Source organism: Apium graveolens, chromosome 6 (genome assembly GCF_009905375.1).
Source record: "Apium graveolens cultivar Ventura chromosome 6, ASM990537v1, whole genome shotgun sequence".
Lineage (NCBI taxonomy): Eukaryota > Viridiplantae > Streptophyta > Magnoliopsida > Apiales > Apiaceae > Apium > Apium graveolens.
Window position 1 is genome coordinate 1,299,675 of NC_133652.1, and position 116,822 is coordinate 1,416,496.

At 33.3% G+C, this 116,822-nt stretch overlaps 9 protein-coding genes, 3 long non-coding RNA genes and 1 other non-coding gene across 15 annotated transcripts; 7 read left to right on the forward strand and 6 right to left on the reverse strand.

Moving 5' to 3' along the window:
- Positions 1-36,263: 36,263 nt before the first annotated feature.
- On the reverse strand, positions 36,264-52,003 carry LOC141668564 (uncharacterized). The gene is made up of 3 exons (XR_012553085.1): positions 51,803-52,003; positions 49,864-49,954; positions 36,264-36,620 (listed from the first exon to the last, which is right to left on the reverse strand). It is a non-coding gene; the product is annotated as an uncharacterized LOC141668564 (long non-coding RNA).
- Positions 38,494-42,571, forward strand: LOC141668563 (putative WRKY transcription factor 30). The gene is made up of 3 exons (XM_074475498.1): positions 38,494-38,994; positions 39,319-39,435; positions 41,729-42,571. The coding sequence occupies exons 1-3, from the start codon at positions 38,702-38,704 to the stop codon at positions 42,300-42,302; spliced, it is 984 nt and encodes a 327-aa protein (XP_074331599.1). The 5' UTR covers positions 38,494-38,701; the 3' UTR covers positions 42,303-42,571.
- LOC141668562 (hydroquinone glucosyltransferase-like) lies at positions 47,181-48,896 on the reverse strand. The gene has a single exon (XM_074475497.1). The coding sequence runs from the start codon at positions 48,733-48,735 to the stop codon at positions 47,341-47,343; it is 1,395 nt and encodes a 464-aa protein (XP_074331598.1). The 5' UTR covers positions 48,736-48,896; the 3' UTR covers positions 47,181-47,340.
- Positions 52,004-52,880: 877 nt separating the features above from the next.
- On the forward strand, positions 52,881-61,538 carry LOC141668850 (uncharacterized). Its single transcript, XR_012553239.1, has 2 exons — positions 52,881-53,049; positions 61,233-61,538. It is a non-coding gene; the product is annotated as an uncharacterized LOC141668850 (long non-coding RNA).
- An 876-nt stretch (positions 61,539-62,414) lies between these two features.
- Positions 62,415-66,325, forward strand: LOC141668060 (ubiquitin-conjugating enzyme E2-17 kDa-like). 2 transcript variants are annotated; one of them, XM_074474748.1, is made up of 5 exons: positions 62,415-62,501; positions 62,600-62,705; positions 64,612-64,739; positions 65,442-65,546; positions 65,977-66,325. In XM_074474748.1, exons 2-5 carry the CDS (start codon positions 62,636-62,638, stop codon positions 66,118-66,120), a joined length of 447 nt encoding a protein of 148 aa, XP_074330849.1. In that variant the 5' UTR covers positions 62,415-62,501; positions 62,600-62,635; the 3' UTR covers positions 66,121-66,325. The 2 variants fall into 2 exon arrangements, with proteins under 2 accessions (XP_074330849.1, XP_074330850.1); XM_074474749.1 differs by lacking the exon at positions 62,415-62,501 and adding an exon at positions 62,922-63,713.
- Positions 66,326-85,374: 19,049 nt separating this feature from the next.
- Positions 85,375-88,970, forward strand: LOC141663656 (uncharacterized). The gene is made up of 2 exons (XM_074469446.1): positions 85,375-87,289; positions 88,479-88,970. The coding sequence occupies exons 1-2, from the start codon at positions 85,375-85,377 to the stop codon at positions 88,622-88,624; spliced, it is 2,061 nt and encodes a 686-aa protein (XP_074325547.1). The 3' UTR covers positions 88,625-88,970.
- Positions 88,971-90,741: 1,771 nt separating this feature from the next.
- On the forward strand, positions 90,742-92,966 carry LOC141663868 (uncharacterized). The gene is made up of 3 exons (XR_012551698.1): positions 90,742-90,866; positions 91,811-92,164; positions 92,389-92,966. It is a non-coding gene; the product is annotated as an uncharacterized LOC141663868 (long non-coding RNA).
- A 2,495-nt stretch (positions 92,967-95,461) lies between these two features.
- On the reverse strand, positions 95,462-96,452 carry LOC141668305 (uncharacterized). The gene has a single exon (XM_074475122.1). The coding sequence runs from the start codon at positions 96,406-96,408 to the stop codon at positions 95,671-95,673; it is 738 nt and encodes a 245-aa protein (XP_074331223.1). The 5' UTR covers positions 96,409-96,452; the 3' UTR covers positions 95,462-95,670.
- Positions 96,453-98,737: 2,285 nt separating this feature from the next.
- LOC141667532 (uncharacterized) lies at positions 98,738-100,024 on the forward strand. The gene has a single exon (XM_074474058.1). It carries the CDS (start codon positions 98,970-98,972, stop codon positions 99,897-99,899), a length of 930 nt encoding a protein of 309 aa, XP_074330159.1. The 5' UTR covers positions 98,738-98,969; the 3' UTR covers positions 99,900-100,024.
- A 91-nt stretch (positions 100,025-100,115) lies between these two features.
- Positions 100,116-102,544, reverse strand: LOC141667531 (GDSL esterase/lipase At4g01130-like). The gene is made up of 5 exons (XM_074474057.1): positions 102,143-102,544; positions 101,267-101,479; positions 101,011-101,168; positions 100,569-100,839; positions 100,116-100,464 (listed from the first exon to the last, which is right to left on the reverse strand). Exons 1-5 carry the CDS (start codon positions 102,381-102,383, stop codon positions 100,196-100,198), a joined length of 1,152 nt encoding a protein of 383 aa, XP_074330158.1. The 5' UTR covers positions 102,384-102,544; the 3' UTR covers positions 100,116-100,195.
- Positions 102,545-105,018: 2,474 nt separating this feature from the next.
- LOC141667865 (eukaryotic translation initiation factor 1A) lies at positions 105,019-105,712 on the forward strand. The gene has a single exon (XM_074474498.1). The coding sequence runs from the start codon at positions 105,138-105,140 to the stop codon at positions 105,573-105,575; it is 438 nt and encodes a 145-aa protein (XP_074330599.1). The 5' UTR covers positions 105,019-105,137; the 3' UTR covers positions 105,576-105,712.
- Positions 105,713-109,184: 3,472 nt separating this feature from the next.
- Positions 109,185-109,256, reverse strand: TRNAQ-CUG (transfer RNA glutamine (anticodon CUG)). Its single transcript has one exon. It is a non-coding gene; the product is annotated as a tRNA-Gln (tRNA).
- A 3,046-nt stretch (positions 109,257-112,302) lies between these two features.
- LOC141668002 (F-box/kelch-repeat protein At3g61590-like) lies at positions 112,303-115,249 on the reverse strand. 2 transcript variants are annotated; one of them, XM_074474668.1, is made up of 4 exons: positions 115,145-115,249; positions 114,937-114,985; positions 113,950-114,013; positions 112,303-113,856 (listed from the first exon to the last, which is right to left on the reverse strand). In XM_074474668.1, the coding sequence occupies exon 4, from the start codon at positions 113,834-113,836 to the stop codon at positions 112,619-112,621; it is 1,218 nt and encodes a 405-aa protein (XP_074330769.1). In that variant the 5' UTR covers positions 113,837-113,856; positions 113,950-114,013; positions 114,937-114,985; positions 115,145-115,249; the 3' UTR covers positions 112,303-112,618. The 2 variants fall into 2 exon arrangements, with proteins under 2 accessions (XP_074330769.1, XP_074330770.1); XM_074474669.1 differs by having other exon boundaries at positions 114,937-115,006; positions 115,145-115,220.
- Positions 115,250-116,822: the final 1,573 nt, after the last annotated feature.

Below are 116,822 nucleotides of genomic sequence, written 5' to 3' on the forward strand. Positions count from 1 at the left end.
AATCATCAAGAGATGTCCATGCTCAAATCACTAAAGTTCAAGGAATTGAGTCCTTTTGTGATGCAGCCTGGAAGAAAAGCAAAGAGAAGATGGAATCCAATTTGGTTGAAGGACGGTCTACAGATGTGGACTCGACGGATGATGAAGATCATCCGTCGGGTAATCAAAATGATTATCCATCAAGTGGAAGAGAGCCACATCCATCGGCTGTGAGTAAACCAGTGAGCAAAGTCAAGCTAGCCAAGTTAAATGAGAAATATGGATCTGTCACCAAGAATTTTGTCCCAGGAGAATCAAGTCAAGTCAAGAAGGATAAAAAGGTCAATGTTGGTCATCTTTCCATCAAGCAATTGAATGATAAATTGGAGAAGATTGAGGTTAAAACAGATGCTAAAAGGAAAAATAATAGAAATGGGAAAGTAGGAATTAACAAGCATAACAACTACACACCTGATAAGTTTGCACCTAGAAAAATATGTGTTAAGTGTGGTAGTGTTAATCATCTATCTGTTAATTGCAAAATTGACATGCCTGCTTCCATGACTGTTCCTCCCTCTTTTCCCAACATGAATGTCATGTCTATCATGCCTATGAATGATATGTCTGCCCAGAATATGATTGCACAATTTGCTAATATGCCATTTGTACCTAATCCTTATTATGCTGCATTTAGTATGCCTCAAATGCCATTTAGCATGCCTTACTGGAATAACATGTTTGCAAATAGCATGTCTTTTCCTGTTAGTCAAAATATGCATGATAATTCTGTTCAAATGACTGGTTTCAAAGGTCCATCTCATATGACTAAGGATGAATCAAAAATTCTCAAGTATAATGAGATTAAACCTAAGAAACCAAAGAAAAAAGCTAACAAGGCAGGACCCAAGGAAACTTGGGTACCAAAATCAACTTGATTTGATTTTTGTGTATGCAGGGAAACAGAAAGAATATGTGGTATCTGGATAGTGGGTGCTCAAGGCACATGACTGGAGATTCTACCCTGCTCACTGGATTCAAGGAAAGAGCTGGCCCAAGTATTACTTTTGGAGATGATAACAAGGGTTTTACTGTGGGATATGGCTTGATTTCTAAAGACAATGTCATCATTGAAGATGTTGCCCTAGTGGATGGTCTCAAGAACAATCTATTGAGTATCAGCCAGCTTTGTGATAAGGGCAACACAGTAACATTCAATTCAGTAGCATGTGTTGTGACAAACAAAAGAAGCAACAATGTGGTTCTCACTGGAGTGAGAAAAGAATATGTGTATCTAGCTGACTTCAACTCATCAAATGCAGAATCTGTCACTTGTCTTCTCAGTAAAGCAAGTCAAGATGAAAGTTGGCTATGGCACAAGAAGCCGTCCCATATAAACTTCAAGACCATGAGTCAAGAAAGAACTGGTTAGAGGTATTCCTCAAGTGGAGTTTACAAAAGATGGACTATGTGATGCTTGCCAAAAGGGAAAGCAAGTCAAAGCATCATTCAGAAAGAAGTTTGATTCAAAAATTGAAGAACCTTTGCAATTGCTACACATGGATTTATTTGGACCAGTCAATGTGTTGTCCATCCCAAGGAAAATATTTTGCCTAGTAATTGTGGATGATTTCTCAAAGTTCTCTTGGACATATTTCCAAAAGTCTAAAGATGAAGCTAGTGAAATCATCATCAATCACAGAAGGCAAGTAAATAATCATCCTGATTTTAAAGTAAGAAGAATCATGAGTGACAATGGAACTGAGTTCAAGAATTATGTGATGAGATCATTTTGTGAAAAAACTGGGATAATGCATGAATTTTATGCAGCAAGAACTCCACAACAAAATGGAGTAGTGGAAAGAAAGAATAGATCTCTTATTGAAATTGCAAGGACAATGCTTGAAGAATCAAAGTTACCAACATATTTTTGGGTTGAAATTGTGAACACTGCCTGCTACACTCAAAATATCTCTTTGGTGAATCAAGCAAAGTGCATGACTCCCTACCAATTGTTCAAGAACTAGAAAACCAACTCTAAATTTTCTTCATGTCTTTGGCTGCAAATGTTATATCTTGAAGAATCAAACTGATCAACATGGGAAGTTTGATGCTAAAGCAGATGAGGGAATTTTTGTTGGATATGCTGTGGGAAAAGCATATAAAGTCTACAATCTGAGAACCAATATTGTTGTGGAATCAATACATGTTGTGTTTGATGACAAAAAGATTGAAGGACTGCAAGATGGAGATTTCCATGAGAGCCTCAAATTTGATAATGTGGAGATGGTTAGTGATGACAGTGATGATGAAAGTGATCAAGAAACTACAACTAAGGATAATGCAGAAAAATCTACTACTGATGAAGCTCATAATTCAACATATGTCGAGTTACAAAATGCTTCATCCATCGGGAGACAATCTACATCATCCATTGGGAGACAATCAGCCTCATCCGTCGGAACTCAAAGTACATCATCCATCGGGTCATTGAGAGAAGCTGAAAGTCAAGGTAGATCACTCACGGAAAGTTCCCATTTCTCAAATCAAAGATTCACAAACTCAGGGGGAGTTTCTAATAATCAAAACTCAGTCACACATCAAGACAACAATGAGGCCTCTTCATCTAGAGCAAATCAACAGAGAAAATGGACAAGAGATCACCCATATGAGCTAATTATTGGTGATGCATCTCCTAGAGTTCAGACAAGAAAAACAACTCAAGATGAATGTATGTACATCAGCTTCCTTTCTAAGGAAGAACCAAAGAAGGTAGAAGAAACTCTGTTGGATCCTGATTGGATTTTAGCTATGCAGGAAGAGCTAAACCAATTTGAAAGGAACAATGTTTGGAAGCTGGTACCCAAGCCTAAAGGAAAGAATTCAATTGACACTAAGTGGGTATTCAGAAACAAGATGGATGAAAATGGCATAGTTATAAGGAACAAAGTTAGATTGGTTGTCAAGGGCTATTGTCAACAAGAAGGAATTGATTATGATGAGACCTTTGCTCCTGTTGCAAGACTAAAACCATCAGAATCTTCCTATCCTATGCAGCTCATGCCAATTTCAAAGTCTATCAAATGGATGTCAAGAGTGCCTTTCTAAATGGAGATTTGGAGGAGGAAGTCTATGTCAGTCAGCCTCCTGGTTTTGAAGATCCAAATCTACCTGATCATGTATACTATCTGTTGGATATATTTGTTAGGTCACACAACACTGTAGAAGGGGGTTGAATACAGTGTAGTATACAATCAAATCGATTTAAAGCACAAGTAATAGAAAACAGATGTATTCGAGATAACAAAATTTTTTACAATGGAACTGTTATCTCTCAGTGATGAACAAATATCACGAGAGCTGCTAGGTTACAATATATGATCTTCTCGATGATCGTAACTCTTATAGAGTAAACCTATGTCTGTGTTTATATAGACACACAGTTACAGGATAACTTCTAGTTGATATGGAATATAATTCTGTCTCCTAAAATATATCAACCAGATATCTTATATAATTCTTCTAGTCCTCGAACTCTTTCCATGCATATCTTCTTCTTGTATTAGTCTCGATCTTCTTTCCTGTGAATCAGCTTCCTTCCTTAACTGTTAGTCCTCCAGTACTTAAGTTCTGATATCCATCTTCTGATAATCTAAGTACTGATATACTTAAGTCCTGACTTCCAGTAAGTCCTGATTCCAGTAAGTACTGATATTTCCTGTTAGTTAAGATCTGAAAACTAAACATAAAACATATTAGACATGACATCTCAAATATTGTTAGACATGACATCTCATATTAGGCAAAGTGGTTCTGCAAGGAAGTGGATTAAAGGAAGTGGCAAAGTGGTTGAGACTTTAGTCCACTTCCTTTCAGAACCACTTTGCCTAATATGAGATGTCATGTCTAACAATATTTGAGATATCATGTCTAATATGTTTCATGTTTAGTTTTCAGATCTTAACTAACAGGAAATATCAGTACTTACTAGAATCAGGACTTACTGGAAGTCAGGACTTAAGGATATCGGTACTTAGATTATCAAAAGATAATATCAGAAGATGGATATCAGAACTTAAATACTGGAGGACTAACAGTTAAGGAAGGAAGCTGATTCACAGGAAAGAAGATCGAGACTATTACAAGAAGAAGATATGCATGAAAAGAGTTCGAGGACTAGAAGAATTATATAAGATATCTGGTTGATATATTTTAGGAGACAAAATTATATTCCATATCAACTAGAAGTTATCTTGTAACTGTGTGTCTATGTAAACACAGACATAGGTTTACTCTATAAGAGTTACGATCATCGAGAAGATCATATATTGTAACCTAGCAGCTCTCGTGATATTTGTTCATCACTGAGAGAGAACAGTTCCATTATAACAGAGTTTGTTATATCTAATACATTTGTTTTCTGTTACTTGTGCTTTAAATCAATTTGATTGTATTCTACACTGTATTCAACCCCCTTCTATAGTGTTGTGTGACCTAACAAGTGGTATCAGAGCCTATATGTTAACACACATACAGTAAAGATCCAAAACAATCATGTCTGAAGAAGCAGATAATCCAACCAAGCCCGCTAAAACTGAAGAAACCCCAAAGATTCAAACCCATAGTCGATATGAGACTATCAGGGTTCCCATGCTGAGACCGTCTGAATATCCCATATGGAAAGTGAAGATGACTATGTTTCTGGAAGCTACAGATCCAGAATACCTCGACAGAATTAATGAAGGACCGCATAAGCCAACCAAGCTCTCTGTTGTAGTTGCAGATCAGCCAGCAAAGACCATACCAAAGGAGAAAAGTGAATACACAGCTGAAGATATCTCATCTATTGCCAAGGATGCAAAGGTAAGGCATTTGTTGCATAGTGCCATTGATAATGTCATGTCAAATAGGGTAATTCACTGCAAGACTACAAAGGAGATATGGGATGCTTTGGAGACAAGGTGTCAGGGAACTGATGCAATCAAGAAAAACATGAGGACTATACTCACTCAAGAGTACGAGCACTTTGACTCAAAAAGTGATGAGTCATTGACTGACTTATATGACAGGTTTGTCAAACTCTTGAATGATCTGTCACTGGTGGACAAGGAATATGACATTGAAGATTCAAATCTAAAATTTCTTTTAGCTCTTCCTGAAAGTTGGGATTTGAAAGCTATTATTATAAGAGATGAATATGCTCTTGATGAAACTACTCTTGATGAAATTTATGGAATGCTCAAGACTTATGAGCTTGAGATGGATCAAAGAAGCAAGAGACATGGAAGAAAGTCAAGAACAGTTGCTCTTAATGCTGAGGAGGAATCCCCCAAAGTGGTTGTCTCAAAGAAAGGAAAAGGAAAGGCTCTCATCATAAAGTCTGATCCAGAATCATCAAGTTCTGATGATGATGATTCAGAAACTGAAAGTCTACCTGAAGTAGATGCTGATGAAGAGATGATGAAGCTGTGTGCTCTTATGGTGAAGGGTATCACAAAGATAGCATACAGGAAATTCAGAAGAGGAAAGAAGTTTTCCAGGAAAGGTAGAACTTCTGATAAGAAGGGATTCAGAAAATCTGAAGGAAAAGGAGGAAAGTCTGACAGAGGAGATTACTCAAATGTCAAATGCTACAACTGTGGTGAGAAAGGCCACATATCTCCTGACTGTAAGAAAGGAAAGAGTGACAAAGGCAAGGCACTTGTCACAAAGAAGAAAAACTGGATAGACACCTCAGATTCTGAGGATGAGGAGAACTATGCCTTAATGGAAAATGTTGATAGCAGTTCTGATGCTGCTGAGTTAAAGGTACCTCAAACAACTTATGCCTTTCATACTGACGATATTACTGAGTTGAGATTATATCTTAAAACCGTGTTTATTAGCTATAGAGATCAAACTTTAACATATGAAAGATTAGCTTCTGAAAATCTTGCTTTTAAAAAGAGGAATGATTATTTAGAAAAAGAATTAGTTATGTTCCATCAAACTCAGAAGGATAGAGATGATGCTTTCTATGTGAGAGTTGAAGTGCTAAAAATGAATAAATATCTAAAAACTGAGTTAGAAAAGGAGAGAGAGATTATCAGGACTTGGACTAACTCTGGTTGAACAACTCAGGATATACTAAGTAGTGGAAACTGGAAAGAGGGCTTAGGTTATGGAGATGAGAAAAGTGAAAAAGGAACTGAACAAGTTAATCCAATTATTGTTAAACAGAATACTAAGCCAAAGGTAAATCCTGTTAAATTTGTAACTAAAACTGTAAAGTCTGATTCTGAAAAAATGAAAGATATTGAGACAGAAGTGATAGCAGAGTCAACTTCTGACAAATTAGAACAGGATTAACCAACTGAAGTTAACATAAGCTTAATGACAAAGAAGCAGCTTAAACATAAGCTGAAAGAGATTACCAGTATAAACAAGGTAAAGGAAACTAGAAAAAATAGGAATGGAAAGGAAGGTGTGAATAAAAGCAACAATTATATGCCTGTTCCTAATGCTCCTAGAAAGAAATGCTATAACTGTGGAAACTCTAACCATTTGGCTTCTTTTTGCAGGAAGAATAAGAATATAAACTCCTTACCTTCTAAGTCAGGAGTTAAGAGTCAGTCTGTTAGGTTTAAGCCAAAAAATCCTTGTTTTCATTGTGGTAGTGTGTGGCATTCCATTTATACTTGTAAGGAATATCATAGTTTGTACTATAATTATTATCAGATAAAACCTTCTTTGAAGAAAGTTACTTTAATTCCTTCTAGTGTAAAGTATGATGCAAAGTCTGATACTGTCAATACTGATAAGAAAAATGTTAGCATAAACTCTGATATTAAATCCGCTGCAAATGTTAACAAACTTAAAAAGGATAAAGGATCCAAGCAAGTATGGGTCCTTAAAACTAACCTTTAGTGGTCTTTGTAATTGCAGGGCAACATATGACTGGAAATAAAGCCCTGCTATCAGACTTTATGGAGAAAGCTGGCCCAGAAGTTTCTTATGAAGATGGCAACATTGGGAAAACTCTGGGATATGGCAAGATCAACCTTGGGAATGTCATCATTGAAACAGTAGCTCTTGTCTCAGGACTTAAACACAATCTATTGAGTATAAGTCAAATCTGTGATAGAGGTTATCATGTGGATTTTTTTGAAGAACACTGTGTAGTAATAAGTAATTCAACAGGCAAAGTGGTTCTGAAAGGATACAGACATGGTAACATTTATGAAGCCAGACTTTCAACAAGTACTGATGGTTCTGCAATTTGTCTGTTGAGTAGAGCATCAATTGAAGAAAGCTGGAATTGGCACAAGAAACTCTCTCATTTAAATTTCAACAATATAAATGAGCTTGTAAAGAAAGATCTTGTGAGAGGACTACCAAAAACAATATTTGCTCCTGATGGCCTTTGTGATTCATGTCAGAAGGCAAAACAAAGAAAATCTTCTTTCAAGAGCAAAACTGAGTCATCAATTCTTGAGCCTTATCACCTACTGCATGTTGATCTATTTGGTCCAGTCAATGTCATGTATATTGCAAAGAAGAAATATGCTATGGTTATAGTGGATGAGTTCACAAGGTACACATGGGTGTACTTCTTGTACAAGAAGACTAAAACTGCATCTACCCTAATTGATCATGTCAGACAGCTGGATAAATTGATCAAAGATTCTGTTAAAATCATAAGGAGTGATAATGGCACTGAGTTCAAGAATTCAATCATGGAAGAGTTCTGCAAAGATCATGGAATCAAACAGGAATTTTCTGTACCTGGAACTCCACAGCAAAATGGAGTTATAGAACGAAAGAACATGATCTCATTGAAGCTGCACGAACAATGCTTGATGAAGCAAAGCTACCAACCTATTTTTGGGCTGAAGCTGTGCAGACTGCTTATTTTACACAAAATGCTAAACTTATAAACAAGCATGGAAAAATACCATATGAGATGGTGAAGAAGAAGAAGCCAAATCTGAAATACTTTCATGTATTTGGTTGCAAGTGTTTTGTTCTTAAGACTCATCCTGAGCAGCTGTCAAAATTTGATCTAAAAGCTGATGAAGGAATTTTTGTTGGATATCCACTTTCCACAAAAGCCTTCAGAGTCTACAATTTGAGAACAAGAGTTGTCATGGAATCTATCAATGTCTCTTTTGATGATAAGAAGATTACTGGACTTGAAGATTTTGATGATCATGATCAGTTGAGATTTGAGAATGAAGATTTAAGATCTGATCCTGAAAATTCTGATACTGTAACTTCTGATGTCATTGAAACTGTGGTAACAACTCCAAAGGAAAATGAACCTGTCCGGGGGGAGCAAGCTAAAGATCCTACCACATCCCAAGACTCTCGAGAAGCATCAGAACCTGTCACTGGCTCTTCAAGTTTTGATTCATCTAGTTCTGATGAGCCAAACTCTGATAATTATGGAAGCTCTGATTCTTCAACTCCTGAAAAATCAAATTCAAATTCTGAAGTCTCAGAGAGCATAACTACGGGGGGAGCATCAGAAAATGCTGATGGAGACAACATGGATCATGAGCGAGGATCCAGTTCTAGAGATCAACTTCCATCTGCAAGGAAGTGGACTAAAGCACATACACCTGATTTAATCGTTGGAGATCCTGAAGCAGATGTCAGAACTAGAACTGCAACTTCAAATGAATGTCTCTATCATTCTTTTCTATCTCAGACTGAACCAAAGAAAGTGGAAGAAGCTCTTCAAGATGCTGATTGGGTGCAAGCAATGCAGGAAGAGTTAAATGAATTTGAAAGAAATAGAGTCTGGACCCTAGTGCCAAGACCAAAGAATAGATCAGTTGTTGGTACAAAATGGATGTTCAGAAACAAAAATGACAGTGATGGCATAATTATAAGGAATAAAGCAAGACCGGTTACTAAAGGTTACTCTCAGCAGGAGGGTATTGATTATGATGAAACATTTGCACCAGTTGCTAGATTAGAATCCATAAGGATCTTTTTGGCTTATGCTGCTCACAAGAAGTTTAAAGTCTTTCAAATGGATGTGAAAAGTGCTTTTCTCAATGGAGAATTGGAAGAAGAGGTATATGTTGAACAACCTCCAGGGTCCAGGCTTTGTAGATCCTAAATTTCCCAATCATGTCTACAGGCTTGACAAAGCACTTTATGGCCTTAAGCAAGCTCCAAGAGCATGGTATGAGACTTTAGCTCAATTCCTTCTGGAAAGTGGATTTCAGAGAGGCACAATTGACAAGACTTTATTCTACCTCAATCATGGAAAGGACTTACTTTTGGTACAGATATATGTTGATGATATCATATTTGGTTGTACTAATTCCAAACTGTGTGAAAAGTTTGCAAAGCTAATGCAGTCAAGATATCAAATGAGTATGATGGGAGAACTCAACTATTTTCTGGGCCTTAAATCAAGCAAACTGAAGAAGGCACTTTTATCTGTCAATCCAAGTATACCAGAAATTTACTAAAGAAATTTGGAATGCAATATTGTTCAACTGCATCCACTCTCATGGCCACTGCAACCAAGTTAGATAAGAATACTGTTAAATCAGTAGATATTACTAACTACAGAGGTATGATTGGCTCATTACTCTATCTAACTGCAAGTAGACCTTATATCATGTATGCTACCTGTCTTTGTGCAAGATTTCAGGCTGATCCAAGAGAACCTCACTTATTAGATGTGAAAAGAATTTGCAAGTACCTTAAGGGTACAACTGATCTAGGATTGTGGTATCCTAGGGAATCAGACTTTAAGCTAATTGGTTACTCAGATGCAGATTTTGCATAATGCAAAATTGACAGGAAAAGCACTAGTGGAAGCTGCCAATTTCTTGGAGGCAGATTGGTTTCTTGGTTTAGCAAGAAACAAAAGTCAATTTCCACATCAACTGCAGAAGCAGAATATATAGATGCAGGAAACTGTTGTGCACAGATTCTTTGGATGAAGAATCAGTTACTGGATTATGGGTTAGAATTTTCTAAAATCCCTATTTACTGTGATAATCAAAGTGCTATTGCTATGACAGGTAATCCAGTTCAACACTCAATGACAAAGCACATCAGCATTAGGTACCATTTCATAAGGGAACATGTGGATGAAGGTATAGTGGAATTGCATTTTGTTCCAACTGATCAACAGCTAGCAGATATCATCACAAAACCACTATGTGAAGCTACTTTTATAAGATTGGTAAATGAACTTGGAATGGTTTCAGGTTCTTTCTCTAAATCTGCTTAGTTTTTGTTCTCATGCATCAGACTTTATGATCAGTGTTTACAGATTGTATTATCTATATGTATTTTGTGCTTAATTTGAAAATTCATTAAATGATGATTGTTATCTGATGTGGATTTATATACTCTGATAAGTGTTTTGAATATTCTGTGACTATTCAATCTAATGAGGATAACTGTGCTAGATGCTGACCTAGTAGTCTTTAACATACTAGAAATCCCATGTTTGAATTAGTTATTTATGTGGAATCTCATTAACACAAGCAGATTCTGATATTGAGCTTAGTCAAGTTTACTTTGTGTATCTTATTACTAAGTCACAAACTAGATTTTTGTTTCTTATCTGTCAAATTCTGATGTCAGTAAATCTTAAGAATGAACTAAGTGCTGATTAGCCTCACTTTTCAAAAGAAAAGAAAAGAAAAGAATAAAGTCAGGTACTTCTTTGAGATCTAGAGTAAAATGTGGAAGGGAAGCATTGCTGGTATTAAGTAATATGCATTAGAAAAGCAAATATTTTTTCTTGGTGACTTTTCACACTCTATGATTACTGGAGAAACACTCTGATAACAGCATAAATTCTGATAAGCAGTCGTGACTCACTTACACTGAGAAGTTACTGTAAAAAGGAATTTCAAAAGATGCATAAAATGAGCACAAACAGTTGAGGTAAACTCATGCATAAATTTGTTCTATAGTAGACATCATGACTGATGACAGATTTTAAGCATTTTTCTTAGTTATGCCTTATTTCTAAGATGTACTGAAGTTGATCAGACTTTAATCTTTATCTGATATTTTGCTGAATGCACACACTTTCACTCCATTTGAATAATGAAAATTATTGTGGTGATTAAGTTGTTTTTGACAAACAATTAAGTGTCATTTGCATAAATTCTGAGGACAAGTTCTGATGGAAGTTCTTATGATTAAACTCTAAAGAAAATAAGTCAGTATTTGTATGAAGAATCACATAAAAAGATATTCACTATTTGAGTACAAAAGCCATGTTCTGATGACTGTTAAAATCTGATATAAGTTAAGTTCTGATATTAAATCTTGATGGAATCCTTGATGCGTACGTGGCATTTTTCTTTACTTGACTTATTTGTGGTAAAATATGAAACAGTCATATTTAAATCAGAATAAAATTGGGGTGAGATAAAAATAGTCATAGTCATTATGGGTTAGTGGTTAACGTGTATATCCTGAAAACCTGCATGTGCACGGTAATTATTGCTTATTTTACGTGCCCATTAACTCCTCTCTAGCCGTTTTTTACTGTTCACACGGTGTCAGGTGTAAAGTGTATATTATGCTTCAAAAATATAACTGTTGAATGGAGAGAGTATATATATGGGAGTTAACATATTTTATAATATTTTACTTACTATTCTATTTTTCATCTCTCTTATTCTCTCTCTCTTTCTAATATTCTCTGAAGCGTTTTCTTTCAGGACTTTTAACAAACACTTTGCAAACATTCTCCTTCTCACTTAATTTCCTACAGAGATGGCACCAAAAGACGTAATTTTTAATGGTACTAAGTTTGTTCCTAACAACTACTCTGCCATTCTTAGCAAGGCTAAAGCTCCATCGGAACTTCACTTTATTCAGGATTTTCTCGCTAATTCTGATATTGGGTATGCTCTAACCCAACCTGATGCAGTCTCTGGAACTCAAGTGCTGGAGTTCTGGAGAAGTGGAGTATATGATGATGGTGGTGCTCAAGGGTCCCCAAGTATAATATTTTCATCAGGGGAGGACGAGCATGTCGTAACTTTGGCTACAGTACGCCAAGCACTGCAGCTACCTGAGAACTGTGTCTATTCCACTGTTGAGGAGCCAGTTCTTCAAAATATGATGGCCAGTCTAGGGTATGAAAGGACATTGGCCAAGCTGGGTCAATTGAAGAGACCTTACATAAGGAGAAGTTTCTTCTTTGACTGCAGTACCAAGGCTTTTGCAAACAAATGTTCTAACTTTGATGCAATCCCCATATTTAGTCAACAAATCGGGTATGCTCTCATTAATCAAACTGATTTTGATTATGCAAGTGTTGTCTTAGGTTTCATTGGGGATAGGATGACAGAAGACAGAAATACTGTTTATTTTGCTAGATTCTGTCAGCTTATTTATAGTTTTTGTTGTGATAATAAGCCCCAATCAGCAAGTGAATTAATTCCATCATTCAAACTAGCTAAAAGAGCTTTTAATGACTTATTATCGAAGGCTGTGTTAAGACCCCTCCGAGTTCCTTTATCTGTCAAACAAGCCTTAATAATCTATGATCTAGTTAAATACACTGCACTATATCCTGATGTCAAACCATCAGAACCTCAACCATCAGCACCTACCACCTCTACACAAGCACCTCAGACTTCTCAACCATCAGCACAAACAACCAGACCTTCATCTTCCAAAACTTCTAAGATGACAAAGTCTGTTCCTCAACCTCCACAAAAGAGAAGGAAGATGATTCTCGGAGATGAGTCTGAGAGTGAAGAAGAAATAATTGAAGCACGAGTTCATGTATCTGAACCTGTGATAATTGAAGCTGAGAATGTTACTTCTCAGAAAGAAACAGCAGCTCAAAGTTATGATACTTTGAAAAGGAAATTTGTAAATTCTGATGCTGCTGAAGCAACTCCTTCATTGGCAAGGAGATTGAAGAAAATGAAGGCAATGAGGTATTTGGCTAAGGCTATATCAGAAGATACTGAAGAAGCTGAGGAAGGGGATCAGGAATCTCTGATCTCACAAGAACCAATTATCATTGAAGCCCTTCCAGCTCAAGCCAAAGACACTGCTAATGACACAGTTCTTACCCCTCCTGTCTCTCCTATTAAAGCTACAGATGATGCTAAAGAACAAAATGATAATTCTGAAATAGATATTCATAATTTGAATATACCTGAAGTTCTTTATCTGGAAGCTCCATCTACATCAAAGACACCAGCTCTGGAGATAAATTCTGCTGATCAGAATTTAGATGATGTTATTCCTGAATCTCCAGTTTCTTCACACATTGTTGAGCTATCAGAACAGAATGAGTCTTCCTCAAGTTCTGATGACAGTGTTTCTGTTGAGACTCCAGTACCTACTCTGGGCAAGGAAGAATTGGTGAAGAAATTTGTTAAAAGGGAAGCACCTATTCTTTGGGAGGATACTCACAGAGGTGTTGAGTGGACCAAGAAGTGGAATGAATCAGATTTTATTCCATGTTCTAAAGTTCTGACATAGCATATTGTAAAAGCTGATGAGTTGCTTACAAATGCTGATTTCAAGACACAACTCAAGATCACAGCTCTGTCTACAAAACATCTTCAAGGTCTACATACTGCTACTCATGAAAAGGTTGATACACTCAGAGAACAAGCTGATAAGCTCGATCAAGTGCTCAAGCTTGACAAAAATAGGTATATCAGACCTATTTCTGAAAAAGTTGCAGCCATTTAGAAAACTCAAGAAAAGCAACAGGCCCAAATTGCTGAGGTTCTGGTTAATCAAGCTTCTCAGAAAGCTCAATTGGATGAAATCCAATCTTCAGTTGAACTTCTTCTTTCTCTCTTACTTCCTGATGATGCCAAAAAGGGGGAGAAGGTAGTTAAGTCCAAATGCTCACCAACTCAAGAACTGAAGAGAAAGGATGATAAAGGTGATGACCAGGGAAATTCTGAAAAGAGTAGAGGTCAAAGAAAAGTTCAAGGAAAATCTTCTATTCAGAACAAGTCAAGTTCTGATGCTGTGAATGCTCAAAGACTGAAGTCAAGTGGTGATAAGCAAAGTCTGATGTCAAGTTCTGATATTCTGATTCAGTCAGGATCTGAAGACTCTTAGAAGTTTTTGCAAACTCTGAAGTTAAAGGGGAAGCAGACTACAGTTTATTACAAAGATCCTAAAATCCAGACACTTGATGAGGAGATAGAAAGATGATTATTTCTGAAACACAATCCAGGAATGGATTTAGAAACTCTCAAGGAGGAAGAAGCTAGATTTGCTGCTAAGAAGACAAATCCTAAGTCTAAAGCTTCCGATGCAAAGAAACCTCCAAGGCCAAAGGAAAAGGGAATTGTGATCAAGGAAAAGTCAAATTCTAAAACTTCAAAGTTCAAGACTAGATCACAGACTGAGAGTAATCCCAAAGACAAAGGGAAATGAAAAATTGATGAACCAACCAAGTCACTGGACTTGAAAACTTCTCAAGATCTGATGAAACCAGTGTGTAAAATGGTTCAAGTATCTGATGATAATCTTATTGAAGATGAAACTGTTTAAATTCTGAAAAGAAGAAAGATAAGTGAAGATTCTAAAACAACCTCTGACACTGCTCAAGTTATTGTTCAGAATAAAGGATAGGAAGGTACAGAAGAAAAAGCAAATTCTGATCAAGTTATCAAGACATCAACTCCTGACAATGCTCAAGTTGATTTGAATAAATTGACAATTGCTGATAAGAAGAAGCTGTTGTGGAAGAAAGCTACTCCAGTTGAACCAAAATCCAATCTCATGATTAATCAACTTGCTACATTTGGGTTGAAAGCCAAGCAACCTAGAGATAGAGCTGGATTAGGTTTTGACGAAGAGAAGATTCAAACAGGATTAAAGGTTACTCTAAGAGATCCTTTCATATTAACAGACAAACCATATGAACAAATCAAACAAAGGCACCTTGACAAGGTGTTGTCTGCTCAAGTTGTGATAGGTGCTCATGATAAGGAGAACCTAAAAGAGAAATTAATCTTATTTCTCAATGATGGAAGGACTTATAGATTAACTGATTCTGATATATTAAAGAAGTCTATCAGAGAACTTCAACATATTCATTATCTTCTGGAAGTAAAATCTGATGTTACAAGAAGATGGTCATAATATATTTTGAAGGCTAAAAGAGATCTATTCAGAATCTCTGGTACAAACACTTTTCATTACAGTCCAATGATTACTGAAGGTGATGGAAGAGAAATTCCTATGCTGAAGAATTCTGCTAAGGTGGAAGTTATTCTGAAAGGAAGATGCTTATGTTATAATGAAAACTCTTCACATCCTAAGGTTATCAGACTTGGTGATGGACTTGAAAGAACATCCATTCAAGCTCTCAGAACAGCCATTTATCAAATTGGTGATAGTAATGAAGAAGAACTAATGCAGGTCAAAGCACAGTTAGCTGAAGTTCTGAAGAAAGCTGAAGATAATCTGATAAATGATTTTGTTAAGAATCATTATGAATTCAGATTGATTCAGTAATGTTGGTAAAGCTGGATATTTTGTAAGTTGTAATTTATAGTCTTATTAAACTCTTATTGCATTTGAACTTAAGTGTTTTTGACATCATCAAATCCATTAACTTGTATATTCTTGCATAATTACAAGTTGGGGGAGATTGTTGGATATATTTGAGATGTCATGTCTAATATGTTTCATGTTTAGTTTTCAGATCTTAACTAACAGGAAATATCAGTACTTACTGGAATCAGGACTTACTGGAAGTCAAGACTTAAGGATATCAGTACTTAGATTATCAGAAGATAATATCAGAAGATGGATATCAGAACTTAAGTACTGAAGGACTAACAGTTAAGGAATGAAGCTGATTCACAGGAAAGAAGATCGAGACTAATACAAGAAGAAGATATGCATGGAAAGAGTTCGAGGACTAGAAGAATTATATAAGATATCTGGTTGATATATTTTAGGAGACAGGATTATATTCCATATCAACTAGAAGTTATCTTGTAACTGTGTGTCTATATAAACACAGACATAGGTTTACTCTATAAGAGTTATGATCATCGAGAAGATCATATATTGTAACCTAGCAGCTCTCGTGATATTTATTTATCACTGAGAGAGAACAGTTCCATTGTAATAGAGTTTGTTATATCGAATACATCTGTTTTCTGTTACTTGTGCTTTAAATCGATTTGATTGTATTCTATAATGTATTCAACCCCCTTCTATAGTGTTGTGTGACCTAATACTATCTTTTGAAAGCACTCTATGGATTGAAGCAAGCACCTAGAGCTTGGTATGACACTTTGTCAAAGTTTCTTTTAGAGAATCACTTCACTAGAGGTACTAATGTAATGTTCAATAGGCAGACAACTCTTGTCAATTACATCTAATGTTATTCCCTAATCAAACTTTAGCCTCTTAAATAATTGAGTCACGGCTGTGGCACGACAAACTCAATATTCTAATTCAAGTCTAACCCAACATTCCGTACTATTGAATCAGTCCCCAAAGGCCCACGGTTGTGGCACGTAACGACCTTTAGATTCTTATTCAATGTACACATCTCTATGTAATAGACAAGTATTTCTTATTTCGAAATCAAATCCCTCGGCTGTGGCAAGAAACGACAATGATTCAAAAATAAGAACTACTTTCGATCATGTTGGAAGGCTATGACCGACACAAGCCCGTTGTGTCATTGGCCAATTACTACTTGATATTATTTAATTTTAGAGGGATTATATTACGTTACAATCATAATCATATTATAAAGAGATTCTTCCTTTTAAATTAAATATTTCAAATCAATAATCAATAATCAGATGATTCCCAGATCGGGTGGAGCATTGTCAAGAGGCGTCACTTAATAACCCTTTCTTACAGATAGAAATCTGTTGTTGACAGAATCATCCTTTCTCTCATATCGAAAATTCATATTCAATTACGTGTTTCACAAACACAAGAATCTCATGATTGTATTCATAATATTATTCTTAAGGTTATGAAACAATTTCACTATACTAGGTTGTCTAACAAACGCCTTATGTTCATTTAAGTTCACCTAAATCTATCATCGCATGATAAACTAAGCATATATCACATATATCAACATGAATAAATATCAAGGTAGGCATGTTACATCATCTAGCACATTAGTCTAAGCATTATACATCTCTATGTATCACATGAAGCATTTAAAAGCAATTAAAACAGTCAAAAACAGCTTTAAAACACTTCATGGAAATACAAACAGTTCAAAACTTTTATATAAACTAAAATTGATCACTCCATTATATCCGTCTCGAAAAAACGAATCCAACGGTATATTGCACGCCTAAAACGGAGTTACGAAACTCCCAGAAAATCAATTTTAATATGGACAGTCGGGCTGTTACGCATTACAGGAACGCGTTACAAGCCCTGTAACGCATTCCGGTGATGCGTTACACCCCTTTTAAGCCATTAAAGGGTGTAACGCATTCCCGAAATGCGTTACACCCCTATTTTTTTTCTATTTTTTTCAGCAGCCGCCATTCTTCTTGATTAACGTGCGTGACATCTCCTGACAGCCGCCTGACATGTCTGTCTTGTTTGTTTTCTCCGTGCACCAGCAGTCAGATAATACAAACACAGCAGATGTATATAAACATATATATATATATATATACTATATATACATATATTTACTTATTTAATTACGAATTTAATTGTAAGAACTTCAAAAATTCATAATAAAAAATCTATACATCCTAAAATTATGAAAAAAATACCCAGACGATCTACAACACTTGTAGAACCCGGATCAATATTTAAAATTATTCTGAGAAACGATTTCTCATCAGACAAAATTAATCCATAATATAACTTGTAAAAATCATAATTAATTCATACAAGCATATAAAATTCTGAAATTTTTACCACAGATCTATATGCATACAACCTATGCTCTGATACCATTGTTGGATTTTTAACGCAGCGGGGCAAGGCAAAACACTTTTACACATACAAAATCCAAATAAAAGCATATAAATCGTGAATAAAAATTCGAGGGATCGAATCTAACCTTTTAAAATAATTCGGAGACAACGATCAGAGATCCTTAGCAGTTGCTCCTTAAGTGTGAAGCACTCCACCGGTATCCACCAAGAAAACGATGTTAAGGAGGAGGAAGGAGGTGGAGAGAATTGGGTTTTCCAAACTTTTTGGGTTTTCGGGTTCGATGTGGGTTGGAATAAAATAGGGTCTATAATAGTGTATTTATAGGCAAAATTTTCAGCTGAAATTTTCCCATAAATATTATTATTATTATCCCATTTATTATTCTCATTAATAATTAAAACACCTTTTAATCATTAATCCTTTTTCTAAACACTTTAGAAATAATTCTCTCTCTTGATTTAATTTTCAAAAATTAAATCATTTAATTAATAATATTAAGAACTTTTCTTAATTAATTTATAATCAATTAAATCTCATTTAATCAATTATTAAATTTGCCAATTAATTATTTATTTCACAAATAAATAATTATTTAGCCATTATTAATTAATTCCTCCACCATAAAATTATTCTCTTTTTATGGTGTGACCCTGTAGGTTCAATATTAAGCCGGTAGTAGAAATAAATAATAATAAAACTATTTTATCATTATTTATATAAATTCTCTAATTTATTAAATATAATTAATTAATTAATCATATTTATTCTACATCGTGAGTGATGCTTCTCAACATATCGCGACTATCCGGATAATATGAATTCACTGCTTAGAATACCAAGAACCTGTCAGTGAATAGTTATCGTACAATAAACTCCTTCTACCCTACAATGTCCCGATTAAATACAAGGCATGGATCTCGTGTCAAGCCTATCTAATTTAATCACTTGCTTACCATTTACTATGCGTAGTTCTATGCAAATTAGAAACTCCTTTCTAATTTCATTCACTCTGGCCAGAGATTCCTGAACTAGCATAAGTGGATCAGCCTTGAACATTCGCTTCCTTCACTGGAAGGGGTAGATCCTTTATTGATCATACACTATCTTCGTGTACAAATTTCTATACCCAGAAGAGCCCTAATAATTGTCCCTGGAGACTAAGAACTAAACCAAAGCATAGTTCAGTGTACACAAGATGACTATGATGACCTCAAGTCTAAGGATACTTGTACAACTATCACTATGTGAACAACTGCTGACACGTGAGTGAACTCCATCAGTTGTTCAGCTGTGCGAGTCATGTTCAGTGAACTTATTCTATAATAAGCACCTACATACTAGCTATAGTGTCACCACACAAATGTCTATGAGAACAGACATCCTTCATAATGAAGCAAGCATAGTATGTACCGATCTTTGCGGATTATTAATTACCAGTTAGTAATCCTATGACCAGGAACTATTTAAGTTTAGAGTTATCATCTTTTTAGGTATCACTATTATGATCTCATCATAATCCATAAAAAGCTTTACTCTAAACTATGTTATATCTTATTTAAACACTTAAATAGATAAAGCCCGTAATAAAAACAAAACAAGTCTTTATTAATATCAATGAAATCAAAACAGATTACATAAAAGTTATTCCTAAATCCTAATACATGATTGGACTTAGGACATATTCCTTTCAATCTCCCACTTGTACTAAAGCCAATCACTCTGGTATCTAATACCCATCTTATCTTTATGACGATCAAAGTGACTTTCATAAAGTAGCTTTATGAGTGGGTCTGCTATGTTGTTATGTGTGTCAATTCTAATTCAATACAATACAAGAAATGTTACCGCGCTCCCACTAACCCTTTTGTAGACGCATGGTTCATCTTCGTTTTTGATAAAATCAAACTCTTTGATTGTCTCATCAAAACGAATGTTCCATCTTTCGAGAAGCTTGCTTTAAACCATATATGGTTCGTAGTATCTTACACACTAGGTTTTCATTTCTCTTGGAAAGAAAACCATCTGGCTATTTTCCAGATCTCATAGTCGTAGTAAGCAGCAATCGTAAGCAAAATCCGAACTGATTATAACAGGGTACAGGTAAAAGGTTTCATCAAAGTCAATCCATTGCCTTTGTTTGAATTCTTTTGCCACAAGTCTGGCCTTAAAGGTCTCCACCTGGCCATCTGCTCTAATCAATTTTTGTATCCCGTATACATAGATTTCATTCCGGATTTCATGGCACTATGTCATTTCTCTGAGTCAACACTACTCATAGCCTCATTATAGGTCACAGAGTCGTCATCATCAATGATCGACAACTCATTGTCATTCTCAATGACAAGGCCATATTACCTCTCAGGTTGGCGAGACACTCTCCCTGATCTATGAATGGGTTGTTCCATAAAAGGTTGTTCAGTCAGAACAGGTGTTTCCACTTGATCCGTAGCAGTTTGTGCTTCTTGAACTTCATCAAGTTCAACATTGCTCCCACTGTTTCCTTCAAGGATAAACTCCTTTTCCAAGAAGGTAGCATGTCTGGAGACAAACATCCGATGATCGGTGTAAAAGTAATACCCTAAAGTCTCTTTAGGATATCCCACAAAACTACATTTTACGGATCGATATTCTAGCTTATCTGGGTCAACTTTCTTGACATAAGCTGGACATCCCCAAATCTTAACGTGTTTAAGACTCGGTTTCCTTTCTTTCCATATCTCATACGAAGTTTGAGGAACAGATTTTGGAAGGCACCATATTCAGTAAATATGCTGAGGTTTCCAATGCATAACCCCATAGGAATACTGGAAGATTTGCATAGCTCATCATGGACCGAACTATGTCTAACAAAGTTCGATTTCTCCTTTCAGATACCAACCTGGAGGAGTCCACTGGGAGACTATACCATTTACTTTGAGATAATCCAGAAAAACTCCATTAAAGTATTCACTACCTCGATCTGATCGAAGAGTTATAATACTATGTTTGGTTGTTTCTCCACTTCATACTTATACTCTTTGAACTTTTTCAAAGGCCTCAGACTTGTGTTTCATCAAACACATATCTGAATCCAGATCTATCATCTATGAAAGTAATGAAGTATGAAAATCCACCCATGGCTTGCGTAGACATTGGTCCACATACATCTGTGTGTACCATTCCTAGCAAATTTGCAGTCATCTCTCCATGTCTACTAAATGGAGACTACAGTGCCACTATAAAGTGAGATTTTCATCATCCCTTTTCTTTTATTAGTTTGTTCAATCTGAAGCAAATTATGTCACATTCATACAGACCATTATTTAAAGCACCACGTCCATAAAGAATATTATCTCTAAGAATAGAACATTCATTATTCTAAATAATAAATGAAAATCCAGCCAAGTCTAACATGGGAATAATATTCCTCACAATCGAGGGAACAAAATAACAATTATTTAAAACAATAGTCTTTCCCGTAGGCATATATAAATGAAATGATTCTACATCTTCAGCAGCAACTCTTGCTCCATTTCCCATCAGTAGAATAACCTCCTCTTCCTCAAGAGTCATACTTCTCCTTGGTCCCTGCAACAAATTGCAGATATGAGAACCATATGCGGTATCTAATACCCAAGTAGAAATTTGATTTAATGACATATTCACTTCTATCATGAACATACCTGAATCAGAAGCGGTAGTCTCACTACCCTTCTTCTTCTTCAATTCTGCAAGGTAAACCTTGCAGTTACTCTTCCAGTGCCCCACCTTGTTACGGTGAAAGCAAACAATTTTGCTCTTGGGGTCTTCAGCTTTTGGTGGAACCGGCGTTTTCTCACCTACTTTCTTCTTCTTGGAAGAATTCCTCTTCCTTTTCTTAGGATTGGAACCTTCACCAATTAGAAGAACAGAACTCTTCTTAGGGGAAAATTCGATTCCGCAGTCTTCAACATGTTGTGGAGTTCAGGCAGGCTGATATCCAACTTATTCATGTGAAAGTTCACAACAAACTGCGAGAACGAACTCGGAAGCGATTGCAAGACCAAATCTTGGCTCAGCTCCCCATCCATGGCAAAACCAAGTTGTCCAAGACGTTCAATCAAATTGATCATCTTAAGTACATGGTCATTCACAGATGATCCCTCAAACATCCTACAACTGAACAACTCCTTCGATATCTCATATCGAGCTGTCCTCCCCGCCACATCATACAACTCTTGTAGATGTATGAGGATAGTGTGAGCATCCATATGCTCATGTTGCTTCTGTAGCTCAATGTTCATGGAAGCTAGCATGATGCATTGAGCAACATTTGCATCATCTACCCATTTACGATACACAACATGTTCATCATTATATCCATCAATAGCAGGTTCAGTAGGCTTAGGTGAGTCAATCACGTATTCCAGCTTTTCAATCCTGAGAACAATTCTCAAGTTTCGAAGCCAGTCAGCATAATTAGGACCAGTCAATTTGTGAGCATCTAGTATGCTCCTGAGTGATAGTGCAGAAGACATAACGTACAAAGTAAATCTGTAAATTATAAACACATAACAACACTTAGCAAATATTCGATTTCATTTCATAACACTATATGAATCGGGTCTTTATTCATAAGTGGCTCCCACTAGTTTTCCTAATTTATTCAACCCCCTACGTGAAAAATTAAGCGTTCATAATGCTAGTGGAAATAGGGATCCTACATTCCATTACACAACCCCGGCTGTGGCACGAAACGCCATGTAATGTTCAATAGGCAGACAACTCTTGTCAATTACATCTAATGTTATTCCCTAATCAAACTTTAGCCTCTTAAATTATTGAGTCACGGCTGTGGCACGACAAACTCAATATTCTAAGTCAAGTCTAACCCAACATTCCGTACTATTGAATCAGTCCCCAAAGGCCCACGGCTGTGGCACGTAACGACCTTTAGATTCTTATTCAATGTACACAACTCTATGTAATAGACAAGTATTTCTTATTTCAAAATCAAAGCCCTCGGCTGTGGCACGAAACGACAATGATTCAAAAATAAGAACTACTTTCGATCATGTTGGAAGGCTATGACCGACACAAGCCCGTTGTGTCATTGGCCAATTACTACTTGATATTATTTAATTTTAGAGGGATTATATTACGTTACAATCATAATCATATTATAAAGAGATTCTTCCTTTTAAATTAAATATTTCAAATCAATAATCAATAATCAGATGATTCCCAGATCGGGTGGAGCATTGTCAAGAGGCGTCACTTAATAACCCTTTCTTACAGATAGAAATCTGTTGTTGACAGAATCATCCTTTCTCTTATATCGAAAATTCATATTCAATTACGTGTTTCACAAACACAAGAATCTCATGATTGTATTCATAATATTATTCTTAAGGTTATGAAACAAGTTCACTATACTAGGTTGTCTAACAAACGCCTTATGTTCATTTAAGTTCACCTAAATCTATCATCGCATGATAAACTAAGCATATATCACATATATCAACATGAATAAACATCAAGGTAGGCATGTTACATCATCTAGCACATTAGTCTAAGCATTATACATCTCTATGTATCACATGAAGCATTTAAAAGCAATTAAAACAGTCAAAAACAGCTTTAAAACACTTCATGGAAATACAAACAGTTCAAAACTTTTATATAAACTAAAATTGATCACTCCATTATATCCGTCTCGAAAAAACGAATCCAACGGTATATTGCACGCCTAAAACGGAGTTACGAAACTCCCAGAAAATCAATTTTAATATGGACAGTCGGGCTGTTACGCATTACAGGAACGCGTTACAAGCCCTGTAACGCATTCCGGTGATGCGTTACACCCCTTTTAAGCCATTAAAGGGTGTAACGCATTCCGTGAATGCGCCACAGGTGTATAACGCATTCCGGGGAATGCGTTACACCCCTATTTTTTTTTGTTTTTTTCAGCAGCCGCCATTCTTCTCGATTAACGTGCGTGACATCTCCTGACAGCCGCCTGACATGTCTGTCTTGTTTGTTTTCTCCGTGCACCAGCAGTCAGATAATACAAACACAACAGATGTATATATAAACATATATATACTATATATACATATATTTACTTATTTAATTACGAATTTAATTGTAAGAACTTCAAAAATTCATAATAAAAAATCTATACATCCTAAAATTATGAAAAAAAATACGCAGACGATCTACAACACTTGTAGAACCCGGATCAACATTCAAAATTATTCTGAGAAACGATTTCTCATCAGACAAAATTAATCCATAATATAACTTGTAAAAATCATAATTAATTCATACAAGCATATAAAATTCTGAAATTTTTACCACAGATCTATATGCATACAACCTATGCTCTGATACCATTGTTGGATTTTTAACGCAGCGGGGCAAGGCAAAACACTTTTACACATACAAAATCCAAATAAAAGCATATAAATCGTGAATAAAAATTCGAGGGATCGAATCTAACCTTTTAAAATAATTCGGAGACAACGATCAGAGATCTTTAGCAGTTGCTCCTCAAGTGTGAAGCACTCCACCGGTATCCACCAAGAAAACGATGTTAAGGAGGAGGAAGGAGGTGGAGAGAATTGGGTTTTCCAAACTTTTTGGGTTTTCGGGTTCGATGTGGGTTGGAATAAAATAGGGTCTATAATAGTGTATTTATAGGCAAAATTTTCAGCTGAAATTTTCCCATAAATATTATTATTATTATCCCATTTATTATTCTCATTAATAATTAAAACACCTTTTAATCATTAATCCTTTTTCTAAACACTTTAGAAATAATTCTCTCTCTTGATTTAATTTTCAAAAATTAAATCATTTAATTAATAATATTAAGAACTTTTCTTAATTAATTTATAATCAATTAAATCTCATTTAATCAATTATTAAATTTGCCAATTAATTATTTATTTCACAAATAAATAATTATTTAGCCATTATTAATTAATTCCTCCACCATAAAATTATTCTCTTTTTATGGTGTGACCCTGTAGGTTCAATATTAAGCCGGTAGTAGAAATAAATAATAATAAAACTATTTTATCATTATTTATATAAATTCTCTAATTTATTAAATATGATTAATTAATTAATCACATTTATTCTACATCGTGAGTGATGCTTCTCAACATATCGCGACTATCCGGATAATATGAATTCACTGCTTAGAATACCAAGAACCTGTCAGTGAATAGTTACCGTACAATAAACTCCTTCTACCCTACAATGTCCCGATTAAATACAAGGCATGGATCTCGTGTCAAGCCTATCTAATTTAATCACTTGCTTACCATTTACTATGCGTAGTTCTATGCAAATTAGAAACTCCTTTCTAATTTCATTCACTCTGGCCAGAGATTCCTGAACTAGCATAAATGGATCAGCCTTGAACATTCGCTTCCTTCACTGGAAGGGGTAGATCCTTTATTGATCATACACTATCTTCGTGTACAAATTTCTATACCCAGAAGAGCCCTAATAATTGTCCCTGGAGACTAAGAACTAAACCAAAGCATAGTTCAGTGTACACAAGATGACTATGATGACCTCAAGTCTAAGGATACTTGTACAACTATCACTATGTGAACAACTGCTGACACGTGAGTGAACTCCATCAGTTGTTCAGCTGTGCGAGTCATGTTCAGTGAACTTATTCTATAATAAGCACCTACATACTAGCTATAGTGTCACCACACAAATGTCTATGAGAACAGACATCCTTCATAATGAAGCAAGCATAGTATGTACCGATCTTTGCGGATTATTAATTACCAGTTAGTAATCCTATGACCAGGAACTATTTAAGTTTCGAGTTATCATCTTTTTAGGTCTCACTATTATGATCTCATCATAATCCATAAAAAGCTTTACTCTAAAATATGGTATATCTTATTTAAACACTTAAATAGATAAAGCCCGTAATAAAAACAAAACAAGTCTTTATTAATATCAATGAAATCAAAACAGATTACATAAAAGTTATTCCTAAATCCTAATACATGATTGGACTTAGGACATATTCCTTTCATATTTCGACTGATGGTTGATGGAATTTTGACAGTTTATTTAATTTAAATGGCTATTTTGGGCAAATATGATTGGTTCTTTATTTCTTTTGTCAGTCTATTTTTGAGAAAGTATAAAAGCAAAATTCATTTTCAATACTTTTCTTTTACCTTTCTCAAATCATATGTTCTAACTTTTTTCTTTCTCAAAAGCAATTACCCTCTCTATCTTTGCAATTTTCAATCTCTAACAATGCCACCGATCGTCAAAATCATGTCTCAAACTGGATTTATCTATGGGAAGAACAACTTCACAGCTTTGGTGAACAAGGGGATTCAACAGTCTGGTGACTACCACAAAATGATGGATTTTATGCAAGGCTATAAACTCAATTATGCTATGCTCGAGTCTCCCACCATCTACTGTGAGGTTGTAGAGGAGATATGGACAACTGCAGTGTACAACTCAACTGACAAGACCATCACTTTCACTATTAAAGGTAAGGAATTCTGTGTTAATAGTGACATTGTTAAAGCATGCTATAGGATTCCTGATAATACTATTACTTCTCCACAGACAGACACTGATATTGTTAACATGTTAAACTCCATGGGCTATGCACTCACCATCTCCAAATTAAGTGAAATTAGGAGATTGGGTCTTAGGAAAGAATGGAGTTACCTGTGTGATGTAGTTACTAAATATTTTCTGGTAAGATTAGCAATTTTGATTCTGTTAATATCTCCATGCTATACATGCTAGTAACTGATAAGTACTTCAATTTTAGTGATCTTGTCTTGTTTGAATTGGGGTTTAAGTTAGGGGAGCTTAATAAGAGGAGTAAAAGTGTTTATTATGCTAGATTTTTCATGATTCTTGCTAACCACCTCTCTGAGGACATTGTGATTGAGAACCCAACAAACAAGTTAAATTGTTGGGTTCAAAAAAGAAAAATTATTGCTGATCTTAATAGAGCAGATCATCACAAATAGGTGCCACTCTTCTACTTTCCATTAATGGAGGCACCTCAGGTAAGTGAGGTAATTTCTATTGTCTTTACTCTTCCAACCTCAAACATTTATTTGCCTTCGAGTGTAGCAATGGCATCTGTATCAATGACCAGACAGATGCATACCCAAGCTGCCAAAATCAAAGTTTCAAAACCAAAGACAAAGAAAGCCCCCTCTAGTATCTCTCAAAAAAGCCAGTTGTAAAATCCACTAAACACAAAGAGGGGAGTGTGAAGGTGGGAAAGACAGGTGAGGGACAGGGTGAAAATCAAAGAAGCTCTAAGGATAAGGATGGTGAGCAGAGTGTACCCAAACCAAGCCACACCACAGTTTCTCAACAAACTGTGGTTGTTAATAAGGACAAAAGCTCAATTCTAGTTTCATCCTCCCAAAAGGATGTAACTTTTGAAACAAGCTCTCAACCAGGAGCACAGAACAAAAGGGGTAGGGACACAAGTTCACCACAAACTTACACAAGAAAGAAGAAAACTAAATTACCATTTCCATGCAAGTTAAGAAGATTTTCAAATATGCTGGAATAGAGTAGTGAAGTAGCATGGAGTTTGACTTGATAGTTTTGTTTTATTATCCTGTTTTATTACCATGTAAACTTGGTGATATATAAACCAAGTGTAGCTAGTGAAACAAACAACAAACTAAGCAAACACTTTTAGAAGAGAAATAGATAAAGCTGTAACTGTTAAGAATTTCTCTGTAGTTTGTTTGTTCACTTGTAAAGCAGCTGTGAGACAATTTGTTCTTCACAGAGTTCTTACTCGATATATATATATATATATATATATATATATATATATATATATATATATATATATATATATATATATATATATATATATATTTGGTGGATACTTTCAAATTCACCAGAAAGTTTTAAAGACTTGTGTTTTTATTACTTTTTGTTTTTGATTCATTTAATTTATGATTCCGCACCTTACAAATCAAAACACTTATATATATATATATAGTTTGAGTTAGAACAGTTTGTAATTCGAAAAAGGTTACTAGAATTACATTCAACCCCCCTTCTGTAATTTTTGTTGCATTGTCAGGGATTAACAATTGGTTTCAGAGCAAGCTCTTGAAGTACAAAGAGTGTAAAGATCACAACAAACAGCAAGATGAATTCGACCAGAAAAAAAATTGGTCGAATTTAGGGGCTAAATTCGACTGATTTAATTTCGACCGTTTTAATTTCAACTGTTTTCGGTTAAAATTGGTCGAAAATATGACCGTTTAAATACGATCGTTTGAATTCGACCGAGACCGGTCGAATTTAGCCGTGTCCAAAGGATTCGACCGCCTGCGATCAAATTTAACCAAGTCGAATTTAAATCAGCTGTGTTTAATCGTATTTTCTTATAGTGATGTATAGAAAGGACGGAAAATAATTTTTTATTAAAAAAATGAGATAGGGCATATTATAGGTGCATTTAAAATGAGGCTTTAAGACAAGACACTACTAGAATATTATTAGAGCATTTGTTTGTCCTACATTTCTTACATTCTAATTTTGAACAACCTTTTGTTTGTCCACTAACTGTTATTGGAGCACTTAGAGCATCTCCAAAACTTAACTTAGCCCCTTCTTAAAAATAAAATCAAAATATTAACTCTTAAATATTTAAGAGTTTCACATAATTGTCATCTTTAACAATGAATCTAATTAGCCTATTAAATTACTTCCTAACATTTTTTAATTAGCTAATATACTCATGTTATTTAAATAAATAAAGAAAGAAAAGTGATATAATAAAAAAGTTGGAAGAAAGTTATTTATATTAGTAAAGGATAGAAAGAGGAGAGCAAAGAGACCGCTAATATTGAGGAGCATAAAAGAACTCCTAATAATTTGAAAAAAAGTTAGGAGTTTTTGGAATTTAACTTTCATGATTTTTCATCAAAATTTAGGTTAGGAATTTAAGTAGAGATGCTCTTGGAGTTGCTCTTATTTATTCAATATACCTTAAATTTTAACTCAGAACAATGTTCTAGGTACCAATAAACTTGCTCTAAGTCTCCACAGCATCTAATGTCACAAGGAAAACAAAATTAATTTATTCCACTTTATTCTCTCCAACTTCAATTTATGATTATTCTCTATTCTATTATTTTCTGTGAAATGTGTGAAATTACAAAATAATTATAATTATTATCCATGCTTACAAAATTTTTTATTTTATTTTTCAAATTCTTTTATGTCTATCAATTTTGATTGCGAACGTCATATAATAATTATTATTGAATTATTTTTAAATTAGAATGAGGACTAAAAATTTTTATTTATTAACTCTTGCTTCCGGGGCTGCTAAAAGGATGTCCTAAGCTCAGAAATTTAGTAATATTATGGGCTCGAGTTTTTAGAGGTTCGCATAAAGTGTAGTAGCAGCGTCATAGAAAAGGCCCAGTTAGAGGCCCAACAGTTGGATTTCCAAGTGTCATGTATTTCTTAGCTTATGACTAGTTATTGAAACTCCGGCTCGTAGTGCTGTTGAAAATTGTTGTACTGTGAGAAAAAGTGTTGGTGGAAAAAGTGTGTTATGAAAATTACATGACTGTTTGATATTTTTTTTAATTTATGTATATTTTAAGATATAATATATCAAAATAAATTTTTGAGAAGTTTTGACGGTGAAACTGATAGTTACTTCCTGTAAAAACTGAAAACACTTTTTTCTAAAAGTATGGGGGCGCATGTTTTTGCTTAAAGTAGCTTTTAGACCAAAAGTGTTGTTCCAGACAACAGCTTTTATAATTTACCAAACACATTTCTCATAATTTTTCAGCAAAAAACTGTCGTAACTGTCTGTAACAGCAATACCAAAAGGGGCCTAAGTACCTGGAACATATCTAATGGGAGGAGTTTTTAGCTTAAAATGTGTCAAATTATTATATATATATATATTTTAGATATTATGTAAAAAATTATTCGCTCCAATGGTGCATTCTCTTAGCTAAAAATTTAGTGCGTTGGCTACATTTGTCGAACGTCTGACAATCTGTAATTAAATTTTACATAATCTGTTATCATATTTAAATAATACATATACTATTTATAACAACCTGAATAATAATAACATACTATTTTTAAAATATAGTCAATCATTATAACAAACTTCATCGGAATAAATAATCTTACAGGTCCAGTAAATTTTTAGAAAAATCTTTATTTTAAATTATTTTAGTTAACAGTTTTAATAATACGGTGGGAGATGCTCTCAGATATCCTTCAAGTTGCATGTATGGTGTTAACTGTCGATTATATGGTCTCCCGAAATGGTGCAGGTTTCATTTGGTCTTTTGTAAAACTTTGTTCTATTATCATTGATAGCTCATAATAACACAGACCCAATAATAAGAGCCCAGGGCCCAATAAAAAAAGCACACGATCTGTTTAGCAATAATCCTGGAAGAACTCAGGACACGTGACAATATCACTACCGTCCAGGTATTCCGGATCCAGAACCTTTCAACACTAACTCATCACGGACGTCACGCGTCCTTCAGTCCAAAGACTCACCTATGACCCTGATCAAAGATACCAACCCCTAAATTCTAAGAAAAAGCCTATAATAGGCTAAACAAAAGGTATATTAGGGTTTACTTCAATTTTAATATATACACATATATACACACACCGAATATATCCGTGTAATTCCTATTTTACCCCTTTCTCCTCCAAAACCCTTTCTCATTCTCACACCGGAGGTGTCGCGAGAACGCCACCTCCCTCCGATTCTGTTTTGCAGGTGACCAACTTACAGATACACCACATGTCACCTTTATTTCTGTCCAAATCTGGGTAGAAGGAGAGGACCCCGGATGATCCGGTATTATCAATCATGTTAGTAACAACCCTGTTGTTTAACTTTCAGATTTGTCTAGCATTAAATGCCATGGTTTTAAAATCTGATTTTTCTAGTGTGTGCTAATGAGCACATGCTAAGAAAGTATGATGGATTAGTTGTAAAAATTTGATTGGTAGAGAGCTTATTAATAATGATGACCCCCTGCATGCACAAAAATCCTCACCAATCAAATTTTTATAACTCATCTATCACACTTTCTTAGCATGTGAGCACACATTAGACAAACCGTTTAAAATCTTATTTAAACAACTTTTTGAAATTCTAACATATAAATATCAAACAATTTAAATTTTGTATTGAAAAGTTTTTAATTTTTTTGGGTTCTAAAAAGGGGTATAATTTTAGAGAAATGCTAGAGTCTTAAAAACAGTTTTCAAAACCGTTTTTGAATAATGAATTGTTAATGTATTATTCAATATTTACTCATAAATAAAATGGGTCTCTCATGTATTAATACGATATCCCATGAATTAAAAGATAACACGTGTTATTTTAAAAATATTTTCTTGCTTGTTACCCTTGTTGTTAATACTAGCTAGGTGTCTTAGCAAGTATAACTACTGTCTTCTATGAGAATTATTTTTTTGGATGTTGTTGTATTGCTCATAATTTTATCCAAAATTCCCCAAATGTGATGTAAGAAAAAACCTGAAGTTGAGATTAGAAACCCGCAGCTTACTTCATGCATTCTGAGTCCAGTATGGGACCACAAGTGACGCGTTTTAAAATTTCAAATGTGACATTTTTATATACACAATTAATTAATTGCTTCTTTTTGAACGAGTCACGTTATTATGCACACTTCTTTCTAATTCAATTTACCCATAATTTCAATAATATGTGATGATTTTATACATTGGTACGGGGCAAATATCTACGTCACTATTTAGATCAAAACTGTATATTTAACTCTTAAGTAGAGATTAGCAATGAGGGGAAACCGTATTTTAGACAATTAAGCTGCACTATATTTTAGATAAAGATCCAAAATTATAGGTAAATGTTAAATTCAGAGCTCTTTTTTAATTTTCAGAGCAAATATACTGTGAAAAGACAATATTACCCTCACATTAAAATGTTCAGGAATTATTGATATACATTCAGGGAGGGCAGTTTAATCTTTTCATATCTTATTTGCTCTAGCATGTTAAAAATGAGCTCTGAATTTAACATTTTCCAAATTATATTATTGAATTACAAATACATCCTTCTAATCTACATTATATTAAAATAAATTACAGGCTGACATCATCATAATTTATGTGTGAAGATCTCCTTTAATAATTGACATCATCAAATCTTATATATCAAGTTGTTATCAATTTTGATGACGTCATCTTCTCATTAATTTACTTTCATTCAAATATCTCTTTCTCCTTATGTTTTCATTTATTACTTCCACTAATTCTCTATTCTCCTCATTTATCATTCCCTTTTTCCTTATTTTTATATTCTTAACTAATTCTCTTTCCTTTACTAATTTTAGCTTATTCAAAATTAATTTTATTTACAAAAATATTCATTTTAAAATTTTTATATTTAATAAAAAATTGATAATCAATATTTATAATTTGGGTAATATTATTTTTTAAATTTTTAAATTTATAATTTTATTCTATTCTCATTATTATGTATTAAAAATATTATATTATTCTATATTCAAATTAAACTATTTTAAAATAATTTTTTAAAAAATATTTATAATATAGCCGGTATCTGCCCGTGTACTACTGTATATCGAGGTTATGGTGGGCCATACAAATATTATATTGATTTGTACATGTGCTATATATCGAATCTAGTTTCGCTTACTAGTAGACAGATATAACGCGGAAAAAACCTTTGAAGATTCATATTCGGTAAGCACTTACTCCGTCTGTCCCTTTTTTTTTTTTTTTTTTTTTTGCTAAATACCGTCTGTCCCTTTTATTTGTTTACACTTTCCTTTTTGGGATGTCGTTTCAATTGTTTACATTTCAAAATTTTCCAAAAATACTAAAGTTTTTATAATTTTTAAATTAACTACATGCACTAGTTTCCTCCACTATACTCACTTATACATATAATATTAATCGGTCGCACTACTTTACTCATTTTTTCAATTTTTCTCCATTACTTTATTATTTTTTTTAAACTCCACGCCAGCCAAATGTAAATATTTGGGAGGGACGGAGGGAGTATTTCCGACTGACTTTCCTTGCCGCTAATTTCTTTAACCTGTTTGAACCGGTCATTAACTTTTTTAACAGTAGCATATGTTTTTGTAATCCAGATCACACGTTTGTAGTATCATGCACATAGCTATCACGAAAGATATATATGTCTCAAAAAGTAAAACATCGAAAATAGATACAACGAAGCGCGATATGAAAACTTCATCTTACTCGGTCAATTACATTTATGCAAATGAAGAAATGGTACCAAGTCTCAAGTGCAATTTTAGGTTGAATATTGTAGAGGTTTGTTATTTTAAATGATTGATTAAATTAATGTTCTTTATTAGAAACAGGCGAAAGAGATAAAAAAAATTGCCAGAGGTATCAAAATATTTTATAAACATGATAATTTTACTCATAATAATATTAAACTCAGCATGCATTCATATCGGATTATGAACTAAATTTCGATACGTATCATGTTAAGTTATTTTGTAACTATTTCGGTATAAGTTTTGAATTACATAGCACTATTCATAAAAAAAAATTGGAGGAACCAAATCTGACGTAGAATACGAATAAATTTAAATTGTATCGTGCAATTTTAGCATTGTTTTAGTATGTTTTGAGAAATTCTCATATTTTCTGATAAATAATAGAAACTTTTATTTAAATTTAAATTTTATTCGCATCACAATATCTTAAAGAGTGAAATGTAAAGTGTGTACATGTAGTTTGAGGGTTCTCCATAATGCAAGATGTGTACATCTGTTTGGTTACTATTAACGGAGCTAACGGTAGGGGCTTTCTTGTCGTTTTAACGGTTGCAAATCAGGCGCCATTAACGCCCCAACTGCCTGCCAATTCATTTAGTATCTTAACATAGGTGTCATCTCTTCTCTCACTCACATACTACTCATTGCAATGTCTTAAAATTAACATACTTAACTGATCTTGATCTTATTTTAAAAGGTTGCCTTGGTTGTTGAGAAATTTTGCAGATCAACTTGAATATTTACCGAATGAATGTCCAGATTATAATCGTGAGTTGTTCTTCATTATTCATGTGACTTAGTGTCCAATTATGAATATTGTTGGTTGTGTTTAGATGTTAAAGGTGTATATTCTTGGTATATGTTTGTATTTTACAATATTTTTTCCAATTGATTCCATGTTTCTTCACCTAAAATTATAATTATGTTCTATTTTTATGTTGGATTATGTTAGTATGCATGAGATAGGTTTGTTTACATGCAAGTCACATTAAATGGCAATGATTATGCAGGTGCCCTTGATAATTTTATCATTAAACTACATATTAATGGGCACTTTGAAACAAATCATAAAGCTTATGTGGATGGACAAGTAAGATATGTTGATAACCGTGATGTAGATCATGTGAGCATAATAGAGCTTTGTTGCATGCTTAATGAGACTGGAGAACTTAGTCTAGGTCAGATATTCTACAAAAGGCCCTATTCTGAGATAAATGTAGCTTTATCCCCTATTGTGTATGATTCTGATGTAGTGGCAATGTGTGGCCATATTGATAATATTAGGATTATGTATGTGTATTGTGACAGTAAGCCCGCGGAGAGCCAAGAGAGTGTTGACTATGTTCCCAATTCAAACTGGTTCAATTTTAATTTCTTGGATCCTAAAAGTGTAGAATTTGAAGAAAAAGAACTAAAAAAATTATTAGAGTTTGATGGAATCAATGTGGAGCATACTGAAGACCTAGTGGCTGTAAAGGCTGACGATGAGGCAGGAAATGATGATGAGGCAGGAAATAATGTTAATGAAGAGAATGAACATAGTGAAATATGGAGCTTCTATGATGATAATTCAAATTTAGATAGCACTGATGAGGAAGTTCGTGCTCTAAAAGAGAGAAGAAGGTTAGCCAAGGAGAAAATAACTGATGTTGGTGGGGAGAAATTTTGGAACGGTGTTGCTGGCTGGACGGATTGGATAAATTAGGGAGATGATAATGATCAAGTGATGTCTGACTTAAGTGATTGCGATGATAGTGATGTTGAAAGGTGGGTTGCTAATAGCACTGATGATGAGGATGAGGATAAGGATGGAAGTTATGAAGTATTTTATTAGGTAAATTTTGTTATTTTAAGTAATTATGCTTGATATTTAGAAGCTGTGAAACTATTAAGTTATCCTTGATTTAGGCACTGTTTTTTGGATTCAAAATTCAAGCAATTTTGAATATTTCATTTTGGGGCAGTTTCAATACAAGGAAAAATTTATGTACTTCACTTTTGATTATATATGAGAAGTCATTACTTTTGCAATTGTATTAACAATTTTTTTAACTGTACTCAAATTACATTTAATTCTGATAGCTTCAACCTTGATAGTGGGAATCGTTGGTGTTTACAACATTGACATGCATTGGTTGGATCTGGTCTTGGTCAAAAAAATCAAACCTTGTAACCTGTTTTGCTTTAAAAATACGTGGTTACAACAATGGTACATTTATATCTAACAACAGTGCAATAGGAAATAAATTACACCATCTTCTTGTGCTAAACACACCAAATATGAATACACAAATACACTACACAGAAGTTATGGAAAATTGGAGCAAACCAATTGATGAGTACTGCAAGATCAATGTCAAGGACATCTTCAACTGGTCTGCAATGAAAGCATCTGTAGGTTGTGTGTTAAGGGATAGTAGTGGTGAATGGGTCTCTGGTTGTGGGGGGGGGGGGTGATAGGCCTTATTGTGCCTCTGCATGCACAACTGTGGGGGATTTACTATGGTCTTAAGCATGCTTGGGAGCATAACATCACCCATGTGACTCTTGAATGTGATTCTGCTGAGGCTGTTGCTTTAGTTTTGGAGAATGATCCCAATTACCCAATGACTTATTTGCTTGAACTCATCAACAATCTCAAGCAAGAAGACTGAGATGATGTCCAATTGGAGGATATCAGTGAAGGAGCAAATCAGGCAGTCCTATTATTGGTTAGTTACTACCAGGCTGGTGAAAGGGGCATACAAATTTTCAAACAACCACCAGGTGCAGTGAGGGCCATTGTGGAAGAGGAGATGGAGGGATAATTATGTTCATGCTTTTTGTGTTCTTCTATGTGTTTCTTTTGTTTCTTTGCAAATCATGTTGTTTTTAAGTTTTTAGAAAATGTCATTGTATTCTTTGTGCTTTCACCAGTGATTTCATCACTGCTTTATCTATCAACTGCTATTAATCAACGGCTATTTATCTATCAACTGTTAGGATGATCAACAAAATGCCAAGATTAAGAAATTACAAACAACAAGGCTCATTCATTCATTACTCAATCAAATACTACATTAACCAGTGTTCATAAACATAACTAAATACAACTACATTTCATCTCCTACATCACTAGCACATAAGTATAAAAACACTAAGCAAATTACAACTACAATGAAGCTAAATTTAAAGCAACTCCTGTTCTTCTTCGACTTCATCATCTGCTCTCCTTGAACCAAACACAATTTCTCTATTTCATCTTCGTTAGCTTCAATTCGCCTTAACAAACCACCCGTGTCAGCTACATTACGACTGCACAATGGCGGTCAATCCATCGAAAGCAATTACACCCATTTCTCCCATGAACACAACCAATGAATCTTCTTTCTGCATTATTTTCAGTCCTGGCAGTGTGTTGAGCTCCTAATTCACCACAATCACATTTTTCAGCCATCAATTGGATACAGGAGTAAAAGACACTAAGATTTATAATTTAGGATTTATACAAATCGGGTTGAGGGAGATATAACCCGGTTACTTGTATTCATATTTGACAAATTACAATTAAGTTTCTGTAATTTACGTTTTGGTCCTTACGGAGTCAACACCCCACTAACGACAATACACATTTTGCACAATTTTGAAAATATTGGGTACACATTTTACATTCTTCAAACCTGAGGTACACACATTGCATAACCCTGAAACTATAAGTACACTCATTGCATTTTACTCTATCCTAAATACGTTTCGCTAATTTTTTGTTTCAATTGAACACTTTTTTAATCGTAGGTAACCCAAAACCGCTACCACTTCGGTTGCACACTAGGTAAACCCTACGGGCTCACGCAATAGCCTGCAAATCACGTAAACCAAGGTAAACCGCATTTAAGTGACAGACGCCGACTCAAAGGGCATAATCATAAATTCTCCATCCGTGGGATTCGAACATATGGCCAAGATGATAGTTATCCCCTCTTTAACCAGCTGAGCCAACCCTTGCAGGCCAACTGAACACATGTTGTAATACATGTTGGAGGAAGAGTGACATACATAGGTAATTTGCTTGAGATCCAATGCTAATAGAAATATTTCATTACCAGAATATACTTCCAATATCTTAACATCCAAACATCGCATCACATTTAGTAGTTTTGGTTGCAGATCTCAAATAAATTGCCTTACCAGAGAAGTTTTAAAGTTTTTTTAAGGTAAAATAATTCATTTATAATAAGCCATATGATCATCTACAAACATAATCAAAATTAAACGAACACATGAGAAAATTCAAATCAAGATTTTATGCGTTAACATTACATCGTCGAACACATATTACATCGCTGAGATACCATGCCTTTTTTAAAACACAAATTGACGATATGTTGTAGTGTTGAGAATTCTGAATACCTGATTTCTCCCGACATATTCGAAAATCCAAATAAGTATGTGATAATCCCTACATCCCAAAATACAAGTCTTTTTGACTTTATACGCGTATTTTAAGTTGAATAAAAAAGATAGTTACATAAATTATTTTTCAAATTTTCTTTTTCTGAATAAAAGTATACATATTAAATTTTAATTCACCAAAAGAAAAATTAGAAAAAAGTATACGTGAACCATCATCAATAAATCTTTTTATAAATTTTCTTGCCAGAGGAGTTTTAAAGTTTTTACCATCAACATATTTAATGAAAAACACGTTTCAACGTGAGAATAATCGTCCCAATTACTACATGAATACGTTAGTAACCCTTACAAAATAATATTAGTGATGGGAAATTAAAAAAAACAATGTTGTAAAAATCGGGAACCGAGAAAGATCAGTCGAGTTACCGATTTGAGATTAATTGAGAATCGGGGATTAATCGGATTAAAAATCGGATGTATTATAATATTAAATTATATTTAATATATTATTATGATTATATTAGTTATTTATTAACAAATATATATTTATTATATAATAATTTCTATGATTAATCATATTTAAATTAATATAAAATTTTAATTTTAATAAATAATTATATATACTCCAATAAAGGAAAATTCGTAAGGATTAATCGGGTTTCAAAAATCAAATCGGCCAGGTATTTTGCAGGGAATTAATAGTAGATTAATCGGTTGAATCGAGAATTTTTAGAACACCCAAAAAAATAGTAAAAGCTGAATTTTTTAGAATAATATAATATGTAAATATAGCAAGTTCCCCTGGACACCCTCGTGTTCAATGCTCAATCCACAAAACTGCTAAACTTTATTTCTTTGGGGAAATTCCACTAACTTTTCCTAGCAACTTTCTTATTTAACTCCTTTCTTTCCTCCCAACTTCCATAGTTCCATCACTAAAATTCAAGTTCTCTCTTTTATAGCCACCACACTTCAGTCCCTTTCTAACACTCCTCCATTTAAACCAGTTCTTATCTAATACTTTCCACTCATTGCATGGTCTTTTGTTTGTTGAGCTGATCTTTATTCATTAGCCTCACCTTCAAAACATTAAGATGGCTTTAGACTATAGTAAGCAAAAGACCTTGATCAACATTGAGCTAACACAAGGTAAAGAGCTAGCTAATCAGCTCAAAAGCTACTTAGTTGATCATGATACAGACAAAACAGGAGACATTTGCGAGATTCTTTTGGAAAAGATTTTATCTTCTTATGAAAAATCACTTGCAATGCTCAAGTCTAGTGCTGCAAAATTGCAAGAGCCAGAAGAGACTCCTCAATGCTTCAGCAGTGACAGTCCAAGAAGTAACATTTCTGATCAATCCCAGTTGAAAACTCAAAGAAAGAGGTGAGTTTTTGTCTAACTTCAGTAAAATAGTTACATTTGTGTATGTTACTCGGACTCTTCAATTTACATTCGAGTATCCGTGTCGGACACTCAACACTCGGACATGAACACTCAGACTTAGACACTTATTTCAAGCAAAAAATATGTATATTTTTCAAAAAGTTGTTGAGTCTGATACTTGGACACGTGTCCATGTCGGACACTTCTATCCGAGTCCGAGTAACATAGACATTTGTCACAATTTTTCGATGTATCTGGGAAGCATTTGTTCTGAATGTGACACTGAGACTTGATCATAATGCCTGAGAAAAATTTGATTTGCAGAAAGGCAATGCCTCAGTGGAGTAAAATAGCTCAAGTTTCAACAAGGGCAGGGCTTGATGATGGCTATAGTTGGAGAAAATATGGGCAGAAAGATATATTAGGAGCTGCTTTTCCTAGGTGAGTGAAATGTTCTACTGCAGTATATACTTTCTCATCTTCTTTGATACTCTCTTTTCATTTTGGAAAATTCCGAGGCTTTAATTGCACATTTTTGTAACATCCGCAATATACATTTTGTTTATGTCAGTCTTTACGGATACAACTTTGGTCGTTTCTTTTGGTTACAGTAGAGTTAAGGTCTGCGTTCATAATTAGGGATATACTAAGCTGTGTTTGATCTGGTTTAATTCGAAATTCTCTGCCTACGACCAATTCCTGATAGTACAAATGTACGTAACGATATTTATGAGGTATCAATAAAGACAGAGTGTAAAGGTTGGTGTAAATGTGCAAGTGAGGAGATTGGAGAAGACCTACTTGCTTTAGATTCATGAATATTCGTATGCTTTAGCTTATACTTTATCCGAAAGTGTTTATTTATGTAAGTGTTTTGTACTTTTTGAAATTAAAATTAATCCACCCACAACAAACATGGATTTCGGTCATTGACAATCGTGAAGACGAGTTACGTAATAAACGATTTTCTGGTTGTTGGATGAACCATCCAATGACTGTAATTAAAAAAAATAGCTATAGGGACCGCTGAGAAATTATCTTTTTGCCCTCTTCTCACGGACCGCGGACAGACAATGTACGCGGTCCGTCTCTCCGGACCACCGACAATTTCCACAGTCCCTAAAAATATTTTTTTTTAATCACAACCGTCGGAAAGTTAATCTAACCGACAAAAAGCCGTTTGTTGTATAAGGGTCCCCGGCAAACCATTACCGAGACCCTCCCCCAACAAACATATCATTATGCAATTTTAAAAGGCCCTCCCCCAACAAACAAACATATCATTATGCAATTTTAAACTTGCATATTTCAGCAACTTGAAAAAGTGCCATCAAGTTGACACATGCTAGCAATTTATAAAACATCTTTTGCTATTCAATGTCAAGCCATGTTGCTAAATGTTTGTCCTCTTTTAAGGCCACTAGTGTATCCGTACATATTTTACATCACAAAAGGTTGTTAGCATGTTTGTTCCCTGTTGCAAGGGGAAGCTTTGCTAGTGATTGTGGCACCACAAGACAAAGATACAGAGTATTCTGAGGGAGTGAACTATCGATAAATGAACCAATTAGATGTTGATCCTTGATCCTTATTGATAACGTTAGGGACCAACCTCGCGGGAACAGAGGTGGACGTAGAATGATGTTACTCGGGTAATCGGGTTGCTAGGCTATGGCGGGGAGCTAACTAAGGGTTTTTGGTCTTTAAGATTCACAATTACTCGGGTAATCGGGTTGCTAGGCTAGGACGGGGAGCTAACTAAGGGCCTGTGTAAGTGACTTATTGGCTTATAAGCCAGTAAGTACTTATCGACCAGTGTTTGTCGACCCAACTTATAAGTTGAATTTACAACTTATAAGCGGATAAGTTGAATGTTAGCAACGACGTACTTTTTCTCATGATTTTTCGCTTTTTTATTAATTTTTGTTTTAAAATTTATGTTTTTACATGTCTTTCTAATTTAAAATTTATGAATTAAGATAATTATATTTGAAATTTATTTACTTTAGCTCAGTTAAGTAAAAAATATCATGACATTTAACTAAACATTTATTTAAGTGATAAGGATTTATCTAATTATCACTTATAAGTTCCTTATTCATTTTAAGTCATAAATTACTTATTTTAAGATTTCTCAAATGGGCACTAAGAGTCTTTGGTCTTTATGATTCACAATTGCATGATCCAACGTCTTTTTTAGAATTTTAAGTTTCTTGGAGGTCGAAGGCCACAGTTTAATGACCTTTCGGCCCTTAAAGTATGAGTCGTTATATTTATCAGCCCCAAAAGTATGAAATTGTACCTTCTAACCCCTAAAGTATTATTATCGTTCCTTTTAGCCCTTTTCGGCAATAAAACGACATGTCAGACAATATCGGAGGGTAAAATCGTTTGGGGCTAATAGCCGATATGTCATTTTATTGCCGAAAATGGCTAAAAGGAACGATATCTAATACTAATATTATGGGGGTTAAAATGTATGACTCCTGAGGCGGATAGGTATACCGGCTCATATTTTAAGGGTCAAAAGGTCATTAAGCCCCTCTGCTAATAATGTACATTCGCCCCTGAGCACGAAGTCAATCTCAGCAATGCCTTAGTTTACGAACAATTGACACTAATGCTTATAAGTTGTAAAACCAAGAAAATGTTCTCTTCAGAATTTTGATATTCCACCTGCATTACCTATACATGTATGATCTTCTCCGCTAACAAAATGTGTTACGTTTTGCAGAGCTTATTATCGATGCACTCATCGTCATACACAAGGATGTCTAGCAACCAAACAAGTCCAACAATCAGATGAAGATCAGTCCATCTTTCACATAACCTGCAAAGGAAGACACACTTGCAGCCAAGCAACTCAATCACCTAACACGCTTGGAAGAGAATCGAAAAAACAAAAGAAAGAAGACTGCACAAAAGAAGCTCGAACTCAGAATGAAACAACTGACATGTTGTTCAACTGTGAACCCACAAGCCTTAAAACTGCGAAACTGGAAGCTATGCTTAAAAATCTTCCATCATTTTCCTTCCCTTCCACCTCAACCGACAACTCGAGTTTGGAAAATATCTTATTTTTGTGGGAAAATGATGCATCAGAATCCGATTACTTGTCATTGTCACCATGTCACATGAACGAATTCGAGACTTCCCAGTACTTGCAAAACTCCGAATCGGAAAACATCGAAATGCTGTCAGCCCCAACATCAGTGACCAATTCTGCTACTGAGGGTCTTGACATTTCACTTGATCAAGTTAAATTTGATCCTGATTTTCCTTTTGATGTTGCTGAGTATTTTCACTAGCTTACAAAGACTTTAGAAGTCAGGTGTTCATCTTATTGATCAAAATTGTATACATGGCATATTAGTTCAGAAAATAACGTGCGCTTGTTTTGGGACAAAAATATTGCGATTCGAGCGAGTATATCAAAAGCACCAATTAAATCATTTCAAAATGCCGCATCACCCATGACACATCATTTTATAACAATTTTTTGTATCATTTTTTGTGACTATGGCATTACTCAAGAATTTATGCGGTGGTTCAAAGATTTTTTTAAATATAGAGCTCGAGGGTTCTTGGACTCTTAGGAGTTAGGCCCATCTACAGTTTACGTGCAAGTTTACAAGCCCAAACCTTGTAGCCCATTTTATATTTCCGAACAGTTCTTCTTTTTTTTTTCAGGATTTCCGAACAGTTGCATCAGTTGTGCAAGAGTGCAAGGCAGGGGTAAGGGTTAGCGTAATAAAATCGAAAATGAAGCGAAAAATCAAAAAATCAAATTGAAAAAAATTGTAACCGATAAAAATTAAAAAATATCGTAATCGAATCGAACTGATATAACAGTTAGTTTATGATTACGGTTTTAGTCTCAAAATCGCTAAATTAATATATTTATATACATATGTATAAGTATTAAAGGGGGTTTTTCATAAATACCCATTTTTTTACAAATATTTTTTACAAAAATACTATCATTTTTTAAAAATATTTGCAAAAATACGTTCTGCAACTTTGTAACCATTTTGCAACCACGTCTGTAACTTGAATTTTTTTAAAATAAAATTGCGAAAATACGTTATATAACCATATTTGCGACATAATTCTAATCGAAAATGCAACATACAAACATACAACCCGAAATGCAACCTAAAACAGTTTAACAATTCAAATATTGTACCATATCATGCAACATCGTGTTTTTGTAAATATTTTAAATTAAAATAATATTTTCACAAATTTTTTCAGAGTCATTAAAATCACAAATAATTTAATAAAAAATTATAATTTTGATAAATTCTGCATCACAAATTATTTACCATACGGGGCCTAGTACTGCTTGCTGACTCGTAGTCTCCTAATTATTGTTCACGTTCATGTTCATGTATTCATGAAGTTTTCATTACCCCGCTCTGTCCGTTGTTGTCATATTATTAATTTTTATTTTATTTTCAATTTTTGACTATTAAGTTACTAGGCTATATATAAATCTTTCTTATCATTGTATTAAAATGTAATTTTTAAAAATAAAAACCGGAAAAAATCTAAACCGAAATACAATTAACCGAATCATGGATAATTATTCCAAATAATTCGATTACGATTAATAGGTAAAAATCAAACTAAACTGATATGCACGATTTGATATCAATTTTTGATAAAAATCGAGCCAAACCCAACAAAGCACCCTGCCATCAGCTGTATCAATTATGAATTCCATATCTATCATTTGACGTGACCTTGTAATCATGGGTGAACAAAAAACCGATTAAACCGCAAAATCGTCCCAACCCGCCCCTTATTTCGGCTGACGGAACCTAACTATCCAAAACCTGAATTTTAATTAATTTAATTTTTTGTCAACCCGAATATAATAAGTTGGGTCAAGTTTCAAAAAATTTAAACCCTTATAACCCAACCCAACCCGATTTTTTTTTATTATAGTATTATTATTAGAAATTTTAATTTATGTATTTATTGTAATAAATAATATATTTGAAATAAAATAATTATTTTACGGGTAACACGCCGTAAATTATTGATTTTAAACTAGAAAAGTACACGGTACATATAATATTTAATAATTTTTATTTTCAGTTAAATTATGGGGTACACTTCAACTTTTGATTAAAATTATTTGTAATTTTGACTCTTAAAAATATTTAAATAGTTTTATTCCAGTTTTAACCCAAACAAACCCGAATCAACCCGACCCAATATATAAAGGGTAGGGTTGAGTTGAAAATAATTTTTTCGGTTAACGGGTTCATTTTTTAAAAACCGAATTAATTGGATTGGTTCGATTTATTATCTCTAAACCGCTCAACCCGACCCGCGTTCACCCTTACTTGTAACATTAGTTTCTTTTATCTCTCGATAGACCAATTATTAAAATATAATTTTAAAAATGTAATTTAGATATAGTATATATTACATTAAAAGGTCTCTAGGTAAATGAATCCAATAAATTTAAATAAAAATGAATAACAGTATGTATCAATTCACTATATAGAAAAATATTTTGTGAAAATATCTATCATCAGGTTTTATCTAGAGGACCAGGACAATACAGATTGTTGAAAAGTCTAAATAAAATATTTTAAATTAACATTAAATTAATTGCAAGAAAGACACATCATCAATGGCATCCAACACACGTCAAAGAAAGACTAAATTTGTGTGAATAAAAAGGTAAACGCATATTTTATTACTCCCTCCATCCCGTAATACATTAATACATTTCCTATATTGATTTCGGACACTGTTTATGCTAAACGATTGATTATTAATTTACGTCTAATTTATAAGATCAAATATAGTCATGAGTGATATCGTTAGATTCGTATTTATGAATACTGTAATACAATAAAATTTTTATATTTAATACTAATACAAAATTAAAGATATTAACGATCAAAAGTGTGCATTGACAAACGTGTCCAACACAAATAAGAAACATTTTCAGGGACGGAGGGAGTAATATTTTATTTATATTATATAATAGTGGGGTAAGGGAGAGTGTCTTACATAAAAGATGACGCCATGCTTTGGTAAGCCTTCTGCCAGCAGATAATAAATTTTATTGGTACAAAAAACAATAATGATACTCGAAAAGAAAGATTGAGCTTTAATTTCTTGATGACAAGTCCTCTTGAGTACCATTTTTTATTATAATAATAATTCAACAAAGTAATCATATCATGCTGATTGCTCCTCTTTCACAAAACCTTTGTACAAAAGGTTGTGCAAAGGATTTTCATAATTAAAAAAGATGAAATTTTTTTGTTAAGCAAAAGAATTTTGTTTTATTTATATTGTGCCCGTTTTGGGAAATCTTAAAATAAGTAATTTATGACTTAAAATGAATAAGGGACTTATAAGTGATAAATAGATGGATATTTATAAGTAAAATAATTGTTTAGTTAAATATCAGAATTTTTTTTACTTAACTGAGCTAAAATAAATAAATTTTAAATACAATTATCTTAATTCGTAAATTTTTAATTAGAAAGACATGTAAAAATATAAATTTTAAAACAAAAGTTAATAAAAAACAAAAAAATCAAAATAAGTTAAGAAAAAGTACGTCGTTGCTAATATTCAACTTATCAGCTTAAAAGTTCTAAATTCAACTTATAAGTTGGGTAGACAAATACTTATAGATAAGTACTTACGGCCTTATAAGCAAATAAATTACTTATTTTATTCGGCCAAACAGGCCCAATTAGGTACAAAAGATATTTTATATTTTGAATATATGTAAAATAATTTGTGGTGCTTCTTGGAAAAAAATCATGTACACAAATAAATTAGATTTGACAGATATGAAGTTGTTTTTGCTAATCCATTACATACGCACACGGCACACTCAAAAAGGGAACTCCTAACCTCCGGATACAACTTACAAGTAACGTACAAGTAGGGATGAATAAAATCGAACAAACAACCGAACCACGAAAAACCGCACCAACTAATAATCAAACTGAATAAAAACCGAATCGATAATATGGTCGTGATTTGGTTTTGATAAATTATAAACTGAATACAACCCGATCTGAACCGAACCGAATAAAATTAATTATATAACTTTTATAATATATATATATGTATATATTAATATAGATATACAAATAATAATTTTTATTATTATAAATATTTGTAAGTTGTTTTAAGTATTAATAATACAGCTCCAACTTCAAATTGCAAGCTCCTGGTCCCCTGCCTTCAGCTTGTGTGATACATTCAAATAGCTCTCAGCCTCTTGATTAACATTAGTCATAGAATATAGATACACAGATGCATGGACTGTTCAAAAAGAAAATCATTACAACTGCCCTTAATTTCATTTACTTTTTTCTGAAACAATTTCATTTACTTTTTAAAAAATACCCCTAATCATTAGTATTTAACTATATTTAGCTTAAATTGATTTTTAAACCGAAACCGTATCACGTCTAAACGAAATCGCAATTGCGAAAACCAAACCGAACCAATGGTGTTCGGTTTGATTTTGATTTTAATTTTTTTAAACCGAAATAATATAATTATGGTTTGGTTTTCAGTTGAAACCGAACCAAACCGAATATATACATCCATCCTAGTTATAAGAATTTAACAACTGCACCAACACTTTCGCACAAATACGAAGTTCACAAAATTGCTTAAACCAGGTAGATCTAATACAAAAAGAATGTGCTACCCTCCCTCTTTTTTTAGTCATACAAATCACAACTCCAAAGAATTTAGCACACTTGATGCTTTCAAAAGGTGAAGGGGTGGTAGTGCAAGTCACCAACTCCAACAAGTCTTTGGTGGGCAACCATTTTCTTGTGATCAAACAAAACTCTATGGTAGTTGAGTCTTGAGTGCCCTCATTTCCAATTCATATCCCTTCATTTCTATCCTACAATCTAGTGGAGAGGGGAGACTATCTTATCATATATGAATGAAGTAAATAGGCCTCGGTTTTTAATATGCGATGGTTGACAAATTATTTGTTCGAGAAAGATTTTCGCAGACGAGTAATACTAAGAAGAAAAAACTAGTTGCATCAGTTCCAAGTGTGAAAAAATTTCGCAAAAATTTATAGCTGATAGATGGTTATAGTTATCGATTGTCGCGGACCCGAGATAATATTCAACCATAAAAACTAGGTAAGAAGTTGAGAATTATGCAGTTGCTGTACACCAAAACTTAGAAATCCACTTATATCAATTAGCAACAGTGCAATACAAACATTTCATGTAGAACTGTGTTATATAACAGAAGTAAAACATACTAAAAAGTTGAAAATAATGACAATAGATAAAATAGGACTTGAACACTAATCTAGCTATGTGTTTAACTGCTCCATTTGCTAGCCACCTGAGCTATTGCTTTTGTTGATGATCCATCATCACTGAGGACCTTGGAAGCTGCATCTTTTAGGTCTCTCATTCGAGTTCGAAGACGCTTACCTTCTTCGCCTTCCATTAGATGCTTAACTAGTGTCGCAATTTCAACACGCCCCACCAGACCATTTTCACTAACTTGTGGCCTCAATGCAACTTTAAGACCTTCAGTTAGCATTACAGCATTCATCTTCTGCTCTGCATAGAGTGGCCAAGCGATCACTGGAACACCGTTCACTACAGTCTCAAGAATTGAGTTCCAACCACAGTGAGTCAAAAAGCCACCAGTCGAGCCATGGCTAAGAATTTGAGCTTGAGGTGCCCAATTAGGCACCACTAAACCTTGGCCTTTGGTCCTGTCAATGAACCCTTGTGGTAAAAAATCAATAGGGTCTTTTTTAGTCTGGATACTGAAGAAAGATGCATTGGCACTTTCATCATCTGGACTTCTAAGCACCCATAAAAATCTTTGCTCACTCATTTCCAGTCCCATAGCCAACTCAGTGATCTGATTGGATGAGAGGGTTCCTCCACTCCCGAAAGAGATGAACAAGACAGAACCACGCGGCTGATCATCCAACCATCTCAAACAATCCAACCCATCAGCAGGAGTACTAGAATGATCCATTTGCACGAGAGGCCCGACGGGGTAAATAGGAGGGCTACCCAAGTCTTGTAGAGCTTTAATAGCTCCTTCCTCCAAGTCCTTGAAGGTGTTTACCATTATACCTTCAGCCAGTCTGTACCTCTTTGCATGATGAAGTACCCACTTATATGCATCATTTTTTCTATCTTGAACCGGGTCAAGTAGATCCTTCCCATGAACTGGTATACAACCAGGAATCTGAACCGGGCCAGGCAAGTCCCTATACTCGCAAGATGTTTCCTCATGGAGCTTAGGCAAGTAGAGAAACAATGACAAAGCCATAGCTGTTGAGGGGTAAAAAAGATAAGGTGACACCTTAAATTCTATAGCTACATCAAGTGCATCCGTGGCAAAAAGATCAACAACCAAAGTAACCAGCTTCTTTGTAGTAATTATCGACTTAATCATGTCACGAAGAGAAGGCAAGGATCTTGATATCAATATAGACATACGTGTTTCGATCATAACATCATCTGATAAATCATCCAAGCTCACTTGAGGTAGAACAGCATAGTCTAAACCATCAGGAAGTGTATCAAGAAAAATCTTTTGAGCTTTGGAAAGAGGTTCTTCATTAGGAATGATAAAAGTTGCGGTAAATTTGTGAAGACTAATGAGCCTTTTAGCAAACTGAACTAGTGGAATGAGATGACCCATTCCAGGAGTTGGGAAAATAGCTATATGAGGTGTGCTTTCCATAGGAGCAAAACTGAGTATGAAAAAAGAGTAGAGTTAGATGAATTAACAAAACTGAGGCTTTATGTTTGTGCACAGATGAAAAATATGTTGATATATTTATAAATAATGAGAGGGGGGTTGGAGATGAAACGGATGGGGAGATTTCTAGAAATGCGAAAAATGCACAGTTGGTGCTGATGTATGGATAATAAATGAGAGATCATTCCAGCACAGTAATCTCTACACTTTGTGAAGTGATGTCAAAACAAACATAAGCCTTATGTCATGATTCTCTAATGACTATTACTTGCTCTGTAATGTTTCTTGCATTTCAAGCTCCCTCCAGAGTAAAAAACACATGATCCCAACGACTCCACATACATTCTCGGTGCATAACAATAAGGATTCAGCAAGTAGCTACTACATATTGTGCGGCACCCTTACTTTTTATCTATTAGATCACAAGTTCGAATTAACTTTTAGAAAGAGTCGCGAGGATACAACAACTAGAACAAATCTAAAATCTAACTAAATGTACAGATGCTACTATGTACATGACATGGGGCGATACCAGGGGAAAGATGTAGCAGAGGGGAATGAATTTCGATAGTTAGAAAAAATGACTGAAGTGAAATTATGAGGTCTACTGGTTTGCCAGAAATCTGTTGTTTTCCCAACTACCTTGAACTATTAGCATTTAGTAACCCTCCATTAGAAGAGACATGCATACAATGGTTCAAGGCATCACAATTCACAACCCTTAAGCACTCAACTACTTGCTTATCTATTATTGTTCTTGTTTGACATTTTATTTACATAAAAAGACACCATTGTTGTACTTCTAATGACTGATGTCACCCATCAAAGCGTCAAACTATAGTGGATTGCTGGATTATTAGCCACCTAAGGGTTTTTTTCATTATCTTAGGATTTTTAGTTCCACCATCTCACGCTTCTCTTATTTCAGTGCTTTCAGGCATCTACATATTGCACTAACAAACAGTGCTGAGAACACGCAGATTGAAATTTAGTTTAGTTAGAAACTTAGAAGTATACCTTAAAACAGTGACATCTATAAAAGTTATTTTTATGTAAAATAAACTACTTGCATGCATAAGGAGAAAGAATGTATTGATAAATTAAGCTTACGGAAGTACTGTTGTCGCTGTGGAAGCTTCCAACTTCTTGAGGATGATCAGAACATTGTCTCTTGGAAAAATTTATAGGAGAACGTCTTTTACTGCATCTCGAAAAAGATATTAGTTCTTGAAATTAACTGTTAAGGCAACTGTATGTTCTACAATTCAGCTATTTAAAATTGAAAACTTTAGAAGGCTACAGCCATGGGGAATAAAATTCATACAAAAGATTAGGCAAACACTAGTCTCCAGTCATTAGAAACAACCAGTACGGCAGGCCAGATTCCATACAATTTTTTTTTTAGTTTTCCTCAAACAACATTTGGCTAAATAGTATATTGCAACTCGATAGTAACACCTTATAACAGGTCACAGATATGTGGTTGATCTTCATAAACAAGTTTAAGAATCCACATACAGTTGTTGAACGGCCAGAATTAGCATAAACCTTCTGGTTCTGCTGAGAAACTATCTATAACAACTTAACAAGGCTAATGGTTCGTTCTCAAATTTTGGTGTTCGTACATCTGGTGCTATCCCTAGCATTCTAGCCTAGTGAACCGTTCTTCTCTTGGTAAGAAGAGATCGAGGTTCAAGCATTAACGGCAGTGGAGGCATGCGTGCGTGGGTATCTAATCTTACTGTAATTGATCTTACCCAGAAAAGTAGAAAGAGGTGCTAATAAATTCTTAATCTAGCAATATCATGTGCCATACATATCCTGGTCACCCAACTACCACCACAATTGCCCACTTATCTGTATTAGTTGAGAAATAAATTGTAATCCATTTATATGCATATCTACCACTCTTTCCAAATAAGTGTTCAAGTCTACTATAGATGTCATTTTCTTTTCCAAAAAAATCTTCGCTATCATTCTCATAACACAAACTCCATACAAGTAACAATCAACACCCTCATGAAAATTTCAAGATAAGAAAGCTTAATTAGGCCACTAACCTCATCAACTTACATGATACTAGGTAAAATTATGTCATATAGTCAATTTAGACATCATTCTTATCGAAAAATGGCATTACTGAGTTGATGTTTACTAGTTCCACAAAACTCAAAGACTGCTCAATTAATCAGTTTAGCCAGATATTACAAATTACTATATCTCTTGTCATAAAGTGACAGATTTTTTTTTTTTGATTTTTTTTCTAATCTAACTGAGACCATGTTCATTGATACTTCAAATTACCCCTGTAATCGTACAGATTACCCCTGTATCGCATAAACTAAAGAAGCCCCCTACGCAGCTACGCTCACATAAGGCCTTCTCCGCTAATATAAATCAAATTTCTGTAGGAAAATAATTGGAAGCAACTAAGATTGACGAACATTTCCTTCTATAGTAATATCCAACTGAACAGGGCCCTGATCATGTTTACACTTTTTTGAAACCAAGTCCTTTAAGGATTGACAACGATACTATGCCAACCAGAAAGCAAACAACTTATCAGTCCAGGTAATGAATACTATTTGACTCTTATGATTTTCTGGAACAAACTAAAGATAAACAAGCTTCCATTTTGCTACCACTTTTTCCCCGAGAAAATACTCAATTGCACAAATTTTTTATCACAAGTCTCCCTTGACCGATCCCTCAACCTTTTACTACCATAGCCATTTGTCATAAGCCCCTCCATTTGTCTCCAGCAATGTCTGGTGCTGGAGAACAGGATCGCAACTATCCTTATTATCACAATACTAAAATTTCAAAGCCTGTATGACAACTAATTAACTAATTAATAGCCATGAAACTGCGACAAACGCATTGTCCTGTTACTAGAAAGCTAGTTATTCCTTCTCACTAAATTTCTAAAACATGCAGATCAACACATTTTTCAAATATTTAACAACAACAATGTTCCACATGATCATATCATAACAAAGCATATTTTTGTTTCATGTAAATAAAAACCGAAAAAACAAGGCTTAATTACCATTAATGCTGTTTGCATGTAGAGATCAGGCGATTAGTGGAACTTGAAAGTGAAACAGAATGATGGTATTGCATTAAAGAACCTCTGCAACATCTGTTAGGTTTGTGTGGGAAATTATACAAATACACAGAATTGCTGCCATTCAAAAATGTAGGATGACAACTCTAAATTGCAAACACAACGGTTAAACATTAATTCCGGAAAAAGCTTTTCCTCCAGCAAAATAGTAATTTCGTGTTTAAAATTTGTTACAATTATGTCTTCACAATAGTCATCAAAATAGTATCTAAAGAAATAAAGAATAATATCAAGGAAAATTTTGGAAATTTATAAAAGACTAGTACCAGGTTCTCCAAAAAAATTCTCAAATAATGCGGGGAGAGTTTTGATTTGTGGTTGTTTGCTCTATGCCCACAGGTCCCATATTTTTATTAGGAAAATTGCTATTTATGACATGACACGTAAATTTTTGGAAAAGAAATCGGAAAATCTAGCAATAATCTTTATAAAATATCCTCAGCTTTTTTTACTAGTGATTGGAAATTTTATGTGTCCGTTTGGAAAATCTTAAAATAAGTAACTTATGACTTAAAATGATTAAGTGCGAAATAAGTGATAAGTTGATAAATACTTATAAGTTCTATAAGTGTTTGGATAAATTTACTTATAAGTCAGAAGTTTTTTTACTTAAATGAATTAAAACAAATAATTATTAAATACAATTATCTTAGTTCATGAATCTTAAATTAGAAAATATTTAAAAATTTATATTTTAAAATCAAAACTTTAGAAAAAAGTGAAAAATTGAAAATAAGTTAAAAAAAAGTACGTCACGGCCAACTTTCAACTTACCACCTTATAAGTTGTAAATTCAGCTTATAAGTTGGGTTATAAGTTGGGTCGACAAATACTCGTCGATAAACTATTACGGGCTTATAAGGCATAAATGACTTATAAGTATATTGCCGAACAGACCCTATATTAAAATTTTTGGCAAAGGCTTATCTCAATTTTAAATAAGCCCAACCAGCGAGTTACAGCAGGCCCAGTCATTAAAATACTGAATACAAAATTTGTACGTACCTAACTTTAAAAATTACAGCAGTAAATATCGATACTATTAAAATTGTGGCAAACAAAAAGTAAGGATGATATACCGGAAATGGAGTTTGTTAACCGGAACGATGGCTTTTACCGGTGGAGCCGCCGTCTCTATCATTGTCGCCGATCTCCTTTTCTTTCGATCTGTACGTGTTTTTAATCATTTAATTTTAAGCAAATAGTCCCTCGTCCCAATTTATCTGTGTTATTTGATTTTTGATAGTCAAATTGACTTAATTTTAACCGTAAATAAAAACTCATTTTTTCATTATTTTGAAAAATTAAAATATACATATAAAAGATTAAACATACTTTCGAATGATATAAATTTTATAAGTATTTTCGATATGATATTATGTGAAATTTTTTGTCAACGCTATATCAATTTGACTCTGTAAAAAATCAGACCGGGACGGAGGGAGTATGAGTTTGTTATATAATTGTTTGATTTTTTTATGTCTAGGTATTTGAATTTACACAATTGATACAGTTTGCATGTTTTTAATGCATATAGTTGTTAGTTATGTTGGAGTTAAACAATTTCATTAAATTCAAAAAATAAAAAATATATAATTAAAACAATTTCATTTGGTTGATAGGTTTTTTACAATTTGAAATTCATTAGGACAATTTCATTCAGTTGATTGGTTTTTACAATTTAATTGTCCCCTATGTGCTAGGTATATTTTTCGGATTTGATGTGCAGTGTAATTGTTCGTGATAGAGGATGAATTGTTATATTGATGCCGAAATTTATAAAGTTTATGAGGAATGTTGCGTATTTATATTTATTGATATGCCAGAGTTAAGAGTCAAGTAGTTAATGATACGTAGACTTCTGGTTAATGATAACTAAGCTGGAGGAATGTCGTAATGGATAATGATAACTAAACTCGAGGAATGTCGTAATGGATAAGAAATGATATACAATAAACTCGGCCCTTGCTTTGACTTTCTGTTTCTAAAACTCTTTTTTAAGAGGTTTGATTCTAAGTTGCCACAGAAGATGTTCTGCTTCTGTGATGTGTTTTGTATTTGAGTTCAGCGGATCAAAATAAGAAATATTGTAATGGATGGACAGGAAAGAGAGTTCAATTGTGGATTGGTTCCCTGATTATGAATCATAGAACTGGTTTTTCTTAATGTGATTGGCTTCGTAACTATGAGGTTTATCTGCCTGATCATGTTCGGATACAAGATTTTGCAGCCCAAGAGCTCTATATGCCTTTATTTTCTAGTCAGTTACTAAGCTTTTTATTTGTCTTTCTGCTCCTACCTTATATTATAATCCTATAACAACTCGGTAGGAGGTGGTCAAGACGTGTCCAAGCATTGGACTCGATATTAAAAGAACCCATGTTTTAGGCCTAAATTGAAGCATTCATTGTCTGATTGTCGAGTGAACAGCAGGAGTATTCAAGGTGATTTAAATAACAATCTTAACCAGTAAATTTTGGCCTTTTCGTATCATTTTTGTTTTTAGTGTTCTTGGTGCCTCATTGTTTACTGGGGTTGAACAACAATTCTCAACCTAGTTATTAGAAATTTACCTGACCTTTTAATTTAGCAATGTAACGTATGTTGTGAATACATTATACATTCACATAATTGACCCTCATTTTGAAACAGTGTTATTAAACGCGATATGTGCACTGAAGCGCAAAGGCCTCCTAGAGCATAAGCGCAACGCGATAAGCGCGCTTTTTTAAAAAGAGCGCAACAGTTTAAAAAAATGCATTAAAATAAATTTAACATGTTATAGGCCAACTAAATGGTCATAAATCATGTTAGTGATCACCAGATTCAAATTTAAGGCACAAATATGAATTCATAGCAGCAAAATATAGATAGAGAATCAACTACAAGCCCTGAATGGTTCTGGTCTTCTCAGGAGTTGACAACTTGACATAACTGAAAATCATCTCCAGGCTCTTTTTGAAGATTTTCGAAATCTTCATCTGGACTATTCTAACATCGTTCTCGTTCAATTGCCTGCCTTGTATATTTCGAGTGTTTATATATCTGTTTGTATGTATGTATGTTTCGTATCGTTTGTGTATCTGTTGACTAACTTAGGTTTTAGGGCTTTGTTATGACTTGTTTCCTTAAAAATTACCTGGGCAACATTCCAGCCAACCGCACAGTCAACAAAAAATGAAAAAGCGCGGTTTTTCTGTGCTTCTTGCACATCGCTTAAGCGCTCAAAGCGCACAGATGTTAGAATTCAAACTCTTCCATAATTTGAAATAAATAACATACAGCTGGGTTATAGATGTAGTAATATGAAGGAAAGAAAATAAGAGCAGCAACCAGAAGTTAATTCCTAAAAATATGGTGGGCACTAGATTACCAATACATGCAAGGTGGCGTGTGTAATAAATTATGGTGATAGTATTCAAGGTTGACACTACACCAGGCACCAGCTATATATCCAGCAACAGAGAAGCATATATTATGGTAGGCAACCTGCATGCATGGTCAAGAATTCATACAAGAGATGTGATGAAGTCTCCCTTGAAATGCGTAGCATATAACAGTTGTTCAAGATTAGAAGGCTGGGTTGTCAAGATAAGGTCTGAAGGCTGGCAATAATTATAGATACGTAAAATATGGTAGGCTGCATGTTAAGTTAGTCAGTATTGTAGGCTGGTAAAAGTCTATGTAGTAATAAATAGTAGTGATGTAAGCCCTGATGTAATGCATGCATATATGAAGCCTATAAATAGGCTGGTCCTCTCTGAATGTAATAGTATACACAGAAGTGAGTTTGTAAAGCAACAGAGAGAAAGAAATAAGGCTGTAGCCTTGTGTCAAGCTGTAACTTTGTGGTTGTGAGATTTAAAATAAACTTGGTGTTTGTTTCAATATCAAAGATATACAGTGTGTGTTTGAGTCATATCAATTTGATCTATATTAAGCCCAAGCCCATATACGCTTCCAACAAGTGGTATCCGAGCCAGCGTTCCGTTCAAGAAAATGGCGAATATGGTGCAACCAAATATTCCAAAATTGACGTCCACAAATTACGGGAATTGGAGTATCCAAATGAAGGTGTTACTCGGTTCCTACGACAATTGGGATATTGTCGAAAAAGGGTTTAACGAGCCCGCAGATGCAACCGCTGAAGCAGCACTTCCAAATGCCGAGAAGATGGCGTTAAAGGAGTCCCGTAAAAAGGACAAAAAGGCGTTGTACACAATTTTTCAAGGTGTTGATGAATCTACCTTTGAAAAAATTTCAGAAGCAAAAACAGCAAAAGATGCGTGGGAGATTTTGCAGAAATCATTCCAAGGCGTGGAGAAAGTAAAAAAGGTGCGGCTCCAAGTTCTACGCGGGGAGTTCGAAAATATAAAAATGAAGACCTCAGAAAATATTGGTGAATATGTTACGCGTTTGAAAATGATGACAAATGAGATGAAGAGAAACGGAGAAAGTCTCGATGATGTTCGGGTCATGGAAAAATTACTCCGCTCATTGACAAGAAAATTTGACTATGTCGTTACTTCTATCGAGGAGTCAAAAGATTTGTCCATAATTTCTATTGATGAGCTAGTTGGTTCACTTCAAGCCCATGAGCAGCGGATGAACCAGTATGATGATACAAGCCATTTAGAAAAGGCATTGCAAAGTAAGGTGTCCATTGGTGAAAGTTCAAGCAGTAGCAGTTCTGGTCGTGGAAGAGGTGGCTTTAGAGGTGGCTACCGTGGTGGAAGAGGACGTGGAAGACAGTCCTTCAACAGAAGCCAGAACACTGAAGGTTATCGTCCATCTGGACGTGGTCAGAATTTTAGAGGTCGAGGACGAGGAGGATTTCAACGAGGTGACAAGTCTCAATTTCAGTGCTATAATTGCAATAAATTTGGCCATTTCAGTTATGAATGTAGATCACCGAAAGTGGAAGAAAGAAGTCATTTTGCAGCAGCAAAAGAAGATAAAGATGTTGGCACTGCTATGTTCCTCACTTATAAAGGAGACGAGGAGAGCAAGAAAAATGTTTGGTATCTTGACTCTGGTGCGAGCAACCACATGACAGGCCACAAGGATTTATTTACGGAGATAGACGAGACCATCCGCGGAGAAGTTACGTTTGGTGATTCATCGAAGATTCCAGTCAAAGGCAAAGGTACAATTACGATTGTATTGAAGACTGGTGAGAAAAAGTTTATTAATGATGTTTACCATATACCTGCTTTGAAAAGTAACATCATCAGTCTTGGCCAACTTGTGGAGAAAGGATATTATATACAGATGCAGGATAATTCTCTCGTCATCAGGAATCAGGATCGAGAATTAATTGCAGATGTGGAGATGTCAAAGAATCGTTTGTTTACACTTGATATGCAGACGAAGGCGCAGAAGTGTTTAAAGTCGGTCATTAAAAATGACTCGTGGTTGTGGCATTTAAGATTCGGTCATCTTGGATTTTCTGGCTTGAAATTATTGTCAAAAACAAAGATGGTGGACGGTTTGCCAGAAATAAATGAACCAGAAAATTTGTGTGAAGCATGTGTTAAGGGGAAGCAACACAGACAAAGTTTTCCCGTTGGAAAATCATGGAGAGCCAGGAGGCCACTGGAGATTGTTCATACAGATATTGCTGGTCCATTTGATATTCCGTCACTTGGAGGTAACAGGTATTACCTAACATTTATTGATGATTTTAGCAGAAAAAGTTGGGTGTATATCCTGAAAGAAAAGTCAGAAGCTCTTGATAAATTCAAGGAGTTCAAAGCGTTGGCGGAGAAACAAAGTGGTCATTATTTGAAGACACTTCGATCAGACAGAGGAGGAGAGTATACCTCAAATCTCTTTAGAAGTTTCTGTCGAGCACATGGAATTAATCATCAGCTAACAACGGCATACACTCCTCAACAAAATGGTGTTGCAGAAAGAAAGAATCGCACTATTCTTGACATGGCAAGGAGCATGGTCAAAGCAAAGCATATGCCGAGAACTTTCTGGGCTGAAGCCGTTCTATGTGCAGTTTATTTGTTGAATCGTTGTCCAACTAAAAGTGTCAGAAACAAAACTCCAAATGAAGCATGGAGTGGTAGCAAACCATCTGTTGGACATCTCAGAATTTTTGGGTGCATTGCATATGCACATGTTCCAGATCAGAAAAGGAAGAAGCTGGATGATAAAGGCGAGAAGTGCATCTTTACCGGATATGACAAAAGAAGCAAGGCGTACAGACTCTACAATCCCCTCACGAAGAAATTAATCATTTCTCGAGATGTTGAGTTTGACGAATCAGATTACTGGAGATGGAGCGAGGAAGAAAGAAAAGTTGCTGGTTTGTTTTTTCAGGATGAAGATGATGACGGTGATGACACCAATGTTCAAGATGATGGAAATAATGATCCAACTCCTTCACAAAGTCCAAACCAACAAACTCCTGCCTCGACACCATCGAGTTCAGGAAGCAGCAATAGCAACAGTTCAGGGGGAGCACCAAGAAAAATGCGGAGTCTAAATGATATCTATGATGCAACAAGTCCGGTACAAACTACCTTTGATTATTCATTGTTTTGCTTAATGGCTGAGTGTGATCCCGTTACATTTGAAGAAGCTTCTGAAGAAAGCAAATGGAATAAAGCAATGGATGAAGAAATTGGTGCAATCAAGAAGAATGATACTTGGGAGCTCACAACTCTTCCAGAAGAACACAAAGCAATTGGTGTCAAATGGGTCTACAAGACAAAGACCAACCAAGACGGTGAAGTGGAAAAGCACAAGGCAAGGTTGGTGGCTAAAGGCTACAAGCAGAGATATGGGATTGACTATGATGAGGTATTTGCTCCGGTTGCAAGAGTTGATACCATAAGACTTCTTACAGCAATCGCAGCTCAGAATCAGTGGAAGATATATCAGATGGATGTGAAGTCAGCATTCTTGAATGGTTATCTTGAAGAAGAAGTCTATATCGAGCAACCACCGGGATATGTTCAGAAAGGCAAGGAAGATAAAGTCTACCGACTAAAGAAAGCACTGTATGGTTTGAAGCAAGCTCCGCGAGCATGGAACACAAGGGTTGATGAATATTTCCAGAAAAAATGGTTTTGTGAAGAGTCCCTACGAGCATGCACTTTACACGAAAACAAATTCAGGGGGAGATATTATGATCGTGTGCTTATACGTGGATGACATGATTTTTACTGGAAACAACCTTGGTATGTTTGATGATTTTAAGAAAGTTATGACTAACGAATTTGAGATGACAGATATTGGTCAAATGTCTTACTTTCTTGGAGTCGAAGTCAAGCAAAGCAAAGATGGGATCTTTATGTCGCAGAAAAAGTATGCTGAGCAGATTTTAAAGAAATTCAGAATGGAGGAATGCAAGCCGGTGAGCACACCAGCAGAAGCAAGCATAAAGCTCAGAATTGATTCAACAAGGAAGTCGGTAAATCCGACGTTGTTCAAAAGTCTGGTTGGAAGTCTGAGGTACCTAACTTTTACTCGTCCAGATATCATGTATGGGGTTGGACTAGTTAGTAGGTACATGGAGAAGCCGAAACAAGATCACTTCATGGCAGCCAAAAGAATTTTGAGGTACATAAAAGGAACACTCGATCATGGTCTATTTTATACACACTCTCAGGATTCAAAATTAGTTGGTTACTCAGATAGTGATTATGGTGGTGATTTGGATGACGGGAAAAGCACTTCTGGATATGCTTTTCATATCGGTTCGGCGATATTTTCGTGGTCATCAAAGAAGCAGCAAACAGTTGCTCTCTCAACATGTGAGGCGGAATACATCGCAGCAGCAGCATGCGCGTGTCAAGCTATGTGGCTAGGCTACATATTGGGAGAGTTAAAACTTGGCAAGGAAGATCCGGTTACTATTTACGTGGATAATAAATCTGCTATTTCTCTAGCGAAAAATCCAGTGTCACACAGTCGAAGCAAGCACATCAATATTAAATATCATTTTATTCGAGAACAGGTGAACGACAAAATTGTGGAATTGGTGCACTGCAGGACTGAAGAAAATTTAGCGGATATATTTACGAAGCCATTGAAGCCGGAAGTATTTCACAAAATGAAGATGAAGCTCGGAATGCAAAGTCGAGTTTGAGGGGGAGTGTTAGAATTCAAACTCTTCCATAATTTGAAATAAATAACATACAGCTGGGTTATAGATGTAGTAATATGAAGGAAAGAAAATAAGAGCAGCAACCAGAAGTTAATTCCTAAAAATATGGTGGGCACTAGATTACCAATACATGCAAGGTGGCGTGTGTAATAAATTATGGTGATAGTATTCAAGGTTGACACTACACCAGGCACCAGCTATATATCCAGCAACAGAGAAGCATATATTATGGTAGGCAACCTGCATGCATGGTCAAGAATTCATACAAGAGATGTGATGAAGTCTCCCTTGAAATGCGTAGCATATAACAGTTGTTCAAGATTAGAAGGCTGGGTTGTCAAGATAAGGTCTGAAGGCTGGCAATAATTATAGATACGTAAAATATGGTAGGCTGCATGTTAAGTTAGTCAGTATTGTAGGCTGGTAAAAGTCTATGTAGTAATAAATAGTAGTGATGTAAGCCCTGATGTAATGCATGCATATATGAAGCCTATAAATAGGCTGGTCCTCTCTGAATGTAATAGTATACACAGAAGTGAGTTTGTAAAGCAACAGAGAGAAAGAAATAAGGCCGTAGCCTTGTGTCAAGCTGTAGCTTTGTGGTTGTGAGATTTAAAATAAATTTGGTGTTTGTTTCAATATCAAAGATATACAGTGTGTGTTTGAGTCATATCAATTTGATCTATATTAAGCCCAAGCCCATATACGCTTCCAACAACAGAAACGCGCGCTTGAGTGAAGTTGCATCGCATAACCAAAGCGAAACGCTTTAGCCTCGCATCGCATCTCGCATATGCGAGAGCGCATATGCTCGCATATGCGAGAGCGCATATGCTCGCATATGCGCGCTTTTAATAACACTGTTTTGAAATATTTGTTAAAAGAGTTGAAGATCTCTGTGGTGAGTGTAGCTTAATTGGTTACCAATATTCTTGGGTCCCCATTTTAGTTTGATCGTTTAATTGGTAAATTAAGTAATTTCTTTTAAGTACACTCATGACTCGCCGCATATAGTCCTCAAGATTTCTCATCAAAAAATTTATACCATAAAGTTCTGACTGGGTCTCCTACCAGTCCCAGGCAAATGTTATTTTAGATTTTTGTGAAGACTTAATGTTCTCCCCCTGCTATACTGCGTCTTACAAGTTATAACTCAAGTGCCTGTAGTGTAATCTTACAAGGTCGAATGAAGTTTCATACTTGTATCATAATACTGCATTTTTTCTGCAGGGTGTTTACGCTAAAACGGAGCCCAAGAAAAGAGAGAATGTCGCTTCAACTCGGTAGAGAGTTTGGACCGGAGAGGAATGTGCATACTGACCTGAGCTAGCTAAGAAAATTAAGAATATGACTCTCCGATCTCCGTTTTAGTCTTTCAAGTTTGCTAGTACAAATGCAATAGAATTGTTTAGAAAATCGAGCTTGTGCGAGAATAAAATTTGACTTGATCAGATTAATTTTTTCATGAGCATATGCAGTTACTTGTACACTTATGACTCCTCAGACAATAGGAAACAAATTTGATATTCACTATTATTTCTGTGATTCGGATCTTATATCTGGTTATTACCAACTCATTTTGCTGTTTAACAAAGGTGATCTCCTTGTATTTTGTAGTGGAATAATTAGGCACGGTGAAACCAATAAAAAAGACGTAAATCCTCGAAAGGATGGCTGGGCCTAAAAATAATCTCAGGAGACATGTCTGAGGTTAAAAAAAACAGACATGTCTGAGTTTAAAAAAAACAACCTTATAATATGGGTATTTTTATAAATGCAAGAGTTGTGTTTACATTTTCTTAAATATTTTAAAATTATTTTCTGATATCACTTGCCTTCATAAATTCACATGTCAATTAGCATTAAAAAAATCTTATACACGTCAAGAAAATTTCAAAGTAAATATTCAAAAGACGAATTTGTAAAAAAAAACGAAATGTGATAAATAATTAAGTTCGATATTGATCTTCCAATCTTAGGGAAAAATAAAATTCAGAGAAATTATCAAAAATACTAACTTTTTTTAATTTTCTTGCTATTATCCTATTTTCTAATATTTTTTTTTACAAAAATACAGAATTAACCAAAATCAGGCACACATACAACTATTTGAATTTGAATCGAGTTTTTCTCTGTTACAGTTGAAATTGTGCGAGGTTGCATGAAATTGAAGAATCTCGTCTAAAATTGCATCTACTTGAATCGAGTTGCAGAAAACCGTATTCTTATAATATAATTTTAAAAATTATTATTATTTCCAATAAAAGTTATTTTTACAAACTTTTTTAAAAATCACAGTATTTTTGCAAAAATATTTTTGACCTTGATATTTTTCAAAAAACCCGTAAATTAAAAGTAAATATTTTTTAATATATTAGTATCCCAGAAAACTTATTAATAATAGGAAAAAAACAAAATCCTAGATTCCCAAATTTATTCAGAAAAAATCAGCGTCTCTCTCCCTCGCTCTCTCTCTCAGTCTCTCTCCCTCTCTCTCAGGTCTCTCCCAAACCCTCCCTTCGCCTACAGTTTCACTCTTTTGGTTATTTAACTTACTCATTTTTTATTAATCTTTTAATCTGTTGTTATTATTACAGTTTCGCTCTCGCTGATTTCAACAATTGATACTATTAATGGCTTCTAAACGTATTTTAAAGGAGCTTAAGGATCTCCAAAGGGATCCACCTGTCTCTTGTAGCGCTGGTATAGACAATCTATTCTCATACATGTCTCTGTGTGTGTGTGTATGTATCTAGAGAATCTGTTTGTTTTTTTGCTTTCTTTCAGCTTTGCGTTGTTCACGCTTCTCGATTTTTCGACATTTATATAATTGTCTGATCATATATACTGTATAGTGAATTTGCGTGGAAGAACTGAAATTTCGATAATGAAAAGTAATAGAGTGATTTATTTGCGTAGGTTTGGTTACTCGGTTTCCTGGACTGTTGAACAGTAGTCATATTTTCGAGTTTAGTGAGAAAAGCATTAGACTTGCAAAATATTAAAATTAGTGAAAGCTGGATATCTAACTAATTACTACTCCCTATGTTTTTTTACATGACGTTTGATTTTTGTGCACACACTTCTAAGTGCTTTGACCGCATAGTTAGAATAATAATTGTTAATTTTTTCTTTTTTTGAATAAAAATATATAACTAAAACTTTAATTTACAAAAAGAAAATTTTAAAAAATATTATTTTATCTATGCGGTCAAAGGACTTAAAATTGTGTGCAAGAAAGTCAACGACATATAAAAAAACAGAGGGAGTAGTAATTAAAAATAGATAATGCTGAGGAGTGATAATGCTGAGGAGTGAGAGAAACTTCGTGAAGTTTGAGGCAGACCTAAAGAGCGGTTCTCACGAGTTGAGTTTACACTGTCGATGACTACGATTAATATACCTCTAATGCAATTAGAGTAATTACGTTTTATGCATACTTGAGGAATACTTGGTATTTCCGCGCAAAGTTAACTCGCTATCTCAGGAGCACGGGTGCAAAAGAAATTTTTTAGGAGAGAAATGAAAGGCTCAATTTGAAACATACAGAAATCTTGAGATGCAGATTGGCAGTGTTGAGTTTTCCTCGGATGTACCTCAGGGCACTACAGTCTACACCCGTTATTTGGAGAAACAATCATTACTTGCTGGATTTAATTCTTGAGTCTTGAAAGAGTTTCATGTAATGGCCCAAAGACCGTGATTTATAAGGTTATTCCGGACTAAAAAGTTGTGCATTGTTTTCCAGATTTCTTATCCTCGCCTTCTTACTCAGTTACTAATATCAAATTGTTAGTCAGACTTGAGAAAGTTATGCTAATATCATATGTTATTGGATCTCCTGTTGTCTGAAGAATGATAACATTAAATTAAATAAGTGTTGTCATCGCCTTTTGATATAATTAGTACAGTAGAATACATTATTGCAAGGTTCGTTCGAGTATGTTCATTTTTTTATGGTGGAGTTTAGCCTTGTATGCCTTAATTTGGTTTTTTGGTTCCTTTCCAGTTCCCTAATTATGAGATTTTTGGTTGCTGTTAATATGTATTTTCGTACTTTTTCAGCTTCACTGCCTGCTTCCCTTCATTTATCCATGTTACTTTATCCAAGTAATGAGAAATGAAGAGAAAAGGGAAAAAGAGATGCACTCCGGTTTTTGCCTCTCTTCCATTTATAAGTTTCTTCTGTTTGCCTTTTAAGTTCAGCATCTTCTCTTTAAAGTTTTATGATTCAAAGACATTTTTAAAACAGATCATTAGTGTATAAGGATATATCAGTTCGTTTGATTACCTTGCAAGTTTGGCTTTCTGTTCTCTGTTTCCTATATCTGTACGAAACCAATTGCTCTACTTGGGCACTCATTTATGTGCAATTTAGTTTCACTATTTTTAGACTATTTTTTCCATGCCTCTACCAGATTACCACCCTCTCCCCTCAATCTCCCGAATTTTAATATTTATGTTGGCAAATCAAGTTCTATAAATTTGTTTCGGAATTTTTCATATATATTATCTTATCTATTGTTGGGTAAAGTGATTAAGTACTGGGTGAATGCATCAATTTTCCGGGGAACAATGATGGCGTTCCATTGTTTTTTTGTACAAACAGGCCCCGCCGCTGAAGACATGTTTCATTGGCAAGCCACGATAATGGGACCTCCAGACAGTCCATATGCAGGAGGAGTTTTTCTAATCAATATTCATTTTCCACCAGATTATCCATTCAAGCCTCCAAAGGTATCTTTTGTTATAAAAATTGTTTTTAAGCTTCTAATGCTGCTTAGGGATGTCACTAGCTCTCAATGTTATTGCTCCCAAATCAAGGTATATATGCTCTTAAATATGAATGTTGTATGGCTTTAAGATTTGTTTCCTGACATAAGAGGGATATATATTTCCACTTGTTGCTGGTTCAGGATGGCATAATGATATATTAATGGTATGAACTTATGGTTACCTATCAAAACTTAAAATTTACTTTAACATTTTTTTTTGAGGTCATAGAAGTAGAAATAAATTCACAATATACATTGAGTCTTAAAATTGAGTAGAAACTTTTGTTCAGCAAAGTGAGTTACATTTTAGTTAACTATAATAAAATGGAATCCACACTGGGTTAATTATTTAACTTTTATTCGGCAAAGAACTTACATTTTAGTATTAACGATAATAATATGGAATCCACACTGGGTTAATTATTTATCTTTGTAGCCGGTTTTGAGGTTAATTATGTTGTTCAGTTTGGTGTTTGTGTTTTGCAAGTGGGATTATTTGGTCAAGAAAAGTGCACTAACTATTTACTAGAAACTGTATAACTTGTTGGCTTGTACTGGTCTTGTAAGATTAACTTTATTTTTGTGTTACCATGTAACTCGAAATGGGTTGATGATTGACATTATCCTAATATTTTTGCAATTAACCTGCAATGGCATTTCATAGGTTGCGTTCCGGACTAAAGTATTCCATCCAAATATCAACAACAATGGCAGTATTTGTCTTGACATTTTGAAGGAGCAGTGGAGTCCTGCACTAACCATATCCAAGGTGATTGTTTTTTAGTGTTACAATGTTGCTAGCCAATAACCATCTCTAAATATATGCCTTGGTTTTATTCCTCCTATAGTGTAAACAAGGTTTATTGTCAGCATGAAATATGCACATTTTATTATCCGGTTGCATTAAAAAAGTTTAGTAGGGTTTGGGAATGGCGCAGGTCAAGGAATTAAAAAAAAGGAATATGTATCAAAAGACGATAATTATTGAAAAAGAAAACGTCACTTGTGATGTTTGATAATGACTAATGACACCAAGGACGATAAATTTTCAGCTTTGTTAAATGGGTATTTGTGCTGATTAAACCATTTAAAATGAATTCATCAATTACGTGCCTCTTGAAACAGTGTCTAAGAACATGTTTTGCTTTCAAAAGCCTTCGTATCAATTATAAATTAATTGATCTCCATCTCATCATCAGGTGTTACTTTCCATTTGTTCACTTTTGACGGATCCCAACCCTGATGACCCTTTGGTGCCAGAAATTGCTAATATGTACAAGAACGACCGCACCAAGTACGAGGCTACTGCAAGGAGCTGGACCCAGAAGTATGCCATGGGGTAAGCTGATGCGTCCTAGACTCCTAGGGCGTTTCCTTGTGATTCAGTCCTATCTTTCTTTGTAAAAATTAGTCTGCATGTTTTTTCCCACTGTGGGACAGAACTCCTGCTTGATAGTTAATACTGGAATAGATCTACTAAGAGGTATACAAAATTTAAGATTTTGATTGTTTTTATTAAGTCAGGAGAGATCAGATTTTTACGAATTACGATCATGCACTTGTTGCGCATATGGCTAATGCACATAAGCTTCAAACTAATATAAGGGGTGTTTTGTTGATGGTATTTCGACCACTTTACAAGTCAAAATCTTAGTCTCATATGTTACCCCGATTTGAAATTTACTAAAGTTTTTCTTTAGAAAAAGAATTTGTTGCTGGTTTTTTGTTTCTTTTTGACAAACTCTGTAAAATAAAATTTCAAGATCCCGATAAAAAATTCTAAAAAATTTATGAGCACGTTTATTCGAACTTTTAACCTCAAAGAACCTAAAAACAACTTCTTCGACTCGTTGGTGGTACAGACGAAGAAAAAAAGGAACCTCCTAATTATTCAAGATCTACTACAGAGTCTCCGAGAGAGGAAGAAAATAAATACATCTTATATGCAAACCGAAAGACATATATCAAAGTGATTACTTAACCAACTGGTACCCGATATCTGTTACGAATTTTTTGATACACGACTCTCAGTTAAATTAAGCTATAATTTTGATATTTAACCCAACGGGAAAATGATATAAATAAACAAAAAAACTAGAAGTTCAAAAAATTAATGATGAACATAACCCAAAGGTGAGAAATACAAGTAGTCGATAGTCCAAAAAATTAGTTTAAATTTACTACGTTTGACCTTAAGAGAAATTTAAAACAACTTTTAAAAGATTATGAATACCATTATGTTATGCCAAATAGTTCTTATCTCATGTGATTCCAATTCTCGTTCCCGCTTTCCCTAATTTTCATGCATTATTTCCATTATCATCAATTATTCAAAAGTCTCTATAATTTTTTAAACATGTTTTAGGGATATTGCGAGATAAATATTGATTTCGGTACAATATATCTGCTCTTTGTCGTATCAAGACTTGACTCGATTTTCGTTTGTACTAGTAATATTTGTTCCCCCTGCAACCCTTGATTCCATGTTGATAATTCCATCAAGAGAACACTAATAATGCATTGATTCGATAATTTCGAAGTAAAGCTAAAATAGTATTAAAATAGAACACTGCAATTTAAATATCCTTCATAAAACAGAGTTGGAATAAAAACATGCATAGTGTGATAATTTAGTACATACATATTGTGAAACATTATTTTAAATATTCTTATTTTAATTTATATAATATGTATCATTTTATAAGGTTTGTAAGTGTTTCTGTATAAATAGTAGTTTACTATTTATGTATTTCAAAAAAATAGTTTACTATTTTATTCATAATATTTTTTTGAAAAGCTACTATTTTATGCATTAATTGATACTAGCTTAAAACCCGTGCGATGCACGGATCGCACATATTTTTTTTAATATTATATATTTATTAAAAAATATATATTGAATTCAATTCTTAATTTTGTTCATTTAAAACTTTAAATGATATGATTTCTTGATAATTATATTAGTTGACGTATATGTTCATAACTTTTTAGAACATTTAAACTTATTTAAAGTGATAGGATTGTTAAGTGGAAAAATATTATTATAACGAAATTATTATTTTATTGAGGATAAAAATATAATGTCTCCATTATGTTTATTGGGACCTTAAAAAATATTATTTTAGCAATTACTTAATCGATTAACTATAACTCTATAAAAGATATTTGAAAAATACAATATTACTGATTGAACGATATAATTTTATTGATAATTCTATGTGTATTTTAAAAGAAATAATAATTATGTTCTAATTAAAATTTGATTTTTTAGTTCATATCAATAGGATACGAATTATACTTAGTGTAATATTAATTTGGTTTATCTCGTATCAGTGGTTTACATTATTTAACTCAATGCTCAATACACTGACCAAATCAAACTAATTATTTTTAGTTTATTTTTAATTTTACTTAAAGTCTAGATCAATAAGATAATTTTGTTTTAGATTGAATAATTAGTATATATGATTTTATTTTTTGTTGGTCGAATTGTATTTTTATTTAAATTTTCTGTTAGTCTGAATCAATTGTATAATATATTTTTTTATCATGTATAAGTAAAAAATATCATTTTGTTTATCCAAGTTCATTAGTATAATTTTTTAGAGGGCTTGATAGTATTATTATTTTATCTTAACCGGAGTCATATTATATGTCAACTAAATCTTAAAAATTATATGTAGGATGCTTAAATTTAATTTAGTGCGAAGTAATAAATTAGAATAATATAAAACTCGATATGAATTAAAATTTAAATTGGTAGAAAAAGTTGAATTTAATATAAATTATAATGATATCGAGTTCGATACAAAATAGAATTGAAATTGGTAAAGTAATAGAGGAAATTGAATGCAATATCAATTAGAATTGAAGTTTATCGACCCAATATTTAGAATTAAATAATTAAATAAGGGTAATTAAGTAATTTCATCAAGTATTGACCAACCAATTAACAAACTTTTAATGTTTCGTCTATTATAATATAGTATAGATTGGAGAATGCTAAAAATAACATGCGGCATTATAGTACACCGCTCATATGAGCTAATTTTAGGTATCATAAATTTAACACAATTTGCATGGAAATATATTATGTGATTTAAATTGAGTTTTGTTTATTAATAAATATTGTGATAAATTTTTGTATAATTAATTTAAATTATTATAAATAACTTGTTGTATATTATATTTTTATTCAATGATAACAAGTGATTAAATATACAGTTTCCCTCGGTCCTGCGATGCATAGGCAATTATTTGTTTCAGGTTTGAAATAGGGGTGTACACGGGTCGGGTCGGGTTGATCCGGTTTGAAGGATTTATCAACCCAACCCATTAAAAATGGTTTGATAATTTTTGAACCCAACCCATTAAAATTAATTTGTAACCCAACCCAATTTGTCTTATTACAGGTTGGGTTGGTTCAGTTCGGTTTAGACATTTTATTAAGACTTTGTACTACGATGATTCTCACTTTGCCCAACTAAACTTTAGTAAATTACGATTAAACATGGGTGTAAATACATAGGATGCAGTGGACCAAAGTTGGAATATGTTGCTGTCTAGCGGAACTGGGTAACTGTGTTTCTGTTCTTTGCATAACATTCGTTTGACAGTTTTCTTTAACACCTTGAGTTTTTTACGGAAAGCTAGTCGGATCTTTATATAATAGTTTGTCTTCAGTATATATAATATAACTGTATAGGTCATAACTTAAAGGATAAGTAACCCAATAAAAACGCGATATGTCAGATTACCTGGTTTAGTCTATAGGTCTCCAATTAAAACGCAATATGCCAGATTGCCTATTTTAGTGTATAGATCTCGCTTGTGCTATAACTTTGTGTGTTGATAGGGGGGACAGAGTGCAAGTTTATCTGAATTCTGAACTAATATATCTAGAACTTTTGAAACTACTTAGAGGATGAACTTTCCCCACATGTCAATAACCAAAACTTGGCCTTGCAATTTTCATGAAAACTACAACATTACATTCTCAGCCCTCAGTAAATTGTAGTAACAAATACCCCCAACATATAAACAATTTTTTGTTGTAAAAACTGAGCTCTTATGATTTTCATCATTGTGCGAGATTTTATGCAAGGCTTATATATCTCCCAAAATATCATATAAATCATTTTCAAAAAAATTACCGAAATCATGTAACATGACTCACAAAAATATCAAAACAGAACACATCAATATTTCAAAGATATTGCCTTGAATAACTATTCAACCTTGATAACAAGATAATGAACAAAATTTCATCCAAAAATTTTTATCTCAATTTTATTGAAAAATTGATTAATAGAAGAGACATCTAGTGTGAAGAAATTTTATAATAGTAGCTAAGATTTTCAAATTTGAGCCACCATTTTGTTTAAAGTTTAGTGTTGTATGTATAAAATTAGCTCTGAAAAAATTACAAAATGACGTGATGAATAAGATTGAATAATTTAATTTATGCTATTTGTGTGAATATATTGATCTCTTTCAATAAAAACTTACCACATATGATTTTGTGAAAATATTTATACTCAAATCTGTGACTCTAGCATTTTCCTTTCTTAAATAAAACTGTCAATCTTAACAATACTATTGAATTTTGTTAGAATGAATCACAACAAAAACTTCAAAATTAATTAATGACAAAACTACATATCAATGACAAAATATTAGACAAAACACTAATGTGCATTGGATATATTATTTTGTGCTTAAGCATATAATAATTATACAAATTTTGAGGTCCTTTCGAATTTAGAAACATGTTAAGTAAATTAAATTTCGTGTGCATTCAGATCCACTCGAATTGAGTTAATAAATCTTGATATTTTCATAATTTACAATGAATTTGTGTTTATAAAATATTTAAGTTATATACCTATTTAGGTACTTAAGTCTGATTATGTATCAAAATGTAATTAAATACTATTATGCATAGACCTCAAAATATTTTGTAAAAAATAAAATTTTCACATTCAGGGGTATTTACTTGGTTACTTCAATTTTCTTAAATTATATCAGGCCTATTATAAGATGTGAAAGTTTTATCAATAATTCATTTAATATAAATGTAAATTATTTTCCTTAAGCGAATATTATGAGAATTTTAAATACGGCCGACTTCTTTAAAGAAATGAATAGTTTTTTTTCACGAAATTAAATCTCTAACTAGAAAATCATGCCTCGCGTAACATGTATACCAAAACATTGTTTTGATGATTCACATAAATATATAATCTCTGAAGTTTTTTTTAAAAAATGATTTCTAATGCCTCATTGTATTGGAATATTGGTTTATAGTACTGAAAATTGTTCCTAGCATATTGGTGGAAACTTATCAAAACAAAAATATACGGAGTTTCGCGATGCTAATATTAATTCATCAATATATTCATACAGAATTGTTTTACTGGGGAATTATCAAATATTTCAAAAACACATTTAATTAAAGTACTTACAGAAGTTATTTAAATGTTTTAACTTCCCATGTTTGGGATATTTAGCCATACATTAATATTTTCGTAGTGATAAGGAGGAAATTTTTGAATATGATGAATGGATTTTATAATGTGTTGATAAATTTTGATTCTGTTTAATTTGTAAAGGTTTTAGATTTCAAAAAGAAAGTACAAAAAGTAAGGACCTTTGCGTTAAAATTAAAAAAGTATTAAGTAAATATTAATTTGTCCCTACGGGCAAATTAATTTATAAGTAATTTATGATATTAGCTAGTCAAGATCCTGATTTAAAACTTACGAGTTTTTCTTTTGATAAGGGAAGTTGTTCTAGTTACGGTATTTATTTTTTTATAAAATAAAATAATACATTTTTCAATATTTTATTTGTAAACTGTATGCAATCTGCAAGATTTTTAATTAAATAGTAATGTTTGTACGTTCGAAAAAATATATACTTTGTAATATTTTAAATTATATTTTAATTGATGAATATATATGTACTCCAATAACATGAAATATTGTACTACATAAACTACAAGAAAAACGAGTTTTTTCTACCGAATATTTCCTAATAAGGATGGTAGGAAATGGTGTTTACATGACATTCTGATATAATTTCTACCAAGTGGCCTAATTTTCTAACACTGTTATTTCCTACAACTAGTGGTAGGAAATTTATATTTTCACATGTCATCTTACTTGGCATGTGGGTCCTCGACATGCGGCTTTCCACATCAACATGTGGGGCCCATGTTGACTATAATTATGCTCATTTTCCACCAATATCATTTCACACTTAGAAATTTCCTACCGTTTCTTATCGGTCTCATTTTCTACCGATTTTGAGGCATTTCCTACCGATTCGCTAGTAGAAAATGTTCGTCTTTCTTGTAGTGATAGAACTTAACTCCATTGAAACTAACATTAAAACCCACATCTCGAATATACAAACCGGAAGATGATAAACTGAGAACGAGTAAACCTACAAACTATAAACTTCAATTTAAAGGAAAAAACTCATAAAAGCTTCCTAAAACTTGAAAGAATACAAGACGTAGCAACCAAAAGCAATTTAATTTTTGGAAAACCAAAAAAAGGCTAATTCAAGTTTTAGGGTCATAGGAAAACCCATGGCAAACAATCGCCATAACTCGGTCATAAACATGCTGTTATGCAATTCAAAGAAGCTACAACTTTAAGGAAAATATTTGAAATTTCTCGCGTTAGAAATGACGATGTAAATGAGGCTGAATTCTACCTCGGTGATTGGTGATGAGATATGGGAATTGAATGAATTTAACTCTTGTTATTTAAGCAAATCAACACATGATGTTTATAATTCTTTATGATATCAGAAGTCATGCCTCTTAATTAAGCAATCACCATGAATTTGTAAGAAAAAATATGAGGGAAGTTAGAAAAAAGTTTTATACAGGTCATATTTTTATCGAAAATCTCGGACACTATTATATTCTGCAATCAAAATACTATTAAATATATTATTCTGTGAAGTATGTTTTATGAATATGAATAATTCATTAAAATTGTTAAAAATCATTTAAGTTTAATAAGTATAATTTGTATGTTCTGCAATTTGAACAAATGTTCTGCAAACTAAATATGTTTCGTAAAATAAAACATTTTGAAATGTTTTACATGTAGTACATGTATTATAGTTGAAGATTTTGAATAAAATAATGATTTTTGTAGGACATTATTTGCATAATAATACGTTTTGCAATATTTTTATGCAAGATTTTAGTTGCAGAACATAAGTGATCTCGGTGGTCTCCAACAAAGACGTGGTATTTATAGAATTTGACTCAATATACAATTTAAAATCTTAATTACCATTTATTTGTCAATTCTAACTGAGATGTTTAACAAAAAAATTTACATATTTAAGCAAGTATTTTAGTTTTTAACTTTAAAGTTTGACACTTTCAAGTAACTATTTTATCTATTTATTTTCAAAATTCCTTTATAAGATTTGAGTGGCAAGATATATAATTACCCAAGATGGGATAACTCATGCATTAATAGAAAAAAAAAATCATTTCGTTTAAATTATTAGTAAATTCTTCATGAAATTAGAGTTAATAGAGAATCACTCATGTTATGTGTGGCATGCATGTAGTATTTCTAAATGATTTATATGTTTATATAATGATATAATCAGGTATGCATGTAGTATTTTTAAATAATTTATATGTTTATATAATGATATAATCAGGTTTTTACAAATTAGCATGTGAAAATTAATTTATTTCGTTTACTATTTAGACGTTAAGACATTGGAGTACACTAATATTAAAAAATGACATAATTCCACACGCTTTGTTTTAAAAAAGGCGTAATTACAGAATGTATATCTTAATAATTGTTTAGATGCCAGACACAACCAGTGTCACATATTTTGTAAACTGAAATTATTCGGTTGACGTGCCGATTTGCTATTTATTGTATAATTTTTTTTTAAAAGGGATAATTTATCAGTATTTTATCGAAAATCGGCCAAATCGAAAAAATATTTTTGAGGAATCTGTCAGCGATTTTTGAAAAATAACAGAGGACATAACCCATCATTTTTTGTTTTCATAATAAATTTGTGTAAAGTGTTTTAATTTATTTTTATCAAAACATTTTGGGAAGTGTATGATGAAAAAATATATCAAGTAAATTTGAATTAATTATTACATTTTTAATAATTTTATAAAAATCGTAATATTACACTTAAAATATTTTTTATGAATAACAGTTTACCAGCTTGTAATTTGGTATTTAATTAAATTATATAGCATATAAAGTTTAAACGAGATATATTATTAAAATTATGTGAGTTTATAAACTGGTAGTTTAAATAATAATTGTGCTGAGGAAAGTCGTATATTTTCTAATACATTATTTAAATTTCTATCTTTTTATTTATAATTATTTGTAATATTTTTCACTAGTTTTACCAATTAGTCCAACTTTTTAGAAAAAATGACAAAAATAATCTATTTTTGAAAAAATTTAACAGAAATAGTCATTCTGAAAAAAGTGGCCAATTTTGGCCGATTAAATACTCCACCGTCAGTTGGGTATCCCAACTTGTATAAGATACTCAACTGATAGTTGGGTATTTCATATATGGGATACTCCACTGTCAGTTGGGTATCTTATATAAAGTGGATAATCCACTGCCAGTTGGGTATCCCATCGGCCAAAGTTGGTCAACTTTTCAAAAATTGGTTATTTTTGTCAATTTTGTATAAAAATAGGCTAAATTTGTATTTCACCCAACTTTTTACTCAAAGTTTTTGGCCGAGTATTACCTAAAATGACTTTTGACCCAAAGTTTATATAATCTTGTTGATCGGTCATCATCTATCGATCAATCGGTTATTCCAATTGATAGCGCATTTTTAGAATAATAATCTTATAAGTGATAATATTGTCTCTTTCTAACCATAATCCGCACTCTTGATTTACTTTCACAATTTAATTATTATTGGATTTTGTGAGAGGATGTGAAATGGTTCTATTTTTGCTCCACATCTATATTATCTATCTATCTATACTATATTATAATAACGAAATATTAAAAATTTGGTAGTCGGTCGGTCGGTACTTGCTCAATTTACATAATTACCCTTATTTTATTATTCTAATTGGTAGATATGTCAATTCTAATTCAAATTAAAATTAAAATCAATTTCTCTAACAATTTAAATTATACTTCATATCGAACTATATATCATTATAATTGATATTAAAATCAACTTCTTTTACCAATTTATATTCTTATTCATATTGAGTTCTACATTATTCTAATTATAATTTCGGGCCGAAATAAATTTAAGCGAACTAAATATAATAAGTTGAATTTTGTTGATATTATGCGCCCTTATTTTATTATTCTAATTTTAATTGTTAGCTAGGTCAATTCTAATTCTAATTAAAATTAAAGTCAACTTTCTCTAACAGTTTAAATTCTACTTCATATCGAACTCTATATCATTATAATTGATATAAAAGTCAACTTCTTTTACCAATTTATATTCTTATTCATATTGATATCTACATTATTCTAATTGATATTTTGGGCCGAAATAAATTTAAGCGAACTAAACATAATAAGTTGAATTTTATTGATATAATGCGCCTCGGGTTAAGACAAAATAATAAATATTATTGAGGCTAAAAAAATTATTCAATTGAATTAGGATAAACAAATTAATATATATTACTCATCCATGATAAAAAGTTTATTACACAACTCATCCGAACTAACACAAAATTAAAAATTAAAATCAAAATATAATTTGTCCAACATGAACAAAACCATAATACTAATTTGAGTTAAAACAAAATTATCTTATTGATCCGCACTTAAAAATTTAAAATTAAACAAAAAAGTAATTAGTTGGATTTAGTCGGAGTAACGGGAATGAAGCTAAAATAAAATATTGTGAACCACCAACCCGGAATAAATCAAATTAATTTTCTCTTTTTTTAAATAGATCTTATAGTTAATCGATTAAGTAATAATTTTGCTAAAGTAGTATTTTTCTAATGTCCCAAACATAATGGAGACCTTGTATTTCTTATACGTGTACTAATCTAATTATCATGAAGTCATATCATTTAAAATGAGTATATTTAATAATCAATTCAAAATATTTTTTTTAAAATTATATATAATACTAAAAAATATACGTGCAATCCGTGCATCACACGGGTTTTAAGCTACCATACTACGTAATTACCATTATTAATGAATAAAATATTGAATTAATTTATACTCTTTATAATAGACAAAATATTAAAATTTATTTTTTATTATTAGACATGTTTTTATTCTACAGTTTCCGGATTACAACGGTGTTTATAGAAGTGATTAAGTAGGATTGAGATTTTCACGCGAGATGGATCTTGTGGATTTAAAAGATAGTGGATGTGGCAGGGCCGAGTATTTGGGGCGAATACACCGAAAAACCGAATTATCATTTTTTCTTAGACCGGACCGGACCGAAATTATATCATGGACCAGGATGAATTGTGCCGAACGAAAATAATTCGGTTTGGTCCGATTTTGGACAGAATAGATTGATTTTTTTTAAAAAAATAAATTGTATTAAAATTTTACAAAAAAATTATAAAATCTAAAATATAATTAACGTAAGATGATATGTAGATTCTAAGAGTGTATAAATATAATTACAAATTTAAAATTATGATTAAATTTTAAGATATATATAAAATATATATAATATAAAATTATAGTATAAACTTATTTATTTTAAAACCTAATTATTATAAATAGCTATTTTATAATATAAAGAAAAATATATTCGACTTGCTTATTTAGATGTACTTACTCTTTAGAAATTATAATTAAATAAAATATAAAAATAAAAATAAATAAAATGACAGTTATTTTAAACAACCGTACATCGCACGGGTTTTAGGCTAGTTCACCATTAATTAGGAAACTCCATTTATAATGAATTTTATAATTCATTTAGAAGATGTCTAAAAACTCCATTTAAAACTTGTAAAAACTGTTTTTCTACAAGTTGATGAATTTTTTGTTTCTTGACAAAACTGGGAAAACTATAATTTTACATATATCAGAGCTTAACATGGTATAATCAGAGCAACTCAATTCTGACTCCAACATGTTAACAATCCAATTCAAACATCACACCCTAGGTGTCACAATAACTTTTTGTATACCAAATTTTGTACATGTAACACTACTCAACCACAAATGTACGAGACGGGAAAATAACGTAGAGCTTTTATATATACAAACACATACATGCAAACTGAGAATGCGTAAACTGAAGAACAAGAAAACTGAGAAGGTTACTTAAACATCACCGAAACGTGAGAATTACAAGTAGGACGTAGAGTAGTAAGTAAAAGCTAATTAACATTTCGATTAAACAAAAAAAAACTGATTAAAAGTTAGAGGACCAGAGAAAAGCACCCATAGCAAACTTCCTCTTGTGATTAACATCACCAGAAACAGGCAAACCATACTGAGCCAACAAGCAATCGATCCTCCACTCCGGCATCGTCTCGTAATCGGATCGATTGTACCTCGGGTAGTGCAATGGCATCTCGAAGTGTCCTCCGCAGCCCTGGTTCACCTTCCCCTTGATCATGCCTTGATGATCATGGGCATGGCTGTTTGCTGGACGTGCCATGGACTCCATGTTCAAATAAATGTATTTGGTTTGTTATTTTTGCAGTATCTAACAAAGTATTGCTCTGAATTTATACTAGGGGAGATGGACAGCTGGAAGTGGCATTGTCCAGCTAACTAACCAGGTGTCTGGGTGGTTATTTATGCAGGTGAATACTATGTTTTTTCACGGTGAAATTGAGGGAATGTAATGCTTTTATTCTGTGGTCTTGTGAAAGTAATAGAAAAAATGACAAAAATACATCTTTTTTAAAGTTTGTGACAAAAATACTAATTTTGAAAATTTTGACCAAAAATATCTTGTCATTTTTAAGTTGGGTATTAGTAATACGCATTTTAAAAACGGGTAATTTTAGGGGTGGAAAAATCAGACACGACCCGAAACCCGACACGAATCCAACCCGCAAAAATACGAATTAGGGTTGAGGATTTTGACTTTCGGGTCGGGTTCGGGTTGGATAAAAATTTACCCGAAAAAATCGGGTCATTTTCGGGTTGACCCGAAATATCCGAACCTGACCTGTTAATTTAAATAATTAATATATATATTATATATGTATATAAATGGTAGGTTATATTTTATAAATCATTTGTAATATTGTGTTTTATTATATTTCTATTTTTTATATTAATTTGGCATAATATTTTAGTTTTGTAATGATGTAAATTAATTTTTTTAATTTTAATTTATTATTTTTTTCTAAATTTTGGGTTATTTCGTGTCAAACATGTCAATTTCGGGTTACTCGCGTACCTACCAGGTCGGGTTCGTGTCACAATTTTTGAACCCGTTTCGGGTAAGGTTGGGTTCGAGTCAGACTAAGAAAAATCAGATACATCCAACCCGACACGAATCCGACCCAGAACCCGAAATTACCACCCCTAGGTAATTTGTGTAAAAGAAAAGTTGAAAAAAAATTAAAAAAAAATAAAAGTCAGATACGCATTCGCATAATACGTATCACACATTTGATTCTGGTGATACGCATTAGTGACATGCGTATCACTTGTCTGCTTCTTTTTTTATTATTATTTATATTTTTTTACGTACCCATTTTTCAAATACGTAATAGATTTACCCATTTCTAAAATACGTATTAGAAGGGTATTTTTTGCCATAACTTTCAAAAAATAGTATTCTTGTTACAATTTTTAAAAAAAAAAATATTTTTGGCCATCACCCCACATAATACTGATGATTGAACTTGATTCTTTATTTAGCGTAGCCGACTTCATTCATGCAAACAGAATGCATATGACGTGCACTCCTAATTAATCACATTCTGTTATGGGCACAACCAATTTGTACCAATAAGTGTAAGACAAAATTAGCTCGTAACTGACTCACGCTCCAGTTTTCATTGTTAAAATTTCGAAGAACTTTCAACATCTTAGAAATAAAAAATATTCGATGTGGACTATCATTTCGAATTTTTAAAGGTTTTAAGCCCCGAATCACTTAAATCATATGGTTCCATCGCAAGCAAAGATTGTTGCTTTGATAATTATTCATTCTCGGTCTTACTTTTGTAACTTGGTAAATATGATAATTTTTCATTCTCGATCTTATTTTCTTAGCTTAATAAATATGAATTTGTATAGACGGACGGAACAGAGAAATACCAAGAGTAAACCGGTTCCCGTCAATTGGCCAAAATTATTTAATTGATTCTTACCAAATATTATTCGGTCTGTATGAAATTCCTGGTTCCGCCATCTTATGTCATTTCCTAGTTACTCCCTCCGTCCCATTTTGTTTGAGCAGGAATGGCTTGCACTGTTTTTAAGAAATTAGTACTTGACTCAATTCAAACCACAAAAATGAGTTAGTGGATATTAAAATAAGTATATTATATTAATGTGTGATTGAGATAATATTGAATGAATAATATAAATGGAAGATTCATTCATTTTACGACATTCAAAGAAGGAGAACGACTCACATAAAATGGGACGGAAAGTACTCCCTGTGTTCCAACCATTACACTTTTCTTTTTGGTATGTCTCATCCAATTCTTTACATTTCAAAACTTCCAAAAATAGTCGACGGGTCCCACCACTTTCCCACTTTTCTCCTTTTTCATACTACTTTTAATTCACTATCTCTTTTTTATATATTAAAAATTAACCACTATTTTATCCACTTTTCTTTCTCGTTTTCACTATTTTGTACACATTTCTTAATCTCCGTATTCAAACCAAATGTAAAAAATTGATCGGGACGGCGGTTGTATTGAACAATGGGTTACTAACGAAGCAACACAACCTAGAGAGAAGTAGATACACGAACGTACAATTAAGGCAACAAGATACGTAGAAGAGTCCCCAACTCTATTCAGGCCACTAACTTTTTCGCAACCTCATAAATGAACACAACACGAATATGTGTACACAAATTCATATAGATTCCGGTAGCTATCGATTATTTAAGATAGTTGTTCCCGCGCTCAACCTACAAAATTACGCATACAAATATCGGCCACATACGTAATACTTCCTCCGTCTCAAAATACAAGTCTCTTTTAACGCGTATTTGAAAGTGAATACAAAGGATATCTCCGTATATCATTTCAGTTTCTTTTCTAAATAAAAGTGTACATATTAAAATTTAATTCAAAAAAAAATAGAAAAATACTCCCTCTGTTTTTTTATATAATTGTTATTTGACTTTTCTGCACACATCTCAAGGTGCTTTGACTGCTAGTAAAAATAATTATTTTTGAAATTTTATTTTTCTAAATAAAAATATATAACTTATACTAAAATTCACAAAAAGAATTTTTTTAAAATAATTATTTTAACTACACGATCAATTCACTTTAAACTACGTGCACAAACGACAAACGACAAACATATAAAAACAGAGGTAGTACGTGGAACTACTCCCTCTGTTCCATTCAATTGTATATATTATTTTTTGGCACGCTTTTCAATGCTCATTTAAAACATAACTTCATAATATTTTTTTTAAAATTTTTAACCTGAAACTTTTATTCAAAAAAAAAACAAAAAAAAACATTATGAAACTATACTTTATAAAATTCTAGAAATACGTGCAAATAGTGAACGTATAATATTCAACGGGACGGAGGAAGTATGTTTTTTATATATCTTAAAATATGTGTAAAAAGTAAAAAAAACTTGTATTTCGGGACGGAGACGACACATCTAGTATTTAGATTTTAGAAGCGTAGATTAGTTACGACTTACGACAGCTGTCACTATTGTAGTTAAGTGTTCAACTACCTGCAATATCTATGTGCCCGAGTTGCAAGGGAATTACTGTATGGGTTAAAGATATTTATTCTTCTAATAATTCATCAAAATAATTGAGGGTATAGCGTTAGAACAATAAATCGAGCTAACTACATTTCTACTCTACATAAATCACTTAATATTCGGTCTTTTTTTCTTATTTTTATTTTGAACGATTGCCTTTTAATCACGGCAAATTTATGAATGGGAGATTGGGATGACCCTTGCTCAAATTTAAGACGAAAAAATTAATTCTAATTACTTAGTAATAGAGATGCATAAAAGGTCCACCGGACCGGATTTTGATCGGGTCTTAAAAAGCCTGGATTTTGATCAGGTCGGGCTTTTTGGGTTTTGAATTTGACCGGGCCGGGCCGGACCATATTTTCCGAAAATGTCAAAACTCGTTTGGGCACTTGAGGCGGCTCTAATCGGGCTTTTTTTCTGAAAAAGAGAAATGTCAAAGTTATCGTGAACATTTCTGAAACCGTTCTTAAATGCTGAGTTATGATTGTAGTATTAGTTACTCTATCATGAAATGGCCGCTTGTCCATTAACATAGATCTCACGAATAAAAAGAAAAGATACTTTGTTATATTATATTTTTTCGGGATATTAGAATTGAATGATCTTGTGAATAAGTTACTTACGTGTACTTTTAAGAAACGTTTGAATCATAGTTAAAGAGTTTGATTAATTGAATTAGAATGTTAATCGTAATAGTATTTGAGTTAAAAATTTGATTATTTAAAATAAAATTTTCGTTTCCAATAGTGAATTTTTCAAAAATATTCAAATTGTAATATATTTGCAAAAATACGGTAAAAGCTTCATGCAAACAGAAATGTAATTTTGTAGAATTATATGTAACTCTTTTCAACCTATTGTGCAACCTTAACTTTGTTCGTATTTTTGCAAAAATAAATAATTAAACACTTGAATATTTTTGCTAAATTCCCTAAATACAACTTTAAATTTTCATTTTAGTCGTGAATGGTTTTTTAATTTTTCTTAGATATGTAGTTTTATAATCCATTCGGAAGCTAAGTTCTAGGGTCGTGTTTGTTTCACGTTATTAAGTATGGTTAAGATTATAATCATTCAAATTTTCCAATATCATATTTGTTTTGTAAATATTTAATGTTGTACTTAAATTGTATGGGCGTGACGCCGATGTTGTGAGACATGTATAGCCATGGCTAGTAAGTTTATGATTTGGCCTTTTGGGTAGCATGTGCTTATTGTCGTGCAAGCCCCTGTAAGATATTGAGTAACATTTGTTTTGTGCTGTGCAAGCCCATGTAAGTTTTGATGACTACATATTTCTGGATTACCAAAAATGTAGGACATCCTGTAAGTGTAAGATTGTCTCCCATGTTCGTATGTAAGCTATTTTGTATATTATTTTTTAAGTGTGAGAATATGTGCAATAGTATGTGTACGAGTATGATTACAATTTATCGGTTATACCTTCGATTATATTATTCATGATTATATCATGCGTGAGTGGTAAGATTAAGTTGATTAAAAATAATTGCTTTGATTTGTGAGTTGAGTATCCATTCTCTAATTGCCTCATTCATTATTTCTTTTGATCTTCATTCGGATATCCAGTTGTGTTTTTACCCTCATCATTTTTAGTCTTTGTTCAGTATTGCGCTGTTTTATATCCGTATATGAGTTTTTCGCTCACTGTCGGTCATTTGTTTTTGTTGTTTTCCTCCGGCAGGTATTCTTACTTATGGGAAGGGTGTTAGTTATAGAATTTTGAGAAGTCGTAAAATTTTATCGGATTTTAATGGAGTTTAGATTTAAATAAGTATTATCTTGAGAAATTTTATTAGTTGGGTTGTTAAAGGAAGAATGGAAAAAGAGAAATGTCAAAGTTATCGTGAACATTTATGAAACGGTTCTTAAATGCTGAGTTATCATTGTAGTATTAGTTACTCTATCATGAAATGGCCGCATGTCCATTAACATAGATCTCACGAATAAAAAGAAAAGATACTTTGTTATTTTATATTTTTTCGGGATATTGTAATTGAATGATCTTATGAATAAGTTACTTACGTGTATTTTTAAGAAACGTTTGAATCATAGTTAAAGAGTTTGATTAATTGAATTAGAATGTTAATCGTAATAGAATTTGAGTTAAAAATTTGATTATTTAAAATTAAATTTTCGTTTCCAATAGTGAATTTTTCAAAAATATTCAAATTGTAATATATTTGCAAAAATACGGTAAAAGCTTCATGCAGACATAAATGTAATTTTGTAAAATTATATGTAACTCTTTTCAACCTATTGTGCAACCTTAACTTTGTTCGTATTTTTGCAAAAATAAATAATTAAACACTTGAATATTTTTGCTAAATTCCCTAAATACAACTTTAAATTTTCATTTTAGTCGTGAATGGTTTTTTTATTTTTCTTAGATATGTAGTTTGATAATCTATTCGGAAGTTAAGTTCTTGGGTCGTGTTTGTTTCATGTTATCAAGTATGGGTTATATTATAATCCTTCAAATTTTCCAATACCATGTTTGTTTTGTAAATATTTAGTGAGCGGTCATCCAAAAATTATAATCTTTTAAATTTCATGTTTGTTTTGTTGAAATAGATGATATGATTATAATCTGCTCCAATATTTGGTCGAAGGAGGCAGGGTCGGCCCATGGTGACCGCCCTGACCCATATCTTTAAAGGGGGTCAAAATTCTAAATATTTTAATACTAGTATATACACATATATTTGTATAAAAATATATAATTATTATAAATGTGTTTCTGTTTAGTCATAAGTTAAAGTATTTATTATTTCAAAATTTTACAAAATTGAGTTATTTCATTTTCAAGTGACCCGTTTTTTAATTTTATAGGTTAGGTTCAAGATTTATATATAGTATGACACTATTTGGCAATTAGTTTTTAGATGTGAGTTTTTAGCGATTTGAAATAGTTGTCTTGACTAACTGATTTAGTTAGTTGTTTTGACCAACTGATTGAATTTAGCTATTTCGAATAAAACTGTTTGGTAAATAGATATTTCAATTAGCTTTTTATACTTGAAAATTACCCTCCTAGTAGATTTTTCAAAATTAGCTTTTTGGGATCTTAAAACTATTTCAAAAAGTTAACTGCCAAATACTAATATTAGAGGTTTAACTTGATCAAACCTCTAATTTAATTTGAAAATCTATTTTTGTGCCAAAAAACTAACTTCTAAACACGAGCATTGTTTTTTTTGAATTATTCAAATACGAGTAATAGGACCTATTTTTCACTTTTCTACTTTACTAAATATTAATTAGTTCATATTTACTAATAATTATATTTGGCATTATCATATTAGGCAAATATTCTTTGTAAATCATTTAAATCTTATACCCTTTTAGATCATTACAGTATATAGCGCATTACAAATATATTTTTGATTTATAATATTGCATAATATAGTTATGGACAATATAAGTGTTATAAGTTTTAAGATTTAAGTGACTTACATATTATACAACTCTATCGTATTATATTATATAAAGAAAGAAAGAAAATTGGGGGCTATTATTCCGATTTCGCCCCGGCCCCTCCAAGTTAGGGAACGACCCTCGGAGAAAGTATTGTTTTATCCCCTCTAACAAATCATTTTTTAAAGTATTGCAATCCTCTTTTTATAATCCCATGTAAAACAAACGTATGATTGAAAAATTTAAAGAATTATATTTCAATCTAAGAACTATCTCTCAAAGTAAATATAGAATAAAATTTTAAAGAATTATAGTTCAATTATACACTTAAATCCTCCAAACAAACATACTTAATTCTTCCGAACAAATATAAGGTATGATTATTTAATCCATATGACTAATTTCGCTCGAATTATTATTCCGATTCCCTGGAAACAAACACGGGGTAGGGGTAATTAATTTCATTTAAAACAAATGTAAGCGCATGTTTTCTTTTTAGACGGAACACATTCTTTCCTGCTTTAGCTTAGTTTAATAGTTTAGTTAAATAGTAACAAAAAACAGGGCCTGACAAAAAAAAACAAAAACAGGAGGAAAAACAAACTAAAATTAACAGGGAAAGGCCTAAAGACAAGCTGCCAAGTGTTGGGCAATGAACATACAGTGTGCATTCATTCAAATAATCAAAAATCTATCAACATTTCTACCTGCAGACTAATCTGCCCAGGTCAATACTTCAATCTCATCATCCCCAGATGATCAACTTGGTGTTTATCTGGTACATATAATATTCATATTATATGCATGACAGATTGAAGAACATTTGCTGATTCTGTTTATTTGGATTCTTTAACTACATTTTTAAGAAGAGTCAGCATTCTTTCCTAATAAATCTAATAGTAGCCTGCAAATTCTTGACAAGTTCAATAAGATCAAAAGTCGAATATTTATAAAAAAAACAATTAAAAGAAGCCGGCATTGTTTGTACATTTAGGAAGAGGCTCACAGGACAATCAGAAGAATATCAGAAATTTCACAACAATCCAAGAACCTGTAATATTCGATATAAATTCCCTGTTTTGCTGTTTTGTTGTGAAATAAGGTCTCCAGGATTCTCGGAGCATCTCTGTAAGCATTTGATCATCTCTTGGCGAGTTTGTTGAACATTTTTGTATTCGAGGTCCTTGAATATAATAGAGAATTTTTAAATCTTTGGAGATATGGAGCAATTCAGGCAGGTAGGAGAGGTGGTGGGAAGTTTAAAAGCAATGATGGTGTTCCGAGAGGAAATTCAGATTAATCAGAGGCAATGCTGTTTGTTACTTGATATGTTTTGCTTTGCGTATGAAACAATTGCAGAAGAGATGAAACAACACCTTAGATATGAGGAGAAGAATACGAAATGGAAGGTTCTTGAACAACCATTAAAAGAGCTTCACAGGGTGTTTAGAGAAGGAGAAGTCTATATCAAACAATGTTTGGATACTAGAAATTGGTGGGCTAAAACAATTGCCCTTTATCAGAACAAGGATTGTGTAGAATTTCATGTGCACAACTTGCTATGTTGCATTCCTGTTGTCATTGAAGCGATTGAAGTTGCTGGAGATATATCTGGTTGTGACCAAGATGAGAAGCAAAAGAAGAGAGTTTTATACTCAATGAAGTATCAAAAACAAAATAAAGATCCTAACATTTTTCAATGGAAATTCGGGAAACAAAACCTGGTTTCGAAGGATTTCTGCAGTCGGTTAGAGACAGTCTGGGATGAGGACAGATGGATTCTCCTCAGAAAAATCCTGGAGAAAAGAAATTTGAATTCAGAGAATTCAACAAATCGAACACAAAGACTTAAGGAACTTATTTTGAAGAATTTGAATGATGGGGTTGAAGCATTGGATGGTAAGCTCTTACCAAGCTCTATCTTAGTTGGTTCAAAGGATTACCAGGTGAGGAGACGAATAGGCAGCGGAAGCCAATACAAGGAGATCCAGTGGTTGGGAGAAAGCTTTTGTTTAAGGCATTTTTTCGGAGACATTGAGCCAATGATTCCTGAGATTTCCCAAGAATTAACTCTTTCACACCCTCATATAATGCACACATTTTGTGGCTTCAGTGATGAGGAAAAAAAAGAGTGTTTTCTGGTAATGGAACTCATGACTCGTGATCTCTCTGGCTACATCAAAGAGATTAGTGGTCCTAAAAAACGAGTTCCGTTCTCTCTTCCAGCTGCAGTTGATCTTATGCTTCAGATTGCAAGAGGAATGGAGTATCTACATTCAAAGCAAATTTACCACGGAAATCTTAATCCTTCAAACATTCTTGTGAAAGCAAGGAACCCTTCGGTGGATGGTTACTTGCACGCAAAAGTTTCAGGATTTGGCTTATCGTCTTCTATTAGTCTCGTGCAAAAATCGTCTCCAGTCCAAGACGAATCACATCCTTCTATCTGGTATGCTCCGGAAGTCCTGGCTGAACAAGATCAGGCAGGTGATATGAAATCCAAACACACTGAAAAGTCTGATGTGTACAGCTTTGGAATGATATGCTTTCAACTTTTAACTGGAAAGGTACCTTTTGAGGATAGCCATCTACAAGGAGAAAAAGTGAGTCACAACATAAGGACAGGAGAGCGACCATTGTTTCCATTTCAATCACCAAAATATGTAATGAGCTTGACTAAAAGGTGTTGGCACTCTGATCCCACTCAACGACCAAGTTTCTCATCAATTTGTAGGATTCTACGCTACATCAAGCGATTTTTATTGATGAATCCTGATCACAGCCAGCCAGAAGCACCAATGCCAGTGGTAGATTACACTGAAATAGATGCAAAGCTCAGAAAAGACTATGCTTACTGGGAAAGTTCGGATCTATTGCCAGTATCAGATCTACCATTTCAAATATTCAGTTACAGAATAGCTGAGAAGGAGAAATCAATATCAAGTCAAAGAGAAACTTCTGAATCAGGAAGCGATGTGACTTCAGCATGTGGAGATGACAACTTGATGTTGGATGAAACATTTTCACCTGCAATCGAGAGAAAGACCGTGATTTCTCCTGATCCCCTTTCGCGTAGGCCTAAGAGACTTTCATCACTAAAGAAGATCCCAGACTCTAAAACCAGCAATAGTCCAGGTATCACTTTTTCCTGTAAACATCCAAATATAAACATGTGTGTTCAGTAGCAATCAATATATAGAGAACCAAGCAATTCACGTGTCGGATAAATGTGTAAATATTTTCTCATACTTGAACAAAAAAAAATTACTGAACAAGCATGAAGTACATGTTTGGAAATTATTGCCTGATAAAACTGAAAACAGCATTATTCATATCATCTCAGTACTGCTAAACTACGTCTATTAGCTTAAACATGCGAAAATATATATAAACAAAGCCTATTATGAAAGATTTATTACTTGTTCTAGCTTACGGTATCAGTTGCCTAACAACTACCAAAAGAGGAAATTTCAATATTGAAACTCTACATTATTTCTTAAAGAAAAGCCCCTCTATTCCTTAAAATAATTAGGAGAAATTAACTCATTCTCTAAGGTAAAGATAATTATTTATGAAGAGTGGCAAAGCTCTCCTTTAGCTCCAACTTGCTGGAAACTGTCAAGGACTTCCTAACTTCAGAATTAAGTCTTGGAATTGGAAAAAAACTTGGGGCTTAATGGTGCCTTTGACAAAGATATTGTGAACCTCCCTTACCAGGTCGTCTTCAATACTCTTCCAACAGTGAGAATTAAAGAGAAAGCGTCTATAAATTTTAAGAATAGGGTTGGAACTGGCCCCAACGACTGGAGTGGTTATGTCCAGTTTGTCTTATTGCCAGCATTTTGAACGAAATGCGGGAGTGTCTTTAAGCCCTACGCTCTGTCCTACTTATCTACAATCAATGAAAATCTCGTAAGAAGGATGTCCCACGAACAGAACTTTGCCACACCTATAAAGCTGCAGTGTGCTGAATCATTGGCAAAAAATCATTGATTTTTTTTTATAAGCCGCTAAACATAATACAGGGAGAATTAGTCATAAATTCAAGATATGATGATTGTAGCTATAAGTTCATATTGAGCTTAAAGAACAATTGTACTTTAACTTATAATGCTGGCTAAATTGCTCCTTGAACAAACAGACAGTTGAAAGAAAGGAGTAAGGGTGTAAGGCTAGGTTTTAAGAGAATACTTTTGCATAGGTATTACAAATGAATGCATTTAGTTTACCTTTTTTTCTTGCTCTCCTTTCCCTTTTGCACTTCAACATCAATACAATCATTAAAATGCACTAACATCATCGCCATTGTTGGCTGTATTCACAGGAACGCCCAGATCGCGGTCAGTGAGACCTCCAAAAACAACATTAACAGGACGTGCTCAGAGGATGAGTTCTGAAAGCCAGCTAATGGTGAGGAGTCCAAGACCGCGTAGAACATCTGGACATGTCTCAGATTCTGAGCTCTCCTAGGCTCGATTTCATATAGTCATTTCCTGACAAGAGACCTTCCTGATTGAGCAATTGGCTTATGCCATATGCCATATATCGGACAATACTCTTCCTATGTATATCTCATATCCAAAACTGGAGCGGCTGACACTTCATCTGATTTTAGAGCTATTTTGCAAAGGTATTCAAAGTCCCAAAAGTATCACAGTTTTTCAGGCCACCCAAAAAGACTACAGAGACTCAGGTTACTGACTTACTGCTCTTAATAGCAATGATGCAGTATGGATGAAAGACCATTCAATGTACACCATGTAATTTGTTTTAAGAATTTTTGATTGACCTACCAAGCATACACCAATGATCACAACATTTTCCAACTTCCAAGTGAAGTATGCATCCGTAAGATTAAGTTTCACCAGTTTTGGCTGGAGATGGAGTTATCGATTATATCCTAGGTGTAAGTAAAATTAAAATTCGAAGCAAGTTAAAGTTGTTTCTTTTCCAATGTTATTTTTGTTCAATTAGGTCTTTCGAATCTTAATTGACTGAAGATATTTTCTCTCCTGTTTCTCTAATGTTCTTAGCTTGTATCATTTATATTAAGATGTAGGGCAATAACAAACTTGATCTCTAACTAATCTAATCTAAATATAATCCAAACACTTAACAAATTTTTAATGAGAAATGTAAAAGCATAACTAGAACCACTTAAGTAAACAAACACATTTACTTCTGGTATGTGTATTTCTCATGAGTCAAGGTTGCAGAAACTCAAACATAGGTCAGAGCAAAGTTATGTAATAACATCCTAAATTATTATTTCATTAACTCAAGCAAAAGTGATAGGGGAGCTCACTTCATTGTGTCTTGAAGAAGATGACGCCAAATTCAAGAATAGATAGCTCGCCAGTGAGAATTGATTCTCCATCCAAATTTGTGAATGTAAACGCTAAACAAAACTTAGCAAAGAGATCTTAGTAATAATTTAAGCAGGCAAATAGAATGTAAGGTAGGTTATATAGTAGTTTACCTAGTTAAATGATCCGTGAATGATCGAGTGCCCGTGGATCATATCTAGGAAAGAGTAAAGCGCAAAAACAGTGGTTTCATACATTTCTGAGAAGACACAAGAGGTAACAGAATTAGAAACTTAAGAAGGTAAGCTGAGATACAAATACAACATGGTGAATAGATGAAGTAATGGACATATAAGCAAACTCAAAACTGGAAATTCAGCTTGCAATTTTAGGAATTTTTCGCAATTCTGCATCCTTCAGGCCACAATAAATGTTAGCATTTGTCTCTGAATCCTCAATATATTTACAAACGTTATAATCACTAAAGGGGCATTAGGAATTTAGGATTTATGAGATTCGAACCCGAGAATCGGAATAAAAATCTAATACATTTTCTTGTACTATCTCATTCTCATTCCGATTAACCGGGTTCAAAATTCATTATCCGAATGGCAATGTCAGGCTTACAGTTGCAAAAGAACATAGAAGCAAAACAATTATCAGGCTTTCAGACAGCATGATTTACACTTTTTTTAATTAAAAAAAACACAAAACAATACTAGAATGAAGAATCTTAACAACTAATAAAAGTATTACACTAGACACAATTACTCAATTTACATTCAATAAGAATTATTATACGAGTAATATTTTAGAAAGAGAAAAAAATAGGAGTACCTTATAGCATTAGCTTGATCCCAAAGCTTAAACCCAGAAGCAACTCACATGATCTCATGTACTATAAATCAAGTATTAATTAATTAATTAATTAATAATGCATGTGCACCCTGTACATAATTGTTTGCTTGTAGAAGACGCAAAAGCTTACATATTAAATAATTATTTTTATTTTTTTGAAAATTTTAAAATAATACTCCCACAATCCCAATTTATTTTTCCAGTTCGATTTTTATGCATTGACCGCATAGTTTCGGACTAATTTTCAATTTTTTTCTATAAATAAAAATTTAAAATTTAAATATGCATCTTAAATTACGTGAAATATCAAATAACCCGCATAAATTAAGACGAGCGGAACGAGGGCCAAGAATTGTCAAACTTCAGACGCCCATAAAATAATAATTGTCTTCCATACGTGCGGATCAATCATTCCGCTCTATATATATATATGTATCTATCATATCTAAAATTATTTGATTAAATTTATATTTACTTTCTGACTCTTATATCTCTTTGGTTTCTTGATCATCGAATTAATTGTTTGTTTCTTGGCAACTTACTAAAAGGTCAGCAATTCTCCTTTGTTTTTCTCGATTCATTTTGTGGGTTTTTTTTATCTTTTTAAATCTTGCGTTTCCTTTTTGGTAGATTTTGACTTCTTTGATTCTTGATTTTCTGATGGTAATTTTTAGTTAATTATAACCGATATTCATGTTTATATGTTTATCTAGCATCGTAGCCTAGCTCATGCCATCATCTAGCTCATGCCATCATCTTAGCATCATAGCCTAGCTGATACCTCTTTTCGAGGTTCGGGAGCCTAGCTCGTGCCATTTTGTATCGTCCTAGCATCGTAGCCTAGCCGATACCTCTTTTTAAGGTTAGGTAGGTGGTTGTGTAAGTGAGTATGAAGGCAAAGGTTCGGTAGCCTAGCTAGCCTACCTCGTACCATTTTGTATCGTCCTTAGCATCGTAGCCTAGCTAGCCTACCTCGTACCATTTTGTATCGTCCTAGCATGTAGCCTAGCCGATACCTCTTTTTAAGGTTAGGTAGGTGGTTGTGTACGTGAGTACGAAGGCAAAGGTTCGGTAGCCTAGCTAGCCTAGCTCGTACCATTTTGTATCGTCCTAGCATCGTAGCCTAGCCGATACCTCTTTTTAAGGTTAGGTGGTTGTGTACGTGAGTATGAAGGCAAGTGGCTCGTGCCATTACCATTTATATGCATTAGAAGAAAAATGGATTCCCAATTGACCCTTGAATTTGTTTGCCATGGCAATCATGCTAATTAGTATATGTTTCCTCAGAAGTTGTAAAGTTTTAAGAGAAGAACTTGTTAATTGGATTCATACGGCTGAAATTTGTACATAAATTGCAATGTAATGGCTGCGGAAAATAATTTTAAGTCTAGCATACTGGTATTTGTTTTCGGATATTTTCTTCCATCAACATTCTTGATTATCTCAAGAATGTGCAAGATTTGCTCTTTGTGTTTGATGTATTTTTTTACAGGGTTGTAGACTTGTAGTACAGTAGCAAGGCAGATTCTAACATGGACAATATAATAGAGGATGAACACATGAATGTACAAGAAGACGGAATTAAAGAGAATGATGAAAGTGCATCATCAGAAACGCGAGAGGTTCCTTTTCTCACGGGGCTGAATCTTGTTTTACTTGTTTCCTATCTATCACTGTCTGAGGATGAATGCTTAAGCTTAGAGGATACAGAAAAGATAGAAACTGCTGCAACCCAAGAACCAAAGGAGAGCATATTAAGGTCACGGGCAGAGAAACGGAAGCTACATGAACCCAAGTTGGGTGAAGCGCGAATTCAGAGGGTTCAGACTAAAGTAAGAGATTGCAGGTATGGCATGCACTAATTCTGTTTTAAGTTTGTTTCCAGTACAAAAGGCTCCGGTTGTAGTAGGGTACGAGAAAGGTCCGATGAACACAACTTTTCTTATGTTTTAGTCGCACAATTAGGTTCATATGAATTTAGTCTCATTGGCTATTTCACGAAGAATAGAGTAGATTGTATAAGCTCCTTTGCTGGTTGGTATTAATCAAATCCTATTCCTTTTTCGCCAGGCACAACAGAAGAATGTAAACAGAAGAATTTTACACTGGCAGCAAACACAAGAAAATCAATTGAACTTTCAAGTGTCTTTTCAATCTGAAGCAAAACACAAGAAAGATGTGAATAGTCGGATGAAGAAGAGATATAATTCGACCAGCAATTGATTAGCTTAGCATTACCTTAGTTAAGCGAGTAGCAGTATAGTAGGGTGTACTCTTGTTAAGCCTCGCGGATATGAGAGAATACACGACTCGTTAGTATCATTCACATCGTACAGATGGGGCTGTACCGTGTGCTCAACTCAACATACCACAGAATGAGGTGCAAATTCAAGACCTGTAAGAATGGACCAAGGTTAGAGTTCAATCTGTTTCTTTACTTTCTTGCTTTCTTCTTTACTTGATTATGCTTACGAGCATGGCCTTGTTTTCTTTAACTACTCGGGTTGTACTCTATGATCATTTGATGGCTCATGGTTAAAAGTTAGTACGAGCATGGCCATGTTTTTTTTAACTACTCGGGTTGTACTCTATGATCATTTGATGGCTCATGGTTAAAAGTTAGTACGAGCATGGCCTTGTTTTTTTAACTACTCGGGTTGTACTCTATGATCATTTGATGGCTCATGGTTAAAAGTTAGTACGAGCATGGCCTTGTTGTCTTTAACTACTCGGGTTGTACTCTGTGATCATTTGATGGCAGAGTCTATATTAATTTGATTTGATGTCAAGTAAAAAATCTGTATAAAATTTACATTGAGTAATTAAAAGTAGGATTCCAGTTGGTACAGACAGGAACAAAATTTTGAACAAGCCTAAAGTTACATGTCCTGTTCCATTTTGACACCATTACCTCACCACCAACATGTCCCAACCCAGCAGTTAAAATGCAAAGATTAGACCTGGCAGATTTTTATGTCAACAAGCCACAAAGAGATGGCCAGTTCAAGATGCTGACCAACAAAGTTTCATTTTGGAGAAAAACCAACATTCTGGGAACGTACAAGCAGTAGAAAAATTACGTCAATCCATTGAGATATGGTATTGCTACAAGTGAAATTTGCAACAAGAAATGAATCCTAATTATAGAATGACTGGCCCTTTTAATCCAGTACATATAATCTCGTTTACATTCGTTTGCCAAAGTTTAAACCGGTGCTTCATATAGAAAGTATCATCTATCTGTGTATTCTTTTGTGCCGACTCCAATATGAATGTCACAGCTTCAGTCATGAAACTGAATCATAGAACTGTAAGATACATACTAATAGCATGAAGCATTTTATACGTTTTAACGGTCACAACTTGGCACCCAACAAACTGGGGCAGATTAAGGACCACATCTCTCATGTCACTAAAAATTGAAGGTCTGCAAAAATGAGCAAACATTCCACACTATTGCAAAAAGAGAACAGAAGCAGCAAAATGAATACTAAGTTGATGACCAAATAAAACAATCCACAATTCCACATATCAAAAGCAAATCTTGTGAATCCACATGTATTATGTATACTATTCGGTTGATTAGTGATCCTACTACGGGGTCTGTAATATATACATGATCCCTACTTTTTGAAAAAACAATAATTAGTCTGTCCAAAAAAAATTTCCACATCTTGTGCAAGTACGTAACAGGGTTCAAAACGTGCTTCCACAGTTTCTCATATTTTACCCTATGCCCGAGTTTTTCTAGGCATATGAAAGCGTATGGAATTAAAACAAGTGAAGAAATGACTTCTGTCAGGGTGCTGATGAAACGCAAGTAGTTCCATTGGCGTGCTCCAGAATTGCAAGGAAAGCAAATTATATCATTACTAAATTACAATATTATTCCTCTAATATTGTCTAATATATATATAGAAACTAAACAGAACTTCCTAATAAATGTACTCCCAGGTTATAGCATTAGTGCTATTATGATTTCAAGCTCGATTCGGCTTCCGGAGAAATGGGGAGGTTTTGGAAGACTTCAGGCTCTGACGGTGTTAAAACATGACAGTTTAATCAACCAAAAGCAATGTGTTTTGCTGTTTGATGTATACACTATAGCTTCTGAAACTATATCAGAAGAGATCAGAAAAAACTTAAGAGTAAAAGATAAGAATACAAAGTAGAAAGCGCTTAAATACCCCTAAAAGAACTTCACAAAAAGTTCAAAGGTGTAAATTACATCAAATATTGTTTGGATTTAGAAGATGTGAGAGGGGGGAGCTATCAGCATATGTCAGAACAGGGACTGTGTTGAGTTCTAAATTCAAAACATGCTATGTTATTGAGGCCCTAGAAACTGCTGCAGAAATACCAGCTCTAGACCAGGATGAAATGCAGAAGAGAAGATCGATAATAACAAGGAAGTACTAAACCAATTATTACCGAGTTGAATGAACCAACATCTTTTCACAGGCTAAAACATCAGTACAGCACAATCTACGATAACAGTTGACAAAACTTCTTCTCCAGACAATACAGGATAAAAGAATATCTATAGGCAGCAACTCAAAGCTCAAGTCCTACTACAATCACAGAAAAGAAACTGGCGAGAATGATGATCACTACACAATGGACAAGAAATCTGACACGTTTCTAGATTTCGGAAAAAGAAAGTTCTTTCCCCAAGGAACTAATCAATGCCAAATCTAGTACATCGCTAAGTTAGTAGTTTGTTTTACACATCTACTGATCCTTTCTCATCTGTTTCACTAGTACATATATAATAATCAGTTCACTTTATGGGATGCCCGAGTTCACAGCATTTAGTTGATAATAATGACATTTCCATCATCTTACATTCGTAAATTCATGTAATGTAAGCTTAAATATATGACACTGACAAACAATTAAACATAGCCAACAAGCTGCCTTCTAAAATATATACAGTTCTATCCAAACTTCCAAATTCCTAACATCTCTAAGATCTAACTTCTCACTATTACATTATACTCCAAATTACATACATGCGTATATATAGAAGATTAAAATATTATTTCTAATCCAAACAATCCTTATCAAAAAATCCTGTCAAAACACTCTATAACAACAAAATAAGTAAAACAGCAACAAACAAATTTACCAGCATTGCACAAACTAAAAGCAAACGATTTTCCATTTTATTTAAATTATCCGTAAAAACCACCAGAAACATAATCCATAACATTATAGAACCGACAATTACCAGCTTAACAACGTTTTTTTATCAAAAACAACTAATCCATCAAAGACAAATTAAGCTAGCAAATACAATTAAGCCAGCAAATACGATACCACAAAAAACCAAACCCCTAACCTCGAACCAAATCACCTAAGCTTCTCCTTCCCAACCTTCCTCTTCGCAGCCTCATTGATCTTATCCATATACCCCTCAATCGGGGGAGTCAAAGTCGCCATAAACCTATTCATCGGGAACGGAGCTAAATCAGGCACTAAAGCTGCACTCTTCAATTCCTCGGGCAACGCCTCAATCGCTTCCTTCTTACATTTCAACAAGTTAGTCCCCGCAGCCTGTCTAGCCCTATGTTTCCTCATCAAAACCCGCGAATACTCTTTCGCTAACTTCCTCCCATCCTCCACATTCAGCTTATATTTGGGAACCTCCTCGGCATTCACTAACCCTAAAGTGATCAAATCCAATCCAGGCGTTCCAATTATCCCAGGCTCATCGTTAACCTTCTCCTTGCTCTGTTTTTTAAGCTGTTGAATTTCGAGTTTTCGAGATTCCGAAAGAAGCCCCATTTTCTCACGCATGACTTCGCGGGCGCGTTCTTTGGGTTTGACACGGCGGAGAGGAGCGGTGGCACGGAGACAGTCGTCGACCATTTGCTCGAACTCGGATTTTCTCGGACCCGGGCCTTTGGAGGTCGGGTCGGGTTGGGAGGTGCCTTTTTTGGTGGAGACTGTGGAGCGTTTGAGGATTTGACCCGTTTTGAGCTTGGCTTTGCCTTTGGCTGTGCCACTTACGAAGCATTTTTGAGTGAATTGAGAAGCTAGGGTTTTGATTTGGGGGTTTAGGGTTTTTAGGGTTCTTAGGGTTGACATTTTTTATGGTTTTGATTTGGGGGAAAATCGGGTGATTAGCTATATGAATATAGCCTATGGGCATTCACAGACAGTAAGTTATACACGGCCCACACATCCTGGCCTGTTTGGCCCATTAAATTAAGTTCATGTAACCCGACACACTTTGTTAAAAAAATTCGAAACTCGAAAAAAGCTTGAAAAAATTGATCCCAAAAAGATTCGTAAAAATTGACCTCTTTGCCACCTGAACTCGAAATTTGACTCGATCTAAAAAAAGAGCCTGAAAAATCCGATCCCAAAAAACATCTGACCAAATTCATTTTTTTTTTTAAAAAGTTAGGCTTTTTAACACCCAAATAAAGACAGTCCGATGAGATTTTGTGTGTCTTTGAATATAGTGATATTAGGTATTCAAAAAAATATTTTGAAAATTCTAACATCTTTTATAAATTATAATATATACTTTTAAAGAAATGGTTTCAAAGTTGAAAATAAAGAAAATCTATCTAATTATACGAGATAAGTAAGTGATATACTGAGCTACAATACATCGTTGAATAGCAAGCAAAAATTATAAAATTTCCATTTTATAATGAAGTCAAAGTCCATGTATACAAGGAAAAAAGTTCTTTCCAATTAGCTAGTATCAATATTTTTTATCACAAATCTATGCTTTTTTTAAAAACTTCAAAAAATCTCAAGAGATACATATGTTTACTAACTTGCCTCAAATAAGATCAAATAAGAGCAAACTCCAAGAGTTCATTACTCCTATCCTCAAAAACAATATTATTAAATAGACTCCTTCTAACTTAAGATAGAAATTTGTCTTTTCACTCCAACAATCCTCCTCAAATTTATCTTTATTTATTTTTTAAACTATATTTTGGACATAGATAGGGTGCACACGTTATCTATAATTACACATTACTACACACTACTATTATATATGCTTCTCTTGCATGTTTTTCAACCAATTCAAATACTTTAGTTACATTTTTTTTTCTAAAATAATATAAAATGTTGAATCTCTCTTTTTGTAAGGTATAAAATATTGAATTTTAATTATATAAAAGGTTATGTATTTTTTGTCACGGAAACTTTTTTACATCACCGAAGCCGTAGATTGAATTCTATCTACTGTTACTAATTAATATCAACGATGCAGTAGATTGAATTAAATCTACTGTGTAAACAATGCAACTTAATATTAAAGAGGTAGTAGATTGAATTCAATCTACTGTTTAAATAATAGAGTAAGAAAAATCATTTTGATATAAAATTAAGAAAAGATGTATATACTAATAAAAAATGAAGTAAGGAGAGGAGAGAGACTCCTAAAATTGAGGAGAAAATAGCGGCTCCTAAAATTTGAGGATAATTTAGGAGTTTGTTGGAGTTAATTTTCAATATATTCTCTCTAAATTTTGACTTAGGAGGTGATTTACGAGCCTTTTGGAGTTGCGTAACAAATAAGCATATTTCTATCGTGTGAATAATAATACTACTTTAAGTTCACAGCTCCGTCCTCTCCGGCGTGTTTATACCATTAGCCTTGACCTTGTTGGCATCGACTGTCATTTTCCACTGTCTTTTTCCCTTACAAGTTATACATACATACATGCACATATATTCCCTTTAGTGTGATTGTAGGTACATAAACCCCAATCAATCCAACTGTCACACTTTGATCAAGCATACAAGTTTCTCATTTTAAAACCACATTAACAATTCAAAAAGCAGTTCACATTATAACAAGTTAGTTGCAAGGTATATAAAACATTAAAACCCATCTTAACCAACCTAATATTCCATTTGTTCCGTTTTAATCAGGACGGAACCAGAGCACGGTTGGATAACTCAAACGCTTAAAAGGCGTTTCAGATTAGAACGGAACAAGAGTACGGTTGGATAACTCAAACACTTAAAAGTCGTTTCAGGATCCTAAGTTCCAGGTTCGATACTCGTACACTCCCGAAAACAGGAACTTAATTTTGGGAGGAACTCATTTATAAGGTTATAAATCATATTTGTAAAAAAAAAAGCAACGAAACCAAAATTGTAAATTAACGAAAAATTGAACTAATATAAACATACTAAATTTAATGTTTTAAAAATTAGTTGAATTTTACGTGTACTTGGACGGGTATTCAAAAATCAGCCTATTCGAATTTAAACGAGTACTCGATTTAAAACGTAAATTGACGGATGATATTTCGAAGATGCAATCGAGTATAACTGATTTCCGAGTTTTATTTCCTAGACTAGATTTGATAATTTTTAGTTTTGTAACCGGAATCTCTCTTATAATATCACTATATACAACCTACCAACCCTTAAATATACTTATTTGACTTGTATGATTCATACCAGCTGTACATAATGATCATCGTTTCCTTATTTCCCAACTCTCTTTTCATTAGTATCAATCAAATATCCAAACCCTGATCTTATAACCATATTTAACTTGATTCAACAAGTTTCCATTTTACGTTAGCTTGATTAATATTTCAAGTCTTGATCATAAAACACTAGTCTCAGAGTTTTCTTGCAGACACTTATTCTTTTTTCATGAATACATGATCTTTATGGGACACAAAAACATCATCTCTGTGATGTTTTTCATGTGGCTATCACTAGTGCTTCCGTTATCAGTCCTTACAAAGACTTTTGCAGCGGAAACTCGACGTTATGATCCTCTGCTTTTCGATGACTTTGTTCATGAGTACGCGAAAAAGGCTGTGAAAAAACCTCGTACAGGTACTCTTTATAATATATCTCTGCCCTCTAATTATTCCGGGGTTGAAGTTTCGTATGTGAGGTTAAAAAGTGGAAGTTTGTGGCGTAGAGGGGAAAATTCGAGTTTTTTTAAAATTCCGAAAAGAATTTTAGCATTGCCTTATGCTAACAGAGTAGACATTGTTTTTCAGAATTTTGGAAATTTGTCAGATTCTTACTTTAGTATACCTAATTATACATTTGTTGCTCCTGTTCTTGGTCTTCATATTTATGGTGCTGATGCGAATTTTTCAAGTTTGAACGCGAGTCAAATGGTTACAATTAGTCTCCAGGGAGATCCAATTGTGGTTCAATTTTCAAGTGTCTCACTTGATGAGAATGACAATGCAACAATGAAGTGTGTTACATTTGGACCTGATGGGACTGAAATTGAGTTTAGTAGTGTGACCGTGCCTGATTACACGTGTAATGCTCGTAATCAAGGCCATTTTTCAATAGTTGTGCCATCGTTGCAGCCACCATCAACAAAGAAGAGGAAGAGGAGGGAGAAGTTATGGTTCTGGTTGATAATCGGAGGTGGAGGGTTTGTTTTGTTAATTTTTTCCGGGGTTTTAGTGTTTAAAATGTTCAGGGCCTGGAAAGTCGAGTGTTTGGTAAAAGAGTCAGAGAACAGCGTGGCGTTGGATATTGTTTGGATTGGACAGAGTAGGATGCCTTCAGCCGGTGGAATTAGAACTCAACCAGTTCTGGAGAATGATTATGTTCCTTGATTCTACCTTTGTTCTATGTTTTATCTTACATAGTTTAGATATTCTTTCAGTTCATCACATTTTTTCTGAGTAAATACACATTTTAACTAGTTTCTTAATGGATAAATTGTCTATAGATTACCTTCTGTTTGCTTAGTTTTGTTTTTGATTATAAACCTGTGGAACAGTCTTGTAGGATCATTCTAGCAGAGTTTCGATGAACATTTAAGATTCAGCTGCATCGGAATATTTGATTTTCGTTTATAAAAACTTCTTAGCAGTTGATTCATCACTGCTTAACTATTACATTGATTTTCTCAACCAATAGGTTGGATATCACAAAATTTGTGAAAGTCGAAAGGAGGATCAAAGTACGAACCACTAAGAATGGCTTCTGTCACGATCTTGTTTGCAGCTTCTGTGGCATGAATCCCATCCCAACTTACATAATTGTGTGGATCACCACAAGCTTGTGCAGTTACATTTCTTCCATTGAGAACCTTAGTGTTTCCACAATATACTTGAGGATTGAATTTGTGTTTGTTCCCCTCAACTCCACAACATGCTGTTGGACCGTGCCTCAGACCTACAAGATTATGTAAGATCCAATTGAAACTTTAGTACCAAATGTAAAATTAAGGGTATTTGAGACAATTTAGAAATCAATGCATCCACTGCACAAGCACATACCATGAAGAGTAGGGTGTCGGAAGAGCTCAAGCATCACAGAATGGATATCGACATATATAACATTAGCATCAGAGAGTTGTTTCTGGACTTGGGACAATGCATCTTTGAGCATTGTGTTGTATTCAACCACTGCATTGTTGTAAGATATCAAGCATCCGAATTGATCAATGTCAGATTCATCATGAGGGAGCTCTTCTAAAAATGAAGGGTAGCAACCAATTGGTGCAATATTTAGCACCATAAACGTTCTTCCTCCTATTCCATTTATATCCTTCAAATTCGCATCATCAAGATTAGTACATTGTAGCTAATGTTCTCTACACGAACTTTGATGTATAATCCTTAATGTGCAAGGTAAGATTTAATTGCAAGTAGTAAACACATCAAACCAGACTAAACAATGTCTCAGTTAAAAAAAAGTATGTTTAGCGGTTGAACTGACCTTGATGGCATAAGCAATTTGATTGACTACATCAGGAAGATATTGCTGTACTCCTTTTATGCCTATTGCTGCCAAGTTCCCAGTAAAATCGTTCTGACCGATATAAAAAACATACAGAGATTTCTTAAATACGCTATGATGAGGAAGTTTGGTTGCTCCTGGCATCACAAAATGCAGCATTTGTCAATTCAAGAAAAGTAATTGCATTTTGAGTACTGCAATTTTTAAAACCAATCATAATGATTAAAAGTGTTACCTCTGTGAGAATGAGGCTGCTGGGCCAGGAGATTGAGTTGCTTGAGCTGATTGAGCTGAATTGCTAGATAGAAAGGGCTGAGCCCACTTACAAACAAGGAAGTATTAGGCTGCAGAACTGTTGATGCAAGTGTTGCAAAGTTAGCTCCATGTTTGTAATCTGATCCAATTGATTGTAGATATGGACTGAGGAATGGCACTCCTATAGCTTGAGCTGCAATCACCAGGATACAGTATTTATTATTAGTTTGTCGTTACAGTACTTGATCATCGGAGATTTTCCTCATCTTATCTATTCTACTCTCGCCTCATTGGATCCGGAACTTCTGAGCTATATTTGCAGTTGCTGGATCATAGCGTCTTCACAAATTTTCAGTTTTTTGCTAATATGGTAAATTTATCGGTCCCTAGGGACCAACATATGATAAGGATAAGAAACGAAATTGGGGAAATTTGTGGAGAAGCAATTGACAGGCAACTGCCAACTGATCCTTCTCCACTATAATAATAGAGGAGTCAAGTTTGATGAGGTACTGAAAATGTCACATACCAACATTATTCCAGCTGGCCCTTGTGCATTTCTGCAGTGCATAATACACATATGGACCATACAGCCACTTGAGCTACAATCTTTTTCAAATATCGGTGAACAAATGTACTGCACGAACCATCCTTAGCCTAACACTCGAACTACACTACGTGTAAAAGAGTATATGATCATGTTTGGGGCTTCCTCTGACACCTTAAAATTTTAGATTAACCGATTAGACATTAGTTGACTCGATGCTTGATGAAGAACACCAGGCACTAAAATTAATCAGGGAAGCAGTGAGGCAACACAGTAAAACTGTAAATGGTAAAAAAAAAAGTGCAATACCTAAGAAATCAATAATGAGCCTGCCATCAGAAGCCCGGCCAGAAGGTTTCTTGAAATAAGTCATGCCATAGGGAGGACCTTGTGCCGGAAACGCTGCCCAAAACCCACCAGTATCGGAATTCGAGTCACCGAAGTTGAAAATGGCCTCAAATTCACATTTTGATTCACTGGAACTCACCAGCATTGCCATCAGTACCACCACCATCACAGTAAATTTCACACCACCACTCATATTTTTCATATCTAACTAAATAAATTACTACTACAACACAGACACACGGAGAGAGGAGATGAAGAGAGGCTTTTGATTAATGAATGTGAAGTGCCATTGGCATTATATAGGGGAGGGATTAACGAACGTACATTGCCAAATGGTAAAAGTTACACATGGCACCAATGCTGTAAACAAAACTAAGTATGAAGCAATACAAACGTTATCTTTATTTTGTCCACGATAGGCTTTGTTATAGAAATCGGCCGATTTTTCAAAAATCGCCGATAAATCGCTCAAAAAACGGTCAAAAATATTGATATGATTTGACCAATTATCGATAAATCGTAAATCAGTACCCCAACCGAATAATTCCGATTTCCGAAATATGTAACACAGGATAGGCTATGATTCTTGATGAGAAAAATAATTTGACTTCTACTTTACAAGAGATCAAACTAGAACCCGACTAATTTAACTTATACAGGCGTCATTCATTTCGCGTGCGGCGGATAATCATGATACTTGGGTTGTTCGGTAAAACAACAATTTCATACATGCCATGAAAATAATACGAAAATTTAATATTTGAAACTTACATTTTAACTACACAAAACACAAAAATGCATGAACAAACATGATCGTGATTTAATGCGTATATGAATTTACCGTTTAGGTATACAACAGAAAATAAATATTCTCTATAATTATTTTGATCGAATTATAAGTCTATTCTAAATATCACAAAATACGATCACATTATAAATCTATTTTAAATATCATAGAATACTCAACACAAATATAAACACTACATTTTGAATACACAACACAAAAACACATGAACAAACATGATCACAATCTAGTCTCGTGTATAAATATACTCGTATACAACACGAAAATAAATATTGTCTATAATCATTTTGGTCACATTACAAGTCAAATATTAAATATCATAATCCATAAAATACTCAACACATTTTACATAACGGTATCTCACTCATTTCATTTACATGATTTCTTATTCTTCCCAATTTGGCCTAATAAAACCCAAAAATTAGCCCACCTTCCCAACCCAACCCAATAAATTAAGGGTGGTGATTAATGCAGTAAAAATTTATTTCGCGCAGTAATTAGTAATTACTACTATCTCCCTCACCTATAAGCATGTTAACATTAAGAGTTAATTGCACTTTACAACCCCTACTTTTCATTGAATAACAAAACTATATACTTGCTTTCAAAAATACAGTTTGCAACCCCTAACTTTGACATCAAATACAATATGCATCACTTTAACCATTTTGTTAAAAATATTTATATTGTGGAGGGTAAAATTGAAATTCAACAAAATATTTAAATAATAATTTTAAATTAAACTAAAATTTAGAATTTCAAATTATAAAAATAATTTTAATGTCAATTATTTTATTACTCAGTATAATTTTTAAAATTTTAAAATTTAGATATATTTAGAAACTTTATGATTATATATATAAACATATATTGTGCTTAATAAATATATTTTAAGTATTTAGCATTATAATTAATTTAGAATATTACTCATAGAAAATATTTATAATTTTTTCATGTAAAAAATGTATTAAAATAAATATTTTAATTAATTTAAAATTTTAGTTATTAATATCAACATCTCAATTTCAATTTTATAACCGGAAGGGATGCATGTTATAATTGATATCGAAAATTAAGGGTTGCAAACTGTATTTTGTAAAATAGGTATACTGTTTTGATTTAAAATGAAAGGTGGGATTGCAAAGTGCAATTAACTCTAACATTAAATAACAAACTTGTAATTTGCAAGCATTGAATAACCGGGTAAGTAGGACACAAGTTTTGTTTTTTTTAAGATTTACTATAAATCTTGTAATCTTTTATTAATCAAAACTAATTAAATTGCACTACTTTGTTAATGAAATTGTTTTGCCTATTATTTTTGATAAAATATTAATTTAATATAATACAATTATTTGAAAAAAATATGAAAACAGTATTATTGAATTAAAAAATATTTATACTTAATTCAAATAATAATAATAATTGTAAAATAAAAAGTGAACATATAAAAATAAGGTCACAAAATTGAGTAAACTATGTTTGTAATCAGAATAAAATAATAGAAAAAATTGATTATAAAAGTAAAAATATATACTTAAAAAGATGAAGGAGGTAAAAAATATTGAACTACTTTGGGTAGATAAAAACAAAATATTTTTTATATAAGTTTTGATTTTTGCACGTATTTTAATTTTTTTTATTGAATAATTAAAAATATTATTTGTATTTTTTTAAATTAAATAGATAATATGTATATCGTGTAATTTATAAAATATTATATAAAAATTATATTTTTTAACTAATCACTCAAAGTATATTAAAATATTAATATATGTACAAAAATGAAAATCTCTTATAAAAAATAATATCAAACAAGTACTTACAAACACGGAGGACGTGTATATGAAATTGAGAATTGATAAATTATTTTATGACCATATTTTTGTCAACTTTGCAAGAAAAAGATGAGGGACATAATAGTAATTACAAATTACTGTACGGAGAATTTTTTACTGCATTTACCAATCATGCAAATTAATAAAGATCATAGGGGCAAAACCGTCAACAAAAGACCCAAAAAACTTTCGGATCTTCCACGCAACACAGCGCTTAACTTCACCTCTCTTTTTTATTCTCATCTCAATATCATCAGCCCCAAACTCAAACCAAATCTCAACCGTCCGATCTAGGGTTTCTCAATCTCTAACCATGCCGAAGAACAAAGGAAAGGGAGGCAAGAACCGCAAGCGAGGCAAAAACGAGGCCGATGACGAGAAGCGCGAGTTAGTCTTCAAAGAAGACGGCCAAGAATACGCGCAGGTGATGCGCATGCTGGGAAACGGACGATGCGAAGCCATGTGTATTGACGGAACCAAACGGCTCTGTCATATCCGCGGCAAAATGCACAAGAAGGTGTGGATTGCAGCTGGCGATATTATTCTCGTCGGGCTTCGTGATTATCAGGATGATAAGGCGGATGTGATACTGAAATATATGCCTGATGAGGCGAGGTTGTTGAAGGCGTATGGCGAGTTACCGGAGAATACGAGGTTGAATGAGGGGATTGCTGGTGGGATGGATGAGGAGGATGAGAATGCTGGCGATGATTATATTGAGTTTGAGGATGAGGATATCGATAAAATTTAGAAGTCTCGTAAAGTCTCGTGTTTTTGATATATTGATGTTGTGTAATGTTTACTTATGTTTATGTATGTGATGGTTATGATGAGGGATGCAATAAATTGGAGGTTTTATTTATATATGAATATGTTTCGCTTGGTTTATGTAGCTGTGAATTTAGCTACAACAGGTTGTTATTTAGTTTTGAATGGTGAATTATGAGGTTTTTGTACAAACATAAAATTTAGAAGTCTCGTGTTTGAGGAATATAGATGGTTATGTAATGATAAAGTCGAATAATGATTACCTTTGTTTGTGTATGTGATGGTTTTGATGATGGATGCAGTAAACTGGAGTTTTTTTTATATATGAATGTGAATGTGTTGTGTTTAGTGACAATTGATGATCAGTTGTGTTATGTAGTTTTTAACTTTTGTTGTGCAATTTGTTTATAATTTAGAAGTCTCGTGATTGAGATTTATTGATGATCGTGATCGTGTGATTGTGTTATGTTCACTTATGTTTATGTATGTGATGGTTATGATGAGGGATGCAATAAAGTGAAGGTTTTATTAATATATGAATATGAATATGTTTTGATTGATTTATGTAGTTGTGAATTTAGCTAGAATAGGTTGTAATTTAGTTTAGATTGGCGAATTATGAGGTTTTTGTGCAATTTATTTAATTTTGATTCATGTTAGGTCTATGTGCATCTCACAGTTTCTAAGATTGGTATATGTGATTTGGTGTGGTTCGTATTAGCATTTTTGGCTTGTGGAAGACAACTTTATTGATTGTTGAATATGTTTTGGTTGGTTTGTGTAGTTGTGAATTTAGCTACAACAGGTTATAATGTAGTTTTGATTGGCATTTTTTTGTGATTTATTTAATTTTGATTCATGTTAGGTCTATGTGAATCTAACAATTTCTAGATCGGTATGTGTAATTTGGTGTGCCTCGTGTTAGCATTTTTGGCTTGTGGAAGACAATTTTATAGATTTTTGGATATTTGATAAGATTTAGGTGTTTCGTGTTGTTGATATGTTCTATTTTATTGTGTTTTTGATATATTGATGGTTCTTTAATGGTTACATATGTGATGCTTATGATGATGGATGCTATAAATTGGAGGTTTTATTTATATATGAATGTGAATATGTTTGATTGGTTTATGTACTTGTGAATTTAGCTACAACAGGTTATAATTTAATTCTGAATGGCGAATTATGAGGTTTTTTGTGCAATTTATTTAAGTTTGATTCATGTTAGGTGTATGTGCATCTTACAATTTCTAGATCGGTATGTGTGATTTGGTGTGGCACTTTTTAGCAGTTTTAGCTTGTGGAAGACAACTTTATAGTTTTAGTTTTAGTTTTTCGATATGTTCTATTGTGTTTTCGGTATATTAATCGTTATATAATTAGGTGATTATGATGATGGGAGGCAATAAATTGGTGGTTTTATTTACATATGAATATGTTGATCGATGATGACCGGTTTGGTTTATATAGTTTGTGACTTTAGCTACAATAGGTTGATATTTATTTCTGATTGGAGAATTATGAAGTTTTTAGGGAAATATATTTGATTTTGATTTATACTAGTAAAGTATATTGATGGATGATCCGTTGGTACATGTAGTTTATGACTGTAGCTATAAGGTGAAATTTATTTTTGATTGACGGGTAATGAGGTTTTTAGTGGATATATTTAATTTTCATTCATGTTAGGTCTGTGTGGATTTGCTGAGTATTAGCATTTTTGGCGTGTGGATGATAAATTGATAATTTTGTTGGTTGGCGGTTAATTGCTGCATATTTCTCCGAGTAGCTTTGAAATGCTTTTTAGCTTCGATTGATGTTATATTGTTATCTATGTTTCAGTTTGATGTTTGTGCTGACAATACAATTCTTAATATTGTTGGCCTCTTGTGTTTTTACAATTTTTTGAGCGTAAAGTGGTTATAGCTATTTGTAGCAGCTGATATAGAGTTTGATTGTGTTGTCCGGAATCACAGAATTTCTTCTTACATCTATTAACTTGTGTTTTTGAGTTGTGTTTTGGTTTGGTGAATATAAAACACAGGTAATTGGTATATGATTGTCGCTTACTTTAACAATGGGATTAACAGAACTGGTTTAATCAAGGAATTGTTATGCTTAGAATCGGTTTTAGCATTAAATAGTCTTTTATGCTTTATTTGATTTTATTTTACTTTTTGTTGTTTACGATTCATTGAACTGTTGGTCTGGCTTGGTTTGTATAGCATCTCTGATGGTTTCACATTTCATATGTAATTAGATTTTGAGTAAAAAGCTGGGAGTCACCAATTGTTTGTGCTAATATTCGATTCCATTGGCTTGTGAAATATAATTATACTGATTGTTGGTTGCGTACTTGATAATCATTATTTTTTAAGTAGCTTAGAATAGTTTTAGCTACTGCTGATGTTATCTAAGTTTCAGTTTGATCTTTCTGTCGACAATCAACACTTGTCCTGCGAGGACAATTTTAATTTTAACTATATAGCTAATGGTAGCAGCTAATACAGATTTGTAGTGTGGCTGTTCACGGAGTCAGTTGTGTGTAGCTATCTTCTTACTATCCTCTTGCTATCAGCTGATACATATCGAGTCAAATACCCGTGTTGCCTGAGATATCTTCTTACTTCTATAAAAATCTGTTTTCGAGTCATGCTTTAGTATGTGTTTGTTGCTTACTCTAACGAAGAGACTGCATTGATGTTCAAAGTGCCTTCTTACATATATAAATTTCACTGCAAGTTAAGAGTCAGTTAATGAATATTGTCTGGAATGTGTTCTTACAACTTTGATATTCAGTTTATGAGGAGTTATCTGTTTCGGTCCAGTTCAATCTTCAGGCAAGTGAGTCAGGTTGTTATTTTTGGAGAGATTTGTGAAGTAGTGATGAGATGTTTTGGTGCACAGTGCTTAAGTGGAAAATTTTGTGGGCAAGAACAAAGTAAGATTCTTTACAGACCTGTGAATGAGAGCTATCACAATTGCAAGCGCTATCACCATTAAGTGAATAATATGATTCGTGAGGATCGAAATGTGAAACACTTACGAAAAGAAAGGTGATAGCTGCTTGCGAATAATATGATTCCTTGATCTATAGGGAGGATCAAAATTTGAAACACTTACGAAAAGAAAAAATGTAGGAAGTTAAGATTTGAATCTCGAATCTTGTTTTAGCAAATACCGTATGAGTTCACTATGATACATCTAGTAAACAAATGATCTACTCCCTCTGTCCCTAAAAACGTTTTCTAATTTGTATTGGACACGTTTGTCAATGCACACTTTTGATTGTTAATATCTTTAATTTCGTATTAGTATTAAATATAAAAATTTTATTTTATTAAAACACTTATAAATACGAATTTAACAAGATAATTCATAACTAATTTAATCTTATAGATTAGACGTAAATTAATATTCAATCGCCTATCATGAATAATGTCAGAAGTCAAAATAGAAACGTATAACGGGACGGAAGGAGTACCAATTAAGCTACTTCCCCCACTATGACAAGAAAAAAAATTAAACAAATTTTACAATTAGGAAAAGCCCGGAGTTGCAAGATAGTAAAATTATGAGAAATAAAAAAGAAAGGTTCTACCGAGAATTGAACTCGGGTTACTGGATTCAGAGTCCAATGTCCTAACCGCTAGACCATAGAACCAGATGCGTACTTACGTTAAGAGAAGCTATATACATAATGGGTCACTGAAAGTGAGGTAACGTTTAAGAAGGATCTTGGGCTTTAAGGAGAACAAAAGGGCGGGTTTGAGGGATCATAAGAGCATCTCCGATGGGAAAAGCCCCTAGCAAAAATATCCTACATGGCACAAATTACACATAATTTGTATAATTTCGAGAACTTCAATCATACAAGACCCTTAACTAAAATTATAGTCAATTTGTTTATATTGGCTAAATTTGTCGCACGAGAACTTCAATCATACAAGACCCTTAAGTAAAATTATAGTCAATTTGTTTATATTGGCTAAATTTGTCGCACGTATCAAGGAACTGTAACAAAGCTATAAACACAAATTTAACGTCAATCTCCATTGGAGCACATCACCTTACAGATTCAACAAATTTTATATAATCATTATTTTATATTATTTTAGACGAACATTTTAGCTAATACTGCAACTAAGCCCAACGAGAAGTGCATACAATATTGCTGAAAATTTTGCAGCTTTTAGGATGTTTTGTGCATTTCAACAACCCATTTTGACCCAAGTGGCCAAGCATTTTAAAAGCCCAATTCTTAACAAGTACAAGCTCATTACATAGTGATCTGATCAGCCCAAGACTCGGACATTATATTATAAATGAAATATAAGTGAATTTTTTATTTGAAATGTAACTCATTTTTATAAATCATCTGTTTATATTAATGAAGAGTGTCTTCTAAAGTTCTGCTCCATCCGTCTCATTGAATTTTATATATTACTTTTCGGCACGCTTTTCAATGCTGCTTTAAAACATAATTCAGCAATATTTTTTTAAAAAAAAAATTCTGAATAAAAGTTTAATGTTTAAACTTTTATTCAAAAAAAAACATTATGAAACCATATTTTATAGAAGTCTCGAAATACGTGCAAATAGTAAACGTATAGAACCCCATTGGACGGAGGTAGTAATACATTATGTTACGTCAATTCCAACTGTTTCGTAGTAGGTTCCTTTTAAATATTATAAAATGTGAAATTCTAGTGATTTAGGATATTATCTTGTATTTCAACCACAACAATGTTCTCTGTACTCATTACTTGCAACAACAACAATAATAATAATAATAATTTTGAAAAGGTATAGACTAGAAATGGGAGGAAGAGAAATAAATAAGTAAAAAGAGGATAAATAAATAAATATTTTATTGACAAAAATTATTTAGGAAATGGCTAGTAATTCCTAATTATTTAAAAACAAGTTATGAAAGACATGTCCTAATAATTTGGGAAAGCACGAGATACTATTAAACTGTTATTATATTTTACGTAACTTCCTTATAATTGAACTTATGAGCTCGTCTAAAAAAGATACCGGACTTGCTCTCAAGTTATTCGTTTTAAAAATTCATTTTTTTAAGAATCTGATTTATACATGTCTTGCAAATAATTATTTGTTCTAATAAATGTTACTGATAATCAGAATTAAATCTGGAACGACAAAAAATAAGTTCTTACTTTTGAGTTGGATTAAATATAAAATCCTCACCAACTTCATGATGTCTAGATATCAAGGTACCAAACCAAACAACTCATTAATGTAAAAAAAATCACTATCAAGGCCAAAGCCACAGTTTCCACAACATTAGGTTAACCACTTAAAATTATTGGTTCAACAACATTCTTTAATCAAGCCCAAGTAGGGACTTTGACAATGAAATGAAAACGGCCCATTAAATTTATCTCCCAACACACATGCACCTTGATGTTGCTTTCAAAATTAATGTACCGAATCTCATTATTTTTTCAAGGGACTTGTCATTCTCAGAATCAGGATTCATCATGTCATTGTCAATCATCTTAATACGATTATTTCAAAAATTCTGTTTAGGATAATCATTTGTTTTTGGTATACCATTTCATCATTGGGGATACTGGACAGTAAAGGGCATTTCTTGTGTTAATCACAGAGCTGATTGGATTGAAGGAGATTATTAGGCATCCGGGACACGAGACCTTAGTCGAAATCAGTTTAGAAGACCTTATCATACATATAAGATTATTTCAAGGAAATTTGAAAATTTTGGGGTCCTAAACTCGAGATTTGTTCACTTATACCATGACAACAGTTTAAAAGACCTTATCATGTGAAATCAATTTAAGGAAATTCGAAAATTTTGGATTCCTAAACTTGAGATTTATTCGCATTATATTTACCATGGCAGCTTCTATTGGGTATCTCGGTAATGTAAAACTACCTTCATTGGTTATGTAAAACTACCTTCATTTAGGAAGGATCCTTATGTATGCGGTCAATTTATTATTTTTCGCTACTATTAGGTATCTCAGTTATGTAAAGCTACCTTCCTAGACGAAGGATCCTTGTGTATGCGGTTAATTTATTATTTTCCGTAAGAAGGTTTCTTAAAGGTTCTAATTTGCGGTTTTGGAAATGCCATCTAGGCAATCTATGATTCTGATTTTGCTGTAAAATATTTGAAATTCAGCTTGAAACTTGTAAAATGAACTTAAAAACCAAGGGTGCAGAGGATGTAACAGGGGAATCAAACAGGTTGAATAATTCTGTCCGAAAAAATCACTTTCATCGTCTTGCAATCTTCGGAAAGCAGATTGAACAATAGCAAATATATGCGACAATGCATCACACTGCCTGTCTGATCAAACCTATCTAGTAACAACTAACAAGAATTCGCAATGTCTAGGTGACCCAAGGTATTTTTCATTTTTATCATGCTACGAGGTGCAAAAGTTGGATCAGACAAACAAAACCTTCTACAAGATCACACTCTGGGCAAGACTAGTCTTCTTGCCAACGATAGAAGAATTGCATATAACTGGAACGAATTAAAAATTTGAAACCAACTACAAACATCATCTATTATGCAAGTCTTGTAGCAATCTTCACAACTCCAATACAGTAGACTAATGAAACAAAAGCAATGACCATTTGGTTAATGGAGCAGGAATATGCATATTATTAAAAGTAAGGACTTGAAAATATAAAAGCATAACGAGAGACTGCAGTGGCAATGAAAACTTATCTCACAGAATAACGAAAATAAAAACACGGTAAAACAAGGCAATTTGATATGAATCCGGTCTATTATGCTAAAGCTGTGACAAAGTTGCATCTGCTAGCAAAATATTGGTGAAAGAAAAAATTATCCCATTTTTTCATTAATGAGAAGCCTCATTTGGCAATACAATTTCTATAATTCTTTAAGATGATTTATAGAGACTAAATATAATGGCCAAACCAAAAGGGAGGAAAGAGGAGCAGGACAAAAGGCTAAAATTCTCAATAAGTTTGCCAATGACACCGCCTCAAATGCATAGTAAATTATGGGAATATTTCGAGTCTAGGCTCAAAGCTAAATCCAGTAAAGAGCTGAAGGGGGAATCTCTTTGTTACCGGACATTTTGATGACCACTTCCACTGCTTCTGGTTAAAGTCGAAGACAAGGAGAGCAGGAGATCCATAGCTCTGAATGTAAATGAGATCCCCTGTACCACTGCTAGCAAAAACATCATCAAACTCTCCAAATCCTTGAAAGAACTTGTGGGGCATTCGAGAAATTTCCTGCCACACTTTACCATTCAGAAGCCAAATACCAATGCCCTTGATTATGCCAGGTCGGTCTTGTTTCCCAATACCTCCCACCATTACCAACTTCTCCTTTAGGTTCATCAGACGGCCACAAGTAAGAGGACATGGCATTGGAACAAAACCCCTCAACAACGGGCCCTGGGACAACCGGCCAGATATATTATAAGTTACTAATCCGTGACGGTCCTCTGGCATGCCACCACCAGTCGAGTATATCAGGAAGTACAAGACCCCGTTGCAAATCACACCCTCATCACCACCTCTCCAACCAGTTAAAACCTCTACCAAAGGGGTTTCCCATGTCATTGTTTCAGATTCATAAATGTGAATCGATAATTCCCACTGAAAAAAATCTCCCTGGACTTGTGTAGATTTCACAACTGACACATTGTAACAGTGAGATTCCTTTTTAACCGAGATTGCCAGTGCACTGTAATCAGGAAATTTCAAACCTGGAGGCTCCTCAAGCCTCCGGTAGTAACTAGAAACTGGGTTGCATACATATAGCTCACTTCTACTATCATCATCCATGAAGCAAACCAATCCATATGAAGAAGCAACGGACCAACTTGATGTCTCAACACAGGGAAGTGTTATGCTATACCACTTTCGAAGAAGGGGGTCGAAGGCATAACCAATTGGCTCATCAGAGCTTGTGAACATAAAATACCAAGGTTTCTGGGGCAGAGCATGCGTGAGGTTCCACAAAAACCTCCTTGAACCAACAATTTCATTCCATCTTTTGCACACACAACCCGCTCTAATAATGCTTGCAACGGGAAGATAAGCCAGAATTAATTCTAACAAGTCATCAGGCAAGATTGAATCCACAGAAACGGTTGTATTTTCATTGTTCCCCTCATCACTTAGCTCTGAATACGAATCAAAAACACGGACGTTTCTTACAATGCTGTCTACGGAATGACTGACCCATGATGTTTCCCCTTCCATAGTGAAGGAATGAAACTAATCTGAATTAAAACATTAAATATTAAAATCTATTAAATTAGAAAGGAAATTGTACAAAGCACTTCCTCAAGAACTAAGACTAGATATTGCCTTACCAGAAGTTTTACTGAATCATGGAGCATAATAAGATCTAGGGACAAGCAAATCCAAGTCTGCCACCTGCATGATATTAAGTTTAGTTATAACAAAACTCTGTGCAAGAAAAATATGTGTTCAGCTTAAAAATACACTTACAGAAGTTACAGACCAGAGAGAGAAATATGTTCATATACAACTTAAAAACAAATGAAAACCGCAATCCAGTTTATCCCCAAACTTGAACAATTTCTTCTGAATAAAATAGTCCTTACATAAGCCTCTCTACTTATACATAAATTTGCAGATTAAGTACAAATTACTGTATTAAATTTTACAACTTATACGCACCAACCGAGAAAGAAAAGCTAATATCTCTCCACATTCATCAAGATAGCTAAACAAACACATAATATATGTTTCTAACCAATATAGATATATACACTATATGAGTTAACGGAAATCAAGACCGGGACTCTATGGAATAAGAAAGATACTAGAAGTAGACAAAACTACCACTAATCGTCACATATAGACTGCTTCTATCGAATGCAAATCACACTAAAGTACCTTAAAGAACAAGTGAACAAAGCAATACAACCACTTGTTCATTATTGGGTAGCAACCCGAAGAGGACAACAGAGAAATGTCACAATAAGAAAACAACACCTCCTTTCCACATTCATTCGACAACAATGATTTTTCGGTTGACAGGGAAAAAAAAGCACCATATTATCCTCATAAAACAGACACTGCCCTAACAAACAACCTAGGGTTTCAATCATAAATTCCAATCCTTAAAACTCCAGGGCCCCAACCCTTTTGCACAAAAATTAAATAATTCACAAGAAAATGCTTAGTAAAAAAAAGATTAAACCATCCAAGAAAACACATCTAAAACATCAAAAACAAACCCAAAATCAAAACTTTAAAAAAACCCATAAATCATTTTCCACAAAGATTGAATCTTTAACAATTAAAGAGCACAAAACAAATCAAGATTGTACCTTTAAGCACAAAAAGATCTCTCTGAATAAAGGGGCATGCTCAATTTCCCTGAAACATCAACACAATTACCTAAAATTGCAAATTGAAATAATTTCATTGAAATAATTTCAAGAATTAGCAAAAAGTGAGATACAAAATGTGTGTGTATAGATTTAGCATATAAACATACCAAAGAAAGGAATGAGAACAAGATTGTTTGTTTCTTACCCTTTGTAATTTGTGAAAATGAACAAAATGACAGGCCTTGAAACCAAGAAAAGGGGAAGCTTTTAAGACAGAACACAAGTTAAGGAGAAAACTGAGAAGTGTTTATAAAGGAAGAGAAAATAAGGGCAAAAAAGGAAAAATAAAAAAGAAAATATTTCAATTTTTGGACACAATTGAATTGTAATAAGTGCTGTCTTACTCACCAACATTTTTCACATTTGTTACTGTTTTTTGCTTTCTTGGAGTATATTTTTGTTTTTATTACTTTCTTCTTTTTCTTTTTTCCCTTTTGTGGACTTTTTTTGTTGCAAATGAATGAGCATGAGAAATTTCTAAATTTTGTGCTCTAGTACGCCTCGATTAAGTAATAATCGTTAAAGTAATAATTTTGTTAAAATAATATTTTTTCGGTCTCAACATAATGGACACAGTATATTTTACTTATAATAAAGTAATAAACTCGCTAAAATTATATTTTTTTCTCGATTCCAACCCGATTACTTTAACGAGGTTTAATTGTATTTTGCAAAATTTGTTTTTATATTCTATTATATAATAGTGGTAGTTTATTTTTTAATTTATATATGTGTGTTAGTGTACATTAAACAAGAAAAAATGAAGATTTTTATAAAATATTATACACCTCATATATCTAAAGAATTAAACTATAATTGAAGATATAGAGAATGAAAATTCGAATATCAAATTTCGTAGAGTATTTTAAAATGAATCTAAAATCCTGAATTATACTAACTAATAAAAATCCGAATATCAAATTTTATAGGATATCTTAAAATGAATCTAAAATTTCTGAATTATGCAATAATAATAAGTGGTATCCAGCATGTATACAAACATGATTATTTTATTGATAAGGAAAAACTTAAAAGATGATGAAAATTTAAAATTGTTACAAAATTGGTAAATTCGTTAATAAAATAATATTCGACATGTCAGCGTATACTTGCACAAATCAAAATGTAATTCACATTCTTGGTACAGTGATATCTCTCTCGCTATTTTTACAAGAAGTCGAGGATTCGAAATTTGTCGAACATATGTACACTGTGCCCGTAAGACCGCGTATAATCGGGAAGAAAAGTTCAACAAATCATTTTTTTATTTTAAAAAATTGGAATATTTTCAAAATTTGTAGCTCTTCTTGAAAAAAAGCCAATTAACAGCCAAGTCCAAGCTTGTCAAAAACCATGAAAAATCATGGGAAGAACTCTGGCTATTATTTTTCACAATTAATATAATAATGGTAGTATTTAGTATATTCTTAAATAATTTATGGAAATATTTAAAATCTAAATAATAAATGAAAAATACAGACAAACCCATCCAATGTTTTAATAATCCTCTTTTTTTTTAATAATTTGGCTTAAATGTCTTACAATTGAGTATCTATTCTAACAAATCTCGGAGGTGAGCGAGAATCGAACCCAGAACTTGAGACGACAAGAGATAATCCATTAACCGTACAATGTCTCTAAATAAAAAGATGATTAGTAAGATGACCCGGTACATTATTAAAAAAAGTTAATTACACGTACATTAATCTAATTGTATATTTAGAAGGAGATCTTATGTATACGCATTCAGATTTTCATTTTTCATTCCATTTTATTGAGTTTCTTTTTGTTTAATCAGGTGTAAAGTGCAGAAACAAACGCAT

Bases quoted from the DNA above. Each gene is read 5' to 3' on its own strand.
- LOC141668563 (XM_074475498.1), top strand. From the start codon at position 38,702: ATGGCTTTAGACTATAGTAAGCAAAAGACCTTGATCAACATTGAGCTA. The intron at 38,995-39,318 runs GTGAGTTTTTGT...TTTGATTTGCAG, and splicing joins TTGAAAACTCAAAGAAAGAG to AAAGGCAATGCCTCAGTGGA. The intron at 39,436-41,728 runs GTGAGTGAAATG...TACGTTTTGCAG, and splicing joins TTAGGAGCTGCTTTTCCTAG to AGCTTATTATCGATGCACTC.
- LOC141668562 (XM_074475497.1), bottom strand. From the start codon at position 48,735: ATGGAAAGCACACCTCATATAGCTATTTTCCCAACTCCTGGAATGGGT.
- LOC141668060 (XM_074474748.1), top strand. From the start codon at position 62,636: ATGGCTTCTAAACGTATTTTAAAGGAGCTTAAGGATCTCCAAAGGGAT. The intron at 64,740-65,441 runs GTATCTTTTGTT...GGCATTTCATAG, and splicing joins ATCCATTCAAGCCTCCAAAG to GTTGCGTTCCGGACTAAAGT. The intron at 65,547-65,976 runs GTGATTGTTTTT...TCTCATCATCAG, and splicing joins CTGCACTAACCATATCCAAG to GTGTTACTTTCCATTTGTTC.
- LOC141663656 (XM_074469446.1), top strand. From the start codon at position 85,375: ATGGAGCAATTCAGGCAGGTAGGAGAGGTGGTGGGAAGTTTAAAAGCA. The intron at 87,290-88,478 runs GTATCACTTTTT...CTGTATTCACAG, and splicing joins TAAAACCAGCAATAGTCCAG to GAACGCCCAGATCGCGGTCA.
- LOC141668305 (XM_074475122.1), bottom strand. From the start codon at position 96,408: ATGTCAACCCTAAGAACCCTAAAAACCCTAAACCCCCAAATCAAAACC.
- LOC141667532 (XM_074474058.1), top strand. From the start codon at position 98,970: ATGATCTTTATGGGACACAAAAACATCATCTCTGTGATGTTTTTCATG.
- LOC141667531 (XM_074474057.1), bottom strand. From the start codon at position 102,383: ATGAAAAATATGAGTGGTGGTGTGAAATTTACTGTGATGGTGGTGGTA. The intron at 101,169-101,266 runs GTAACACTTTTA...TTGTGATGCCAG, and splicing joins GCAGCCTCATTCTCACAGAG to GAGCAACCAAACTTCCTCAT. The intron at 100,465-100,568 runs GTATGTGCTTGT...ATAATCTTGTAG, and splicing joins CCGACACCCTACTCTTCATG to GTCTGAGGCACGGTCCAACA.
- LOC141667865 (XM_074474498.1), top strand. From the start codon at position 105,138: ATGCCGAAGAACAAAGGAAAGGGAGGCAAGAACCGCAAGCGAGGCAAA.
- LOC141668002 (XM_074474668.1), bottom strand. From the start codon at position 113,836: ATGGAAGGGGAAACATCATGGGTCAGTCATTCCGTAGACAGCATTGTA.